The sequence below is a fragment of the Carettochelys insculpta genome, chromosome 7 (genome assembly GCF_033958435.1).
Source record: "Carettochelys insculpta isolate YL-2023 chromosome 7, ASM3395843v1, whole genome shotgun sequence".
NCBI lineage: Eukaryota > Metazoa > Chordata > Testudines > Carettochelyidae > Carettochelys > Carettochelys insculpta.
Window position 1 is genome coordinate 75,044,686 of NC_134143.1, and position 135,662 is coordinate 75,180,347.

General features: G+C 63.1%; 5 protein-coding genes across 15 annotated transcripts; 3 read left to right on the top strand and 2 right to left on the bottom strand.

The window, feature by feature from the left end:
• Positions 1–7,497: 7,497 nt before the first annotated feature.
• LOC142016156 (uncharacterized) lies at positions 7,498–11,964 on the top strand. Its single transcript, XM_075000401.1, has 4 exons — positions 7,498–7,521; positions 8,689–9,076; positions 9,197–9,384; positions 11,893–11,964. Exons 1-4 carry the CDS (start codon positions 7,498–7,500, stop codon positions 11,962–11,964), a joined length of 672 nt encoding a protein of 223 aa, XP_074856502.1.
• Positions 10,319–18,984, top strand: ZFYVE27 (zinc finger FYVE-type containing 27). 11 transcript variants are annotated; one of them, XM_074999969.1, is made up of 12 exons: positions 10,319–10,384; positions 12,042–12,309; positions 12,385–12,455; positions 12,670–12,856; positions 13,104–13,199; positions 13,626–13,738; positions 15,182–15,324; positions 15,694–15,771; positions 16,030–16,294; positions 16,644–16,690; positions 17,317–17,481; positions 18,226–18,984. In XM_074999969.1, the coding sequence occupies exons 2-12, from the start codon at positions 12,113–12,115 to the stop codon at positions 18,427–18,429; spliced, it is 1,566 nt and encodes a 521-aa protein (XP_074856070.1). In that variant the 5' UTR covers positions 10,319–10,384; positions 12,042–12,112; the 3' UTR covers positions 18,430–18,984. The 11 variants fall into 11 exon arrangements, with proteins under 11 accessions (XP_074856070.1, XP_074856069.1, XP_074856073.1 ...); XM_074999968.1 differs by having other exon boundaries at positions 10,355–10,418; XM_074999972.1 differs by having other exon boundaries at positions 10,355–10,418; positions 16,156–16,294.
• Positions 18,985–22,572: 3,588 nt separating this feature from the next.
• On the bottom strand, positions 22,573–25,755 carry SFRP5 (secreted frizzled related protein 5). The gene is made up of 3 exons (XM_075000402.1): positions 25,359–25,755; positions 23,574–23,651; positions 22,573–22,913 (listed from the first exon to the last, which is right to left on the bottom strand). The coding sequence occupies exons 1-3, from the start codon at positions 25,675–25,677 to the stop codon at positions 22,573–22,575; spliced, it is 738 nt and encodes a 245-aa protein (XP_074856503.1). The 5' UTR covers positions 25,678–25,755.
• An 845-nt stretch (positions 25,756–26,600) lies between these two features.
• GOLGA7B (golgin A7 family member B) lies at positions 26,601–65,596 on the top strand. Its single transcript, XM_075000403.1, has 7 exons — positions 26,601–26,709; positions 56,601–56,701; positions 57,337–57,453; positions 60,483–60,608; positions 62,728–62,880; positions 64,714–64,815; positions 65,507–65,596. Exons 1-7 carry the CDS (start codon positions 26,601–26,603, stop codon positions 65,594–65,596), a joined length of 798 nt encoding a protein of 265 aa, XP_074856504.1.
• Positions 65,597–69,097: 3,501 nt separating this feature from the next.
• On the bottom strand, positions 69,098–114,109 carry CRTAC1 (cartilage acidic protein 1). Its single transcript, XM_074999358.1, has 15 exons — positions 114,076–114,109; positions 99,118–99,314; positions 97,003–97,199; positions 94,177–94,307; positions 93,036–93,192; positions 90,939–91,073; positions 90,387–90,532; positions 84,291–84,427; positions 83,747–83,829; positions 82,951–83,051; positions 72,758–72,926; positions 71,068–71,210; positions 70,670–70,712; positions 69,655–69,798; positions 69,098–69,344 (listed from the first exon to the last, which is right to left on the bottom strand). Exons 2-15 carry the CDS (start codon positions 99,303–99,305, stop codon positions 69,226–69,228), a joined length of 1,893 nt encoding a protein of 630 aa, XP_074855459.1. The 5' UTR covers positions 99,306–99,314; positions 114,076–114,109; the 3' UTR covers positions 69,098–69,225.
• Positions 114,110–135,662: the final 21,553 nt, after the last annotated feature.

The window sequence follows — 135,662 nt, forward strand, 5'->3', positions numbered from 1 at the left end:
CTGGGAGGTTGCTGGATATTCAGTTGTTCTGGATCATGATTTCCCAAACTGGGGAGCATGAAGAAGTTCTGGAGGGGCACAAGGCAACCCAGCCCCCCAGTCATGCCCCCACCCCGAGAAAAGGCTGGCCCTTGCTTCAGGCTCTCAGCCCTGCCATTTTATGTGGGTGACCTGGCACAGCCACTATAAAAAGCAGGCAGGCAGTGAAGACCCACCTGGAGCTGGCTGCCACCTGCAAACACGAGTGAGTGTGGGTTTGGGGGGAGCGGGAGGATGGGGTTAGACGAGGGGCTGGCAGTGCCTGGCTATGGGGGAGGGGAGGGGCTCAGGCAGTGGCTCACAGGTCGCTGGGGTGGCTGGCCTGTGGTAAGAAAGAGGCACGGGGGCATAAGGGTTTCTTAAAAATCAAAAGGGGGCCGTGATGCTGAAAAGTTTGGGAACCGCTGCGCTGGACAATAGAGAGGTACGCCCAGCAATGCATAACACTAAAGAAAACCGAGATTCATCATCATCAACAGCCGTGGGCTCCGCGCCCATTGGTGTCCGATGGCTCTCTCACGATTTCCTTCCACCTTTCCCTGGCCAGTGAGGAGCAGCTTCGTTTCCGTAGGCTGGCTCAGCGCCAATCTGCTACATCCTCTATCCATTCTCTGCGGGGTCTGCCTCTCCTTTTGGAACTGTCCATTATGCTGAATGCCAGGGTCTTGATTTTTCGTTCATCGTTCATTCTGCAAATACGTCCGAATAGCTGTAGCTTCCGTTTTATAACCTCCTGCAGCAGGTGCTCTTCCGGCTGCACCTTCCTGTAGAATTCCTCGCTGGTGACCTTCTGCCTCCATCCTGTTCTCAGGATCTCTTTCTATAACAACTCCTCTCGAATGCCAATATCCTTCTCTTCCAATATTTCATTCCCACCCCCGTCTCACAGCCGTACAACAACAAACGTGCTGAATACACGTTTTCAAGGCGCTCAGCTCCGTTCCTAAGCTCATTGCTTTGCTTTTCCAGATCTGATCCATTGCCTTCAGACTCGCTCTGGCTTTCGCTGTTCTAGTCGCTATTTCCTTCTCACAGTCTAGATCACACCTCATGTTGCTCCCCAGACGTGTGAACTTCTCTACGTTCGCTAGTTTGATCCTGTCTACACTGACCTTCCCTCCTACTTCCTCAGCTCCAAACACCATCGGTTTTGTTGTACCGCTCAGTCGGCATCTTTTGTCATTTGGCCGTACTGGCATCAGACTTCATTCATCTTGTTTGCGGGTCAGCGCATTGACACTCATCTGACCAGCCCTCCTCCTTCGTCCCAGCTTGGGATGGGCGTGGGGTGCGGAGAGGCTTCCTGGTGGAGTCAAGAACAGGATTAGAGATTAGGAACCAAACACGTGGTACGCAGAGCCCCTTCTGTGCCAGGCAGCCTAGCGCTGCACGCTGCCTTTGCCCTGGGGTTGTGCTGTCACTGCCCTGTGCGGATGGGGGCCGTACCTGGCTCCCCTGCCGGGTATGGGCATGTGCCAGGTATGCCAGCCTGCCGAATATGGGAGCACGCTGGACATGTGTGATGGGGTTCAGGGGTCCCCCTGCACTGCACCCCGTCCGCTGGCAGGAGTGACTTTCATTCAGCAGGTACAACAGGAGGTTTATTAGGCAACAGATGCCCAATTTCTCACAGAAGCGACAGTACAGCAGTCAGAGACAGTCCTTCCAACCCGTCCTGGGGAGAGGAGCCCGAGGGGTGCCCCTCTGGGGTGTAGCTTCCCCCCTCCTCAGGCTGGCTGCCTTCCAGCTCCTCTTCCCCTAGCCTCTAACTGCTGCCCCTGATTCAAAAACCCCGCTCGGCTCCTCCCTCCTCTTTGTTCAGGGCAGAGGTGTTACCTGCCAGTTGTAGCCCCAGGGTCATCCTTAGCCACTGGGAGCTGCTCTGCTGGTCTCTCACATCCAGCCTGAGTCACACATGCCCTCCCCCGACTCCATCACATCTCTCCCCCCTTCCAGACCGAACTGAGCGGGGTCACTTAGCCAGTGACCTGGGGAAGTTCGGGACCCTCCCTGTGTGACAGGGCATCAGCTATGGTGTTGTTGTTCCCCTTCACATGGACCACCTCCATGTCGTAGTCCTGCAGGAGCAGACTCCACCGCAGGAGCTTGGCGTTGGCCCCTTTCATGTGATGCAGCCAGGTCAGGGGTGAGTGATCGGTGTACACGGTGAAACGCCGTCCAAACAGGTACGGCTGCAGCTTCCCCAGCGCCCACGCCATGGCCAGACATTCCTTCTCTATGGCCGCGTAGTTCTGCTCCCGGGGCAGCAGCTTCTTACTCAGGTACACGATGGGGTGTTTCTCCCCTTTGTCATTCACTTGCATTAGCACCGCCCCCAGCCCCACGTCTGAGGCATCGGTGAACACCAGGAAGGGTTTGTTGAAGTCTGGATTTGCCAGCACTGGGGCCCTGACCAGAGCCTCCTTCAGCGCTCAGAGGGCCTCTTGGCACTGCTCGGTCCAGACCACCTTGTCAGGCTTTCCCTGTTTACACAGCTCCGTGAGGGGGGCGGCGATGGAGCTAAAGTGGGGCACAAACCTCCGGTAGTACCCCGCCATCCCAATGAAGGCCTGGACCTGTTTCTTAGTCTGGGGTGTGGGCCAATCTCTGACAGCCTCCACTTTAGCTGGCTCTGGCTTTAAGCAGCCGCTGCCCACCTTGTGGCCCAGGTAGGTCACCTCAGCCATTCCCACCTTGCACTTCCCTGCCTTGATAGTTAGACCGGCCTTCTGGAGTCGGTCCAGCACCTGCTTGACTTGGGACACATGGTCCTCCCACGTCTGGCTGAAGATGCAAATGTCGTCCATGTAAGTCAGGGCAAAGCTCTCCATCCCTTTCAGCAGCTGGTCCACCAGACGCTGGAAGGTAGCGGGTGCCCCCTTGAGGCCAAAGGGCAGGACCAAGAACTCGTAGAGCCCCAAAGGCGTGATGAAAGCCGACTTGAGCTGGGCATCTTCGTCTAATGGCACTTGCCAGTACCCCTTGGTGAGGTCTATGGTGCTGAGGTAACGGGCTCCCCCCAGCTTGTCTAAAAGGTCATCAGGCCTGGGCATGGGGTAGGCGTCCGATACAGTGATGGCGTTAAGCTTGCGATAGTCCACACAAAACCGAACAGACCCATCTTTTTTAGGGACTAACACCATGGGAGAGGCCCAGGGGCTGGAGGAGGGTTGGATCACCCCCAGAGCCAGCATGTCTTCAACCTCCCCCTCTATGACCTGAGCCGTCTTCCCTGTGGCTCTGAATGGCACACACTTGATAGGGGCGTGGGTGCCTGTCTCTATTCGGTGTACAGCCAGGTCAGTGCGTCTGGGTCTGTCCAAGAACAGCTGTTGATGCGAATGCAGCACCTCCTTGATCTCCGTCTGCTGGGCAGGGGTCAGCTGGTCTGAGAGGGGAATAGACCCCAGCAAGGAGCCGGCTCCAGTCCTTGTGAGTAAATCCACCAAGGGATCATCTCCCTGCCCCTCCCAGTGTCTGCACACGGCCAGCACCAAGTTCTCTGTCCCAGTAAGGTTTCATCATGTTCACATGATAGACCCGATGGCTGTGGGCCCGGTTTGACAGTTCTGCCACATAATTCACGTCATTTAGCTGTTTGACGACCTTGAAGGGCCCATCCCAGGCCGCTTGCAGCTTGTTCCGCCGCACAGGTACAAGGACCATCACTTGTTCCCCGGTGGCATAGGCTCGGGCCCGGGCGTTACGGTCATACCAGACCTTTTGCTTCGTTTGGGCCATGGAGAGGTTCTCCCTGGCCAGGCCCATGAGCTCGGTGAGTTTTTCCCGGAAGCTGAGTACATACTGTACAACTGACTCCCCTTCAGGAGAGGCCGTCCCCTCCCACTCTTCTCTGAGAAAGTCCAAGGGTCCCTGTACCCTCCTTCCGTACAGCAGCTCAAATGGGAAGAACCCTGTGGATTCCTGGGGCACCTCCCTGCATGCAAACAGCAGGTGGGGTAAGTACTTGTCCCAGTCATGGGGGTGCTGGTTCATGAAGGTTCTCAGCATCTGCTTCAGAGTCCCATTGAACCTCTCCACCAGCCCATTGGTCTGCGGGTGGTAGGCTGTGGCCCAGGTGTGCCGGACCCCACACTTGTCCCACAAGCTTTGCAGTAGGGCCGACATGAAGTTGGACCCCTGATCTGTGAGGACCTCCATGGGGAACCCCACTCTGCTGAAAATGGACAGCAGTGCATCTGCCACGGTGTCAGCGTCGATAGAGGTCAAGGCCACTGCTTCTGGGTATCGCGTGGCAAAATCTACCACCACCAAAATGTCTTTCTTCCCCGAACGCGTTCCCTTGATGAAGGGTCCCACTATGTCCATAGCCACTTTCTGGAAAGGCTCCTCCATGATGGGCAGTGGTCTCAGGGCAGCTTTCCCCTTGTCCTGGGTCTTCCCCACCTTCTGGCAGGGATCGCAGGACAGGCAATACAGACGGACAGCTGCAAAGATCCCAGGCCAGAAAAAGTTCTGTAACAACCTTCTCCTGGTGTGGTGAATCCCCTGGTGTCCTGCAAGCGGGACATCATGGGCTAGGTACAGCAACCTGCGCTGGTAGTTTTGGGGGACCACCAGTTGCCTCTGGACCTTCCATGGCTCCGCTTTGCGTCTGGGAGCCCATTCCCGGTACAGGAATCCCTTTTCCCACAGCAATCTCTCCCTGCAGCCCTTCCCCAGCTGTGCAGATGGGCTGAGACTGGCCAGTTCCCTCAGCTTCTGCAAGGAGGGGTCTCTCTGCTGCCCTGCTTGGAACTCTTTGGCTGGGGCAGGGGCGGATGCTACTTCCCCATCCCTGCCTGGCTCCAGCACACCTGGCCTGTGAGATCTGGTTTTTGGGGGCCCTCTTTCTCTCAGGGTTGGCCCCTGTGGCTCCTGTGACTTTGGCTGGGCCTGTACCCATGAATCTGGGGAACGCACCCCTCGTTTTCTTTGGCTACGGGTCAGGATCAGGGCACGAGGGCGTTCACCTGGGCAGTTCTCCAGGTCACCCCACATCAGTACATCCGCTGGCAAATGGCTGTGCACGCCCACCTCCTTGGGGCCTTCCTTGTTCCCCCATTTCAGGTGCACCCTCGCCATGGGCACCTTGAAAGGGGTCCCATCAATTCCTGTTATTGTCAGGTGGGAATTGGGTATCATGAGGCCCGGTGCCACCACCCCGGGTCGGGCCAGCGTCATGTCAGCACCTGTGTCCCAGAACCCCGTGACCTTTTTCCCGTCTACCTCGAGGTGTTTGAGACACTCGCTCCACAGAGGCATTGCCGCCCCCACTCTGTAAACTGGCCTCTGAGCATTTGGTCCCCCTGAGGAGCTGGTCTGTGGGGCGGACTCGGCCCAATCCAAGTGCCCATTGTCAGCACCACCCGCCTTGGCTGCCAGCCCCTCTGGCTTCTGGGACCCCACCCAGTTGACTCCATGACCCCCCGGCCTGCTCAAGCTGTCTGGGAGCTTGGGGCACTGGGCTGATCTATGCCCCTTTCGCCCACAGTGATAACATCCCGGGTCTTGTTGTGTCCTTCGGACTGGCTGCTCTGTCCAGCCTCTGTTTGGCTCTCTGGGGGGTGGGTGGCTGGCCCCTCTTTCCTGGGCTTGCCCAAGAGGTGGTCCGCTCTGTCGTACGGTCAGGAACTGGTCTCTCTGAGATTCTCGGTCTCTCCGGGACTCCTTCTCCCTCCGGGACTCCCTCTCTCTCCGAGACTCCCTCTCTTTGTGGGGCTCACTTTCAAACCTGGCCCGGCTGTTTGTGATGTCATCTGCCAGTTTCCCTGCATTGTGTGAATCCTCTGGCCTCCGGTCCACAAGCCACACCCTCAGGTCAGGTGCGCACATCTCGTAGAATCGCTCCATGACCGCCAGCTCGATCAGGTCCTCTACAGACTGGACTCCCATTCCGAACGCCCACTTCTGGTAGTATTGCTTCAGGCGGGCAGTTGTATCTACATGGGTTTCCTCTGGCCTCTTCTGCGCCTCCTGGAACAACTTCTTGTACATCTCCGGAGTCAGCCTGAATTTATGCTCCAGGGCCTGTCTGAACCGTTCATAGTCCCCAGGCTGCAGCCCCACCAGCTGGCTGAGCACCACTGCGGCCTTCTGGCCCAGCAAGGGGGTGAGGTGCTGGAGCCACTCATCTGGGGGAACCTCATGCAACTCACAGGCTCGCTCAAAGGCGGCAAGGAACTCGTCCATGTCCCCTGGGTCCTGACACTGGGCCAGCACACGCGCCTCCAAGTGACTGGCGACCCCGAGCCGTCTGGCCCTCTCCCCGCTTACCGCAGCTGGGGCCTCTTGGCGTCTCGCCTCTGCCATGGCCCGCTCATGCTCCCGCTCTCGCTCTCTCTCCTCCCACTCTCGCTCTCTCTCTTCCCGTTCTCACTCTCTCTCCTCCCGCTTCTCCTCCTGCTGTCTCTCTTGTAGCTGGCGTTCGTGCTCACGCTCTCTTTCCCGTTCCTGGCGCTCATGTTCCCTCTGCCGTTCCTGGGCTTCCAGTTCCTTTAATCTCACCTCGAGCTCCAGCCGTTGCAGCTCTGCAGCGGGGGACTCTGCCCGCGATGGACTACCACTAGCTGAGCGCGACCTGGCGGGCACCGTGTTTGTCTGATGGTGTCGAGCCCCCGCTCCTGTCGGAGAATCCGAAATGCTTCCCGAGGCTGACCGGCCACTTTCTGCCAGGACAATCTCTGCCCCCCCGGATCGGTCAGTCTCTTCCAGCTGGGCAATCAGCTGGGCCTTGGTCGCCTTCCCCACGGTCAGGCCCCTCTCTCTGCACAGCCCCGCTAGCTCTGCCTTCAGGAGTCAGGTATAATCCATCTCCCCACCATCTCCCAGGGTATCCACTCACCAGCAGCAGCTGCAGGAATTGCTCTGTTCCCCCTCCGGCTCTTGTGAGGCTCCTTCCTTCTCTTGCGCTTCGTCAGCCACTGCTGGGAGCTCATCCGTGGGTGCAGTGCATCCCACTTCTGACACCAGTGTGATGGGGTTCAGGGGTTCCCCTGCACTGCACCCCGTCTGCTGGCAGGAGTGACTCTCACTCAGCAGGTACAACAGGAGGTTTATTAGGCAACAGAGACCCAGTTTCTCACAGAAGCGACAGTACAGCAGTCAGAGACAGTCCTTCCAACCCGTCCTGGGGAGAAGACCCGGAGGGGTGCCCCTCTGGGGTGTAGCTTTCCCCCTCCTCAGGCTGGCTGGCTGCCTTCCAGCTCTCTCTTCCCCTAGCCTCTAACTGCCGTCCCCCGATTCAAAAAACCCAGCTCGGCTCCTCCCTCCTCTTTGTTCAGGCAGAGGTGTTACCTGCCAGTTGTAGCCCCAGGGTCATCCTTAGCCACTGGGAGCTGCTGCTTGCCTCAGACATCCAGCCTGACTCACACATGCACTCCCCCCACTCCATCACAGCATGGGATCCTGCCAGGCATGGGAGTGTGCCTTGCATGGCAATGTGCAGAGTGTGGGAGCATGCCGGGCATGGCAGTGTGCCAGGTGAGGTAGTGTGCTGGTTATGGGAGCATGTCGGGTGCAGGAGCGTGCTGGGCGTGGCGGTGTGCCGGGTGCAGGAGCGTGCCAGGTATGGCAGCGTGCTGGGTGCAGGAGCAGGCCAGGTGTGGCAGTGTGGTGGGAGTGGGCTGGGTGCAGGAGCGGGCTAGGTGTGGCAGTGTGCTGGGTGTGGTGGTGTGCCGGGTGTGGGAGTGGGCTGGGTGTGGCAGTGTGCTGGGTGCGGAAGCGGGCCGGGTGTGGTGGTGTGCTGGGAGCGGGAGTGGGCCGGGTGCGGGAGTGGGCCAGGTGTGGTGGTGGGCCGGGTGCGGGAGCGGGCCAGGTGTGGTGGTGGGCCGGGTGCGGGAGAGGGCTGGGTGCAGCGGTGTGCCTGGTGCGGGAGTGGGCTGGGTGTGCCAGGAGCGGGACAGGTGCAGGAGTGGGCCGGGTGTGGCGTTGTGCTGGGTGCGGGAGCGGGAGGGGGCCGGGTGTGGTGTTGTGCAGGGTGCAGGAGGGGGCCAGGTGTGGTGGTGGGCCGGGTGTGCTGGTGTGTCAGGAGCGGGCCGGGTGTGGCGGTGGGCCGGGTGCAGCAGTGTGCCTGGTGCGGGTGCGGGAGCGGGCTGGGTGTGGCGGTGTGCCAGGTGTAGGAGCGGGCTGGGTGTGGTGGTGGGCCGGGTGTGCCGGGAGCAGGCCAGATGCAGGAGCGGGCCGGGTGTGGCAGTGTGGTGGTGTGGCAGGAGCGGGCTGGGTGCAGGAGCGGGTCAGGTGTGGTGGTGGGCCGGGTGTGGTGGTGGGCCAGGTGCGGGAGGGGGCCGGGAGTGGGCGCGGGCTGGGTGTGGCGGTGTGCCGGGTGTGGGTGCGGGAGGGGGCCGGGTGCGGCGGTGTGCTGGGTGCGGGTGCGAGAGGGGGCTGGGTGCAGCGGTGTGCCGGGTGCGGGTGCGGCGGTGTGCCGGGTGTGGGTGCGGGAGGGGGCCGGGTGCGGCGGTGTGCTGGGTGCGGTGGTGTGCCGGGTGCGGGTGCGAGAGGGGGCTGGGTGCGGGTGTGGCGGTGTGCCGGGTGCGGGAGGGGGCTGGGTGCGGGTGCGAGAGGGGGCTGGGTGCAGCGGTGTGCCGGGTGCGGCGGTGTGCCGGGTGCGGGTGCGAGAGGGGGCTGGGTGCAGTGGTGTGCTGGGTGCAGGTGCGAGAGGGCGCTGGGTGCGGGTGCGAGAGGGGGCTGGGTGCGGCGGTGTGCCGGGTGCGGGTGCGGGTGCGAGAGGGGGCTGGGTGCAGCGGTGTGCTGGGTGCGGCGGTGTGCCGGGTGCGGGTGCGAGAGGGGGCCGGGTGCAGCAGTGTGCTGGGTGCAGCGGTGTGCCGGGTGCAGGTGCGAGAGGGGGCTGGGTGCAGCGGTGTGCTGGGTGCGGCGGTGTGCCGGGTGCGGGTGCGAGAGGGGGCTGGGTGCAGCGGTGTGCTGGGTGCGGCGGTGTGCCGGGTGCGGGTGCGAGAGGGGGCCGGGTGCAGCGGTGTGCTGGGTGCGGCGGTGTGCCGGGTGCGGGTGCGAGAGGGGGCCGGGTGCAGCGGTGTGCTGGGTGCGGCGGTGTGCCGGGTGCGGGTGCGAGAGGGGGCTGGGTGCGGCGGTGTGCCGGGTGCGGGTGCGGGAGGGGGCCGGGTGCAGCGGTGTGCTGGGTGCGGCGGTGTGCCGGGTGCAGGTGCGAGAGGGGGCTGGGTGCGGGTGCGAGAGGGGGCTGGGTGCAGCGGTGTGCTGGGTGCGGCGGTGTGCCGGGTGCGAGAGGGGGCCGGGTGCGGGTGCGAGAGGGGGCTGGGTGCGGCGGTGTGCCGGGTGCGGGTGCGGGAGGGGGCCGGGTGCAGCGGTGTGCTGGGTGCGGCGGTGTGCTGGGTGCGGCGGTGTGCCGGGTGCGGGTGCGAGAGGGGGCTGGGTGCGGGTGCGGGAGGGGGCCGGGTGCAGCGGTGTGCTGGGTGCGGCGGTGTGCTGGGTGCAGCGGTGTGCCGGGTGCAGGTGCGAGAGGGGGCTGGGTGTGGGTGCGAGAGGGGGCTGGGTGCAGCGGTGTGCTGGGTGCGGCGGTGTGCTGGGTGCGGCGGTGTGCCGGGTGCGGGTGCGAGAGGGGGCTGGGTGCGGGTGCGGGAGGGGGCCGGGTGCAGCGGTGTGCTGGGTGCGGCGGTGTGCTGGGTGCAGCGGTGTGCCGGGTGCAGGTGCGAGAGGGGGCTGGGTGTGGGTGCGAGAGGGGGCTGGGTGCGGCGGTGTGCCGGGTGCGAGAGGGGGCCGGGTGCGGGTGCGAGAGGGGGCTGGGTGCGGCGGTGTGCCGGGTGCGGGTGCGGGAGGGGGCCGGGTGCAGCAGTGTGCTGGGTGCGGCGGTGTGCCGGGTGCGGGTGCGAGAGGGGGCTGGGTGCGGGTGCGGGAGGGGGCCGGGTGCAGCGGTGTGCTGGGTGCGGCGGTGTGCCGGGTGCGGGTGCGGGAGGGGGCTGGGTGCGGCGGTGTGCCGGGTGCAGGTGCGAGAGGGGGCTGGGTGTGGGTGCGAGAGGGGGCCGGGTGCGGCGGTGTGCCGGGTGCGGGGGCGGGAGGGGGCGGGGGCCGGGTGCGGGAGGGGAAGGGGTGCGGGGTCCCGCCCAGGACGGTGACCCCTCTCGGGGGGGGGGCCCGCGCTGTGCCAGGCGGAGGGCGGGGCCGGCGCGGTCCGCGCCCTCCCCTTTGCTCCCACCCGCCCACGGGCCACTCCGCGGGCAGCGGCCCCACCCCCTGGGGGCGGAGCCGGGCTGCGGGATCTGGGCGGGCTCTCGGCGGAGCCCCGCCCCCACGCTCGATTGGCCGCCGCCGGAACTGGGCGTGTCGTGGGTCACGTGCTGAGGAAGCGGCGCTGCTGGCTCCGGCCGGCGCGGAAGTGGGTCTTGGGTTCCGGCGCGGGGCCCCGCCAGGTCTGCCCCTCCCCCACCCGGCCTGCCCCTCCCCCGCCCACCCGCCGGGCTGGGGGCAGTGTCAGTGTTGAGGGGCTGGGCGGGCCGGGTCGGGTCGGGCCGGGCCGGGGGCACTGTCAGTGTTGGGGGTCTGGGCGGGCTGGGTCGGGTCGGGGGCACTGTCAGTGTTGGGGGGCTGGGCGGGCTGGGTCGGGTCGGGGGCACTGTCAGTGTTGGGGGGCTGGGCGGGCCGGGCCGGGCCGGGTCGGGTCGGGGGCACTGTCAGTGTTGGGGGGCTGGGCGGGCTGGGTCGGGTCGGGGGCACTGTCAGTGTTGGGGGGCTGGGCGGGCCGGGCCGGGTCGGGTCGGGGGCACTGTCAGTGTTGGGGGGGCTGGGCCAGGGGCACTGTCAGTGTTGGGGGTCTGGGCAGGCCGGGTCAGGTCGGGGGCACTGTCAGTGTTGGGGGGCTGGGCGGGCTGGGTTGGGTCGGGGGCACTGTCAGTGTTGGGGGGCTGGGCCGGGTCGGGTCGGGGGCACTGTCAGTGTTGGGGGGCTGGGCGGGCTGGGTCGGGTCAGGCCGGGGGCACTGTCAGTGTTGGGGGGCTGGGCGGGCTGGGCCGGGTCGGGCCGGGGGCACTGTCAGTGTTGAGGGGCTGGGCGGGCCGGGTCGGGTCGGGCCGGGCCGGGGGCACTGTCAGTGTTGGGGGGCTGGGCGGGCTGGGTCGGGTCGGGCCGGGGGCACTGTCAGTGTTGGGGGGCTGGGCGGGCTGGGCCGGGTCGGGCCGGGGGCACTGTCAGTGTTGGGGGGCTGGGCGGGCTGGGTCGGGTCGGGGGCACTGTCAGTGTTGGGGGGCGGGCCGGGCCGGGCCGGGTCGGGTCGGGGGCACTGTCAGTGTTGGGGGGGCTGGGCCAGGGGCACTGTCAGTGTTGGGGGTCTGGGCAGGCCGGGTCAGGTCGGGGGCACTGTCAGTGTCGGGGGGCTGGGCGGGCTGGGTCGGGTCGGGGGCACTGTCAGTGTTGGGGGTCTGGGCAGGCCGGGTCGGGTCGGGGGCACTGTCAGTGTTGGGGGTCTGGGCAGGCCGGGTCGGGTCGGGGGCACTGTCAGTGTTGGGGGTCTGGGCAGGCCGGGTCGGGTCGGGGGCACTGTCAGTGTTGGGGGTCTGGGCAGGCTGGGTTGGGTCGGGGGCACTGTCAGTGTTGGGGGGCTGGGCCGGGGGCACTGTCAGGGCTCTGCACGTTGGGTGCTGCAGGTTCATTTCTTCTGCTGAGCCGCTGGTGAAGGCGAGGCATTGGGGGGCTCCTGCACCTCGTCTCACCCCCAGCCCTGGGCAGAGCCCGCTCGGGCCCCAGGGAACTGCAGGCCCTTGGCTGGTACCAGGGACGGGAGGGGGTCACTGGGCTCTGGGTGACACACTGCAGCGGGCGGGGGTGCTTTGAGCCAGGGTAGTGCTCAGGGGCCTGTGTGCCTCAGCCGCGCTGACCACTGCGTCGCAGGCTGAGCTGGGCCTGGCTGGGCTGCCCTTGGAGGGGCAGTCGGGGGCCCAGCGCTGCCTCCCCACATCCTAGAAGGGGAGTAGTGGGGGGGTGCCCTGCCCCCCGGGCTCTCCGGCCTACCAGCTCCAGAGCCTCTCCTGTTCCCACAGCTCCTGAGCACGGCAGGGCCGGTGTTGCCTTGCCCTGGGGCCGCCCGGCGGTCTGACTCCTGTGCGCAGCAATGCAGGTGATGGAGCGCGAGGCCCTGGGGCAGGGAACGGAAGGGGGCCCTGCCCTGCCCGAGGCCCAGGTGGAGCAGCCAGACCCACCCAAGGCCCCAGCCTTTGACCTCTTCAGTCTGGTCCTGTCCTCCAAGCGGCTGGAGCTCTACCTGGAGCCCCTGCAGGATGCCTGGGAGGGGATCCGCTTCCTGCTGCAGTAGGTGCTGTTCCTGGGGGGCTGGGGGGCTGCCGCGCAGGGGCAGCGCTAACCCGGCTCTGCTCTGCTCTGCAGGTGGCGGATGCCCCTGTGCTCACTGCTCACCTGCCTGGCCCTCAACTTCCTGCTGCTCACCCTGACACAAGGTGCGCGGGGGCTGGGCGGGCGGGCGGGTGGGGGGAGGGGGCGGAGCCCACTGGGTGGGGCATCAGTGTCGGGGGAGGGGGCAGGCAGGCTGCTCATACAGCAGTGGGGGCAGAGGACAGGGGTCACTGGGCTGGAGCTCTCGTGCTCTGGGGCACGGTCGGGGCCCTTGCTGGCTCTGCCAGCTGGGGGCCTGATGGGGCTGGGCTCTTGCAGCTGCGTGGTTTGTGCTGTGTGCCCTGCTGGTGCTGGTGCCCGCCCTGCTGGGCTACCTGGGGGAGGTGTGCTGGGCCCGCCCACCGGCGCCAGAGCTGCTGCGCCGGAGGTACCACAGCGTGCGGCGTGAGGACCTGCGGCAGGTGCGCCTGGCACGCCATGAAGCCATCGCTGAGGTGAAGAGATTGTAAGTGCTGGTCCAGGCCCCAGGCTCAGGCCTGTGGAGCCAGGCTGCCCTATAACTGTTCACGGGGGTGGGCTCCCTTCTCAGGCCCCCCCGGCCTGGGCCCTGCAGTGGGCAGAGCTGGTCCCCTGCAGCTCTGTGCCATGCCCCTGTGCCGCCGGCCTGGGGCAGGCCGGAAACTGGCTCACGGCTCTGGTGCAGGCTGGTTGGCGGCCCCAGGCAGCACCCCGATGCTCTGCTCCTTCCCCAGCCTCATCCAGCTGGAGGACATGCTGGGCCGGGCGTGCGGTGCCTGTGAGGGGGCCTACCGCCTGCTGCACTGGGAGGATCCCGTCCTGTCATCCCAGTGAGTCTGCCCTGCACTCCCTCCGGCTGTGCCAGCAGGGCTCCCCTGCCTTCCGGGCGTCCCGGCTCTGGGCATGCAGCCGTAGGGGGCGGGTACCTGGCATGGGGAGTGCAGGGTGTGGGCTGTGTATGCTGGGCACGTGGGGTGGGTGGGGGACTGCATGGGCTGGATGTGTGGAGTGGGGGTGGAGGCGGCTGGGCACATGGGGCGGAGGGGTGCATATTCTGGGCATGTGGCATGGGGGCTGGCTGGGAGAGGGGTGATGGAGGTGGAGGGGGCTTCATGGACTGGGTGCAGGGGGACAGAGGCATAGGGGACTGGGCACATAGGGTGTGAGGGGCTGTGTGTGCTGGGTGTGGGAGGGGCAGCGGCGGGGGAGAACCTCAATGTTCCTGCTGTTGTGAGCCCCACTCCCTCCTTGCCCAGGTTCTATGGGGTGCTGCTGGGCTCCCTCTGCCTCCTCTACCTGCTGCCCCTCTGCTGGGTCCTCGCCCTACTCAACAGCGCCCTCTTCCTGGGCAGCGCCGAGTTTGGCCGAGGTGAGGCCCGCTGGGCTGTGCGCACGGGGTACGTGGCTGGCCGGGGGTGATGGGGCTGGGCTGTGCGCACGGGGTACGTGGCCGGCCGGGGGTGATGGGGCTGGGCTGTGCGCACGGGGTACGTGGCCGGCCGGGGGTGATGGGGCTGGGCTGTGCGCACGGGGTACGTGGCTGGCCGGGGTGTGATGGGGCTGGGCTGTGCGCACAGGGTACGTGCCTGGCCCTGGGCCGGGGGTGATGGGGCTGGGCTGTGCGCATGGGGTACGTGGCTGGCCCTGGGCCGGGGGTGATGGGGCTGGGCTGTGTGCACGGGGTACGTGGCTGGCCCTGGGCCGGGGTGTGATGGGGCTGGGCTGTGCGCACGGAGTACGTGGCTGGCCGGGGGGTGATGGGGCTGGCCCGTGCGCACGGGGTACGTGGCTGGCCGGGGGGTGATGGGGCTGGCCCGTGCGCACGGGGTACGTGGCTGGCCGGGGGGTGATGGGGCTGGCCCGTGCGCACGGGGTACGTGGCTGGCCGGGGGGTGATGGGGCTGGCCCGTGCGCACGGGGTACGTGGCTGGCCGGGGGTGATGGGGCTGGGCTGTGCGCACGGGGTACGTGGCTGGCCCTGGGCCGGGGGTGATGGGGCTGGGCTGTGCGCACGGGGTACGTGGCCGGCCAGGGGTGTGATGGGGCTGGGCTGTGCGCACGGAGTACGTGGCCGGCCGGGGGTGTGATGGGGCTGGGCTGTGCGCACGGAGTACGTGGCTGGCCCTGGGCCGGGGGTGATGGGGCTGGGCTGTGCGCACGGGGTACGTGGCTGGCCCTGGGCTGTGGGTGATGGGGCTGGGCTGTGCGCACGGACTACGTGGCCGGCCGGGGGTGTGATGGGGCTGGGCTGTGCGCACGGAGTACGTGGCCGGCCGGGGGTGTGATGGGGTTGGGCTGTGCGCACGGGGTACGTGGCCGGCCGGGGGTGATGGGGCTGCGCTGTGCGCACGGAGTACGTGGCCGGCCGGGGGTGTGATGGGGTTGGGCTGTGCGCACGGGGTACGTGCCTGGCCCTGGGCCGGGGGTGATGGGGTTGGGCTGTGCGCACGGGGTACGTGCCTGGCCCTGGGCCGGGGGTGATGGGGCTGGGCTGTGCGCACGGAGTACGTGGCCGGCCGGGGGTGATGGGGCTGGGCTGTGCGCACGGAGTACGTGGCCGGCCGGGGGTGTGATGGGGTTGGGCTGTGCGCACGGGGTACGTGGCCGGCCAGGGGTGATGGGGTTGGGCTGTGCGCACGGGGTACGTGGCCGGCCGGGGGTGATGGGGCTGCGCTGTGCGCACGGGGTACGTGGCTGCCCCTCTGGCCCTCGGCTGGCGGGGGGCGTGATGCAGCTGTTCACTGGGGGCACTCTGGCCGTTGCCCGGGGGGGCAGGCTTAGTGCTCCGAGTGAGCCCCCCATCTCTCCCCAGTGCTGCTAGAGATGAAGGCTGTGGTGGAGCAGCACCTCAGCCCCAAGGCCATTGCCTGCACCCCAGCGTCGGCCGAGCCCGATGGGGAAGGAGAAGGGGGAGGTGCCCCGGCTGACCGGACCCCCACGCCTACCACCGCCGAGGTGAGCCTGCTTGGGGTTGTCGGCTCAGGTGTCAGCTCCTGCTCCCTCGTCCCCACAGGAGCATGTGCCCTGCCTACACCCCTCTCCCCTGGCAGCCCCCTCAGCCGTCCTGCCCGGGCCAGTCCCTGCAGCATGGAGGGATCTGCTGACCAGGCCAGTCTGGGACTTTGGGCTGGGGGAGGGGTGTTCAGCCCCCCTGTGTCAGTGGTGGGAGGGGGTAGGGCAGGGCAGAGCCCCTGGGCCGCTCTCCAGCCGAGCCCTGGCCTGGGTGGTGAGACTCCTTTCTGGGCGGGGGGTGCACAGGCCCCTGGGGCGTCTGCCTCTGAGCCCAGCTCTGCGGGGCCGCGGTGACCGGGCCTGTCCCGGCAGGACCTGACGCCGAGCAGCGTGGAGGAGGCGGAGGAGGCAGAGCCGGAGCCGGACGAGGAGTTCAAGGACGCTATCGAGGTGCGGCCCCGTGGAGCCCTGGGGAGGGCGGCGCTGGCCAGAGGGGAGCAGCCGGCCACTGAACGTGCTGGGCAGGGAATCTCCCTTCCCCCAGCCTGGGGGGAGCCCTGCCTCAGACCCCCCGCGTAGGGCCTGGTGTTTCGGACCCCTTGGGAGGGGCTGGGGGCTCTGGCCAGGGCTGTAGGGGGGTGAAGGGGCCTTGCCACTGTCGGTCACCACTGCTGCCTCCCCTCTCTTCTCTGCACGCTGTGCGCGAAGGAGGCCGCGCCTCTGGCTGTGGTGAGTTGTGCCCCTGCCCCCGGCAGCTCTGGGTGTGGGCCGGAGCACGGCTGGGCCTGGGGCCGAGAGCCCGAGCCTGGCTTGGCTCAGCTCCGCTCTGTGCAGGAGGACGACGAGGTCTCCCAGTGCTCGGCCGAGTTCGAGCTCCCGGACAGCGGTGCTGTGAGCAGGAACGAGGTGATCCGCAGCCGGGTGTCCCGGCTGACCGAGCGCCTGCGCAAGCGTTACCCCAGCAACAACTTCGGTAGGTGGGGCCGGGGCAGCCACGTTCGTGGGCAGTCTGGTGCCGGGCTGTGAGTGGTGGGGGGTTCCCTTGGGCCCCTGCATAGCCCTGGCAGCTGGGACGGGCTCCTGTCCGGCTGTGCTGGGCTTTGGGCAGGGCCCAAGCTCTCCAGGGCAGAGGCTGGCCTGTCACTCGCTGGCAGCCTGGCCATGAGCGCTGGGGGTGCCTTGGGCAGGGCCCTGGCTGCAGCCAGGGAGCAGGGACTGAACACCCCCAGCCTGAGCGCCCGTGTCCCTGGCCACCGATGCCCAACCGAGGCCATCCAGCCCCTAGCAGCGGCTAGCCTGACCCCTCGTTCCCTCTCCTCCAGGGACCTGCACCGGCTGTGCCGCCACCTTCTCCGTGCTCAAGAAGAGGGTGAGTCCTGCCTGCTTCCTGCCTGCTCCCGCCTTGCTGGGGCCGGTCACCCCGGCCTCTTTCTGTGCCCTGCCTCCAGTGTGGGTGAGCTCCCTCTTGGGTGTGCCCACGTGGGTCAGCCCTGAATGCTGCAGCCAGGTGCCCTGGGCCCCTGCCGCCCGGCTGCCGTTCCTGTCTTGTGCTCAGGCCATGCAGCCCCCGTTCTCGGGGCGAGGAGTGTGAGAAGGAGCCCCAGCGCCGGTCTCCCCACAGACCGGGGCTCAGCTGCGCCCCAGGCAGGGCCGGGCTGGGTCTCAGGGCAGGTCTGTGCCGGGGATTTGCCAGGCCTAGGGCTGGACCCTATGCAAGGAGGCGGCTCGCCCTCCCGTGCTGGATTGTCCCCATACCCGTTTCTAGCGCAGCGTAGTGGCACTGCTAGCCCCAGCTCTGCCCTGCGGGGCGAACAGCCGGCCTGTGCCAGGATGAGAGTTGCACGGCCGGGCGTGGGCTTGTACATGCCCAGGGGCTGAGCGTGGAGCCCAGGAGGACCTTCACTGGCAGACTTGGGGGGTGGGCGCTGGAGCCAGGGTGCACCTGAGTTCCTGGTACCCTCTGCTGGTGGCTAGCAGCACCTCCTGGGGTCCCAGCCCCGCACAGGGGCCGAGCTGCAGCCCGGGGGCGCTGAGCCTGGGGCTACGCCAGGCCCTGCTTATCTGCCCCGTCTCCCCAGCGGAGCTGCAGCAACTGCGGAAACAGCTTCTGCTCCCGCTGCTGCTCCTACAAAGTCCCCAAGTCCTCCATGGGAGCCACAGGTGAGTGCGGGGTGTGGGGGGGTCCCATTTACTCTGGCCCGGCCCGGCCCAGCAGGGGGTGCTCTGTCTGTCTGTCTGTCTCCCACCTGGCCTGCACAGGGGGCGCTGTGTGGGGTGGGGGGCATCCCATTTACTCTGGCCTGGCCCAGCCCAGCAGGGGGCGCTGTGTGTGTGTGGGGGGCGGGGGGTCCCTATTCTGGCCTGGCCCAGCCCAGCAGGAGGAGCTGTGGGGGGGGGCGGCGTCCCTACTCTGGCCTGGCCCAGCCCAGCAGGGGGCGCTGTGTGTGTGTGGGGGGGGGGGGGGCGGGGGGTCCCTATTCTGGCCTGGCCCAGCCCAGCAGGAGGAGCTGTGGGGGGGGGCGGCGTCCCTACTCTGGCCTGGCCCAGCCCAGCAGGGGGCGCTGTGTGTGTGTGGGGGGGGGGGGGGGGGCGGGGGGTCCCTATTCTGGCCTGGCCCAGCCCAGCAGGAGGAGCTGTGGGGGGGGGGGCGTCCCTACTCTGGCCCGGCCCGGCCCGGCCCGGCCCAGCAGGGGGCGCTGTGTGTGTGGGGCGGGGTGTCCCTATTCTGGGCTGGCCCGGCCCAGCAGGGGGCGCTGTGCCTGTCGGGGGGCCCTACTCCAGCCTGGCCCAGCGGGAGGGGCTGCAGTGGCCATTGTTGGCCCCTCTCCGTGGGGGGGGTCAGGGCTGTGGGCCCCTCTCTGGCTGTGGACGGGGGGGGGACTCTCACAGGTGCTTTTCCTCCAGCGCCGGACGCCCAGAGGGAGACGGTGTTCGTCTGTGCGCCCTGTAACCAGGCTCTCATCAAGTGAGCGGCGCCTCCTCGCTGGCCATGGCTGGTGGCTGCCCTGCCCTGCCCTGCCCTGCCTGAGCTGCAGGGTCCTGGCCAGCACGGGGGTGCTGGGCCCAGTTAACCCCTTGCTGCCTGGAACTGGGTTAGCAGGGGTCTGAGGGCGCACCCTGCATGCCCTTGTGCTCTCGTGCTGAGAAGTTTGGCGGAGCGGGGGCAGGTCAGGGGGACTGCTGATGTTTGCAAAGCCACCTGCGTAATCATGCAAATCAGCTTGTGCTCAGAGTAGACCCCTCCTTGATCCCCCAGGCCCAGATGTCCCCCAGCTGCAGGAAGCTGGGGGTGGCTGGGGGTTATAGAGCCAGGCCTGGCTGGGGCTGCTGGAACAGGCCCCTTTACTGGGGGCTGCCAGCCTGGTGTGGGCTCCCTTCCAGCTCAGAGCCCCTGTGCTGGGTTGCCGGCCCTGCGCCCATGGCCTAGGCCTGCTCTGCCCTGTTCAGCTCGGCCCCCATGTCGTGTGGCGCATCCCCGGGCACTGGCTCTGGAGGGCGCCGGCGGCTGCTGCCCTGCCTGGGGCCTGGCCAATGTGAGGCGGCAGAGCCAGGGCCTCGGGCTGGTTCTCCCAGGTTCTGTGCCCCCCGGCCGACCCTTGTGCCCCTGCAAGTTACTCTGCTGTAGCGAACCGGGAGCTGACCAATAAAGGCCTCTGGCAGCTGCTCCTGCCTCCCCTGTGTGTGCTCGCCCGGGCCCCACACCCCAGGCTGCCTGCGCACTGTTTGGCTCTGGGGGCTCCCTGCTGCGTAGGTGTGGGGCAGCGGGGCCCTGGGCTGGCTCTGCACATTGTCCCCCTTGCCCACGTTCTGCAGGTTAAATCAGCTGTGGGCGTGGCGTGGTGTGGCACAGACCTCAGGCTGCTGCAGGCCTGGGCCCAGGCGCTGGGAGAAGGGAGGGTGGCTGCAGGGGGGCAGCCTGCGGGCCCCTCCCCTGGGCTGGGAGCTGGGCCTTGGGCTTGGGGATTCTGTCCCAGCTTGGCTGCTGGATGTCAGGGCAGGGCAGCCCCTCTCTGCCCTGAGCTGCAGGGGCCCAAGGGGCGCAAGGCTGGGCCCTGCAAATGGGGGGAGCGGCAGGGGAGCAGCAGGGGGTGAAACTCCCTTTGGTAGCCTCTGTTCTGCTTCTTCCTCCCCCTGCCCCCCACCGAAGGGACCAGCTCAGCCCAGCCCAGCAGTGTCCATGCCTGGGCCCCTCCTGCTCAGCTTTATCCCCTGCTGGGCCCGTGGGTGCGGCTGGCTGGGGGGTGCGTGGCTGAGCAGGCGGCAGACGGATATGACATGCTGGGCCACCGTGGGCAAGTGCCTGCCTGCTCCATGGGGCTGCTGTGGCAGGGACCCCGCTTGTCCCCTGCCTAGCCCAGGTTCTCCACTGTGAGCCCTGGGGCTCCTGCGGGTCGGGTGCGGGGAGAGCCCTGCCTCATGGGCGGGCAGTGCCCCGGGCCCCCCGGTGCTGCTGTTTTACTCTCTCAGGCGCTGAAGCTCTACTGGCTGAGCCCCAAGTTCTGGTTCCCCGGCCCTGGGGCATGGGGGCTTGTGCTCTGCCCCAGCCCTCGGCCTGGACGCCCTGGGGCCTGGCTGGGCAGCACCCGTGGCTGCGAGGGCTTTGCAAGCACTGCAGGGGAGGCCCCGTCACCCTGCAGCTCCCCTCCTGCCAGCCAGGAGCGCGGAGGGCTGGGCTCCCCTCCAGATTCTGCAGCAGCAGGGCACCTGCCTGGCTCCATGCCCAACCTGCACCGGGGGCAGCTTCGGGCACCGGTTCAGCTGGGGTCTGGCGGCAGGATCTGGAACAGCGCTGGCCCTGCTGCAGCCAGTGCAATGGGGTTCAGGGGTCCCCAGGCTCTGCAGGCAGGAGCGACTCGCTCAGCAGGAGAACGGAGTTTATTAGGCGACGGAGCCCAGCTCAGCACAGAGGTGTCAGTACAGCCGGCGGAGACAGTCATTGCAACCCGTCCTGGGCAGAGGAGCCCGAGGGAGCTCCCGAAGTCAGGGGCTCGGTTCCCCCCTTTGTTTTTCTCTTCCAGTCCAGGCTAACTGCCTTCTGCCCCCACTGCCTGCCCCCTGAGTCAAAGCCGAGCCCTCCCACCCCTCTGGTGTCAGCCCAGCCCAGCCCAGCGCTCTGGTACAGCTGCTTGGTGTCAGCCCCCCAGCCCAGCCCAGCCCAGCGCTCTGGTACAGCTGCTTGGTGTCAGCCCCCCAGCCCAGCCCAGCCCAGCCCAGGGCTCTGTCACAGCTGCTTGGTGTCAGCTGCCCAGCCCAGCCCAGGGCTCTGTCACAGCTGCTTGGTGTCAGCTGCCCAGCCCAGCCCAGCCCAGGGCTCTGTCACAGCTGCTTGGTGTCAGCTGCCCAGCCCAGCCCAGGGCTCTGTCACAGCTGCTTGGTGTCAGCTGCCCAGCCCAGCCCAGCCCAGGGCTCTGTCACAGCTGCTTGGTGTCAGCTGCCCAGCCCAGCCCAGCCCAGTGCTCTGGCACAGCTGCTTGGTGTTAGCCCCCCAGCCCGGCACAGCCAAGGGCTCTGGCACAGCTGCTTGGTGTCAGCTGCCCAGCCCAGCCCAGGGCTCTGGCACTGCTGCCAGCCCCACTCTTCAGTGCCCCGGGGTAAGGCTGTGCCCCCACCCTTGGAGCCAGCTGCCTCTGGTGATGCCATGTGATGCCCAGGCCCCACGTGGGGGAGATACAGGAGGGTGCCAGGCATCCCAGGGGCAGAGCTACAGCAACATCCCTGGGGGGCACGCCAGGGCCCTCTGACCCCAGGAGCGACTCCCTCAGAAGGGGGGGGACGGGGGGCTGGGCAGTGCCTTTTGTGGCCATGGGGCCCAGGCAGCTCTGGCAGGTCACGCCTGGGTGTCGGCAAAGAACAAACAGCCCCTCTCCCCCCTGCCTCCCATGTGCCACAGAGGGGAAACCAAGGCACACGCACATGTCCTACAGAGCATGTAACATGCCCCCCTGTGCTGCCCCCTCCCTTTCACCTGGGCCATTAATCGGCCCTTTCCTGTGCTCACCACTGCGTGGTCTGTCCTAGGCTCTGGCCTCAGCCCCTGCAGGGTGCCTCGGTCTGAGAGCCAGGGGGTGAGGCTTGCCTGGCTGAAGCTGTGGGCCCTTTCATGGTGTGGCCTGGGGCTGGGCCCTGGCTCCCACAGTGCACCTGGGGGGCAACTCACCCTGTGGGCAGGGCCTTGGCCTGGGCCCTGGTGCAGGATCTACAGCACAGGGGCTGGCGAGGGGTGATGGCGTTGGCTTTCCTGGGGGCAGGCGCCCCAGTACCCAGCGGCAGGGCAGCTGTGGACCGCAGGCGTGGGCTGGAGCAGGACCCCTCCAGAACCCAGCTGTGCTGGACCCAGCTGGCATGCAGCAAGGAGCCCTGGGGGCGGCGTGGCATGGGGCAGGGCAAAGCTGTGGCCAGCCTGGTACCTGTGTGCTGCCAGGGGCCAGGGCCCTGACAGACCCGGGACTCAACGGCTGAGCACCGAGTCCTGGCTGCTCCTGTGTGATCAGGGTGCTCCCCACCCACTGCCTGCCCAGGCCTGGTGCCCTCCCAGGGCCCTGGGGCTGCCCCTGTGCACCCCCACCCATGCTGGGGGCTGGGGTCCAGGCAGAAGGGTAACCCCCCCCACCCTGGTTCTGGGCAGCGAGTGGGTGCGAAGGAGGTGCCCAAGCAGGGGCTGGAGCAGAGCCCTGTGTGGGAAGATGGGGGGGGAGGGAGGGGGCGGGAGCTGTTTGCCAGCTGGCCAGGGCAGCCTGGGTTCCCCACTCCGTCCTTGCCCCAGGGGCGCCCCACTGAGCAGGGCTATGTGCCTATGAGCTCCTGCCCCTGGTGCCCAACCAGCTGTGCCTGGTGCTGGGGTTGGTGTGGGGCGGCGGGGGGTGGTACAATCATGGGGGCCCCTCAGTGCTTGGCCCTGTGGAGCAGAGGCAGGGAGCTGCTGGCGTGCCTGGCAGGCAAGCAGGGGTGCCAGGATGTGCTGGGGCGGGGGCAGCAGGCTGGTGAGAATGTTGGGGTGCCCAGCAGGTGGGAGTTTTGAGAGGCCCTGGAAGGGGGTAGGGGGTTTCGGGGGGCCTGGCAGAGGGGTGGGGGGTCCAGGAAGGGGGTTGGGTACGTTGGGGGGCCCGGCAGAGGGGTGGGGGGTCCTGGGGGCCTGGAAGGGGATTGGGAGTTTCAGGGGGGCCAGCAGAGGGAGGGGGGCCCGGTAGGAGGACGGGGGATCCTGGGGGGCCCGGTAGGGGGCGGGGGCGGGCGCGGGCGCTTTGGGGCGCCCTAGCGCTGCTCGGCCGCGGGGAGCTGCGGGAAGCGGCCGGGGCAGGGATAGGAGAACATGAACTTGAGGGCGAAGCGCAGCTGCGGGTTGCCGCGCTCCCAGCGGTACAGGGCCCCCAGCAGCAGCCGCCCGCCCGCCCGGCGGCCCAGCACCACGAAGGGGCGGCGCAGGTCGGCCAGCTGCGGGCACAGGCAGGCGGCCGCGTTGCGCAGGTGCAGCACCAGGCGGCGGGTGTCGGGGCGCTGCAGGGGGCCCCGCTTCAGCAGCTTCTTCTTCCGGGCCGCCGCCAGGCGCCGCTCGCCGCCCTCGGCCTGCAGCTCCCGGAGCCGCGTCTTCAGCACTGCGGGGGAGCGGCCGGCTCGGGAGCGGCGCCGGGGAACCCCGGGCCGGCTCCGACCCCCCCGAAACCCCTGGGTCAGCCCGAACCCCGAACCCCTGAAATCCCCGGACCGCCTGAAACCCCCGGGCCGGCCCTGAACCCCCCGGGCCGCCCTAAGCCCCGAACCCCCGGGCCGGCCCGATCCCCCGAAATCCCCGGACCGCCTGAAACCCCCGGGCCGCCCGAACCCCCCCCGCAAATAACCCCCCAACCGCTGCTTCGATCCCTCCGGGCCAGCTCCCTAACCCCACTAACCCTCCGGGCCGGCCCGAACCCCCCCAAAACCCCTCAACCTCCGTTCTGATCCCTCTGGGCCGGCTCCCTAACCCCCAACCTGGTCCCGAACCCCCTGAAAACTCCCGGCCTGCCCTGAACCCCGAACCCACCAGGCCAGCCCCAAACCCCCCAACCACCGCTCCATTCCCTCTGGGCCAGCCCCCTAATCCCCTAATCCCCCCCGGCGCCAGCCCGAACCCCCCAAAAACCCCCAACCTCCACTCTGATCCCTCCGGGCCGGCCCCCTATTCCCCAGGCCGCTCATAGGGAGGGGACCCCCAGACACCCCCAGACCCCCACTCCCTAGGCCGCTCGTAGGGACACCCCCAGACCCCCCCCACTCACCAAAGTCACTCGCACACATCTGCTCCATCATGCCCTCTGCCTTCGGCTCCATCTCGCACTGCGGGCACACCCTGGAGGCTGTGGGTTGCGGGAGGTGAGAGGGCTGACGGGACCCCAGGGCGCGGGGGCCAGGCCGGGCTGCAGGAGGGAGGCTGATGCTCAGGTGGGCAGAGGGGTGGGAGGTGGTGGAAGCCAAGCAGCTGGGGTTACAGAGCCTGCCCCCGGGAGCTCCTGCTCTGGCCACCTGGCCCATCCCCAGCCGGCCCCCCGACAACCACCCGGCCCTGCCCTGCCCCGCCCCAGCAGGCCCCTGCGACGGGGTTCCAGGCCGGGGGGTGGGGAAGGGACCCATGCCAGGCTCACTGCCCGCTGCCCAGCTCCCCAGTGCAGCCGTGCCTGGGGGTGGGGGGCCTGCAGCCTGGCCTATCAGTGCCAAGGGGGCGCTGCTGAAGCAGCTGGGGGGTGGCCCTGGGGACCAGTGCTCCTCAGCCCTTCCCAGGTGCTGGGGGGCTGCCGGGGGAGCTGGTCTCTGGCCCAAAGCCCCACATCTGGGACAGGCTGCAGGCTCCGTGTCAATTATTCTTACCGGGGGACACCCCCCATTACCTGGCAGCAGGGCAGCCTGGCCCAGTTACCTGGCAGTGGGGTGACTTGCTCCCCATTAGCTGGCAGTGGGGTGACCTGGCCCCGTTACCTGGTGGCAGGGTGACCTGCTCCCTGTTACCTGGCAGCAGGGTGACCTGCTCCCCATTAGCTGTCAGTGGGGTGACCTGGCCCCATTACCTGGTGGCGGGGGGGGGGAACCTGCTCCCCGTTACCTGGCGGAGGGGTGGCTGGGCCCCCATTACCTGGCGGCAGGGTGACCTGCTCCCCGTTACCTGGTGGCGGGGGGGGGAACCTGCTCCCCGTTACCTGGCGGAGGGGTGGCTGGGCCCCCGTTACCTGGCGGCAGGGTGACCTGCTCCCTGTTACCTGGTGGCCGGGGGGGGGGAACCTGCTCCCCGTTACCTGGCGGAGGGGTGACCTGGCCCTGTTACCTGGCGGCGGGGTGACCTGCTCCCCGTTACCTGGCGGCGGGGTGGCTGGGCCCCTGTTACCTGGCAGCAGGATGACCTGGCCCCATTACCTGGCAATGGGGTGACCTGCTTCCCGTTACCTGGTGGCAGCGTGACCTGGCCCCCTTACCTGGTGTGAAGGAGTGGGGGGAGGGCATGTGTGAGTCAGGCTGGATGTGGGAGACAAGCAGAGCAGCTCCCAGGGGCTAAGGATGACCCTGGGGCTACAACTGGCAGGTAACACCTCTGCCCTGAACAAAGAGGAGGGAGGAGCCGAGCTGGTTTTTGAATCAGGGGAGCGGTGGTTAGAGGCTGGAGGGGAGAGGGAGCTGGAAGGCAGCCAGCCTGGCGAGGGGGGAAGCTACACCCCAGAGGGGCACCCCTCAGGGTCTTCTCCCCAGGACGGGTTGGAAGGACTGTCTCTGGCTGCTGTGCTGTCGCTTCTGTGAGAAACTGGGCCTCTGTTGCCTAATAAACCTCCTGTTCTACCTGCTGAGTGAGAGTCACTCCTGCCAGCGGACGGGGTGCAGTGCAGGGGGACCCCTGAACCCTATCACACCTGGTGGCAGGGTGACCTGGCCCTGTTACCTGGTGGCAGGGTGACCTGGCCCCTTACCTGGCAGCGGGGTGACCTGGCCCCTTACCTGGCGATGGGGTGACCTGGCCCCTTACCTGGCGGCGGGGTGACCTGGCCCCACTTACCTGGCAATGGGGTGACCTGGCCCCTTACCTGGCGGTGGGGTGGCTGGGCTGCCCCCGGCCTGCGGGGCGATGCAGAGGCGGTGCTCCAGGGGGAAGCGGGTGCAGCGCAGCATGTCGGGCCAGGGGAAGCCGTAGGCCTCCATGAGGGGGGCGCAGGCGTCGCGCACAGCCTGGCAGAGTGAGCGGCAGGGGTAGATGGGCCGGTCCAGGCAGACGGGCGCGAAGAGCGAGCAGAGGAGGATCTGGGTGTCGCCATGGCAGCGCTTGCCGAGCAGGGGCACCCAGGCGCTGGCCTGCTGGCGCACCTCGCCCAGGGAGTCTTGATCCAGCAGGTTGGGCAGCCGCATGCGCGTGTAGGCCAGGCCCTGGCACAGCGGCAGGTCGGCCGGGATGTCCACGCACTGCGGTGCCTTGGCGTAGCCCCGCGCGCCGGAGAGCTGCGCCGCCTGCCAGCTCTGCTCGGCGTCTTGCCCCAGAGCTGGCCGCACCAGGGCCAGGGCCAGGAGCGCGGTGCCCAGCAGCCCCGGGTGGCCCCCCCACTGTGGCATCACTGCCCCCGGGGCTCACCCTGTCGCACTGCCCTGGGCTCAGTCCCTGCGGACGGGGCAGGAGCCTGCACGGCGCGTGTCTGTCCAGCGCAGCGGGGAGCAGGACTGGAGCCGGGCGCTGGCTCTGTGCCCAGCCCCTGCAGCCCTGGCACCTCCCTCTGCAGGTGCCACAGGTGCTGCTCTGTGCTGGCCAGTCCCAGGCCCGGGCCCAGGCCAGGTGGGGGCCATGGCCAGCCGCCAGCCCTCCTTGGCACTGGGAGCTCTGCTCCTAGCCCCCAGCCCAGCCCTGCTCGGGGCCTCCGCCTGCCCGGGCTCAGGTGTGGCTCATCCCCGTGGCCGGGCCCTGGGCCTCACGGCCCCGCTTCGTCCCTCCCCTCACATCACCCCTGTACCCTCCCCTCCCCACTCTGCAACCCCTCGCCTCTGAGCACCCCAGACCCAACCCCTCTCCCGCCCTGAACCTACGCTCCTTGTCCCCTCCCCACCCCTCCCCTCTGTGCCCCCTCCCCAGCCCTCGCCCCTCCCTGCACTCCCACACCAGCCTCTCCCCAAACCCTTACCTCAGCTCCTCCCCTCAATGCTCCCCACACCCTTTTGTGCTCCCTGCCATGCCTACCCATTCCCCTCTGTGTCCTGCTGTGCACGGAGCTGTACGGCCAGAGCCATGTGCTGCTGCCGCAGGCTGGCTGTGGAGGGCTGGCGCCCCTGGGGCGGCAGGGGCCATGCCAGGCGAGCTCTCGGCAGAGCAGTGGCTGAGCTGGTGGGGTTGCAGAGGGCTGCGGGACGCCGGGGTGGGGCCTTGGAGGGTGTTGGCTGAGGCGGAGGAGGAACGTGAGTGTTGGCCGTGGGCGAGCTGGGGGCGGCGGGCGTGGAAGGGCAGGAGGAGCCAGGCCCTGGGCAGTGCCCAGCACTGAGCGCTGACGTGGCACAGGCCCTGCAGGGCACTGGGATCAGCTCCCCAGGGCAGCAGGTGGGTGGTGGCCTGGCCAGGGCTATGCCATCACCTGGGCAGCTGTGGCTGAGCTGGGGCGCATGCTTGGGCCTGGCTGCTGGGCAGCTGCTGGCCCTCTGACCCCCAGCGGGTGCTGGGTCCCTGCCATGCCGCTGCGCCTCTCCCAGGCTGCCTTGGCTGTCCTGGGGGTCGGGAGCAGGAGGCTGGACCCAGAGGCTGCAGGTAGCCCCAGCCCCATGCTGGGACCGCTGGGGCCCGCCCCAGCCCGTGGCTGTATGGGGCTGATCATGGGCTGTGCCCATCCCTGGCTGCGGGGAAAGCCTGGCTCTGGCCCTCCCCGGGGCTCTCTGCTCCATCCTGGGCTGTGCTGCCGGGGGGCGCGGGGGGCCTGCGGGAGCCCTCAGGGTTTGCCAAGGCCCTGCCTGGGCAGGAAGCCAGCCAGAGACATGCCCCCGCCTGCCCCCCTTGATCTGCCCAGCGTTAAATGTCACAGCCTCGCCTGGCCAAAAGCACCTGCCAGCCCCCGCCCCCCCTAGACATCCCCCTCGGCCCCGAGGCAGCTCTCAGCCCCCACAAGATGCCCCCCTCGGCCCCCGAAGCAGCTCTCAGCCCCCCTAGACGCCCCCCTCGGCCCCTGAAGCAGCTCTCAGCCCCCCCAAGACGCCCCCCTCGGCCCCCGAAGCAGCTCTCAGCACCCCCTAGACGCCCCCCTCGGCCCCTAAGCAGCTCTCAGCCCCCCCAAGACATCCCCCTCGGCCCCGAAGCAGCTCTCGGCACCCCCTAGACGCCCCCCTCTGCCCTGAAGCAGCTCTCAGCACCCCCTAGACGCCCCCCTCTTCCCCGAAGCAGCTCTCAGCTCCCCCTAGACGCCCCCCTCGGCCCCCAAAGCAGCTCTCAGCACCCCCTAGACGCCCCCCTCGGCCCCAAAGCAGCTCTCAGCCCCCCCAAGATGCCCCCCTCGGCCCCGAAGCAGCTCTCAGCACCCCCTAGACACCCCCCTTGGCCCCAAAGCAGCTCTCAGCCCCCCCAGATGCCCCCCTCAGCCCCGAAGCAGCTCTCAGCACCCCCTAGACACCCCCCTCGGCCCCAAAGCAGCTCTCAGCACCCCCTAGACACCCCCCTCTGCCCCGAAGCAGCTCTCAGCACCCCCAAGACGCCCCCCTCGGCCCCCGAAGCAGCTCTCAGCCCCCCAAAACGCCCCCCTCGGCCCCGAAGCAGCTCTCAGCCCCCCCAAGACGCCCCCCTCGGCCCCGAAGCAGCTCTCAGCACCCCCTAGACACCCCCCTCGGTCCCCGAAGCAGCTCTCAGCCCCCCTAGACACCCCCCTCGGCCCCCGAAGCAGCTCTCAGCACCCCCTAGACGCCCCCCTTGGCCCCCGAAGCAGCTCTCAGCACCCCCTAGACGCCCCCCTCGGCCCCAAAGCAGCTCTCAGCCCCCCCAAGACGCCCCCCTCGGCCCCGAAGCAGCTCTCAGCCCCCCCAAGACGCCCCCCTCGGCCCCAAAGCAGCTCTCAGCACCCCCTAGATGCCCCCCTCGGCCCCAAAGCAGCTCTCAGCCCCCCCGAGACACCCCCCTCAACCCCCTGAAGCAGCTGTCAGCCCCCACAAGACATCCCACTTGGCCCCCGAAGCAGCTGCCAGCCTCTCTGAGACACCCCCTCGGCCCCCTGAAACAGCTGCCCCCCCGACATCCCCCTTGGCCCCCTGAAGCAGCTCCCAGCCCCCCCCCCAGCCCCCTTGTTGGCCCCCTGAAGCAGCTGCCAGGTCCCTAGTTGTCCTGGGCCTGTGGGAACTGATGACAGCCCAGCTCCGGTGAGGCACCCGCAGGTGCAGGGGATGGGAGGGAGCTCTGGGCAGCGTCAGGCCCAGGCCGAGTCGGCGGGGGGGAGGGCGAGACTCAGGGGTCTGGCACTCCGCACAGGCTGAGGGGTTACCGGCTCCTGCCTATGAGCAGTGACACAGGGACAGGTTGTCTCCCTGGGGCGGGCAGCTGGGAACGAGGCAGCTGGGATGGGGTGTCCCCCAGAGCTGGGTCCCACCGGGTGGGGGTCCCCTGGCCGGACGGGGGAATGAAGCCGAGATGTTCGGGGGCCAGGCTCCGGGCTGGGCTGCCCTGCGTGTGGGGGGCCTAGCAGGGCTGTGAGCCAGACGCCCAAATCACTGCCCGAGGCTGGCACGACATTGGGCCCCGGGAGGCTTCTCGTGCACTGGTTCTGTGCTGCTTTCTGCCTGCAGGGCCGTGTGCTTGGGGAGACCCAGCGAGCAGGGTCCTGGCACCCGAATGGGCAGACTGCACCCCAGGGAGGAAGGTGTTAAACCGGTGACGCCAGCTGGATGGGTCGTGGTTCAGGCGCGTGGCAGGGTTGCAATAATCCGCTGGCTGAAGTCGAGTCCCTGGAGCTCACCCTCAGCGGGGACGGGCCGTCCAGTCCTTCTTCAGAGCTTCACTTCTAGCGACGCTCCTCCAGGGGAGAAGGCGGATTGGAGACAGAGCGGCAGGACCTCCAGGGCCCTCTGTACCCTGGGCCGCGGGGAAGGATCCCATCGCTCGCTGCCTGAGAGCGCAGCCGCCAGCCGGAGGTCGGAGCCGCCTGGGCCGGTCCCCTGTCCGTGCCTGGCTCGGGTCTCTGTGTTGTGCTGACAAGAAGCACGCTGGAGCCTTTCAGGGGAAAGGCAATACTCCAACTCCCCAGGGCGCCTTGCCCCGGGCTCCAGCAGCCATCCCCGCCCACCCATCGCACCTGGGCCGAGGCGCTGCCCTTTCAGGCCTTGTCCATCCACACCCCAGTCACGCCCAGGGCCATCGAGTTAGTGAAAGGGCACAGCCTGCGCACCAAAGGCAGCAGAGTCGCTGCACAAAGGCTGAATAGAGTCCTGTGCTGGTGAGAAACAGCCTTAATACAAAGTGCACTCGCACACGCTCACACACACACACACACGTTTGCACGTGCACGCGCACACACTTGCACACGCACGCTTGCTTGCACACCTGTGATGGGGTTCAGGGGTCCCCCTGCACTGCACCCCATCCGCTGGCAGGAGTGACTCTCACTCAGCAGGTACAACAGGAGGTTTATTAGGCAACAGATGCCCAGTTTCTCACAGAAGCGACAGTACAGCAGCCAGAGACAGTCCTTCCAACCCGTCCTGGGGAGAAGACCCCGAGGGGTGCCGCTGTGGGGTGTAGCTTTCCCCCTCCTCAGGCTGGCTGCCTTCCAGCTCCTCTTTCCCCAGCTTCCTAACTGCCACCCCTGTGATGGAGTGGGGGATACCTCTGTGTGTGTGTGTGGCTCACAGAGGGTGTGGGGCTCCTGCTGAGGGTAACCCTGACAACCAGGTAACACCTTTGTACTGCAGACAAAGGAGGAGGTGGAGCCTGAGGGGTTTGAATTGGAACTGGGAGTTGGAAGCGGTTAGTCTGGGCTGGGAGAGAGAGAGAGACAAAGGAGGGGGCAAGGCCCCAGCTCTGGGGGCCCCTCGGGGCCTCCTCTCCCCAACATGGATTGGACTGGCTGTCTCTGCCGGCTGTACTGACTCCTCTGTATGATGCTGTGTCCTGTCGGCTAATAAACCTGCTGTTTTCCTGCTGAGTGAGAGTCACTCCTGCCTGCGGATAGGGTGCAGAGCTTGGGGGACCCCAGAACCCCATCACACTGGTGTCAGAAGTGGGATGTTCTGCACCCCGAGGATGGAGCATCCAGAAGTAAGTGACTGGGGCCCCAGAAGAAGTGGGGCCTGCGAGACCCAGGTGTGCTGAAGGGCAGTAAGGTGCAGTTCCCCAAGGCGGAGGGGCCTGCGGCCAAACCCAAGCAACTGCGGTTGTGGTCCTCGAGAGGGGGTGTCACACCCAAGGAGGGGTTACTCCTGGGAATCTGTTGGAGTCGGTCCCAGAAGGTGGAGGGGCCGAGAGCCCAAGCCCCAGGAACAAGTGACCCCTGAGGAGGCTGATGCTGAATGAGTTCTTCCCAAGACAGGGTGCTCATGGTCCCTGAGAGCGGGTGTCACACTGAAGAAGGGGTTCCTCTGAGAGTCTGTTGGAGTCGGTCCCAGAGGGCAGAGGGGCCTACGGCCTAACCCCCAGGGAGCTTGTGACCCGCAAGGAGCCTGGCACACTGAAGGGATTCTTCCAGAAATCGTGGGGTGCAGAGGGCATCAGACTGACAGCCTGCAACCACGCTGAGCAACTCCGCTGTGAAGTGGCAGCACCTGGAAACCGAATCGAGATTAAAGAAGCTGGACAAGGCAGCGTGGATGTGCAGTGGCAGAGCTGAGGGTTAAGGAAAATCCTGCAGAGGTGAGCCCGGATCGGGGCAGGGAACCCTGGACTGCATGGAGCTCTGAACCGAGTGGCCTGCCACAGCTCAAGGAGGGAAGGAGCGATTCCAACCCATCATCTACTAGTGGCCAAGACAGACCTGCGACGCGTTTTCCAGGCCTGGGCCGAGGAAGGTGCCTGTGTGTCTGTGCAGGAAAGCAGCTGATCCACTGGGAATGGCAAGTTGTCTGTGAGAGAAGCTGCTCCACCTTCTGTGTGTGTGTGGAGACCAGCCGGGGGGCTGGAACAAAGGAGAGAGTGTCTCCCATTGTCTGTCTGTGTTGAACAGCAGCAGCAGCCTGGGGAGAGAGCAGAGCCTGCGTTTGGAAAAGGTGCCAAGGAGGAAACTAGCCCATTGTCTGAGGAGGATTCCCCAGCCTGGCGTGGCTGGAGAAGGAACAACCAGGAAAGAGCATTCCAGGTGTGTCTCTGAATCCAGCCATGGGGGCTGGAGCAGAGGGAATGGCTCTGGGATGGGCAGTGGTGTCCCTGCTAAGGACACTGGTCCTTGGTGCAAGAAAAGTGCTTCTACTTCTGGGGAAGTGAATCCTTTGCCTGAGCCTGTGGGGGCTCGAGATGGAGCCAAGATCCCAGAGCTGGATCTGAGGGCAGCTGAAGCCCAGATGGGAAGTGGGCCTACCTCTGTGTCTCTCAGGGGGGATAATGCTTTAACTTGGTCTAATCCAGTTAGTATCATCAGGGAATCCCAGAGACCAGACGATTCTGGTACTTGTTCTTTGCCTGATGCTGAGGTGTTACTGGGAGGGGGTGAGAGGACTCTGTCCTACCAGAGTCATCCTCTCGCCAGGACACAAGAACAGACGGGCAATGGAGTTACGCTGACTGATGAAGATAAAGGAGCTGGTAGCAGAAGAGAGGAAAGGGACCCTGACCTTCTGTCCGGTGGTACTGGCTGTCTGCCTGGAGGCGGATTACGTGGGAATCTGCCTGATGGGCCAGAAGTGATCCTGGGTGTAGGTGAAACCCAGGAGCTGGTTGTGGCTCAAGGGAGCAGTGCCCCTGTGGAGGCAGACAGGGGTGAGTTATTGTTTGGGGGAGCTCTTGAGGAAGAGAATTTCCCTGAAACTTTTCCTGACCCGTCTGTGGGGACTGCAGAAAATGGAAGTGAGGTGGAGGAGAGTGAACAGGAAAGGTGCTTGTCTGTGAGAGCCGGAGCAGCCCTTTGCCTGGGGAGAAGTTTGTTTCAGCTCCTGATGGCCAGGACCTGCCTGAGTGTGAAACCACTGGCTGTGCTCTGGAAGGGTCCAAAGCAGGCAGGGTAAAGGTTTCTCAGGAATTGGAAGTTGATGCAAGTAAAGTGAAAACTATCAGATAGTGTGAGCAGCCCTGTGAGAACCAAGTAAAACAGCTGCACAGTCAGTCTCTGTAGGATGCAGGAGAGGGCCAGCAATTCCCCATCTCCAGATGGTGGAAACACTTATATTCTCATACTGGATTCGACTTCTGATTCCATGGGGAGGCAGTAGTTGGAGGTGGAAGGACAAAGGAGCTTTGGGCCTGGTGGGCCGATAAGGGATAAATAGGGATTCCTCCATGTGGATTCTGCGTCTGGGACTCACAAAAACAACTTTTAGAAACCAGTTTGGTTTGCAAATTTCCAGGCTGGCTGGGAGGGGGCCATCTCCCTGAGATCATCAATGGCCCAGCTCTTGTTAGAAGGGAGGGCACAGCCAGAGAGATCAGATTTCCACCCCAGGGGGCAAGGGAGAAGATTAGAACTTGATGGTGCTAAGAAAGGCCTCAGCCATTTATCCCCAAAATACCAGATTCTCAAGGATGTTGCACAAAGGTTGTGGTCTACCAAAGAGCAACGTAAATGTACAGTTGCAATGGGTTTGTTCTGTTACTCACGCTGACTGCTGTAACCAAGGGGTGCTGCTACCAAAAGCTGTAGAATTGTACCATGTACTGAATGTTTGGAAAGAGCCATTTAACATGATGACATTGATGTAGAAGCATGAATTGTATGTTGAAGGAGTTTGTAACTCTGAAATGTCACCATTGTTCCCTGTAACTAGTCTTGCAACCTCTCACATGAGGAGGAACATTCCAAACCTATTGTGTGGCATGGAAGGGGAAACTGAGGCACACGACCATTCTGGTGGTCTGGCTAAATGCCAAGGGTGGAAGCATTTGTACCTTCTTTTACTGGACTGTAACTGAATTCCAAACATTGGCCGGAGCAGCTGTATGGGCTCTGCCTGCCCGACTTGAGAACGTGGCTGATGGACCAGTGACAGAAGCAGCGAGACCAACCAACCCAAGGGAACTAAAGGGACTTGTCTGGCTGGATCACATGAAAAGGGCCAATACCAAGCTCCTGAGTTGGAGCCTCCTCCAGCAGCATTATGACATGGAGGTGGTGCACATCAAGGGGAGCACTGAGGGTACAGCCGATGCCCGATCACGAGGGGAGGGCCCCGAACTTCCCCAGGTCACTGGCTGAGTGACCCTGCTCAGTTCGGTCTGGAAGGGGGGAGAGATGTGATGGAGTGGGGGATACCTCTGTGTGTGTGTGTGGCTCACAGAGGGTGTGGGGCTCCTGCTGAGGGTAACCCTGACGACCAGGTAACACCTTTGTACGGCAGACAAAGGAGGAGGTGGAGCCTGAGGGGTTTGAATTGGAACTGGGAGTTGGAAGCGGTTAGTCTGGGCTGGGAGAGAGAGAGAGACAAAGGAGGGGGCAAGGCCCCAGCTCTGGGGGCCCCTCGGGGCCTCCTCTCCCCAACATGGATTGGACTGGCTGTCTCTGCCGGCTGTACTGACTCCTCTGTATGATGCTGTGTCCTGTCGGCTAATAAACCTGCTGTTTTCCTGCTGAGTGAGAGTCACTCCTGCCTGCGGACAGGGTGCAGAGCTTGGGGGACCCCAGAACCCCATCACAACCCCCGATTCAAAACCCAGCTCAGCTCCTCCCTCCTCTTTGTTCAGGGCAGAGGTGTTACCTGCCAGTTGTAGCCCCAGGGTCATCCTTAGCCACTGGGAGCTGCTGCTTGCCTCTCACATCCAGCCTGACTCACACATTCACTCCCCCCACTCCATCACATCTCTCCCCACTTCCAGACTGAACTGAGCGGGGTCCCTTAGCCAGTGACCTGGGGAAATTCGGGGCCCTCCCTGCATCAGCTATGGTGTTGTTGTTCCCCTTCACATGGACCACCTCCATGTCGTAGTCCTGCGGGAGCAGACTCCACCGCAGGAGCTTGGCGTTGGCCCCTTTCACGTGATACAGCCAGGTCAGGGGTGAGTGATTGGTGTACACGGTGAAACGCCGTCCAAACAGGTACGGCTGCAGCTTCCCCAGCGCCCACACCATGGCCAGACATTCCTTCTCTATGGCCGCGTAGTTCTGCTCCCGGGGCAGCAGCTTCTTACTCAGGTACACGATGGGGTGTTTCTCCCCTTTGTCATTCACCTGCATTAGCACCGCCCCCAGCCCCCCGTCTGAGGCATCGGTGAACACCAGGAAGGGTTTGTTGAAGTCTGGATTGGCCAGCACTGGGGCCCTGACCAGAGCCTCCTTCAGTGCGCAGAGGGCCTCTTGGCACTGCTCGGTCCAGACCACCTTGTCAGGCTTTCCCTTTTTACACAGCTCCATGAGGGGGGCAGCGATGGAGCTAAAGTGGGGCACAAACCTCCGGTAGTACCCCGCCATCCCAATGAAGGCCTGGACCTGCTTCTTAGTCTGGGGTGTTGGCCAATCTCTGAGAGCCTCCACTTTAGCTGGCTCTGGCTTTAAGCAGCTGCTGCCCACATTGTGGCCCAGGTAGGTCACCTCAGCCATTCCCACCTTGCACTTCCCTGCCTTGATAGTCAGACCAGCCTTCTGGAGTCGGTCCAGCACCTGCTTGACTTGGGACACATGGTCTTCCCACGTCTGGCTGAAGATGCAAATGTCGTCCATGTAAGCCAGGGCAAAGCTCTCCATCCCTCTCAGTAGCTGCTCCACCAGATGCTGGAAGGTAGCGGGTGCCCCCTTGAGGCCAAAGAGCAGGACCAGGAACTCGTAGAGCCCCACGGCGGTGATGAAAGCCGACTTGAGCCGGGCATCTTCATCTAATGGCATTTGCCAGAACCCCTTGGTGAGGTCTATGGTGGTGAGGTAACGGGCTCCCCCCAGCTTGTCTAAAAGGTCATCAGGCCTGGGCATGGGGTAGGCGTCCAATACAGTGATGGCCTTAAGCTTGCGATAGTCCACACAAAACCAAACAGACCCACCTTTTTTAGGGACTAACACCGTGGGAGAGGCCCAGGGGCTGGAGGAGGGTTGGATCACCCCCAGAGCCAGCATGTCTTCAACCTCCAACTCTATGTCCTGAGTCGTTTTTCCTGTGGCTTTGAGCGGCACACACTTGATAGGGGCGTGGGTGCCTGTCTCTATTCGGTGGACAGCCAGGTCAGTGCGTCCGGGTCTGTCAGAGAACAGCTGTTGGTGCGAATGCAGCACCTCCTTGATCTCCATCTGCTGGGCAGGGGTCAGCTGGTCTGAGAGGGGAATAAACTCCAGCAAGGAGCCGGCTCCAGTCCTTGTGAGTAAATCCACCAAGGGATCATTCCCCCTGCCCCTCCCAGTGTCTGCACACGGCCAGCACCAAGTTCTGTCTGTCCCAGTAAGGTTTCATCACGTTCACATGATAGACCCGATGGCTGTGGGCCCGGTTGGACAGTTCCACCACATAATTCACGTCATTTAGCTGTTTGACAACTTTGAAGGGCCCATCCCAGGCCGCTTGCAGCTTGTTCCGCTGTACAGGTACAAGGACCATCACTTGGTCCCCGGTGGAATAGGCTCGGGCCCTGGCGTTACGGTCATACCAGACCTTTTGTTTCCTTTGGGCCATGGAGAGGTTCTCCATGGCCAGGCCCATGAGCTCGGTGAGTTTTTCCCGGAAGGACAGTACATACTGTACCACTGACTCCCCTTCAGGAGAGGCCGTCCCCTCCCACTCTTCGCTGAGCAAGTCCAAGGGTCCCCGTACCCTCCTTCCCTACAGCAGCTCAAACGGGGAGAACCCCGTGGATTCCTGGGGCACCTCCCTGTATGGAAACAGCAGGTGGGGTAAATACTTGTCCCAGTCATGGGGGTATTGATTCATGAAGGTTCTCAGCATCTGCTTCAGAGTCCCATTGAACCTCTCCACCAGCCCATCTGTCTGAGGGTGGTAGGCTGTGGCCCAGGTGTGCCGGACCCCACACTTGTCCCACAAGCTTTGCAGTAGGGCCGACATGAAGTTGAACCCCCTGATCTGTGAGGACCTCCTTGGGGAACCCCACTGTGCTGAAAATGGACAGCAGTGCATCCGCCAAGGTGTCAGCGTCGATAGAGGTCAAGGCCACTGCTTCTGGGTATCGCGTGGCAAAATCTACCACTACCAAAATATATTTCTTCCCCGAACGTGTTGCCTTGCTGAAGGGTCCCACTGGCTACGTCTACACGTGAAGCCAACATCGAAATAGGCTATTTCGATGAATAACGTCTACACGTCCTCCAGGGCTGGCAACGTCGACGTTCAACTTCGACGTTGCGCGGCACCACATCGAAATAGGCGCTGCGAGGGTACGTCTACACGCCAAAGTAGCACACATCGAAATAAGGGTGCCAGGCACAGCTGCAGACAGGGTCACAGGGCGGACTCAACAGCAAGCCGCTCCCTTAAAGGGCCCCTCCCAGACACAGTTGCACAAAACAACACAAGATACACAGAGCCGACAACTGCTTGCAGACCCTGTGCCTGCAGCATGGATCCCCAGCTGCCGCAGCAGCAGCCAGAAGCCCTGGGCTAAGGGCTGCTGCCCACGGTGACCATAGAGCCCCGCAGGGGCTGGAGAGAGAGCATCTCTCAACCCCCCAGCTGATGGCCACCATGGAGGACCCAGCAATTTCGACGTTGTGGGACACGGATCGTCTACACAGTCCCTACTTCGACGTTGAACGTTGAAGTAGGGTGCTATTCCGATCCCCTCATGAGGTTAGCGACTTCGACGTTTCGCCGCCTAAAGTCGAAGTTAACTTCGAAATAGCGCCCGACACGTGTAGCCGCGACGGGCGCTATTTTGAAGTTAGTGCCACTACTTCGAAGTTGCGTGCACGTGTAGACACAGCTACTATGTCCATAGCCACTTTCTGGAAAGGCTCCTCTATGATGGGCAGTGGCCTCAGGGCAGCTTTCCCCTTGTCCCGGGTCTTCCCCACCCTCTGGCATGGATCGCAGGACAGGCAATATAGACAGACAGCTGCAAAGATCCCATGCCAAAAAAAGTTCTGTAACAGCCTTCTCCTGGTGCGGTGGATCCCCTGGTGTCCTGCGAGCGGGACATCATGGGCTAGGTACAGCAACCTGTGCTGGTACTTTTGGGGAATCACCAGTTGCCTCTGTACCTTCCATGGCTCCGCTTTGCGTCTGGGAGCCCATTCCCGGTACAGGAATCCCTTTTCCCACACGAATCTCTCCCTGCAGCCCTCCCCCAGCTGTGCAGATGGGCTGAGACTAGCCAGTTCCCTCAGCTTCTGCAAGGAGGGGTCTCTCTGCTGCTCTGCCTGGAACTTTTTGGCTGGGGCAGGGGTGGAAGCTTCTTCCCCATCCCTGCCTGGCTCCAGCACCCCTGGCCTGTGAGATCTGGTTTTTGGGGGCCCCCTTTCTCTCAGGGTTGGCCCCTGTGACTTTGGCTGGGCCTGTACCCCTGAATCTGGGGAGCGCACCCCTCATTTTCTTTGTCTACGGGTCAGGACCAGGGCACGAGGGCGTTCACCTTGCCAGTTCTCCAGGTCAGCCCCCATCAGTACATCCGCTGGCAAATGGCTGTGCACGCCCACCTCCTTGGGGCCTTCCTTCTTCCCCCATTTCAGGTGCACCCTCGCCATGGGCACCTTGAAAGGAGTCCCATCAATTTCTGTTATCGTCAGGTGGGAATTGGGTATCATGCAGCCCGGTGCCACCACCCCGGGTCGGGCCAACGTCACGTCAGCGCCTGTGTCCCAGAACCCCGTGACCTTCTTCCCGTCTACTTCGAGGTGTTTGAGACACTTGCTCCACAGAGGCATTGCCGCCCCCACTCTGTGAACTGACCTCTGAGCATTTGGTCCCCCTGAGGAGCTGGTCTGTGGGGCGGACTCGGCCCAATCCGAGTGCCCACTGTCAGCACCACCCGCCTTGGCCGCCAGCCCCTCTGGCTTCTGGGACCCCATCCAGTTGACTCCATGACCCCCCGGCCTGCTCAACCTGTCTGGGAGCCTGGGGCACTGGGCTGCTCTATGCCCCTTTCGCCCACAGCGATAACAGCCTGGGTCTTGTTGTGTCCCTCGGGCCGGCTGCTCTGTCCGGGCTCTGTTTGGCTCTCTGGGCGGTGGGTGGCTGGCCCCTCTTTCCTGGGCTTGCCCAAGAGGTGGTCCCCTCTGTCGTACAGTTAGGGACCGGTCTCTCTGAGATTCTCGGTCTCTCCGGGACTCCCACTCCCTCCAGGACTCCGTCTCTCTCCGAGACTCCCTCTCTTTGTGGGGCTCACTTTCAAACCTGGCCCGGCTGTTTGTGAAGTCATCTGCCAGTTTCCCTGCATCGTGTGAGTCCCCTGGCTTCCGGTCCACGAGCCACACCCTCAGGTCAGGTGCGCACATCTCGTAGAATCGCTCCACGACCGCCAGCTCGATCAGGTCCTCTACGGACTGGACTCCCATTCCGAATGCCCACTTCTGGTAGTATTGCCTCAGGCGGGCGGTTGTATCTACATGGGTTTCCTCTGGCCTCTTCTGCGCCTCCTGGAACTTCTTCTTGTACATCTCCGGAGTCAGCCCCAACTTATGCAGCAGGGCCTGTTTGAACCATTCATAGTCCCCAGGCTGCAGCCCCACCAGCTGGCTGAGCACCGCTGCGGCCTTCTGGCCCAGCAAGGGGGTGAGGTGCCGGAGCCACTCATCTGGGGGAACCTCATGCAACTCACAGGCTCGCTCAAAGGCGGAAAGGAACTCGTCCATGTCCCCTGGTTCCTGACAGTGGGCCAGCACACGCGTCTCCAAGTGTCTGGCCACCCCGAGCTGTCTGGCCCTCTCCCCGCTTACCGCAGCTGGGGCCTCTTGGCATCTCGCCTCTGCCATGGCTCGCTCATGCTCCCGCTCTCGCTCTCTCTCCTCCCGCTGTCTCTCTTGTAGCTGGCGCTCGTGCTCACACTCTCTTTCCCGTTCCTGGCGCTCCAGTTCCTTTAATTTCACCTCGAGCTCCAGCCGTCGCAGCTCTGAGGCGGGGGACTCTGCCCGCGATGGACCACCGCTAGCTGAGTGCGGCCTGGCGGGCACCGTGTGTGTCTGATGGCGTCGAGCCCCCACTTCTGTCAGAGAATCCGAAACGCTTCCCGAGGCTGACCGGCCACTTTCTGCCGGTACAGGCTCTGCCCCCCAGGATCGGTCACTCTCTTCCAGCTGGGCAATCAGCTGGGCCTTGGTCGCCTTCCCCACGGTCAGGCCCCTCTCTTTGCACAGCCCTGCTAGCTCTGCCTTCAGGAGTCGGGTATAATCCATCTCCCCGCTGTCTCCCGGGGTATCCACTCACCAGCAGCAGCTGCAGAAGTGGCTCTGTTCCCCCTCTGGCTCTTGTGAGGCTCCTTCCTTCTCTTGCACTCAGTCAGCCACTGCTGGGAGCTCATCCGTGGGTGCAGTGCATCCCACTGCTGACACCAGTGTGATGGGGTTCAGGGGTCCCCCTGCACTGCACCCCGTCCGCTGGCAGGAGTGACTCTCACTCAGCAGGTACAACAGGAGGTTTATTAGGCAACAGATGCCCAGTTTCACACAGAAGCGTCAGTACAGCAGTCAGAGACAGTCCTTCCAACCCGGCCTGGGGAGAAGACCCCGAGGGGTGCCCCTCTGGGGTGTAGCTTCCCCCCTCGCCAGGCTGGCTGCCTTCCAGCTCCTCTTCCCCTAGCCTCTAACTGCCGTCCCCCGATTCAAAAACCGAGCTCGGCTCCTCCCTCCCCTTTGTTCAGGGCAGAGGTGTCACCTGCCGGTCGTAGCCCCAGGGTCATCCTTAGCCACTGGGAGCTGCTCTGCTTGTCTCTCACATCCAGCCTGACTCACACAGGCCCTCCCCCCACTCCAGCACACCACCCACATCTGTGCAGTGCTCCCCATTTATGCAGCCCCCTCCCCAGGGGCCAGCAGCCCCTCCCACCCCACCCCACTGCAAGGCTGAGGTCCTGTCCCTGCCCCTCCAGTCTGGGAGGTGGAGAACAAGGGTTGGGTGGGGAGGGGGCAGCAGGACTTTCATGCTAAACGCCCCCCCACCCCCCCGTGTGGCTCAAGAGATGCACTTGGCCATCCCCTGACCAGACTTCAGAGCCCTGAGCTGCGTCCCTGGACGGATAACACCTGTCTGCTTTGGAAGGGCCGTGAGTTTCCCTGCAGACCCTGGGATCGGGGCAGCCCCTGCCAGAGGCTGTGGTGCTGCAAGGGCTCGGTGCAGCGCAGTGTCCTCATCTGTACAGGGTGTGAGAGGAGGGGGTTCTGGGCACAGCTACAGAAATCAACCAGGGGATCTTTGCTTAACTCTGGGCCCCTCACAGCCCAGGCTGGGACTTCCTTCCCACTAAGGCAAATCCAACCAGCCACAGAAGTCTCTCCGTCAGCCCCCCGGCCAGCCAGAGCCACACGCAAACCCACAGACGGCCCAGCCACTCCTAAACAGCCGAGAGCAACAGCCCCAACTCGGGAGAGGCTCTTAAAACCTATTTCAGCGCCGTCACGCAGATCGTGCTGAGCCCCAGAGGGTCCAGCCACGGTCCCAGGTCAATCTACACCGGGCTCTTACCCAAACCACCAAGCAAACGCCCAAACCCTTCGGCTCCAAACAGCCAGAGGTCCAGCAGCAAAGAAGGAAAACCAGGGTGAGCGAGAAACATGGTTAAAGCAGCTCGTTACATACACCCATTGACGCAGCAGCAATGTTCTGTGCTGATGCCTGATGGTCTCCACCACGCTGCCCCATGAGGGTACGACTGCAGTTGCAGAGGCTGAGTTACGGGCGAGCTGGAGCCAACACGCTGGAGAAAGGACCCTTGGAACCGGACCAGAACACAGACCAAGATGCTGGGCTAGGCTGCCAGGCTCATTTCACTCTTTTCCCCTGTGGTGGGAAAAAGCCCTTTCTCCTTCCCACCAGGCACTGCAGAGCCCGCCTCACCTGTCCCAGGTGCGCTGCTGTGGCTCTCTGCCATTGGCTGTTGGAGTTGCCAGCACACCCCAGTCCACGTACATACTGATGGATGTCTGGGCATCTGGTTTCCATCCATTGCTGAGCCCAATGTCACCTGACCCAGGTGGGCTCCCGTGGCCCGTGGAGACCCCCAGGCGAGAAGTCCCACACTCTTCTCTGGGCCTTTGTCTTCATCCCACGCCCTGGCTGGGGCGTGATCCCACCTCCCGTGGGGACGCTGAGCACTAAACAGTTCTATTCCTGACGCCTGCAGTGCTCCCTGCACACACAGACTCGGGGCACCCTTGGCTGCACGGACACCTCCCTGGCCCTGTGCCTGGCACACATTAAAGGGCTCCACAGCCAATGTAAAAACCCAGGCGCATAACCGGGAGCTCAGGGAGGGCCTAACCCCCACAGGGCCCGGCTCTCAGTGCTGGGGGCTGCACACACAGAGGGGTGGGGGCTGCACCGGAGGGGGGTGGGGGGGTCCTGTACATGCAGTGGGGCTGTAAATGTGGCTGGGAGTGGAAGAGGCTCAGGGGGGCTGTGCATGTGGGGGGCTATATATGTGCTCTGGCTGGGGGCCTGTCAGAGGCTTACAGGAGCTGTATGTGGCGGGATGTGTGTAGTGGGGGATACGTGTGTGTCTCACAGAGGGTGAGGGGCTTCTGCTGAGGGTAACCTGGCGACCAGGTGACACCTCTGGGCTGCAGACAAAGGGGGAGGTGGTGCCTGAGGGGTTTGAATTGGAACTGGGAGTTGGGAGCAGTGAGTCTGGGCTGGGAGAGAGAGAGACAAAGGAGGGGGCAAGGCCCTGGCTCTGGGGGCCCCTCGGGGCCTCCTCTCCCCAACATGAATTGGACTGGCTGTCTCTGCCGGCTGCACTGACTCTTCTGTTCCACGCTGTGTCCTGTCGGCTCATAAACCCGCTGTTCTCCTGCCAACTCAGAGTCTCCCCCCCCCGTGCACACACACACCCCATACCCCCCACATCACACAGACCACGTCTGGTGTCTGCGCTGGTAAGTCTGTACCGTGCTGTCGCCCCATAGCCCTTCTCTCCCCCCCTTCTGAGGGGAATCACTCCTGTCTGCGGGGGGCAGCGCTCGGGGACCCCTGAACCCCACTACAGGGGCTGTATGTGCAGCAGGGGGTCCTCCAGCTGTGGCTGACAGGGGAGGGCACACGCTTGCCAGGCAGGTTTGGTGCCTGCCCAAGTGAGGGCTGGCGCCTAGCTGGGAACGTCATCACAGCTCCCACCACAGCGTGGGCGCTGGTCTCCTCCGCTTCCAAGCAGGTTAAATATAGCAGGCGCCAAGCACCAGAGAGGCGGCCGTCTCAGTCTGTAGCTACGAGAACAACAAGAAGTCCTGCGGCACCTCATAGACTAACATATTTTGGAGCATCAGCTTTCGTGGGCAAAGACCCACTTCGTCAGATGCGTGAGCAGGGAGGTGTTCCAGAGGGGCATTTAAAGGGGGGGGGGGTCCCAGTGAAAGGGAGGGCCAGAGCGGACAAGGTCTATTCAGTCAGGGTGGAAAGGGCCCTTTATCTGTTGTGTGCGTGAAGAGAAGAAAAAAGCAGGTCAGAGCAGACAGGGGGATATGGCCCATTGTCAGTCTAAACTGGAGATGTTACTGCCTAGGGCAGAGAAGCTCCTTTCGTATGGGCCCAGCCACTCCCAGTCTCTGTTAAATCCTTGTTTGATGGAGTCAAATTTGCAAATAAATTGCAGCTCAGAGATTTCTCTCTCTCCTGGAGCCCCTACATGAGCTACTGTGCCTGTGCTGGAAAGAGGGTGAGGTTCCACAGGATATGCGCGACGCTAACATCGTAACCTTGTATAAGAACAAAGGAGACAGAAGCGACTGCAACAACTACCGTGGAATCTCCCTCCTAAGCGTCACTGGTAAACTGTTCGCTCGCGTCATCCTCGGCAGACTCCAGAAGATTGCTGAGAGGGTGTACCCCGAATCGCAGTGCGGATTCCGCGCACAGAGGTCTACTGTCGACCTGTTCTTCTCTCTAAGGCAGCTGCAGGAGAAATGCAGGGAGCAGAGGAAGCCACTCTATATTGCCTTCATCGACCTGACCAAGGCCTTCGACTTGGTCAGCAGGGATGGTCTGTTCAAACTGCTCCACAAGACAGGCTGTCCTCCACGGTTACTCAAGATGATCCAGTCGTTCCACAAAGACATGAGAGGAACCATCCAATATGACGGCGCATTATCGGATGCTTTCAGAATCAGGAGCGGCGTCAAACAAGGATGTGTGCTTGCTCCGACACTGTTCAGGATCTTCTTCGCACTCCTCCTGAAGCACGCCTTTGGATCTTCAACTGAGGGCATCTTTTTGCACACCAGATCTGACGGGAAACTGTTTAATCTTGCAAGGCTGTAACTCACTTCTTCAGATGCACGAAAGCTCATGCTCTCAACTTTTCTGTTAGTCTATAAGGTGCCACAGGACCCTTCGTTGCTGCTACAGATCCAGACTAACATGGCTACCCCTCTGATACCTAATTTTCCTTAGTGATTTTTAACTTGTTCTTTTTTATTTCAACTTCTAACCCTACCCCTTTCCCACTAGCATTCACTGTTAGCCATTCCTTCTTCAGACTTCTCAGTGGAGACCGAAACAAAGAAGTCATTGAGCACCTCTGCCATTTCCAAGTTCCCTGTTACTGTTTTTCCCTCCTCACTGAGCAATGGCCCTACCCTGTCCCTGGTCTTCCTCTTGTTTCTAATGTATTTATAAAAAGCCTTCTTGTTTCCCTCTATGCCTGTAGCTAGTCTGAGCTCATTTTGTCATCATCATCAATAACCATGGGCTCAGCACCCATTGGCGTCTGATGCCTCTCTCGCTATTTGTTTCCATCTTTCCCTGTCCAGTGCAGAGTGGCTGAGTGTCTGTAGACTAGCTCCACACCAGTCTACTACATCATCTATCCATTCTCTGTGGGGTCTGCCTCTCCTATTCGAACTGTCCATTATGCCGAACACCAGGGTCTTGATTTTTCGTTTGTTGTTCATTCTGCAAATCTGTCCAAATAGCTGTAGCTTCCATTTTATAACCTTCTGCAGCAGGTTCTCTTCCGGCTGTGTCTTCCCATAGAATTCCTCACTGGTGACCTTCTGCCTCCATCCTGTTCTCAGAATCTTTCTATAACTCCTTTCGAACACCAATATTCTTCTTTTTGAATCTTTTGTTATCACCCATGTCCCACATCCGTACAACCTGCTGCTGAATACATGTTTGCAAGATGCCCAGCTTCATACTTAAGCTAATCGCTTTGCTTTTCCAGATCTTTTCCATTGCCTTCAGAGTTGCTCTCACTTTCGCTGTTCTAGTCGCTAGCCTTTGCCTTTCTAATCTTGCTCCTGCATTCCTGTGTTGTTTGCCTATAGTCATCCTTTGTGATTTGTCCTTGTTTCCATTTCTTATACGATTCCTTTTTTATTTTGAGACCATGCAAGATCTCCTGGTTAAGCCAAGGCGGTCTTTTGCCATATTTTCTCTCTTTCCTACGCAGCAGAATACTTTGCTTTTGGGACCTTAATAATGTCCCTTTGAAAAACTGCCAACTCTACTCCATTGTTTTTCCCCTCTGTCTTGCTTCCCGTGGGATCTTACCTACCAGCTCTCTGAGTTTACCAGAATCTGCCCTCCTGAAATCCATTATCTCTGTTTTGCTGTTTTCCCTTCTACCCTTCCTTAGAATTGTAGTAGTAGTAGTAGCATCCTTCAGTCTACGTAGACTATGGATCGTGCCCTTCGTATTTCCGTTTGGCATCCTCATTTGCAGCATCAGCTGTGACTGTGAAGACCCACACGAGAGTGACAGTCCTTGCTGCATCTGTTGCATGTGTAATGCGTGTCTGGCAGGTCCTGGCTGTGCTTTCTGTGGGCTCGCTTCTCCTTTGCTAGCTGTGTGATTCTCAACTCACCCTTCTGAAGGCCCTTGTATAGTTCCTGCCTCCATCTGCTGCAATCGTCTGCCAGCTCCTCCCAGCTGTTTGGCTTGATGTCTACTTCCCTGAGGTCTCTCTTGCAAACATCTAGGTATGCCTAGACTTTAATAAAGCATTTGATACGGTCTCACATGGTCTGAAGTTGAAAAGGGAGAGGTGTAGGCTAGATATGAGGAAAAAATACTTCCCCAGGAGGGTGGTGAAGCACTGGAATGCGTTGCCTAGAGACGTGGTGGATTCTCCATCCTTTTAGGTTGTTAAGTCCCAGTTTGACAAGGTCCTGGCTGGGATGACTTAGTAGGGGTTGATCCTGCTGGAAGCAGGCGGCTGGACTAGATGACGTGCTGAGGTCCCTTCCAGCCCTGTGATTCTGTGATTCTGTGATTCTATGACAGTCTTACAAAAAAACTAGGCAAATACAATTTAGATGAGGCTACTATAAGGTGGGTGCATAACTGGCTGGATAACCGTACCCAGAGAGTAGTTCTTAATAGTTCTCAATCCTGCTGGAAAAGCATAACTAGTGGGGTTCCGCAGGGGTCTGTGTTAGGACTGGTTCTGTTCAATATCTTCATCAACAATTTAGATATTGGCATAGAAAGTACACTTATTAAGTTTGCAGATGATACCAAGCTGGGAGGGGTTGCAACTGCTTTGGAGGACAGGGTCATAATGCAAAAGGATCTGGATAAACTGGAGAAATGGGCTGAGGTAAACAGGATGAAGTTTAATAAGGACAAATGCAAAGTGCTCCACTTGGGAAGGAACAATCAGTGTCACACATACAGAATGGGAAAGGACTGCCTAGGAATGAGTACAGCAGAAAGGGATCTAGGGGTCATAGTGAACCACAAGCTAAATATGAGTCAACAGTGTGATGCTGTTGCAAAAAAAGCAAACATAATTCTGGGACGCATTAACAGGTGTGTTGTGAACAAGACAGGAGAAGTCATTCTACTGCTCTACTCTGCGCTGGTTAGGCCTCAGCTGGAGTATTGTGTCCAGTTCTGGGCACCGCAGTTCAGGAAAGAAGTGGAGAAATTAGAGAGGGTCCAGAAAAGAGCGACAAGAATGATTGAAGGTCTAGAGCATGTGACCTATGAAGAAAGGCTCAAAGAATTGGGCTTGTTTAGTTTGGAAAGGAGAAGATTGAGAGGGGACATGATAGTGGTTTTCAGGCATCTAAAAGGGTGTCATAAGGAAGAGGGAGAAAACTTGTTCTTCTTGGCCTCTGAGGATAGAACAAGAGGCAATGGGCTTAAACTGCAGCAAGGGAGGTTTAGGTTGGACATGAGGAAAAAGTTCCTAACTGTCAGGGTGGTCAAACAGTGGAATAAATTGCCAAGGGAGGTTGTGGAATCTCAATTGCTGGAGATAGATCAAGAACAGGTTAGATAGATGTCTATCAGGGATGGTCTAGACAGTACTTGGTCCTGCCATTGGGGCAGGGGACTGGACTCGATGGTGTGATGGAGTGGGGGGGTGCATGTGTGAGTCAGGCTGGATGTGAGAGACAAGCAGAGCAGCTCCCAGTGGCTAAGGATGACCCTGGGGCTACAACTGGCAGGTAACACCTCTGCCCTGAACAAAGAGGAGGAAGGAGCTGAGCTTTTTTTTGAATCGGGGGCGGCAGTTAGGAAGCTAAGGGAAAGAGGAGCTGGAAGGCAGCCAGCCTGAGGAGGGGGAAAGCTACACCCCAGAGGGGCACCCCTCGGGGTCTTCTCCCCAGGATGGGTTGGAAGGACTGTCTCTGGCTGCTGTACTGTTGCTTCTGTAAGAAACTGGGCATCTGTTGCCTAATAAACCTCCTGTTGTACCTGCTGAGTGAGAGTCACTCCTGCCAGCGGACGGGGTGCAGTGCAGGGGGACCCCTGAACCCCATCACAGATGGCCTCTCGAGGTCCCTTCCAGTCCTAGTGTTCTATGATTCTATGATGTGATTTTTGAATTTTTTTTGCTTCAGGACTGTCACCCTTAAATCTGCTACTGAGTGTGCAGGGAGATTGAAGTGTTCCCCCACAGGCTTCTGTACATCACCCTTCCTGAGGTCTGATTTCTGTCCATTTATTCTTTTACATAGAGACTGTCCAGTTTGGCCAATGTAAATGGCAGTGGGGCATTGCTGGCACATGATGGCAAATATTATATTAGTAGATGTGCAGGTAAAGGAGCCCCTGACGGCATAGTTGGTGTTAGGTCCTGTGATGATGTCACCGGTGTAGATATGTGAGCGGAGTTGGCAGCAAGGACCGTTGCAGGGGCTGGTCCCAGGCCTAGAGTCACTGGTTTGTGATGCGTAGTGGCTGGTGAGGATTTGTTTGAGGTTGACAGGCTGTCTGTAGGCGAGGACAGACCTGCCTCCCAAGGGCTGTGAGAGTGAAGGATCATTGCTCAGGATGGGTTGCAAATCACTGATGATGCGTTGGAGAGGCCTTAGGTGGGGGCTGTATGTGGTGGTCAGTGGTGTTCTCGTTTTCCTTGTGAGGCCTGTCTTGCAGCAGGTGGCAACTGGGTACCCGTCTGGCTCTGTCAATCTGTTTCCTCACTTCCTTAGGTGGGAATTGTCGTTTGAGGAGAGCTTGGTAAAGGTCTTGTCTATGTTTGTCTCTGTCTGATGGATCAGAGCAAATATGGTTGTACCCTAGTGCCTGGCTGTAAACAATGGATTGTGTAGTCTGCCCTGGATGGAAGCTGGAGGTGTGTAGATGAGCAGAGCGGTCTGTGGGTTTTCGGAATAACCGCCGGGGTGCCAGGCGCCAGTGGCAGGAGCAGGAGGGCGCTCGCCCAGCGCGGGGGGCACCTGGCCACCTGGTTGTCTCCCTGTGATGGAGTGGGGGGAAGGTGCATGTGAGACTCAGGCTGGATGTCTGAGACAAGAAGAGCAGCTCCCAGTGGCTAAGGATGACCCTGGGGCTACAACTGGCAGATAACACCTCTGCCCTGAACAAAGAGGAGGGAGGAGCCGAGCGGGTTTTGAATCGGGGGCGGCGGTTAGAGGCTGGGGGGAGAGGAGCTGGAAGGCAGCCAGCCTGAGGAGGGGGAAAGCTACACCCCAGAAGGGAGGAAAGAGAGCGAGAGCAGAAGGAGAAGGAACGAGAACGGAAGGAGAGAGAGCGAGAGCGGGAGGAGAGAGAGCGAGAGTGGGAGCATGAGCGGGCCATGGCAGAGGCGAGATGCCAAGAGGCCCCAGCTGCGGCAAGCGGGGAGAGGGCCAAACGGCTCAGGGTGCCCAGTCACTTGGAGACGCGTGTGCTGGCCCAGTGTCAGGACCCAGGGGACATGGACGAGTTCCTTACCGCCTTTGAGTGAGTCTGTGAGTTGCATGAGGTTCCCCCAGATGAGTGGCTCCGGCACCTCACCCCCTTGCTGGGCCAGAAGGCCGCAGCGGTGCTCAGCCAGCTGGTGGGGCTGCAGCCTGGGGACTATGAACGGTTCAAACAGGCCCTGCTGCATAAGTTCAGGCAGACTCCGGAGATGTACAAGAAGAAGTTCCAGGAGGCGGAGAAGAGGCCAGAGGAAACCCATGTAGATACAACCGCCCGCCTGAAGCAATACTACCAGAAGTGGGCGTTCGGAATGGGAGCCCAGTCCGTAGAGGACCTGATCGAGCTGACGGTCCTGGAGCGATTCTACGAGATGTGCGCACCTGACCTGAGGGTGCGGCTCGTGGACCGGAAGCCGGGGGATTCACATGATGCAGGGAAACTGGCAGATGACTTCACAAACAGCCGGGCCAGGTTTGAAAGTGAGCCCCACAAAGAGAGGGAGTCCCGGAGAGAAAGGGAGTCCTGGAGGGAGAGGGAGTCCCGGAGGGACCGAGAATCTCAGAGAGACCGGTCCCTGACTGTACGACAGAGGGGACCACCTCTTGGGCAAGCCCAGGAAAGAGGGGCCAGCCACCCACCCCCCAGAGAGCCAAACAGAGCCTGGACAGAGCAGCCAGCCCGAGGGACACAAGAAGACTCAGGCTGTTATCGCTGTGGGCAAAAGGGGCATAGAGCAGCCCAGTGCCCCAAGCTCCCAGACAGGTTGAGCAGGCCGGGGGGTCATGGAGTCAACTGGGTGGGGTCCCAGAAGCCAGAGGGGCTGGAGGCCAAGGCGGGTGGTGCTGACAATGGGCACTCGGATTGGGCTGAGTCCGCCCCACAGACCAGCTCCTCAGGGGGACCAAATGCTCAGAGGTCAGTTTACAGAGTGGGGGCAGCACTGCCTCTGTGGAGCAAACGTCTCAAACACCTCGAGGTAGACGGGAGAAAGGTCACGGGGTTCTGGGACACAGGCGCTGACGTGACGCTGGCCCGACCCGGGGTGGTGGCACTGGGCCGCATGATACCCAATTCCCACCTGACTGTAACAGGAATTGACGGGACCCATTTCAAGGTGCCCATGGTGAGGGTGCACCTGAAATGGGGGAAGAAGGAAGGCCCCAAGGAGGTGGGCGTGCACAGCCATTTGCCGGTGGATATACTGATGGGGACTGACCTGGAGAACTGGCAAGGTGAACGCCCTCGTGCCCTGGTCCTGACCCATAGCCAAAGAAAACAAGGGGGGTGTTCCCCAGATTCGGGGGTACAGGCCCAGCCAAAGCCACAGAAGCCACAGGGGCCAACCCTGAGAGAAAGGAGCCCCCCAAAAACCAAATCTCACATGCCAGTGGTACTGGAGCCAGGCAGGGATGGGGAAGTAGCTTCGGCCCCTGCCCCAGCCGAAGAGTTCCAGGAAGAGCAGCAGAGAGACCCCTCCTTGCAGAAGCTGAGGGAACTGGCCAGTCTCAGCTCAGCTCCACAGCTGGGGGAGGGCTGCAGGGAGAGATTCCCATGGGAAAAGGGATTCCTGTACCGGGAATGGGCTCCCAGATGCAAAGCGGAGCCATGGAAGGTACAGAGGCAACTGGTGGTTCCCCAAAAGTACCGGCGCAGGTTGCTGTACCTAGCCCATGATGTCCCGCTCGCAGGACACCAGAGCTGCGTCTACACGTGCACGCTACTTCGAAGTAGCGGCACCAACTTCGACGTTAGGCGGCGAGACATTGAAGTCGCTAACCTCATGAGGAGATAGGAATAGCGCCCTACTTCGACGTTCAACGTCGAAGTAGGGACCGTGTAGACGATCCGCGTCCCGCAACGTCGAAATTGCTGGGTCCTCCATGGCGGCCATCAGCTGGGGGGTTGAGAGATGCTCTCTCTCCAGCCCCTGTGGGGCTCTATGGTCACCGTGGGCAGCAGCCCTTAGCCCAGGGCTTCTGGCTGCTTCTGCGGCAGCTGGGGATCTGTGCTGCAGGCACAGGGTCTGCAACCAGTTGTCAGCTCTGTGTATCTTGTGTTGTTTAGTGCAACTGTGTCTGGGAGGGGCCCTTTAAGGGAGCGGCTGGCTGTTGAGTCCGCCCTGTGACCCTGTCTGCAGCTGTGCCTGGCATCCCTATTTCGATGTGTGCTACTTTGACGTGTAGACGTTCCCTCGCTGTGCCTATTTTGATGTTGGGCTGAGCAACGTCGAAGTTGAACATCGACGTTGCCGGCCCTGGAGGACGTGTAGACGTTATTCATCGAAATAGACTATTTTGATGTCGCAACATCGAAATAAGCTATTTCGATGTTGGCTGCACGTGTAGACGTAGCCCAGGGGATCCACCGCACCAGGGAAAGGTTGTTACAGAACTTTTTTTGGCCTGGGATCTTTGCAGCTGTCCGTCTGTATTGCCTGTCCTGCGATCCCTGCCAGAAGGTGGGGAAGACCCAGGACAAGGCGAAAGCTGCCCTGAGACCACTGCCCATCATGGAGGAGCCTTTCCAGAAAGTGGCTATGGACATAGTGGGACCCTTCAGCAAGGCAACGTGTTCGGGGAAGAAATATATCTTGGTGGTGGTAGATTTTGCCACGCAATACCCAGAAGCAGTGGCCTTGACCTCTGTCGACGCTGACACCGTGGCGGATGCACTGCTGTCCATTTTCAGCAGAGTGGGGTTCCCCAAGGAGGTCCTCACAGATCAGGGGTGCAACTTCATGTCACCCCTGCTGCAAAGCTCGTGGGACAAGTGTGGAGTCCAGCACACCTGGGCCACAGCCTACCACCCGCAGACCAATGGGCTGGTGGAGTGGTTCAATGGGACTCTGAAGCAGATGCTGAGAACCTTCATGAACCAGCACCCCCAAGACTGGGACAAGTACTTACCCCACCTGCTGTTTGCATACAGGGAGGTGCCCCAGGAATCCACGGGGTTCTCCCCGTTTGAGCTGCTGTATGGAAGGAGGGTACGGGGACCCTTGGACTTGCTCAGCGAAGAGTGGGAGGGGACGGCCTCTCCTGAAGGGGAGTCAGTGGTACAGTATGTACTGACCTTCCGGGAAAAACTCACCGAGCTCATGGGCCTGGCCAGGGAGAACCTCTCCATGGCCCAAAGGAAGGAAAAGGTCTGATATGACTGTAACACGCGGGCCCGAGCCTATGCCACCGGGGACCAAGGGATGGTTCTCATACCCGTTGGCGGAACAAGCTGCAAGCGGCCTGGGATGGCCCCTTCAAGGTCGTCAAACAGCTAAATGACGTGAATTATGTGGTGGAACTGTCGAACCGGGCCCACAGCCACCGGGTCTATCATGTGAACATGATGAAACCTCACTGGGACAGGGAGAACTTGGTGCTGGCCGTGTGCAGGCACTGGGAGGGGCAGGGGGATGATCCCTTGGTGGATTTGCTCAAAGGGACTGGATCCGGCTCCCTGCTGAGAATCCAAAACGCTTCCAGGGGTTACTGGCCACTTTGTGCCGGGACAGGCTCTGCCCCCGGATCGGTCATTCTCTTCCAGCTGGGCAATCAGCTGGGCCTTGGTCGCCTTCCCCACGGTCAGGCCCCTCTCTCTGCACAGCCCCGCTAGCTCTGCCTTCAGGAGTCGGGTATAATCCATCTCCCCACCGTCTCCCAGGGTATCCACTCACCAGCAGCAGCTGCAGGTATGGCTCTGCTCCACCTCTGGCTCTTGTGAGGCTCCTTCCTTCTCTTGCGCTCAGTCAGCCACTGCCGGAGCTCATCCATGGGTGCAGTGCATCCCACTTCTGACACCAGTGTGATGGGGTTCAGGGGTCCCCCTGCACTGCACCCCGTCCGCTGGCAGGAGAGACTCTCACTCAGCAGGTACAACAGGAGGTTTATTAGGCAACAGATGCCCAGTTTCTCACAGAAGAGTCACTGCAGCAGTCAGAGACAGTCCTTCCAACCCGTCCTGGGGAGAAGACCCCGAGGGGTGCCCCTCTGGGGTGTAGCTTTCCCCCTCCTCAGGCTGGCTGCCTTCCAGCTCCTCTTCCCTCCAGCTTCTAACTGCCGCCTCCGATTCAAACCCAACTCGGCTCCTTCCTCCTCTTTGTTCAGGGCAGTGGTGTTACCTGCCAGCCTAGGTTATAGCCCCAGGGTCATCCTTAGCCGCTGGGAGCTGCTCTGCTTGTCTCCCACCCATCCAGCCTGAGTCTCACATGTACTTCCCCGACACACTCCATCACAGGGGCTTGGTATTGCCCCTTTCATGCGATGCAGCCGGGCAAGTCCCTTTAGTTCCCTCAGGTTAGTCGGTCTCCCTGTTTCAGCCTCCGGTCCATCAGCCACGTTCTCAAATCGGGCAGGCAGAGCCCATAGAGCTGCTGCAGCACCAGCAGATCAAAAAGTTCTTCTCTGGTCCGGGCCCTGGCCCGTCTGCCCACCAGTCCATAGAGCTGCTCCAGCCAATGTTTGGAATTCAGTCACGCTCCAGTAAAGGAAGGTACAAATGTTCCCCATAGTGTATGATCCTTGGCCTTGAGCCATACAAGAAAAAGAGTTGTGTGCCTCAGTTTCCCTTTCCATACCATGCAGTAGGTTTGGAACGTTCCTTCTCAGGTGAGAGGTTACAAGACTAGTTACAGGGAACAATGGCAACATTTCAGAATTACAAACTCCTTCAATGTACAATTCATGCTTCTGCATCCATGTGATCACATCACATGGCTCTTTCCAAACATTCAGTACATGGTACAATTCTACAGCTTTGGGTAGCAGCACCCACTGGTTACAGCAGTCAGCGTGAGTAACAGAACAAACCCATTGCAATTACACATTTGTGTTGCTCTTTGGTAGACCACAACCATGATTGAACCTCCTGGAGGTTCTGGCTTTTTAGGGCTAAGTAGGTGAGGCCTTTCCTTTGCACAGCCGTGTTCGAATCTCCCCCCTTACCCTGTGGGGTGGGAATCTGATCTCTCTGGGTGTACACTCCCTCCTAACAAGAGGAAGGGCATTGCTGATCCTCAGGGAGATGGCCCCCTCCTTGCCAGTCTGGAAATCTGCATTTTCCCAGGTACCAAACTGCTTTCTGAAAGTTGCTTTGTGAGTCCCATACTCAGACTCCACATGGAGAAATCCCTGTTTATCCCTTACTGGCCCACCAGGCCCACAGCTCCTTTGTCCTTCCACCTCCAGCTTCTGCCTCCCCCTGGAATCAGGAGTGGAGTTCCTTACCAGAGTGTAAATGTTTCCAGCATCTGGAGATAGGGGATTGCTGGCCTGCTCCTGCAAGTGACCTGGAACAGGACCACACTCCCAGTGCACTGGTCACACCCAGTCGCTTGGTTAGCACAGGGCTGCTCACGTTCCCTGAGAGTTTGCACTTTACTTGGGCCAACTTCCAGTTCCTGAGAAACCTTTCCACTGCCTGCTCCGCACCTTGCAGAGCACAGCCAGGGGTTCCACACGCGGGCAGGTTCTGGCCATCAGGAGCTGAGCCAAACTTCTCCCCAAACAACTGCTGCCTTCTACAGACGAGCAACTTTCCTGATCACTCTCATTTCCCTTGTTCCCATCCCCTGCAGTTAGACTGCTCAGGGAAACTTCCATGGGGAGCCCCTTCCTCACGAGTTCCCTCCAGCAATGGTTGACCTCCAGTGGGCTTTACAGGGGCCCTGCTCCCTTGAGCCACAACCAATTCCTTCTGGGCTTCACCTGTGCTCAGATCCAGCTCTGGGATCTTAGCACCATCTCAAGCTCCCACAGGCTCAGACAAAGGATTCACTTCCCTAGAAGCAGAAGCACTTTTCTTGCACTGAGGACCAATGTCCTTAGCAGGGATACCACTGCCCATCCCAGAGCCATTCCCTCTGCTCCAGCCCCCATGGCTGGGTTCAGAGTCACACCTGGAATGCTCTTTCCCGGTGGGTCCCTCTCCAGCCACCCCAGGCTGGGGAATCCTCCTCAGACAATGGACTAGTTTCCTCGTTGGCACAGACAGACTGTGACGGAGCAGGGGATACCTGTGTGTGTGTGAGTGGCTCACAGAGGGTGTGGGGCTCCTGCTGAGGGTAACCTTGAGGACCTGGTAACACCTTTGTACTGCAGACAAAGGAGGAGGTGGAGCCTGAGGGGTTTGAATTGGAACGGGGAGTTGGGAGCAGTGAGTCTGGGCTGGGAGAGAGAGAGACAAAGGAGGGGGCAAGGCCCCAGCTCTGGGGGCCCCTCGGGGCCTCCTCTCCCCAGCCTGGATAGGACTGGCTGTCTCTGCTGGCTGCACTGACCCCTCTGTACCATGCTGTGTCCTATCGGCTAATAAACCTGCTGTTCTCCTGCTGAGCGAGAGTCACTCCTGCCTGTGGATGGGGTACAGAGCCTGGGGGACCCTGGACCCCATCACACAGACCATCAGAGACACCTCTCCTTTGTCCCAGGCCCCTTGGCTGGTTTCAACACACACCCAGAAGGCGAAGCAGCTTCTCTCACAGACAACTTGCCATTCCCAGCGGACAAGCTGCTTTCCTGCACAGACACATGGGCATCTTCCTTGGCCCAGGCCTGGAAACTCTTCCCAGATCTGTTCTGGACACTAGTAGACGATGGGTTGGAATTGCTCCTTCCCTCTGTGATAGAGTAGGGGGTGGGTGTGTGAGACTCAGGCTGGATGTGTGTGTGACAGGCAGAGCAGTTCACAGTGGCTAAGGATGACCCTGGGGCTGTAACCTAGGCTGGCAGGTAACACCTCTGCCTTGAACACAGAGCAGGGAGGAGCCGAGCTGGGTTTGAATCAGAGGTGACAGTTAGAAGCTGGGGGAGAGGGAGGAAGGCAGCCAGCCTGGCGAGGGGGGAAGCTACACCCCAGAGGGGCACCCCTCGGGCTCCTCTCCCCAGGACCGGTTGGAATGACTGTCTCTGGCTGCTGTACTGTCGCTTCTGTGAGAAACTGGGCATCTGTTGCCTAATAAACCTCCTGTTCTACCTGCTGAGTGAGCGTCACTCCTGTCTGCAGACGGGGTGCAGTGCAGGGGGACCCCTGAACCCCATCACACCCTCCTTGAGCTGTGGCAGGCCACTCGGTTCAGAACTCCAGGCAGTCCAGTGTTCCCTGCCCTGATCTGGGCTCACCTCTGCAGGAGTTTCCTTAACCCTCAGCTCTGCCACTGCACATCCACGCTGCCTTGAACAGCTGCTTTAATCTCAGGTCAGTTTCCAGGTGCTGCTGCTTCACAGAGGAGTTGCTGAGCGTGGTGTTAGGCTCACAGGCCGATGCCCTCTGCACCCCATGATTCCTGGAAGAATCCCTTCAGCGTGCCAGACTCCTTGTGGGTAACATGTTCCCTGGGGTTGGGCCCTCGGCCCCTCTGCCTTCTGGGATGATTCCAATGGACTCCCAGGAGTAACCCCGACTCAAGTGTGACACCCCCTCTCAAGGACCATGACTGCACTCTCTTGGGTTCAGCCACAGGCCCCTCCGCCTTGGCGACCTGCACCTCGCTGCCCTTCAGCATGCCTGGGTCTTGCTGGCCCCCCTTCTTCCTTCTGCATGCCAGTCACTTACTGCCATCCTCGGGGTGCAGTACATCCCACTTCTGCCGCCAGTCTGATGGGGTTCAGGGGTCCCCAGGCTCTGCACCCTGTCCACAGGCAGCAGTGACTCTCACTCAGCAGGAGATCAGCAGGTTCATTGTGCCCTGCAAGGTGTGGGGCTGGGTCATTGTCCCTGGTGCCAGCCCAAGGCCCATGGGCTCTGTGCCCTTGGGGTGGGGAGGGATGCCTTGCACCAGCACTCCCTCAGCTGAGTGCTTGGGCAGCTGCTCTGGAGCAAGTCAGATGCTGCCCAGCTGATCAGCAGGATGCCCCGGCCGGCAGCCCCCAGGGAGGTTGTGTTTGGCTGGCTTGCACAGCCGCTTGTCTCGGTGCAGATAACAACAGTCATTCTACACGTGGATGGAAAACACCAGGGGACGTTGCTGGGCAGCCCTGGCTCACACAGCCACTCAGCTCTCGCACCCGTTCCACTCACCCTGGAGCAGCCACCGGGGGCATTGCCAGGGACCAGCTTCCCTTGCAGCTTGTCGGCCACTGCGACTGGAGCCTCCAGGTCCTGGGCAAGGCTGCACCACTGGACTGGGGGGTGAGTCCTGCTCTGCGCTGGGGGTCCCAGCACCTTAGAACTGCCATCTCTTAACCCACTGGCTGACCCTCGGCCCTCCCCAGCCCCCGGATCACTTCCAGCCCCAGCCCCCACTCCCCGACCTCCCCAGCCCTGTGATCTCCCCCAGCCCCCTGCTCACCCCCAGCGCCAGCCCCCACCCCTGGGATTCCCCCGCCCTGGGATCTACCCCCATCCCCCTGCTCACCTCTGGCCCCAGCCCCCACCTCCAGCCTCCCCAGCCCCCACCCCCGGGCCTCCCCAGCCCTGGGATCTACCCCCATCCCCCTGCTCACCTCTGGCCCCAGCCCCCACCCCCGGGCCTCCCCAGCCCTGGGATCTACCCCCATCCCCCTGCTCACCTCCGGCCCCAGTCCCCACCCCTGGGATTCCCCAGCCCTGGGATCTTCCCCCAGCCCCCTGCTCACCTCCAGCCCCAGCCCCCACCCCTGGGATTCCCCAGCCCTGGGATCTTCCCCCAGCCCCCTGCTCACCTCTGGCCCCAGCCCCCACCCCGCCTCCCCAGCCCTGGGGTCGCTCCAGCCCCCCGACCTCCCCAGCCCCGAGCTTCCCGCCAGCTCCGACACCCGCGCCTCCGCCTCCCGCTCCGTTCCCAGCATCCGGGGCCCGAGCAGCGCAGGCTCCCCTGGTTTTGCGCCTCGCTCGCTCCGGGCTCCGGGAAGCGGCTTCAGCACCAGGGACAGCGCCCGCGGAGCGCCGCCATGGCCAGCGAGGTGCGCGGCGCGGGGGCTCCTGGCTGCACCTCCGGGCAGCGAGCGGGGGGGGGTGTCTCTGTGGGTCCTGGAGCTGGGGGGTCACTGGGGATGGCCGGAGCTGTGGGGTCACTGAGGCTGGCTGGAGCTGGGGGAGAGGTTCACTGGGGATGGCTGGAGCTGGGGGAGAGGTTCACTGGGGATGGCTGGAGCTGGGGGGGTCACTGGGGCTGGTCGGAGCTGGGGGATCACTGGGGCTTGTTGGAGCTTGGGGGGGTCACTGGGGCTGGCTGGAGATGGGGGGGTCACTGGGGCTGGCTGGAGCTGGGGGGGGGTCACTGGGGCTGGCCAGAGCTGGGGGATCACTGCGGCTGGTCAGAGCTGGGGGGGTCACTGGGGCTGGTTGGAGCTGGGGGGGAGGTTCACTGGGGCTGGCTGGAGCTGGGGGGGGGTCACTGGGGCTGGTTGGAGCTGCGGGGGATCACTGGGGCTTGTTGGAGCCTGGGGGTGGTCACTGGGGCTGGCTGGAGCTGGGGGGGTCACTGGGCCTGGTTGGAGCTGCGGGGAGTCACTGGGGCTGGCCAGAGCTGGGTGGTCACTGGGGCTGGTCGGAGCTGGGGGAGTCACTGGGGCTGGCCAGAGCTGAGGTGGTCACTGGGGCTGGTTGGAGCTGGTGGGGGGTCACTGGGTCTGGCCGGAGCTGGGGGGTCACTGGAGCTGGTTGGATCTAGGGGGGTTACTGGGTCTGGCTGGAGCTGGGGGGGTCACTGAGGCTTGTTGGAGCTGGGAAGGGTCACTGGGGCTGGTTGGAGCTGGGGGGGTCACTGGAGCTGGTTGGAGCTGGGGGGGTCACTGGGGCTGGCTGGAGCTGGGGGGGTCACTGGGGCTGGTTGGAGCTGGGGGGGTCACTGGGGCTGGCTGGAGCTGGGGAGGGTTGCTGGAGCTGGGGAGGTTTACTGGGGCTGGTCAGACCTGGGGCGGGGGTGTCACTGGGGCTGGTCAGAGCTGGGGGGTCCCTGGGGCTGGTCAGACCTGGGTGGGTCACTGGGGCTGCTCCAACCTGGGAGGTTACTGGGGCTGGCTGGAGGCATTGGGGTGCTTGGAGCTGGGGAGGGGGGTCCCAGGTCTAACCCCTCACCTGTACTGTTGCAAAGCTGACCCCTCCTTGGGCTCCCACTGTGCAGCCTGCAACCCCCTGTCCCACCCTGCTGCCCTGTGTGCCCCCCTGTGACCCCAGGGGGATTAGCATGAAAGGGGGGCAGAGTGAGGTGGGCTCAGCATACAGCCCTTGGCTCCATGGGGTGCTGCCCCTCCTTGCCCCTCCTGCTTCCCAATTCTGATCTGCCCTGCTGCCCACCCCAGGCTCCAGGCAGCCTACTGGAGAATCCACAGCAGAGGCCAATTGCCTCAGGGCTCCCTGGCATCTCACCACAGCCCTGGCTCCGGAGCAGTCTCTGGGAGGAGCCGTTCTGTGGGCAGCGCCCACTCTTCCCCCAGGGTGAGCCACGCAGTTCCCCCTCCTTTGGCCAGGCTCTGGGCCCCTGCTGCACCCTGGGAGCACAGGCAGTGAGTCCTCAGGAGCCAGGACCCAGAGAGAGACATGTCTGCTCTTCAGAGATTCACACCCTCACTGGCAGTGACACACACACACACACACAGAGCACTGGCAGTGACATACACACAGCACTGGCAGTGACACACACACACACACACACACACAGAGCACTGGCAGTGACATACACACAGCACTGGCAGTGACACACACACACACACACACACAGAGCACTGGCAGTGACACACACACACACACACACACACACAGAGCACTGGCAGTGACATACACACAGCACTGGCAGTGACACACACACACACACACACACACACAGAGCACTGGCAGTGACATACACACAGCACTGGCAGTGACACACACACACACACACACACACACACAGAGCACTGGCAGTGACATACACACAGCACTGGCAGTGACACTCACAGAACACTGCAAGTCACACACACACACACACACACAGAGAACACTGGCAGTGACATACACACAGCACTGGCAGTGACACTCACAGAACACTGCAAGTCACACACACACACACACACACACACAGAGGCAGTAACAGCCCCTGGAGGTGGTAACTAGCCCAGAGGGCTCTGCCTAGAGAGAGGTGTTAAGGGGCCTGGCATTGCCCCAGGCCTTGGACGAGGGCCGTTGCCATGGGTGGAGCAGTGAGGGGCAGTGTGAATATGGGGCCGCGGCAGAAAACAGAACAAGCTGCATTTTAGCAAACACAAGTGGGGGGCGTTTGTCCCCTACTTCCGTGGCCCCCTCCCTCGGTTGGGAGATCTGCTGGGAGGGTGACCTCAGGCTTGGCCACGTTGGAGGGTCCCTGGCCTATAAAAGGGAGGGACGGAGACCCCCCCCCCAGGCTCTCACCAGAGGCGAGAAAGGCCTGGTCCCTTGGGGGTCACAGGGGTGTTCCTGGCCCAGGAGCTCCCCCAGGCCCCTCTGCTCACTGGAAGCTGGGGGTGTACCAAAGCCCCGAGTGAGACCTCGCGGGCTGCGTCATCACCTTATGTCTGCTGCTCTCTGTTGTCAGCTGGTCACCGCTGCTCCTTTTCACCGCCAGGCCTTCCGCTTGCACCTGGTGCTATCTCACCCTAGGCTCACAGGGCTCGGCCAGGGAACAGCCGCTAATGTGCAGGGGGTTGAGCAGGCCCTGGGGATCGGGGGTCACCCTGCTGGTGTAAGCCAGGCTTCAGAGCTGCTGTCCCGGCCACATCCTGCAGGCAATGGGAGCTACACGTCAAAGCCTGGGGCGAGACACAGGGTCTCAGGACAGGCCCATCAATGGCTGTTACCGGGCAGGGCAGGGCAGGGCAGGGTGGGTGTCCCTGGTCCGTGGCCTGCATGCCAGGTGCTGGCAATGGGTGGTGGGGGCTAGATGGCAGGATGGTCCCTGCTCTGCTCATCCTCAGGGGAATCTGACACCAGCCTCTCATCCTGCCCCTGTGTAACCTGCCGCACCCGCTCCCTCCAGGCCCATGACCTGCAGGAGCTGCGCCGGAGTGCCTCGCTGGCCACCAAGGTCTTTGTGCAGCGGGACTACAGCGACGGGACCCTCTGCCAGTTCCAGACCAAGTTCCCCCTGGAGCTGGACAGCCGGGTAGGAAGAGCGCTGCCCTGCTGAGCTGCAGGGAGCAGGGCAGGGCAGGGCTGGGGGTGAAGGACCCTGACTCCTGGGGTAAAGTGGTGACTGCTGGCTGAGGGCCAGCTGCAACGGCTGGGGCAGACAGCCTCCCATCCTGTTTCTGAGACTCACCGAGCCAGCCTGGCCCTGCCCCTCCCTGCCCCCTCCCCCCACCACAGACAAACCAGCCCTGCCCTCCCCCACCCAGCCAAAACGGCCCTGCCCCCTCATGCAGCCAATTCTGTGCTGCCCTCCCAGCCAAGCCAGCCCTGCTCCCCCCCGCACCCGTGCCAGCCACCACAAGTGCCACAAGGCTACGGAAAAGCTTGGGCCTCATGTACGAACTTCTACACGCCACAAACTCATAGATGAGTCTCAGGTGGGCGGGGGAGGGGCGCCAGAAGCGTTTCACCAGGGTCAGGCTGGGTGGCCACCAGAAGCTTTATTTATCTGCAGGTCCAGCCACTTGCAGCTCCCATTGGCCATGGTTTGCCACTCCCAGCCAATGGGAGCTGTGGGAAATGGCACCGCTCAGGCCACCACCTCCTGCAGCTCCCATTGGCTGGGAACGATAGACCGCAACTGCTGGGAGCTGAGAGTGGCTGGACCCGCAGATGTGCCATAAATAGTGTCTGCCTAGCCCTGGTGCAGCCTGTCCGGCCCACAGGCCACTTATTGTGCCCTCTGCTCAAAGGACACATTGCCCATGGGATAACATCTAGCTTCGGTCCTGCCAAAATACACCTATTCAGCCAGGTCCTATTAACTGCTCTTTGGAAAGGGGCATGTGGGAACAGAGTGCGGGAACATGGGGAGTGGGAACAGAGGGCAGGAATGGAGCGTGGGAACAGGGAGTGCGGGAACAGAGGGCAGGAATGGAGCGTGGGAACAGGGAGTGCGGGAATAGAGTGTGGGAACAGGGAGTGCGGGAATGGAGCGTGGGAACAGGGAGTGTGGGAACAGAGGGCAGGAATGGAGCGTGGGAACAGGGAGTGCGGGAACAGAGGGCAGGAATGGAGCGTGGGAACAGGGAGTGCGGGAATGGAGTGTGGGAACATGTAGCGTGGGAACAGGGAGTGCGGGAATGGAGCGTGGGAACAGGGAGTGCGGGAATGGAGTGTGGGAACACGTAGCGTGGGAACAGGGAGAGCGGGAAAGAGGCACATGGCAACATGAGCCCATGCCCCAGCAATGTGGCCGCAGCTCAGGGACGACAGGCTTGGGGCCCGGGGCCCAGGGCCCAGGATTGGCCTGATGAGGGTCCCGGCAGATGGTGACAGCCTGAGTCCGTGGAGGAGAAGTTCCCAGTTCCTGCATGTGCCCAGGTACCCAGTCTCAGGAGGGTCATTTGGGCTCCAGAGCACAGCCAGGCAGGCCCAAGGCAGTGCAGAGAGCAGGAAGTCACAACCTGGCCCATTCCAGATCCCCAGAGTCCAGCCAGGTGGGTTCCAATTCCTGGGCTGGTCCCAGCTGGCCCCTCCGCAGCCCAGCTGGTACCACTCAGCCTGGGCGCTGGATTACCCATTGTCCTCATGGCCCCCAGTGACCTGGCCCCACACCTGAGCCATCCCCACCTTTGCTGTAGCCTGCCCCAGCATTAACCTTTCCCCACCCTGGTGATCTCTGCAGCACACAGGGAAACTGAGGCACACACGGTCTTCATCCAAAATAGACCTGAAACTCCTGCTCTGGCTCCTCCTGCATGAGACCTGCCCCCACAACCCTGGGTGCTGGGCCTGGCCGGGGGGGTGGGGAGCTGCCCAGCCTCAGCCTGTACCTGGGCCTGCAGGTGCCCACAAGTCTGTGTGCCTGTGGCCATGGGGCTGTGTGCCTGCAGGGGGCTTTGTCTGCCAGGGGAGCTCCCTGGGGGCCCTATGCTGACAGTTTCTGAGCTCCTGCAGTGTGCAAGGAGTGGCCCTTCTGTCTCCTGACCGAGCTGGTCCGTGTCCCTAGGGGCCAGGTGGGGCTCTGCAGGGTCAGCCCACGGGGAGGCGCACAGTACCAGGGATGGGGACGGGGACGGGGACGGGGACGGGGACGGGGACGGAGCCCTCCTGTGGCTCCCTGGGCCTTTACCCGGGTGTCTTTGGCCCAGCTCGAGCGGCAGCTCTTTGAGGAGACGGTGAAGACCCTCAATGGTTTCTACGCCGAGGCAGAGAAGGTCGGGGGTAGCTCCTACCTGGAGGGCTGCCTGGCCTGCGCCACCGCCTACTTCGTCTTCCTCTGCATGGAGACCCACTATGAGAAGGTAGGGCTGGGCTGGGGCCCTGTGCTCCCCCTGCACCCCAGAGCCAGCCCAGCCCAGGGCAGGCACAACTCACTGCCCAGCCCAGCCAGGCCTGGGCTCCCCTGGGCCTGCCTCCGGTTTTGCAGGCGTGGCCTTAGTCACTGCCCTCAGCACTTTACTGGAAGGGCCCCAGGGTGACATTCTGCCCCAGGAAGGCTGCTGTACCAGCCACCCAGAGCCTCCCAGGCTCACGTTTAAACGTGGGGTGCGGGGCTCCTCCTGGAGCAAGGGGTGGGAGCAGGGCTGTCTCTGGGAGGGCCAGAGGGTGGGACCCAGCCAGGACACAGGGGCCGAGGCTGGGCCGGGGGCAGTCACAGGCACGAGAGGAGAGTCCAGGTCTGAGCTGGGTGCTGAGAGCCAGTTCCGCGGGCAGAGAGCTAGCAAGGTGGGTGACTCAGCCAGGGCCCCGCAGGCTCTGAGATGAGCAGGGGGCTGGACTGGGCCCAGCTTGGCCTCCCTCTGAGAGATGGAGATTACAGTAGGCCCTGCCCCACCCCCAGGGAGCCTGGGGCAGGCCCAGCAAAGCTCCACAGCAGGGGGTTCCTTGGGGCAGGGGAGGGTGCAGCTGAGGGGTGTTGCTGCCAGACACCCTGGCTCTGAGGCCCACGTGCACCCTGGGACTCAGCCCCAGCCCTGCCCTTGGGGGCCTGCTCCAGCTCCAGCCTGGCTTCTCCCCTCCCAGCACCGAGGCAGAGGCAGGAGCCGGGGAGGCACACATCTCACAGAGCTGGAAGGGGACTCCGGAGGCTGGCGAGTCCAGGCCCCTGCCCTCTTGGCAGGACCAAGCACCAGCCCTTCCTTTTGTTAATCTATTTGCCTCTCACCCTTACTAGCCCCTCACGGATGGAGCTCACACCCTGGGCTTAGCAGGCCAGTGCTCAAACCACTGAGCTCCCCCCTGTCCCCATCTCAGCACAGGCGCAGGTAGTGCTTCCTTCTGGGCGCTCACTTACCCATCTGTAGTAGGACGGGGTTTCTGGGCACCGCCAGAGACATCAATCCAGGGTAACTTTGCTTAAAATCCGGGCCACTCACAGCCCTGACTGGGATTTCCTTCTCACTAAGGCAAATGAAACCAGCTTCCACAGCACCTCAGCCAGCCCCCACAGGCCAGCCAGAGCCACCCAAGCAAACCCACAGACGTCCCAGTTTTATACCAGCCCAAACCAGCAGCCTCCTACTCAGATGAGAGGTTATTAAACCTATTTCACTCAGTCCACACAGACTCCTCCGAGCCCCAAAGGCTCCAGCCACAGTCCCCAGGCAATACACATTGGGATCGTACCCAAACCACCACGCTTAGCCGTCCTTCAGACCTCAACGGCCAAAGGTTTATTAACAAAGCAGAGAGCAGGGGGAGAGGGAGAGAGACGGCTGAAGCCACACTTTACGTCTCAATGGCAGCGATTGCTCCAGGCCAGCGGTGGGCTGTGCTGATTCCGGGCAGGCTCTGAAAGTCCGGCGTGTATGGGTCAGAGCCCAGGTTGCAGAGCTTTAGTTACTGGAGAGGCGTAGGTCTGGCCAGCTGGGGTCAGTGCGCTGGAACACGGAGCCTTGGAAACAGGAGCAAAAGACAAGCGACTCCTCCAGGATGGACGCTGCCAGCTGCACTCCCCAGTGTTTTCTGGGGGCGGGAAGAAGCCCTTTCTCCTTCCCCCCAGGCCCTTGAGGGTCTGTGTCCCCGGCCCAGGTGAGCCGCTGCAGCCAAATGCTGTTGGTAGCTGATTTGGCCAGCGCCCCGTCAGGTAGGGGTGTGGGCCGGGGGCCCTGACGGGCTGTCCCCTCTGCTGCCAGGTACTGAAGAAAATCTCCAGGTACGTGGCGGAGCAGAACGAGAAGGTGTACGCGCCACGGGGGCTGCTGCTCACCGACCCCGTGGAGCGGGGCATGCGGGTTGTATCCTGCCGGGCCCATGGGAGTGGTGGGGAGGGGTGCAGAGACGGGGACACAGGGCGGGGCTGAGCCTCGGGCAGGATAGGCCCCAGGCAGGGGCACTGCTGCCCAGCATGACCCTCCTACAGCCACACGTGGGGCTCCTCTGCCCTGCATCCCTGAGCTGCTGCACCACCCCCCTCCATGATTGCCCCCCCCAGCCAGCCCTGCGCCCCCCACTGGCCCTGCGCCCCGTGACTGGCCCTGCCCCCCCCAGCCAGCCCTGCACCCCGTGACTGGCCCTGCCCCCCGCAGCCAGCCCTGCGCCCCCCCCCAGCCAGCCCTGCGCCCCCCACTGGCCCTGCGCCCCGTGACTGGCCCTGCCCCCCCCAGCCAGCCCTGCACCCCGTGACTGGCCCTGCCCCCCACAGCCAGCCCTGCGCTCCCCACTGGCCCTGCCCCCCGTGACTGGCTTTGCCCCCCCCCAGACAGCCCTGCCCCCCTCCCCAGACAGCCCTCCACCCCCGGCCAGCCCTATCCCCCTGACAAGCCCAGCCCCTCATGACTGGCCCTGCCCCCATGACTGGCCCTGCTCCACCAACCGGCCCTGCCCTGGGTTGCAGCTGGGCGCAGGGTGCTCAGAGGTGGCCGTGGGCCCTGCCTGTCCCCCTGCCTGGCAGCCCTTGTCCTGCTGTCCGTCCTTAGCCAGCCCCAGATTGAGATCTCGATCTACGAGGACAGGTGCAGCAGCGGCAGCACCAGCAGCGCCAGCAGCAGCAGTGGGGGTGGTGCGGGGGGCCGGTGACTGGCCGAGAGTCCCTGCAGGGCCCCGTACGGCCAGGACGACCTCCGCAGGCTGCGCTACCAGAGCACCCGCTTCTGAGGGGCCGCGGCCGGCGAGCGACCAGCGTGGGGCCAAGTGCTTCGGGCGGCCCCAAGCCAATAGCCCCAGCCCACGGCCTGGGAGCTGCTGCCGGGGGCCTCTCCCCGCGCCCCAGGGTGCACTAAAGGAGCTGCAGTGGCCGTGGCCCCTCCTGCAGGGAGCGTGGCGTTGCCCTGGCACACAGCACCCGCGCTGCTGTCCCCGGCAAAGCCCCAGGGCCCCGGCCCTGGCGCCCGCCCTGTACCTCCCACCCGAGCAGGCAGCCGGTGCGGCTCCTGGCCCAGGGCTGCCCCCGGCAGACCCCACTGCGGCCCCATCAGCTGCCTGGGGCCAGGCCGGGCTCAGCGGGAGGCCCTGGGCCGGGCTGGGCACCAGGACCAGTGCCCTGTGCGGGCGCGGCACTGGGATCCCACTGATGAAGGAGGAGAGGTGGGGCCGGGCCAGGGGCACCCAAGTGCCTGGAGTCTGCGCGCCCAGTGCCTGCTCTGTCCTGGCTCCCAGTCACTGTGCTACCTGGCCTGGCCTGGCCCCTCCATGAGGCCCTGGCTCCCCCCAGCACCGACGGCCTCCTGTGGATCTGGGTGGGCCTCCGCCATGGGGAGGAGGCCCTGCAGCAGGTTTCCCACAAGGTGCCCCATGCCCCACACCCAGCCTCAGCTGGGGCCTGCGGGTCTCTGGGCACTGGACAGCAAGGCGAGGGGCTGCCCTCGGGAGAGCAGAGTCCAGCTGCCATGCCAGGGAGGCACCAGGCGGGCCCTGTGGAGAGCAGGGCAGAGGGGACCAGCTGAGGCTCCCTGGCCAGACAGGCCCTCGGAGCGGGCGATCCAGGTCTGCCCTCGCAGCAGGGGCGGTGCAGGGGCATTACAGGGCCTGCGGCCGATGCGGGACGGGGCCCAGGGCCATGGGCACGGCTGAGTGGCAGCTGCTCTGCAAGGGCATGGGGGGGCACAGGGTGCTGGCGATGGCCCAGCCTGTCCTGTACCTGGCCAGTGCCACCCCGTGTGGACACCCAATAAACCTTGTTCTGCCAGCCCGGCTGCCTCCACCGCGTCCTGCATGCAGGGGGTGTGGGGAGCTGGGCACTGCTGGCTGGGCTGCAGCGTGGCCAGCCAGGGGCTGGGGCTGGACTGGGTACTGCAGGGACCTCTGGCCAGGCACCATGGGGCTGGTACCTGGCTCTTGGGACCCTGGAGGCAGGCAGGCTCTGGGGCCCTGGCCATTCGCACCCTGGGGTGAGGGGCCCCCCAGGAGGTAGAGGGCGGCACTGCCACAGGCAGCCCAGCAGCTGGGACCCAGGGGATGCCAGGCCCCAGCACAGCCTGGGGTGCTCGGGAACACCAACCCCGCCGGGGCGATGGACAGGACGAGCCCGGGGGGGGCATTCGGGAGAAGGGGAAATGAGCCTAGAGGGGGTGACACTGGGGCCATGGCGTGACACGGCTGGGGGGCAGCACCCTGAGCCCCACAGAACAAGGGGGCAGGAGGTGACAGGGCAGAGGGAGCTGCAGGAAGGAGCCTTCTGGGTGTAGCAAAGGTGCTCACAAGGGCCCTGCTGCTCCTGGCACTCAGCCACGCCGGCAAGAGAAGGGGACGGTTACCCCACAAAGCCCAACCCGGCCTATGGCACTGGCTCCCCCGCCCCCCCGCAGGCTGGGCACGGTCAGGGGGCACAGGCCCCTGTGATGGAGTGGGGGGAGGGCATGTGTGAGTCAGGCTGGATGTGAGAGACAAGCAGAGCAGCTCCCAGGGGCTAAGGATGACCCTGGGGCTACAACTGGCAGGTAACACCTCTGCCCTGAACAAAGAGGAGGGAGGAGCCGAGCTGGTTTTTGAATCGGGGGCGGCAGTTAGAAGCTGGGAGGAGAGAGAGCTGGAAGGCAGCCAGCCTGAGGAGGGGGAAAGCTACACCCCAGAGGGGCACCCTCGGGCTCTTCTCCCCAGGACGGGTTGGAAGGACTGTCTCTGGCTGCTATGCTGTCGCTTCTGTGAGAAACTGGGCAGCTGTTGCCTAATAAACCTCCTGTTGTACCTGCTGAGTGAGAATCACTCCTGCCAGTGGACAGGGTGCAGTGCAGGGGGACCCCTGAACCCCATCACAGCCCCCCCGCCTGCAGGCCGGGCACAGGGGGCTCAGGAGGATCGGGGAGACCGTGGCGAGCTCTGTGTGGTTGTGGAGCTGGGCAGAGCCAGCACCAGGCAGGGCCATGGGATGCACGTGCCAGTCCTGGACCTCGGCCGCGTCGTGCTGCTGCAGCCTCCGGCCCTGCCTCCAGCCCGGGACAATGGGGCAGCCCCTCCCCTGGGGCCGGCAGCCACCTGCGCCTGGTCCATCTCCCTTTGCCCACTGGCCGCGCGCCCAAGCCCTGCCTGCTCCAGCCTCCCAGGGCCCCGGTGCTCACCACAGCACTGGCTGCCGGTGGGGCCGGAAGCCCAGATGGCAGCTGCAGGCAAAGGGCCCCGGGGAGTGGGCGCAGAGTTGGCTACAGCAGTGCAGCCCCCGGGCGGTGGAGGGAGAGTGGCTGGGCCTCGCCCGGAGCTCACCCTTGGCCGGTGGCTGGGGCTGGCGTGTGAGCTCTGCTGCCCACCCTACGCTGCGCCCGGCGGGAGGGAGCCCCAGGCCGCTCGGCACAGCCCCCCCGGCAGCTGGGGGTGTAGGGGGCAGTAGGGGCCCTGCTTACTCCCAGCCCCACTGTGCTCCTTATCCCCCCCACCCGCAGCTCTGTCCTGCAACCCCCCCTCGTGCCCATGCACAGCCAGGGCAGGCTGGAGCTGTGCCAGCCCCCGCATCCTCCACCCCCTCTGGCTGGGCCCCAGCTGCCCCCTGCACGCGCCGAGCCGGGCACAGGGCTGGCTGCACTCACTGCCCGGCTGGGGGCTGGAGCTCAGGGCCCTGGGACCTGCAGGGATGTCCCAGAGGCTGAGCAGTGAGGGCTCCCGCCAGCTCCGGGGGATGCAGCTCCCCACACAGCCCCACTCTGCAGCCTGGGCCCAGGCACCAGCCTGCAGCCCCGTGCTGAGCGAGCTGGGCCCCAGGGACCCGCCTCCAGGCTTCATCCCCAGCAACTCAGCAGGTGGATGCAAAACCAGACTTTGAGAGTTTATTGTGTTGCTTCTCAGGGAGGGGCTGGAAGACGGCGCCAGGGCCAGCTCCACAGGCTGGGGTCGCTGTGCTGCAAAGCACCCCTGGGGCGCCCACCCCAGCACGCGGGCCCAGCCCTGCCACTGCACACACCAGCAGGCACAAGGGTGTGGATGCGCCGAGCAAGCAGCTGGCCAGGGGCTGCCATCCTTGTTAAGGGCGAGCTCTCAGGGGGGCGGGGGCAGGCTCAGGTGCCTCCCTGGCGGCTTTCCCAGAGAACATGCAAGCGGGGCTGGCACATGGCTCTGCAGCCAGCGCAGCAGCTGCCCATGTCCAGGCACCACCGTGCCCTTCTCAGAGGTGGCGCCAGGCAGCCCCGGGCACTGGGGTGGGAGGGAGAGGCAGGGCGGAGAGGGAGGGGCCGAGCGGGGCAGCGAGCCCAGTCCAGGCGGCCGGCTGGCCCCCCCAGCGCTCACAGTGCATAGAAGTGAAGGCAGAGTCCCAAGCTCAGCGGGAGGAGGGGGCCAGGGGTGGCGCAGGCCCAGAGCCGGCTCCCTGCGGAGGGGTATCCGCCGAAAAAGGCCACTTGCGCTGCATGGAGAAGGAGAGAAGAGGTGGCGTCAGAAAGGCCAGCGTCTCCGGGCCCCGCTGGGATGGGGGCAGGGGGCCGGGGCCAGGCTGGGATGGGGCCAGCGTCTCCGGGCCCCGCTGGGATGGGGGCAGGGCCAGGCTGGGATGGGGGCAGGGCCAGGGCCAGGCTGGGATGGGGGCAGGGGGCCGGGGCCAGGCTGGGATGGGGCCAGGGCCAGGCTGGGATGGGGCCAGGGGCCAGGGCCAGGCTGGGATGGGGGCAGGGCCAGGGCCAGGCCCTCAGGGTCTCGCCAGCCCTGCACTCACTCACCCACGCAGGCTGTGCCGTCCTCGCTGACCTCGAAGCCCCGGGCACAGCGCCGATTACTGCGGCACCGGTACCCCCCATAGGTGTTGCTGCAGAGCGGCCTCTCCCGGGGGCACACGAAGGGGAACTGGGCACACTCGTCCGTGTCTGGGGGGACCGGGCCCAGCGTGAGCTAAGGCGCCCTCACCTCCCCCCCCGGGGTGCAGCCTCCCCCAACCCCCTCCCCGGGAACCAGCCCAGAAATGCCCCAGTCCGCAGCTCCTGCCACCCCGCAGCCGCCTGCCACCAGCCCCCCACCATGCAGCTCCCACCACCCCGCAGCTCCTGCCGCCAGCCCCCCACCCCACAGCTCCCACCACCCCACAGCTCCTGCCAACGTGCAGCTCCCGCCACCCCGCAGCCACCTGCCACCAGCCCCCCACCCCACAGCTCCCACCACCCCGCAGCTCCTGCCACCCTGCAGCTCCCGCCACCCCGCAGCCACCTGCCACCAGCCCCCCACCCCACAGCTCCCACCACCCCGCAGCTCCTGCCACCCTGCAGCTCCCGCCACCCCGCAGCCACCTGCCGCCAGCCCCCCACCCCACAGCTCCCACCACCCTGCAGCTCCTGCCACCCTGCAGTGCCCACCATCCCGCAGCCGCCTGCCGCCAGCCCTCCACCCTGCAGCTCCTGCCACCCCGCAGCCACCTGCCGCCAGCCCCCCACCATGCAGCTCCCGCCACCCCGGAGCTGCCGCCACCCTGCAGCGCCCACCATCCCGCAGCCACCTGCCACCAGCCCCCAACCATGCAGCTCCCGCCACCCTGCAGCCGCCTGCCGCCAGCCCCCCACCCCGCAGCTCCCGCCACCCCGCAGCCGCCTGCCACCAGCCCCCCACCCTGCAGCTCCCGCCACCCCGCAGCCGCCTGCCGCCAGCCCCCCACCCCACAGCTCCCACCACCCCGCTGTGCCCCACCCCACGGCTGCCTGTTGCCAGCCCCCCGCAGCCCCCCCCGCCCTGCCTGCAGCGACTCACCAACGCAGCGTCCGCTCTCATGCTGGGAGAAGCCCTGGCCACACTTTGGGGTGAGGAGAAGCAGAGACCAGGCTGGATTAGTGGGGGCAGGGGCTGCCCCAACCTTCCCAGCTCCCCATCAGGCCAGGACTGGGCTCAGGGACCGTTCTGTGAGCAGCCAGGTGGTGGCCGCAGACCGGGCACTGACTTCCCAGCGCTCTGGAGCCGGTGGGCTGGGCAGCTGGCGGGGTGGCTAGGCACTGCCAGCCTGAGGCCAGGGCACCACGTCCCTTGGCTCGTCCTGCCTAAGAGGGCATCTGTCTGTCTGTGTCCTGCTGTCTGCTCCATGCCACTGAGCCAGTTCCCAGGGCCACGTCCCCCTCCCTGCGCCGGCAGCTGCCCTGCCCAGCTTCACTCACCTCCAGTGAGGCAGGTGCCAGCTGCCCCTCGGCTCCTGGGTAGGGGATCTCCAGCACGGAGTTGATCTCGCTGGCGGACACGGCCCGGACCAGCACCCTGCCATCTGGCCACGTGACCTCCAGGCTGCTGGCTTGGTCCTGGCCTGTGGAGGAGGAGCCCTCAGCGTGGGCCAAGAGTCCCCACGGTGGGTACAGAGCAGCAGCTTGTGGGGACCCGGGGGGGCCCAGTGGTTCCCAAGCATTTGGCTGCTGGGCTCCCAGGCTGGGCTGCTCTGGCATGGGGCTCATGGGTTAGCACCAGCCTCCCCGCCGACGAGCAGCTGGGGGCGGCAGGATGCTCGGCGTAGGGTGACCACCCTGTCCTGTGTCGGGCAGGGCAGCCCCGCACTTGGGGTGCCAGAAAGGCGTCCAGACTGATTTTTAAAGGGGACCAGTCATCCTGAATTTGGGCCCCTTTTCTGCCAGCAGCTGTGCAGGTATCACTTCCCCAGCCTGGGGTCACCGGGGGGCGCCAGCAGCTGCTGCTTCCCCAGGGCTCAGGATGCGCCAGCGGCTGCCGCTTCCTTCCCCCGCCCCCACGTCCCCCCTCCCGTCTTTGGGCCAGGGAGCCATGGTCACCCCAGCTCAGCTCAGCACCCCGCCCGGGCCACGCAGCGGGTACCCAGCCCCAGTGCTAATGAACAGCACAGCAGGACAAGGAGCCCAGGGTGGGGGCAGCAGCTCAGGCCTCAGGGCAGTGCCAGAGCTGGTGGTGGGGACCCCTGGATGGGGCAGGAGGTGGCTGTGGGTCAGGACTCTGGGGCACAGACAGAGCTGGAGTTGTGGGGAGCCCAGGGCTGGGCTGGCAGGGCTGTAAGTTGGAGTGAGGGTCACTGGCAGAGCTGGGGGGCGGGTAACCCAGGGCTGGGCTGGCAGATCTGTGGGTCGGACGTGAGAAGCACCGGCAGAGCTGGGGGGCATGAGCCCAGGGCTGGGCTGGCAGGGGCCATGGGTCAGAACTGAGGGGCACCGGCAGATCTGTGAGTCGAGACTGAGGGGCACTAGCAGAGCTGGATGGCAGGAGCCCAGGGCTGGGCTGGCAGGGGCCGTGGGTCAGGACTGTGGGGCACCGGCAGAGCTGGATGGCAGGAGCCCAGAGTTGGGCTGGCAGGGGCTGTGGGTCAGGACTGAGGGGCACCGGCAGAGCTGGATAGCAGGAACCCAGGGCTGGGCTGGCAGATCTGTGGGTTGGGACTGTGGGGCACCAGCAGAGCTGGGGGGCAGGAGCCCAGGGCTGGGCTGGCAGATCTGTGGGTTGGGACTGAGGGGCACCGGCAGAGCTGGATGGCAGGTGCCCAGAGCTGGGCTGGCAGGGGCTGTGGGTCAGAACTGAGGGGCACCGGCAGATCTGTGGGTCAGGACTGTGGGGCACCAGCAGAGCTGGGGCGCAGGAGCCCAGGGCTGGGCTGGCAGGGGCTGTGGGTCAGAACTGAGGGGCACCGGCAGATCTGTGGGTCAGGACTGTGGGGCACCAGCAGAGCTGGGGGGCAGGAGCCCAGGGCTGGGCTGGCAGGGGCTGTGGTCGGGATTCTGTGGCAGAGGCAGAGCTGGGGAGCCTGGCATGGGAATCTAACACAGCCAGGCCCCCCACAGGAGACACAGGCAGGCGCCCAGGGGTGAGGGCTCTCAGGGCAGGCTGCTGGCGACTCACCCAGGCCGAAGTGGGCCACAGGCTCCATCTGGCACAGGTAGCCGGAGCCGCCGTCGATGATGCGCAGGTGCGCCCCACTGTGCTGGGTGAAGAGCACCACCCTGGCCCCCCGGGCATAGGCCCCGAAGCGGGTGCGTGGGATGACACGGAGCCAGTTATTGGCAGCACCCTGTGGGGACAGACGGGTGAGAGAAGCCAGGCGCGTGGAGGGGGGAATCGTCTGGGAACAGCTTGAACATTGTGTGCCTCAGTTTCCCCCAGCTGCCCCGTCACCTGCAGCAGAGAAGGGCTGGATGTGAGGGTGGGGATTTGGTGGCTCTGCACTGGCCAGGCCTGTGACAAAGTGTGGGGTGTGGGGATTTTCTCCCCCAGTTAGATGGCCAGCGTTGCCTGGTGCCCTGTAGCTCCCTAAAGTGGTAACATGAGCTCTCTGCTGACACCTTTGTTCCCTGGGGTAGGTGGGGACTGGAGGTTTCAATTGGAGCTGGGAGTTGGAAGGAGTTTGCAAGGCTGGGGGAGAACGACAAAGGGGGCCAAGGCCCTGGCTTGGGGGCTCCCCTTAGAGCCTCCTCTCCCCAAAAGGAATTGGACTGACGGTTTATGCCCTGATGTTTCTGTACTGTGCTGAGCCCTGTCACCTAATAAACCTTCTGCTCCACCTGCTGAGGGTCACTCCTGCCTGCGGACCGGCTGCTGTGCGCAGGGCTCCTGAACCCGTGGCTGGCCTTCCAGCAGCGACTCACAGGGGTGCAGTAGCAGGAAGGGGGCTTGCAAGAGCCAGGCATGTTGGAGGCAGAATGAAGGGATTCCTGGGAGCTATGGGTCGCTGCAGCATGGGCTGGTGGGTCGGCATCCCAGGGACCAGCAGGGAGATGGATCACACCCGATTCCCGAGGGCAGGCCACGTGGGGCTGTGCCAAGAGAGGGGCCAGATTGCGGGGAAGGCAACCAAGGCCCAGCTGATTGGCCAGCTGGAAGAGAATGACCAGTCCAGGGCCTGGATCCTGTCCCAGTGGGAAGCAGCCGGTCACCCCCAGGAGCACCTCAGACCCTTAGGCAGCAGCGGGGGCTGGACCCAACCAGACAGACATGGTGCCCACGCGGCCACGCTCCACCAGCCACAGCGCGTCCTGGGGGGTCGCCAGAGCTGCAAGGTCTGGGCATTGTGATATGTCTGAAAGAATTGGAGGACCTTAGGCAGGAGCAACGGGAGAGGGAGAGCGGCAGCGTGAGAGGACCGTGGTGGGGGCGAGACGCCAAGAGGCCCCGGCTCTGGGGAGGACCCAGAAGTTTGTGCTGGCCCAGTGCAAGTATGTGGGGGGCTGGAAGGGTTTCTTACCTCCCTCGAGAGTCTGCGAGTTGCACCAGCTCGCCCGCTTGCTGCACCCGAAGGCTGCAGAGGTGCTCTACGGCTGCAGCCCAGGGCCTAGGATCTGGTCGGCCAGGCCCCGAGACAGAGGAAGAAGATCCAGGAGGTGCAGAAGGGGCTAGAGGGGACCAGCGAAGGCCTGGCCTCCTGCCTGACACACCAGCGCAAGGGGTGCTCAGGAGGGGGCCCAGGCCGCAGAGGTCTGGTTAAGCGGACGGCCCTGGAGCTGTTCTGTGGAGTGTGACCTCCTGGCCTGAGGCTGCGGCTTGAGGACTGGGAGCTAGAGGACCCACCCGGCGCAGGGAAGCTGGCGGATGAGTTCACGGACAGCCGGGCCAGTGTGAAAGGGAATCCCAGAGACCACTTCCTGGCTGTGCTACAGAGGGAATCGCCTACGGGGTGAGCCCAGGAAACGGGCCAGCCAGGGCCCAGATGCAGCAGCTGGCCTGAGGGTACCCGTTGCCACCACTTGGGCAAAGGGGTCGCAAACGGGCTCCGTGCCCCAGGACCAGGACAGAGCCCACACCCTGAGACTCCCCAGGGCTAACCGGGTGGGGCAGGGACTGGCAGGCTGGCCTCAGCTCGGGGAGACCTGACATTCCAGAGGTGGGCAGCTCCATGCACCAGGCGGGCACACGGCCACCGCTGCAGAGCGAGCGCCTCCCACCCCTTCAGGTGGATGGGAGGAAGGTCACGAGATTCTGGGACATGGGTGCAGATGTGACACTGGCCTGGCCCCAGATTGGATGATGCTCAGCTCCCCCCTGTGATGGGAACAGCCGGGCCCCCTTTCGAGGTGCCAGTGGCGAGGGTGCACCTGAAATGGGGGGATGAGGCAGGCCCCCAGGAGGTGGGTGTGCGCCGTTATTCGCCCTCTGACATACTGATGGGGGTGACCTGGAACGCTGGTCAGGTGAACTTCCTCAGGCCCTGGTGTTGACCCGCAGCCAAAGGAAGCGAGGGGTCTGTGGAGCCGCAGGGACCTGTCTTGGGAGACGGGGGGGCTCGCGAGTGGGATCTCACAGGCCAGTGGTCCTGGACCCAGGCAGGGAGATGGAATTAGTTCCTACCCCTTCCCTACCCAAGGAGTTCCAGGTGGCACTGCAGAGACCCCCTGTGCTGGAGTGGGGGGAGTGCATGTGTGAGTCAGGCTGGGTGTGAGAGACAAGCAGAGCAGCTCCCAGTGGCTAAGGATGACCCTGGGGCTACAACTGGCAGGTAACACCTCTGCCCTGAACAAAGAGGAGGGAGGAGCCGAGCAGGGTTTTTGAATCGGGGGCAGCAGTGAGAGGCTAGGGGAAGAGTGAGGTGGAAGGCAGCCAGCCTGAGGAGGGGGAAAGCTACACCCCAGAGGGGCACCCCTCGGGGTCTTGTCCCCAGGATGGGTTGGAAGGACTGTCTCTGGCTGCTGTACTGTCGCTTCTGTGAGAAACTGGGCAGCTGTTGCCTAATAAACCTCCTGTTGTACCTGCTGAGTGAGAGTCACTCCTGCCAGCAGATGGGGTGCAGTGCAGGGGGACCCCTGAACCCCATCACACACCCTCCTTGCAGAAGCTGAGGGAACTGGTCAGCCTCAGCCTGGCCCCACCACTGGGGGAGGGCTGCAGGGGGGATTCCTGTGGGAGAAGGGATTCCTGTACTGGGAACGGGTTCCCACATGCAAAGTGGAGCTGTCGGGGGTCTGGAGGCAGCTGGCAGCTCCCCAAAAGTACCGGTGCAGACTGCTGTACCTGGCCCATGGCGTGCCACTCGCAGGACACCAGGGGATCCACCGCACCAGTAACAGGCTGTTACAGAACTTTTTCTGGCCGGGGGCTTTGTGGCTGTCTGTCAGTATTGGTCTGGACTGAGCAGTGCCGGGCTCTCCGTGTGCTGAAGGAGACCCTGGGCAGGGCCCTGGTGCTGGTGAACCCAGACTTCGACAAACCCTTCCTGGTGTTCACTGACGCCTCAGACGTGGGGCTGGGGGCGGTGCTAATGCAGGTGAATGACAAAGGGGAGAAACACCCCATCGTGTACCTGAGTAAGAAGCTGCTGCCCCGGGAGCAGAACTACGCGGCCATAGAGAAGGAATGTCTGGCCATGGTGTGGGCGCTGGGGAAGCTGCAGCCGTACCTGTTTGGACGGCGTTTCACTGTGTACACCGATCACTCACCCCTGACCTGGCTGCATCACATGAAAGGGGCCAACGCCAAGCTGCTGCGGTGGAGTCTGCTCCTGCAGGACTACGACATGGAGGTGGTCCACGTCAAGGGGAACAACAACACCATAGCCGATGCCCTGTCACGCAGGGAGGGCCCCGACTTTCCCCAAGTCACTGGCTAAGTGACCCCGCTCAGCTCGGTCTGGAAGGGGGGAGACGTGAGGAAGGTGGGGGGATTTCCACCCGGTAGCTGCCATGTGTGTTCTCACTCCCTGCAGTTTCTCCAAGTTTCACTGGGCAGCCCCAGTGCCTCTGGTAACAAGAGCTCAGAGGTGACACTTTGTTCCCTGGGGAACAGGACAAAGCGGGTAGATGAGGCTTGGCCGGTTTGCCTTGGAACTGGGAATTGGGAGGAGTTAGCCTGGGCTGGGGGAGAGAGACAAAGGGGGCCAAGGTCGGGGCTGGGGGCCCCCTCAGGGCCTGCTCTCCCCAGCATGGATTGGACTCTGGTTGCTGCACTGCCTGCTCTGTACGATGCTGTGTCCCTGTTGCCTAACACCTCCGCTGTTCTCCTGCTGAGTGACCTCTGGGCTGGACGGGCCAGAGGCCTGGGAGCAGCAGGAGGAGGTGGAAGAGCAGAGGGGCCAGTGGGACAGGGCCACGGGACGCCCATTCTGCAGGGAGCTGCCTCCCCACGGGGCCCCTGTTCTTTGGGGGGCCTTGATGCCAACCTCGCTGCCCAGGGCTCCTCTCCTGAGACGAGTGTTCTGGAAGGGTCCTGGTTCCTGGGGGGCCACTCTGCCCCACGCCATGTCCCTGCCACCTGAGAAGCTGCTTCCCCAGCGGCACGGCCGGGGCACAGCCTGGTGCCCGGGAGAGGGGGCTGGCTGCTTTGTGCCCTGGCTCCAGTGGGCTCAGAGGGAGGCACTGCCCAGGGCACTTCCCTGGGACTCCAGGAGCAGGGGCCTGCCAGGTCACAGCAGTAGGCAGAGCGCCCCGGGCTAGGGCACAGCCTGGCTGGGGAGGGGCAGAGGTGCCAGTGACCAATAGCCATGGGGGTGAGCGGGTTTGTCCCTGCACGGGTGGGTGGGAAGAGGGGCAGGGGGCTGGATGCAGCAGTGGGGGGGGCTGGCACTGGGGGGGGCCGGCCCAGCAGGGGTGGGGCTGGCACTGGGGGGGCGGCCTACATCAGCTGCTGCCAGCGCTCCAACTCCTTGCCCCGCTGGGCAGACTAGCGCTGCTGTGTGGATGCACCCCAGAAACGCCGGTCGGGCACCCAGCTTGCAGGGACCTGCTAAGTGCCCAGGACTCCCATGTGCAGGGAGGCAGGTGGAGGGGTCGGCCCCTCAGTGAGACTGTGCCGGAGATGGGGCCAAGGAGGGGCTGGGGTATTGTGTCGGGGCCTGCCGATGCCGATGGGGTGATCCGGACGCATGGCCGGAGGCTGTTGCGGTCCCTATGAAGGGCTAGAGCTGGCAACCCCCTGCCCAGCTGAGCCTGGGGGGTGCAGACGGCCCAGCTCTGAGCCTCGGGGGTGCAGACGGCCCAGCTCTGAGCCTGGGGGGTGCAGACGGCCCAGCTCTGAGCCTCGGGGGTGCAGACGGCCCAGCTCTGAGCCTGGGGGGTGCAGACGGCCCAGCTCTGAGCCTGGGGGGTGCAGACGGCCCAGTGGGGGGTAGGAGCTGCCAGGTGGGAGAAGGGGCTCCTGGGGCGTGGGCAGAGGTGCAGACATCATGGGATGTGTGGGACAAAGTGGGAATAGTCACTGATGGGCCCCCGTTTCCCCCGGCACTGAGGGATCAGAGCTCCGTTCACCCAGTGAGGCCGTACTGACTTCTGCCGCCAAACGCTGCCAGCCCCTAGGAGTGGGGCTGGCTTGGGGCCAGGGGAGCACCCTTCAGGCACCCGCCGAGTGCTTGTACCGCCAAGGCCAAACTTCTGGCTCCAGGCATGGTAGGAGAGAAGCAGCTGGGAAGAAGGAAGGCTCTGGCGCTCCATTACCAGAGCGGGCAAAGGGGGTAATCCATGCGCGCCCCCACACGGGCAGGTGTGACACCTGACTGGCTACCCTGGCCCAGCCCAGTCCCGGCCAGGAGCCAGCCCCCTGCTACGGAGAACAAAGGCTGCATCTCCCCCACCCCTCAGCCGAGGTCGACACCCACAAGTCGACAGCCAAAGGCACCAGAGCCTGGGCCCCGTGTTCTCTCAGGGACAGATCAAGTCCACGCTGGTGCCCCTGCCCCCCGCCCCGTGAGTGGTGCCTTGGGCTGTCCCCAGCACCTTGGGGGCATGGGGGTGTCCCCAGCGCAGTGCTGGGAGAAGGCTGAGCTGGGCCCTGCACATATTGGGATTCCCTCGGCGCTCTGCCCCGACTCCTGAGCTGTGGCCAGCAGCACGGCCAGCAGCGCTGGGCTCTCCAGCCGCTGGTCCCCGGTGCAGGGCAGAAGGGAGCACACCCCTGCTGGGCTCTGTCTGTGCCCCACTGGCGCAGCGCAGGCGGCTGCCGGATGCCCCTGGAGCTGTGAGCGGGAGGGAGGGGTGGGTGGCTGCAGGCAGCAGAGATCACACACCGGCAGAGCCATGGCACCAGGTGGCACAGTGCAGGGAGGGAACGAAAAACGTCTCTGCGGCTGACCCCGGCTGTTTCTCCCCCAGTCGCACTTCGGGGGCCAAGGGATGGGGGAGGGGGTGTGGCCCCCCGAGGACGGAGCCAGGGACTGGGTGCAGTGCCAGGGGCCCCGCTACCTTCTTCCTTCCCTGGTTGGACGTGCACCACCAGGACGTGGCGGCTGGGGCTGCTCTCACGGCGCCGCTGCCCAAAGGCAGTTTGGGGACAAGAGGGGAGTGCGGACGCCTCCCGCAGTGATCAAGGCTTTGCCTGTGCTGGCAGCAGAACAGCAAAGCTGCTGTGTTCACAGGTGTTGGACCCTGCCCGCCCAGCCACCCGCCCCGTACTAGTGTGGATAGTGCTTGGACAGCAGGCACTCCGCTCACTGCACACCCTGCTCTGGGTGGGAGCTGCAGTCGTCAGGGCCTGACTCAGCAGCACGGCTGGGTGCTCAGGTCAGCCCTGGGGCTAGCTGTGGGGAGTGCAGACAGAGCGCAGCTGGCCTGTTTGCCCAGGAAAGAGACAAAAGGACAGAGGAGGGGAACAGGAGTGAATGGGGCAGGCCTGCTGGAAGTGAGTCAGGTCCTGCTTTGGGACTGGGGGTCAGCCTGGCCCTTGGGCTCTGGATTCCCCCCAGATGGACTTTGCTGATCGGCCTGGTTTCCGCACTGTCAAGCTCTGCTCTACGCTGTGTGATGGAGTGGGGGATACCTGTGTGTGTGTGTGTGTGGCTCACAGAGGGTGTGAGGCTCCTGCTGAGGGTAACCCTGACGACCAGGTAACACCTTTGTACTGCAGACAAAGGGGGAGATGGAGCCTGAGGGGTTTGAACTGGAACTGGGAGTTGGAAGCAGTGAGTCTGGGCTGAGGGAGAGAGAGACAAAGGAGGGGGCCAGGCCCCAGCTCTGGGGGCCCCTCGGGGCCTCCTCTCTTCAACATGGATGGGACTGGCTGTCTCTGCCTGCTGTACTGACTCCTCTGTACGATGCTGTGTCCTGTCGGCTAATAAACCCGCTGTTTTCCTGCTGAGTGAGAGACTCTGCTGCCTGCGGACAGCGTGCAGAGCTTGGGGGACCCCAGAACCCCATCACACTGGTGTCAGAAGGGGGATGTTCTGCACCCCGAGGATGGAGCATCCAGTAGTACATGACGGGCGCCATGGAAGAAGAAGAGGGGCCTGCGAGACCCAGGTGTGCTGACGAGCAGTGAGGTGCAGGTCCCCAAGGCAGAGGGGCCTGCGGCCGAACCCAAGCAACTGCGGTCGTGGTTCTCGAGAGGGGGTGTCACACCCGAGCAGGGGTTACTCCTGGGAATCTGTTGGAGTCGGTCCCAGAGGGCAAAGGGGCCTACGGCCTAACGCCAGGGAGCTTGTGACCCGCAAGAAGCCTGGCACACTGAAGGGATTCTTCCAGGAATCGTGGGGACTGCAGAAAATGGGAGTGAGGTGAAGGAGAATGAACAGGAAAGGTGCATGTCTGTAAGAGCCAGAGCAGCCCTTTGCCTGGGGAGAAGTTTGTTTCAGCTCCTGATGGCCAGGACCTGCCTGAGTGTGAAACCACTGGCTGTGCTCTGGAAGGGTCCGAAGCAGGCAGGGTAAAAGTTTCTCAGGAATTGGAAGTTGATGCAAGTAAAGTGAAAACTATCAGGTAGTGTGAGCAGCCCTGTGAGAACCAAGTAAAACAGCTGCACAGTCAGTCTCTGTAGGATGCAGGAAAGCGCCAGCAATTCCCCATCTCCAGATGGTGGAAACACTTATATTCTCATACTGGATTCGACTTCTGATTCCATGGGGAGGCAGTAGTTGGAGGTGGAAGGACAAAGGAGCTTTGGGCCTGGTGGGCCAGTAAGGGATAAACAGGGATTCCTTCATGTGGATTCTGTGTCTGGGACTCACAAAACAACTCTCAGAAAGCAGTTTGGTTTCCAAATTTCCAGGCTGGCTGGGAGGGGGCTGTCTCCCTGAGATCATCAATGGCCCAGCTCTTGTTAGAAGGGAGGGCACAGCCAGAGAGATCAAATTTCCACCCCCGGGGGCAAAGGAGAAGATTAGAACTTGATGGTGCTAAGAAAGGCCTCAGCTATTTAGCCCCAAAATACCAGATTGTCAAGGATGTTGCACAAAGGTTGTGGTCTACCAAAGAGCAACGTAAATGTACAGTTGCAATGGGTTTGTTCTGTTACTCACGCTGACTGCTGTAACCAAGGGGTGCTGCCACCAAAAGCTGTAGAATTGTACCATGTGCTGAATGTTTGGAAAGAGCCATGTGACATGATGACATTGATGTAGAAGCATGAGTTGTATGTTGAAGGAGTCTGTAACTCTGAAATGTCACCATTGTTCCCTGTAACTAGTCTTGCAACCTCTCACATAAGGAGGAACATTCCAAACCTATTGTGTGGCATGGAAGGGGAAACTGAGGCACACAACCATTTTGGTGGTCTGGCTAAATGCCAAGGGTGGAAGCATTTGTACTTTCTTTTACTGGACTGTAACTGAATTCCAAACATTGGCTGGAGCAGCTGTATGGGTTGGTGGTCAGACAGGGCAGGGCCCAGACCAGAAGAGAACTATTTGATCTGTTGGTGCTGCAGCATCTGTATGGGCTCTGCCTGCCCGACTTGAGAACGTGGCTAATGAACCAGAGACAGAAGCAGGGAGACCAACTGTGATGGAGTGGGGGGGGGGGTGCATGTGTGAGTCAGGCTGGATGTCCGAGGCAAGCAGCAGCTCCCAGTGGCTAAGGATGACCCTGGGGCTACAACTGGCAGATAACACCTCTGCCTAAACAAAGAGCAGGGAGGAGCTGAGCTGGGTTTTGAATCGGGGGCGGCAGTTAGAGGCGAGGAAAAGGGAGAGCTGGAAGGCAGCCAGCCTGAGGAGGGGGAAAGCTACACCCCAGAAGGGCACCCCTCGGGGTCCTCCCCCCTGGACAGGTTGGAAGGACTGTCTCTGGCGGCTATGCTGTTGCTTCTGTGAGAAACTGGACATCTGTTGCCTAATAAACCTGCTGTTGTGCCTGCTGAGTGAGAGTCTCTCCTGCCAGCAGGCGGGGTGCAGTGCAGGGGGACCCCTGAACCCCATCACACCAACCAACCTGAGGGAACTAAAGGGACTTGCCCGGCTGCATCACATGAAAAGGGCCAATACCAAGCTCCTGAGTTGGAGCCTCCCTCAGCAGGATTATAACATGGAGGTGGTGCACATCAAGGGGAGCACTGAGGGTACAGCCGATGCCCGATGACAAGGGGAGGGCCCCGAACTTCCCCAGGTCACTGGCTGCGTGACCCCGCTCAGTTCGGTCTGGAAGGGGGGAGAGATGTGATGGAGAGTGAGTGAGTGAGTGAGTGAGTGTGTGTGTCACAGAGGGTGTGCGGCTCCTGCTGAGGGTAACCCTGACGACCAGGTAACACCTTTGTACTGCAGACAGAGGAGGAGGTGGAGCCTGAGGGGTTTGAATTGGAACTGGGAGTTAGAAGCAGTTAGTCTGGGCTGGGAGAGAGAGAGAGAGACAAAAGGAGGGGGCCAGGCCCCAGCTCTAGGGGCCCCTCAGGGCCTCCTCTCCTCAACATGGGTTGGACTGGCTGTCTCTGCCGGCTGCACTGACTCCTCTGTACGATACTGTGTCGTGTCGGCTAATAAACCCGCTGTTCTCCTGCTGAGTGAGAGACTCTCCTGCCTGCGGATGGGTGCAGAGCTTGGGGGACCCCAGAACCCCATCACACGCTGTGTTCCCCTCAACCAATAACCCTCGTGTTTCACACGCTGGCTGAGAGCTCCTGCTGAGTGTGGAGCTGGGGGCACGGCCCTGTGGGGCATGCGAGGCTTCCCCAGGGTCCCATCCTGGGGACAAGCTGCAGGGGCTCTCGGGGTTCACAAGAGCTGAATACGATGAGGTCAGAGCCAGGGAGCACGGACACCCAGAGGTTCCTTGCCTTGGAGACAGGTGCCCTGAGGGGAGCCACACTGCCCCTTGTCCTGCCTGATGTCACGCGGGGCGGTCCCAGAGCACCCAGCTGGGTGAAACTGAGGCACACAGGGTTCAGATGGGCTATCCAGCCAAGCCCTGCCCCACCTGGGTGCTCCTGAAGACAGACAGAGGCTGTGCCATGGACTCCCCATGGGACAGGATCAGGTCCAGCAGTCCATCGCCATCAAAGTCAGTCACTGCACCGCCTGCAACAACAGAGCTGGGGTCAGCCCCCCAGCCGCCGCCCCTCTGCAGCCCAGGGGCCTGAACACGCAGCAGAGGCAGCTGAGCTTGGCCTCCCTGGGCCAGGTGAGCACAGCCTTGCAGGGATGATCCATCCGCACTCCGCAGCCCTGCTCCCACTGCGCCCTCCCCTCCCGCAGGCAGACAGGGCCAGCAGGGGCAGGGGTGGGAACCAGGAGTCCTGGCACCAGGGCCCCCTCCCCAGCCTCAAAGCCCCAGGCCTCGCTAAAGGCTCCTGGGGTCCTGGCACCCAGGCCCCTGCTCAGACCACTAAAGTACATTGTCTGCCTGCAGCTTCCTCTGCTTTCCTGACCACCGCCCTGCAGCAGGCGGAGCCAGCCCCACGGTCTGGGGCACACAGGATGGTATGGGCTGGGCCAGGCCAGCAGCAATGGGCCTGTGCCAGGCTCAGCTCCTGGAGCCCACAGTGAGGGGCGGTGCCCCGATGCCAGAACTGAGGGGAGTCCTGAGGCAGATGGGGGCATGTGGGGGCCAGGCACGGAGACAAGAGCCCTCCATGCAGCCGTCTGCAGAGTGGGGCTGTGCGCCCAGAGCCAGTGCAGGATTGGCCCACCCAGCCCTCATGTCATGGCTAGTGCCCCCGGCTGGCTGGGGTGACCCCTCCTGACTCGTCAGCACCGCCCGGTGGGGGGCTCACCCGTGCCCCGGCCCTCGGGCTCCATGGCGTCTCCTGGGTTCAGCTCTTCGATGAGGGGCTCCAAGTGCTCCCTGCGGACGATCCTGCAGAGCCGGGCAGGGGCAAGGGTGAGAGCCAGGCCCCCAGCCACGCAACCACTGCCTGGCTGGACAGGCCTGGCATGGGGCACCCTGCCACAGCAGAGGTGGGATGGCAGAGCCTTGCTGGGCGTGGACACTGCCCACGGTGCTGGCACGAGCCCCGTGGAGAGGGCACCTCTCAGCAGGCAGAGCCGCACCCTGCACTGACACGAGCCAGGCCCCACTGAGGAGGGGCTGCTGCAGACCCCCAGCAGGCCAGGAGCGCAGTGAGTGAGGGGTTACTACCACTGCAAAGGCCTCTGCTGGAGGGGCTGGTGTCTGCTGGCTCTCGTGGGACCCTGGGCACATGCCCTGCCCCAGGCGCTCAGCAAAAGGCCGTGCAGAGCCCTGACTGCGCTGGCCACGTGCCCACCCGCCCTCCCTCCAGGCACGCGCTCCGCCTGGCTCCCCGTGCCCGGCCCTACCGGAAGAGGCGGTTGGCAGAGGAGCCCCGGTAGGCGATGTTGTGGAAGAACACCTCCAGCTCCTGGTCGTTGTCCACGTCGGCCGCGAGCACGGTGCGGACGGGGGAGGGCATGGAGAACTTGGGTGTGGCGATGTCCTGCGGGGAGACAGGTCAGTGCTGGGTGGCAGGCGCTGTGCTGCTAACCCTGGCTGCCCCGCACTAGAGGGTGTGGCCGGCGGCAGAGCTGCGGGGTGACCCTGGGGGCAGAGCGGGGCTGGGGGTGCTGGATGCAGAGCGGGACGGCTAGCTCAGTTAGAGCTCTGACCCGTGTGAGCTGCCCATGAGGGGCTGGGCGGGGGCAGGCTGGAATCCGAGGGATGGCGGCAGACCCTGCAGTGAGGGCAGGGGCCGGGAAGCAGTGACCTCCTGAGGTCCCTTCCAGCTCCGGGAGGCCTGTGTATTTCCACCTTCCAATACTGTGGAATGTGAGAGTGGCCGGCGTGCCTCAGTTTCCCCTTGTTGTGTCACACGTGATTGCTGCTGTATTAGGGGACCCCATGTGGTGCCTCAGTTTCCCTGGGCACCGCGCCAGGCCCTAGATGGGGATTTTGGTGTGAGCACACGTACACAGTGGGCAATGCCCTCTGCAACCTGAGCCCCGGAGGGAACGTGACTGTGATGGAGTGGGGGATACCTGTTTGTGTGTGAGTGGCTCACAGAGGGTGTGGGGCTCCTGCTGAGGGTAACCTTGATGACCAGGTAACACCTTTGTACTGCAGACAAAGGAGGAGGTGGAGCCTGAGGGGTTTGAATTGGAACTGGGAGTTGGAAGCAGTTAGCCTGGGCTGAGGGAGAGCGAGACAAAGGAGGGGGCCAGGCCCCAGCTCTGGGGGCCCCTCGGGGCCTCCTCTCCTCAACATGGATTGGACTGGCTGTCTCTGCCTGATGTACTGAGTCCTCTGTACGATGCTGTGTCCTGTCGGCTAATAAACCCGCTGTTTTCCTGCTGAGTGAGAGACTCTCCTGCCTGTGGACAGGGTGCAGAGCTTGGGGGACCCCAGAACCCCATCACACTGGTGTCAGGAGTGGGATGTTCTGCACCCCGAGGATGGAGCATCCAGCAGTAAGTGACCGGGGCCCCGGAAGAAGTGGGGCCTGCGAGACCCAGGTGTGCTGAAGGGCAGTGAGGTGCAGTTCCCCAAGGCGGAGGGGCCTGCGGCCGAACCCAAGCAACTGCGGTTGTGGTCCTCGAGAGGGGGTGTCGCACCTGAGGAGGGGTTACTCCTGGGAATCTGTTGGAGTCGGTCCCAGAAGGTGGAGGGGCCGAGAGCCCAACCCCCAGGAACAAGTGACCCCTGAGGAGGCTGACGCTGAATGAGTCCTTCCCAAGACAGTGTGCTCATGGTCCCTGAGAGTGGGTGTCACACTGAAGAAGGGGTTCCTCTGAGAGTCTGTTGGAGTCGGTCCCAGAGGGCGGAGGGGCCTACGGCCTAACCCTGGGCAGCTTGTGACCCGCAAGGAGCCTGGCACACTGAAGGGATTCTTCCAGGAAGCGTGGGGTGCAGAGGGCATCAGCCTGAGAGCCTGCAACCACGCTAAGCAACTTCGCTGTGAAGTGGCAGCACCTGGAAACTGAATCGAGATTAAAGAAGCTGGACAAGGCAGCGTGGATGTGCAGTGGCGGAGCTGAGGGCTGGGGAGAATCCTGCAGAGGTGAGCCTGGATCGGGGCAGGGAACCCTGGACTGCATGGAGCTCTGAACCAAGTGGCCTGCCACAGCTCAAGGAGGGAAGGAGCGATTCCAACCCATCATCTACTAGTGGCCAAGACAGACCTGCGAAAAGTTTCCCAGGCCTGGGCCGAGGAAGGTGCCTGTGTGTCTGTGCAGGAAAGCAGCTGATCCACTGGGAATGGCAAGTTGTCTGTGAGAGAAGCTGCTCCACCTTCTGTGTGTGTGTGGAGACCAGCCCGGGGGCTGGGACAAAGGAGAAAGTGTCTCCCATTGTCTGTCTGTGTTGAACAGCAGCAGCAGCCTGGGGAGAGAGCAGAGCCTGCATTTGGAAAAGGTGCCAATGAGGAAACTAGCCCATTGTCTGAGGAAGATTCCCCAGCCTGGGGTGGCTGGAGACGGATCCACCAGGAAAGAGCATTCCAGGTGTGTCTCTGAATCCAGCCATGGGGGCTGGAGCAGAGGGAATGGCTCCGGGATGGGGCAGTGGTGTCCCTGCTAAGGACACTGGTCCTTGGTGCAAGAAAAGTGCTTCTGCTTCTGGGGAAGTGAATCCTTTGCCTGAGCCTGTGGGGGCTCGAGATGGAGCCAAGATCCCAGAGCTGGATCTGAGGGCAGCTGAAGCCCAGATGGGAAGTGGGCCTGCCTCTGTGTCTCTCAGGGGGGATGATGCTTTAACTCGGTCTGCTCCAGTTAGTATCATCAGGGAATCCCAGAGACCAGACGATTCTGGTACTTGTTCTTTGCCTGATGCTGAGGTGTTACTGGGAGGGGGTGAGAGGACTCTGTCCTACCAGAGTCATCCTCTCGCCAGGACACAAGAACAGACGGGCAATGGAGTTATGCTGAGTGATGAAGATAAAGAAGCTGGTAGCAGAAGGGAGGAAAGGGATCCTGACCTTCTGTCCGGTGGTACTGGCTGTCTGCCTGGAGGGGGATTACGTGGGAATCTGCCTAACGGGCCAGAAGTGATCCTGGGTGTAGGTGAAACCCAGGAGCTGGTTGTGGCTCAAGGGAGCAGTGCCCCGTGGAGGCAGACAGGGGTGAGTTATTGTTTGGGGAAGCTCTTAAGGAAGAGAATTTCCCTGAAACTTTTCCTAACCCATCTGTGGGGACTGCAGAAAATGGGAGTGAGGTGAAGGAGAGTGAACAGGAAAGGTGCTTGTCTGTAAGCACCAGAGCAACCCTTTGCCTGGGGAGAAGTTTGTTTCAGCTCCTGATGGCCAGGACCTGCCTGAGTGTGAAACCACTGGCTGTGCTCTGGAAGGGTCCAAAGCAGGCAGTGTAAAAGTTTCTCAGGAATTGGAAGTTGGTGCAAGTGAAGTGAAAACTATCAGGAAATGTGAGCAGCCCCGTGAGAACCAAGTGAAACAGCTGCACAGTCAATCTCTGTAGGATGCAGGAGAGCGCCAGCAATTCCCCATCTCCAGATGGTGGAAACACTTGTATTCTTATACTGGACTCCACTTCTGATTCCATGGGGAGGCAGTAGTTGGAGGGGGAAGGACAAAGGAGCTGTGGTCCTGGTGGGCCAGTAAGGGATAAACAGGGATTCCTTCATGTGGATTCTGCGTCTGGGACTCGCAAAACAACTTTCAGAAAGCAGTTTGGTTTGCAAATTTCCAGGCTGGCTGGGAATGGGCCGTCTCCCTGAGATCATCAATGGCCCAGCTCTTGTTAGAAGGGAGGGCACAGCCAGAGAGATCAAATTTCCACCCCAGGGGGCAAGAGAGAAGATTAGAACTTGATGGTGCTAAGAAAGGCCTCAGCCATTTATCCCCAAAATACCAGATTCTCAAAGATGTTGCACAAAGGTTGTGGTCTACCAAAGAGCAACGTAAATGTGCAGTTGCAATGGGTTTGTTCTGTTACTCACGCTGACTGCTGTAACCAAGGGGTGCTGCCACCAAAAGCTGTAGAATTGTACCATGTACTGAAGGTTTGGAAAGAGCCGTGTGACATGATGACATTGATGTAGAAGCATGAGTTGTATGTTGAAGGAGTCTGTAACTCTGAAATGTCACCATTGTTCCCTGTAACTAGTCTTGCAACCTCTGACATGAGAAGGAACATTCCAAACCTATTGTGTGGCATGGAAAGGGAAACTGAGGCACACAACCATTGTGGTGGTCTGGCTAAATGCCAAGGATGGAAGCATTTGTACCTTCCGTTACTGAACTGTAACTGAATTCCAGACATTGGCTGGAGCAGCTGTATGGACTGGTGGTCAGATGGGGCAGGACCCAGATCACAAAAGACCTGTTTGATCTGTTGGTGCTGCAGCATCTGTATGGGCTCTGCCCGCCCGACTTGAGAACGTGGCTGACGGACCGGGGCTGAACCAGCGAGACCGACCCACCCAAGGGAACTAAAGGAACTTGCCTGGCTGCATCACATGAAAAGGGCCAAGACCAAGCTCCTGACTTGGAGCCTCCCCCAGCAGGACTATGATGTGGAGGTGGTGCACATCGAGTGGAGAACAGAGGGTACAGCCGATGCCCTATCACAAGGGGAGAGCCCCGAACTTCCCCAGGTCACCAGTTGAGTGACCCCGCTCAGTTCGGTCTGGAAGGGGGGAGAGATGTGATGGAGTGGGGGATACCTGTGTGTGTGTGTGTGTGTGTGTGTGTGTGTGTGTGTGTGAGTGGCTCACAGAGGGTGTGGGGCTCCTGCTGAGGGTAACCCTGACGACCAGGTAACACCTTTGTACTGCAGACAAAGGAGGAGGTGGAGCCTGAGGGGTTTGAACTGGAACTGGGAGTTGGAAGCAGTTAGTCTGGGCTGAGGGAGAGAGAGACAAAGGAGGGGGCCAGGCCCCAGCTCTGGGGGCTTCTCGGGGCCTCCTCTCCCCAGCATGGATGGGACTGGCTGTCTCTGCCTGCTGCACTAACTCCTCTGTACGATGCTGTGTCCTGTCGGCTAATAAACCCGCTGTTTTCCTGCTGAGTGAGAGACTCTCCTGCCTGCGGACAGGGTGCAGAGCTTGGGGGACCCCAGAACCCCATCACAGTGACCAGGTGACACCTTGTGCCCCGGAAGCAGGACAGATGCGGGGGAGGGGCCTGCCTGGGACCGGGAGCTGGGAGTGGGGCAGTCTCAGCTCGGGGAGGGACAGGGCCCCAGCTTGAGGCCCCTCTCCCCAGGCTGGATGGTGCTGCCGGCTGCTGGTCCCTGCTCTGTGCTGTGTCCCTGTCACCCCCTGACCCATCTGTTCCCTCTGCCGAGCGAGAGCCATGTGTGACGGGGTTCGGGGTCCCCAGGCGCTACACCCCGTCCGCTGGCAGGAGTGACTCTCACTCAGCAGGTAGAACAGGAGGTTTATGAGGTGCCAGAGGCCCAGCTCAGCACAGAGGTGTCAGTGCAGCCGGCAGAGACAGTCATTCCAACCCGTCCTGGGGAGAGGAGCCCGAGGGGGGCCCCCCTGGGGTGTAGCTGCCCCCTCGCCAGGCTGGCTCCTTCCTCCCTCTCCCCCAGCTTCCAACTGCCATCTCCGATTCAAGCCCCGCTCGGCTCCCCGCTGCTCTGTATTCAGGGCTGAGGCGTTACCTGCCCGCCTAGGTTATAGCCCCAGGGTCATCCTTAGCCGCTGGGAGCTGCTCTGCCTGTCTCACACACATCCAGCCCAAGTCTCTCACTTGCACTCCCCCCACTCCATCACACCACGTCCACCTGGGGATGCAGGGCTGGGCCGGTGACTCCCCCACGCCATGGTGACAGTGATACTGCTGCGCGCGGCTGGGACAGGACCTGTGCTCTCAGGGCAGGCAGACGGCACCTGCCTGCTGGGCCTGGCCCTGTATCAGTGAGACCTGAGAGGCTAATGGCTAAGCCAGTGCCACGACGGGACACCCAGTGCCCCAGGGACTGGGGTCTCCCCACCTCTCTGCAGGGGGCTGAGCAACGCCCCCGGCTGGAGATCAGAGAGCCGGGAGGGGCTCGGGGGCTGCTGGAAGGAGTCAGAGCTCTCGCCAGCAGTCGGCCCAAGGGGTCAGCACCAGACTGAGCTGGAACTTGGGCTCCCCACAGCCAGGCCAGGCTCTGGGCCCCCCACAATGGGCTGTGCTGCAGCCTTCAGCTCTCCGGCCTCTGGTGGCCAGTTACTGAACACACCATCCGTCTGACAGCGCAGGGAGCCGCTGCCAACGCCGGGCAGCCTTTGGGGCCAAGGCACCAGCCTCCTGGGGGGCTGCCCCAGCTGGACTCTGCCTGTCAGACTCTGGAGGAAGAGGGGCCCCAAGGGTCCCCCAGAAAGTTTTCAAAGCTGGCCTGGAGCTGCAGCCTGGATTTATGGCGGGGCTGGGCCCACACGGTGACCCCCTGGGATAGCAGGTGGAGGCTGCAGGAGTGGCCCTGGGAGGGCCCCTTGGCAGCATGCACCCCACTCACCCGGAAGCGGGCCCGCCCGCTGGTGCTTAGCTGCAGGTAGAGCCGGTGCGGCCCATTCCAGTTGCCGTAGACTATGTCCACTTGGCCGTCGCGGTTGAAGTCAGCCAGGGCCACCCCCCGGCCGTGCTGGTGGGGGTCATCCAGGCCTGTGGGGCAGCAAGGAGATGGGCGAGTGCTATCCACGTGGGTGTTCACTCGGGCGCGGCAGGAGCCAGCTGGGAGGGAGCCCGGGGAGCTGCCCTATGGCATGGGCACCGCAGCTCCCTGCCCCGTGAGTGCAGCCGACCTCCCAGATGGAGACGGCGGCGCCCCTGGGGTCAGCGGTGCCAGGACCCGGCTGCGCCCAGCACTGCTCCTTGGGGCCCAGGACCCCCAGCAGGGCCCATCATCTGCCCCAGCTTGGTGGCTCCACTTGCAGCATGCGGCAGCTGGGGCCTCCGGCTGGGTCCCAGCATGGCCCCTGCCCCAACTCTCCTGGGCCGTGCCACCGCCAGGCCCCTGTCCCCGCCAGCCGCGCCACCGCCAGGCCCCACCCTGTGCGCACTCACTCACCGGCGCTAGCAGCCACATCCACGAAGCTGCCATTCCCCTGGTTGTGGAAGAGGAAGTTGGGCCCATTCTCGTTATCGCAGAAGATGTCGGAGGCGCTGGTACTCAGGATGGGTCCCACGGCCACCCCCCGGCCGCCTGAGGAGAGCAGGGCCTGGGTCAGGGTGTGTTGGCGTGGGGAGTGCCTGTGAGACTCAGGCTGGATGTGTGAGACAGGCAGCGCAGCTCCCAGCGGCTAAGGATGACCCCTGGGGCTGTAACCTAGACTGGCAGGTAACACCTCTGCCCTGAACAAAGGAGGAGGGTGGAGCCGAGCTGGGTTTGAATCTGGGTCAGAGCAAAGGTCCGTCCAGCCCAGTAGCCTGTCTGCTGACGGTGGCCAGTGCCAGGTGCCCCGGGGGTGGGGGGGAACCAAAGACAATGATCAAGTGATTTGCCTCCTGCCATCCATTTCCAGCCTCTGACAACCCGAGGCCAGGGACACCATTCCTGCCCTTGGCTAATTGCCTCTTATGGCCCTAACCTCCATGAATTTATCCAGCTCTTTCTTAAATTCTGTTACAGTCCTCGCCTCCCCAGGCTCCTCCGGCGAGGAGTTCCACAGGCTGACTGTGCGTTGAGTGAAGAACTTTCTTGTATTAGTTTTAAACCTGCTACCCATTAATTTCATTTGGTGTCCTCTAGTTCTTGTATTAGGGGCACAAGTAAATAACTTCGCCTTATTCACCCTCTCCACACCTGTCATAATTTTATAGACCTCTATGATGTCCCCCTCAGCCTCCCTTTTCTAAACTGAAAAGTCCCAATCTTTTTAGCCTCTCCTCATATGGGACCTGTTCCAAGCCCCTAATCATTCTAGTTTCCCTTTTCTGAACCTTCTCCAGTGCCAGGATCTCTTTTTTTAGCTGAGGAGACCACATCTGCACACAGTATGCAAGACGTGGGCTTCCCCTAGATTTATACAGGGGCAGTAAGATACTTCTCAGCTTATTGTTTATCCCTTTTTTAATAATACCTAACATCCTATTTGCCTTTTTGACGGCCTCTGCACACTGCGTGGATGTTTTCAAGGAACTATCCACAATAACCCCGAGATCTCTTTCCTGATGAGTTGTAGCTAAATTGGCCCCCATCGTGCTGTAAGCACAGTTGGGCTTATTTTTCCCCATGTGCGTTACCTTCCACTTACCCACATTAAATTTCATTTGCCGTTTTGTTGCCCCATCGCGCAGTGTGATGAGATCTTTTGGAAGCTCTTCAGTCTGCCTTTGTCTTGAGTATCTTGAACAGTTCCGTGTCCTCTGCACACGGAGCCACCTCCCTGCTCACCCCCTTCTCCAGATCATTTTTGACTAAATTGAACAGGGTTGGTCCTAGGACTGACCCGTGGGGGACACCACCAGTCACCCCTCTCCAGTCAGAAAATTTACCATTTATGCCACTCCTCCGCTTCCTGTCTTTTAACCAGTGCTCAGTGCATGAAAGGCCCCTCCCTCTCATCCCACGACAACGTCATTTACACAAGAGCCTGGGATGAAGTACCTTGTTGAAGGCTTTCTGGACAGCTAAGCATACTGTACCCACTGGCCTCCCCTGGCTGCACGTCTAACCCCTTCGGAGAACTCTAACAGATTAGCGAGACGCGGTTTTCCTCTGCAGGGACCATGCTGACTTTTGCCCCTCACGTTATGTTCTTCCAGTGCCTGGCCGGCTGGGGTGCCGCAGGCAGAGTGGTGGGGGCTTCCCTGCACTCTCCCTTCCCCACCCCGGCTGGGGCGTCTGCCTCAGCCAGGAGCCCCTCCAGACAGGGACACCCTGTGCTGTGCTTAGCACCCGCCACCCTCTGCACACCAGCCCCCAGAGGGTGCAGGCGGTTGGAGGGCCATGCAAGGAGCAGCCTAGCCCAGTGATGGGGGGGGGGGCCCAGCCCCTCACCCCGCCCAGCACCAGCAGCACAGGAGCAGCTGGAAGGGAGCCCCATCCCGGGCTGCTTGAGGGGGCACCTGCTGTCTTGGCAGTCCCGGCCCCCCGGAGCTGCTCCCAGCCCTCCTCCGCTCTGCCCTCCCCACAGGCCCCATGCCCCGCCCAGGCTGCCCAGACCTGTGTACTTATTTACGCCGGCCTCAGCCGCCACGTCGGTGAGCACCACGATGCCGTGGGCCGGGTCGCTGGCGGCCACGTCCATCTCCAGCAGTGCGGGGGGGCCCTGCCGGCCGTTGGCGTAGTTGGCGATGTAGATGGCGTAGCGCCCGGAGCCCTGCGGGCAAGAGGCAGGTGAGGGCAGAGCCAGGCTCCCGGCTGGGGCAGCAGTGAGGCTGGGATGAGGGCTGCCCCCAGGACTGTGCGGCTCTCGCTGCTGGCTGCCTGCAGCTGAGCTGGGCATCGCTCTCCGGGCTCAGCCTGCGGCAGGGAAGTGGCTCCAAGTCCCCCTCCCCCTTCTGAGGCTGCCCCCACAGCTCAGCGCCCCCCCGCAGCTCTACCCCACGGCCCCCTTCCCCCCACAGCTCAGCGTCACCCGCAGCTCTACCCCACGGCCCCCTTCCCCCCACAGCTCAGTGCCCCCGCAGCTCTACCCCACGGCCCCCTTCCCCCCCACAGCTCAGCGTCCCCCCCCAGCTCTACCCCACGGCCCCCTCCCCCCCACAGCTCAGCGTCCCCCCCCAGCTCTACCCCACGGCCCCCTCCCCCCCACAGCTCAGCGTCCCCTGCAGCTCTACTCCACGGCCCCCTTCCCCCCGCAGCTCAGCGTCACCCGCAGCTCTACCCCACGGCCCCCTTCCCCCCACAGCTCAGCGTCACCCGCAGCTCTACCCCACGGCCCCCTTCCCCCCACAGCTCAGCGTCCCCTGCAGCTCTACCCCACGGCCCCCTTCCCCCCACAGCTCAGCGTCCCCTGCAGCTCTACCCCACGTACCCCACTTGCCTGGCCCTGCCCCTCCACCCTCCCCATCTCCCACCCCACGACTTAGCCCATCTGCTCCCAGCCCTCACCCCCCTGACGGAGGTCCAGCCCCTCACCTGACCCCCAATCCCTGACTCCATGCTGGGCTCTGTTCCCTGCCACCCACTCCCCCGCCTGCTCCAGAGCTTCTCCCCCAGCCCGGCCGGGTCCTGCCCTCCGGCCCTGCCCTCTGGCCCCCAGCACCCCCGCCCGGCTGGGTCCTGCCCCCAGCCCCCCACCCCAGAGCAGCTGGGCCCCCCGTGCTGCCCCTCCTGGCCCTGCCTGACTTCCCGCACTCACCGTCCTGTCCACGCAGGCCACGGAGCGCCCGGCGAAGCGGCTGGCCACTGCCCGGTTCACCTCGTCACTCAGGAGGTCCTCCCAGCGCCCAGCCCGCCACTTGAAGAGCTTGTCGGGGTAGGTGGCCAGGCCTGGGGGATAGAGGGTCAGCACCTGGCCCCCGCACCCGCTGCAGGACGCCCCGAGGAGGCCGCTCCCCCGGCAGCACAGGGCGGGCAGCTCCACGGAGGCGCCTGCCGGGGCACCCATCAGCAGACGTGCAGGCGTGGGCCCAGGCCCCATCTCATCTGCCCAGCTGCCACATGACCTGACTCCCAGCCACAGCCCCAGCGCCCACCCCACAGCCCCACCCGGCTCCGCCAGGGCCCCCACGGTGCCACCCCACAGCCCCCCCCACCTCCGCCAAGGCCCCCACAGTGCCACCCCACAGCCCCCCCCCCGGGCCCCATCTTCCCCCCCAGCCGCAGCTCGCCATGCCAGGGGCCGGTGGGGCAGGACCAGGGTTGCATTCCAGCAGCGCCTGCAAGCGACCCAGGCAGGAGCCGGGGAGGGAGGACGCCCGGGGGCTGCAGGAGCCTGAGCGCGTGATTTAGGCTGGCAGCTGCAGCCGGGGTAATGAGGTGTGTCAGAAAGACGGATCCCTGTCCCAGTGAAGAGCTGCAGCTGCTGCTCACATGACCCCCACCGAGCCCGAGGCCCAGGCCCAGCCCCAGGCCCAGGCCTGCTCCCCTGCTCAGCACAGCCCCTGGTCCCTGAGCCCTGCCCACAGCCAGCCCCCCATCCTGCGGTCAGCAGCATTGACGCCAGGCGGGGCCCTGCCCGGCTCTGCGTACCACGGCCCAGCTGTGATGGGGTTCAGGGGTCCCCCTGCACTGCACCCCGTCCGCTGGCAGGAGCGACTCTCACTCAGCAGGTACAACAGGAGGTTTATTAGGCAACAGATGCCCAGTTTCTCCCAGAAGCGACAGCACAGCAGCCAGAGACAGTCCTTCCAACCCGTCCTGGGGAGGAGACCCCGAGGGGTGCCCCTGTGGGGTGTAGCTTCCCCCCTCGCCAGGCTGGCTGCCTTCCAGCTCCTCTTCCCCCAGCTTCCTAACTGCTGCCCCCGATTCAAAACTCAGCTCGGCTCCTCCCTCCCTCTTTGTTCAGGGCAGAGGTGTCACCTGCCAGTTGTAGCCCCAGGGTCATCCTTAGCCACTGGGAGCTGCTGCTTGTCTCTCACACCCAGCCTGACTCACACATGCCCTCCCCCCACTCCATCACACCAGCTCCTCGGGCAGAGCCGCCGGCGTCCAGCCCTTGGCGAGCTGCAGGGCTGGGCAGGAGGCCACTGCCCAGCTGCCGGGGAGGCCCTGGGGTCGGTGCTCAGAGGAGATTCCAGGGCGCTGGTGGGAGACAGGCCGTCAGCGCAGGAGGGAGGGAGGTCAGAGCTGTCAGACCCGTGGGCGCCATGGGACCAGCTTGTCTCCCTTGGCAACGTGGGGGAGGGCAGCACCAGGATCTCTGTGGCTGCTCCCACCGTGGCCGTAACATGTCACAGCCCCATGGGCAAGGTGCCACATCGCCATCCCTGGGCCCACAGGGCAGCCGGCAGGCGCCTGCAGCGCCGGGGGAAGGTGCCGGTGCCGGCGGCGGAGAGCAGGGGGAAGGGGCAGCTGGCAGGCGCCTGCGGCGCCGGGGGAAGGTGCCGGTGCTGGCGGCGGAGAGCAGGGGGAAGGGGCAGCCGGCGGGCGCCTGCAGCGCCGGGGGAAGGTGCCGGTGCCGGAGAGCAGGGGGAAGGGGCAGCCGTCAGGCGCCTGCAGCGCCGGGGGAAGGTGCCGGTGCCGGCGGCGGAGAGCAGGGGGAAGGGGCAGCCGGCAGGCGCCTGCAGCGCCGGGGGAAGGTGCCGGTGCCGGCGGCGGCGAGCAGGGGCAGCCGGCACGCGGCTGTGTGAGGGGAGGGAGGTGGGCAGCACCGAGTGGCGCGCCAGGAGCTGGGACGTAGCAGCGGTTACAAGACCCCTCTCCGTGCCCTGGGATGGGGCTGGGGGGCAGCTGGACATGTGGGGGGTGCCGTGCCCTGGGTCGGGCACATGCAGCAGCAGGCTGGGGGTACCAGGTTGGCCCCCGCCTCCCTTTGAGCCGGCCTGATCCTACAGCTTTGGGGAGAGCTGCCCCGGGGCCCTGCACAGGAGCTTTCCAACCCCCCCATGGCCAGGGGACCCCAGCGCCCCAGGGCCTTGGGCTGCCCGTGGTGTGCGTGGCCGGAGGGCGGGGGGGCTGCAGGCAGTGCTGACTCAGCAGCTGTGCCAGCTCCACCAGCCGGCCATGAATCAATGGAGTCACTCGACTGAGAAATTAACTCCAGGCTGTGCATATCCCTCACGTGCCGAAGGTCACAGCCGCGGGGCAGGGCGCAGTGCCCTGGGATCCCTGCCAGCACGGCGCTGCCCTAGCCCGCCCAGCACGGCCTGTGTCCCCCGGGACCTCCCCCGCACGGCCTGTGTCCCCCGGGACCCCCCCTCCCTGTACAGCCTGTGTCCCCCAGGACCACCCCCGTATGACCTGTGTCCCCTGGGAACCCCCTGCCCAGCACGGCCTGTGTCCCCCGGGGACCCCCCGCCCGCCCATCCAGCACAGCACAGCACCGTGCTGTACCCTTGCCCCCGCCCCCAGGTACAGCACCACGGTCTCAGGGGCCCTGGGCAGCCTGTGTCCCCTGGAACCCCTCTCACCAGCCTGGCCGGCACTGCGCCCCCGGGGCCCCCTGTCATCCCCATCCAGCTCGGCACCCTCAGGGGCCCTGGGCAGCCTGCGCCCCCCTGGCCCTGGCGCGGGGGCCGCTCACCCGAGAAGGCGTTGTTGGTGTTGAGGAAGTAGATCTCCTCGCGCCCGTCCCCGTCCACGTCGCAGGCTGCCACCCCGATGGCGTTGCCCTGGCGGTCCCGCAGCGCGCGGTACGGGGAGCGCTGCTCGTCCCGCGCCAGGTTGAGCAGCCGCTGCCGAGCGGGGTCGTACTTCAGCACCAGGTTGGGGCCGTTGTACCTGCGGGAGGCAGGCGGCAGGGACTTGCCCAGGCCTGGCGCGGCGGGGGGCACAGGAGAGTCCAGGGCAGCCCCCAGCCCTGCTCCTGGAAGCCCCCACTCGAGCACGGCCGTGGGGGGCAGCACCCGCCTGGAGGCTGCAGGGAAGGGTCCCGGGCACGGCCTGGGCAGCACAGAGGGACTCAGGCCCCAGGGGATGCTCCCCTAGCAGAACGGCTGGGGCGGGGGCGGGGGCCAGCCTGGAACCTGGCCATGGAGCCAGAGCGCTGGCAGGAGCAGGTGGAGCCCCACCCCACGGGAAAGCAGGGAGGGGGCACCACTGACGGCCCCTGCGAGCACAGCGGGGCTGGGTCTGGGCGGGGAGCCCCAAGCAGGGGGTTGCCGGGAGGGGCTGGCGGCTGGCACTGGGACTGGTGCACTCCTGCTGGAGTGCCACGCAGCCAGCCCAGGCTGCTGGTGGGCTGGACGAGGAGCCTCCGGCCCCACTGTCCCCCCAGGAAGAAGCCTGACCCTTGGAGGAGGTTGTGGCTGGGCCCTGAACGCAGCAGCTCACCCAGAGGCTGCACCTCTCAGCCCCACGGCACCGCTGGGGCCCCCAAGTGCAGGGGGGTGACAGGGATCTGGGCCCTGCCCCTCCAGCCATGGGGAGCAGAGCAGGGTGGGGCTGGCCCAGAACGCTCCAGTAAACCTGTTACACAACTGGCACAAGGGTGTTACACAACCTCCTCCCAGCTGCTCCATGGGGCTGGGGGCCACAAAGGGGGGAAGAAATCAGCTCTCCCTGCACAAGCTGCACCCCCACAAGGAACGCACCGTCCCCGCCCCAACAGGCCTGCCCCAGGCCGGGAGAGGCCCCCGTGCCCCAGCCCCTGGGGCCGAGAAGCAGCAGCAGCGGAGCCAAAACGCCCGCCTGGCCCCTCTCCTTCAGGGGATGCGCACCCTGGCGAGTGCTGCTGCCCAGCTGCTGGGACTGAGCTGCCTGCTGGGGGTGAGCCCCTCTTCTGCCACCCCCACGAGCCCCCCTGCACCACTCGCAAGGGGGAGCAGCTGCTGCTGGGGGGGGGCGCCCCAGCCAGGTGTGCTGCTGTGAGAATCTGAGGGGTGCAACCAGGCTGGGGGGTTCACAGGGCCAGGCTCACCCATCCAGGCCACTGGCAACGCAGAGCAGCACCCCAGGGCGGGGTCGCTGCCCCCTGGGCTGCCCAAGCACCGCCGGACCATCCCTCGCTGGGCAGGAGCCAGGGCCGGAAACAGTCACCCAGCCCCAGCTCCTGCCCACTGGACGGCCTGTGGCAGGGGCTCCGCAGCCTGCCCTGGGACCAGACCCCACCCCAAGCACCCACGGGGCCAAGGATGGGCCCGACGCTGGGGGGGAGGGGTGCGTGTGCTGAGACTTGGGCTGCCCGGCCCGCTGCATCCTCCCAGGCTGCGCCCCACAAGCCTGCCCCGGCCCTGGGTGTGTGGGGCAGGGCTCTGGTGCCGCTCTTGCTGCCCTGGGGATGCCTGGCTGGCCGGCAGGGGGCCGCCATGGCTGGAGGAGCTAACCGGGGGCAAAGGCAGCCAGGGGAGCCCAGCTGCTGTGTACTGGTGCCCATGGGGGTGGGCCAGGAGCCCCTGGCTCCGGGCTGGCGATGGTGCAGATGTTTGGCGGCAGCACACGATCATCGCTGCACCACGGGCTGCAGAGAACAGGTGTGTACGGAGCACAGGCCTGGCCCGCTCGGGGGCCCTGCTGAAGGGCCCCAGCAAAGGGCAATACAAACCCTGCAGCCCCTGGCACCGCACAGCCTGGGCCCTTCCAGCCACCTCCAGCAGCCGGCAGCACAGCCAGCCAACAGGCCCCACACCCGTCCCATCCCGCGGCACCGGCCAGCAGAGACCTGGGGCCCAGCCCCACCCTGCCCCGCCTTGCCACCCACCCTGCCACCACGATCTCCAGGTCACCGTCGCCATCCACGTCGGTGACGGCCACGCCGTAGTTGAGCTGCGTGGGGTTGTTGTCATAGTCGGGGGGCAGGATGTGGCCAGTGACAGCCGTGAACATGGGCTCACCGCGCTGGGAGCCCTCGCCCGGATGCACCAGTGGCAGCAACCAGAGCAGCAGCATCCTTGGCACCTGCAACCAAAGCAACCGGGCTCAGCCAGGAGACACCCCCCCACTGGCCAGACTCCGCTTCTGCAGCCTCTGCACCCTCCCAGGGTCCCCTACCGCCCTCCCCTCCTGTCCCCAGGGCTGCCTCACCCCTCTCCCCGTGTGATGGGGTTCTGGGGTCCCCCAAGCTCTGCACCCTGGCCATAGGCAGGAGAGTCTCTCACTTAGCAGGAGAACAGCAGGTTTATTAGCCGACAGGACACAGCATCGTACAGAGGAGTCAGTGCAGCAGGCAGAGAACAAGTACCAGAATCGTCTGGTCTCTGGGATTTCCTGATGATACTAACTGGATTAGACCAAGTTAAAGCATCATCCCCCCTGAGAGACACAGAGGCAGGCCCACTTCCCATCTGGGCTTCAGCTGCCCTCAGATCCAGCTCTGGGATCTTGGCTCCATCTTGAGCCCCCACAGGCTCAGGCAAAGGATTTACTTCCGCAGAAGCAGAAGCACTTTTTTTGTACCAAGGACCAGTGTCCTTAGCAGGGATACCACTGCCCAACCCAGAGCCATTCCCTCTGCTCCAGCCCCCATGGCTGGATTCAGAGACACACCTGGAATGCTCTTTTCTGGTGGATCCATCTCCAGCCATCCTAGGCTGGTGAATCTTCCTCAGACAATGGGCTAGTTTCCTCATTGGCACCTTTTCCAAACGCAGGCTCTGCTCTCTCCCCAGGCTGCTGCTGCTGTTCAACACAGACAGACAATGGGAGACACTTTCTCCTTTGTCCCAGCCCCCCGGCTGGTCTCCACACACACACAGAAGGTGAAGCAGCTTCTCTCATAGACAACTTGCCATTCCCAGTGGATCAGCTGCTTTCCTGCACAGACACACAGGCACCTTCCTTGGCCCAGGCCTGGAAAACTTTTCGCAGGTCTGTCTTGGCCACTAGTAGATGATGGGTTGGAATCGCTCCTTCCCTCCTTGAGCTGCGGCAGGCCACTCGGTTCAGAGCTCCAGGCAGTCCAGGGTTCCCTACCCCGATTCGGGCTCACCTCTGCAGGATTCTCCCCAGCCCTCAGCTCTGCCACTGCACATCCACGCTGCCTTGTCCAGCTCCTTTAATCTCGATTCGGTTTCCAGGTGCTGCCACTTCACAGCAGAGTTGCTCAGCGTGGTTGCAGGCTCTCAGGCTGATGCCCTTTGCACCCCACGATTCCTGGAAGAATCCCTTCAGTGTGCCAGGCTCCTTGCGGGTCACAAGCTCCCTGGGGTTAGGCCGTAGGCCCCTCCGCCCTCTGGGACCGACTCCAACAGACTCCCAGCGGAACCCCTTCTTCAGTGTGACACCCGCTCTCAGGGACCATGAGCACCCTGTCTTGGGAAGGACTCATTCAGCGTCAGCCTCCTCAGGGGTCACTTGTTCCTGGGGGTTGGGCTCTCGGCCCCTCCACCTTCTGGGACCGACTCCAACAGATTCCCAGGAGTAACCCCTCCTCGGGTGTGACACCCCCCTCTCGAGGACCACAACCGCAGTTGCTTGGGTTCAGCCGCAGGCCCCTCCGCCTTGGGGAACTGCACCTCACTGCCCTTCAGCACACCTGGGTCTCGCAGGCCCCACTTCTTCCGGGGCCCCGGTCACTTACTGCTGGATGCTCCATCCTCAGGGTGCAGAACATCCCACTTCTGACACCAGTGTGATGGGGTTCTGGGGTCCCCCAAGCTCTGCACCCTGTCCGCAGGCAGGAGAGTCTCTCACTCAGCAGGAAAACAGCAGGTTTATTAGCCGACAGGACACAGCATCATACAGAGGAGTCAGTACAGCAGGCAGAGACAGCCAGTCCAATCCATGTTGGGGAGAGGAGGCCCCGAGGGGCCCCCAGAGCTGGGGCCTTGCCCCCTCCTTTGTCTCTCTCTCTCTCCCAGCCCAGACTCACTGCTTCCAACTCCCAGTTCCAATTCAAACCCCTCAGGCTCCACCTCCTCCTTTGTCTGCAGTACAAAGGTGTTACCTGGTCGTCAGGGTTACCCTCAGCAGGAGCCCCACACCCTCTGTGAGCCACACACACACACACACAGGTATCCCCCACTCCATCACACCCCGGCCCCAGGCCCCACTCCTGCGTGCCGCCCCTCCCGGGACCCCCTGCTGTCCTGGCACCACAGGTGGCTGCAGCTGTGGCTGGCTGCCCACTCAGCCTCTCCCCCAGGCAGGATCGCCCCGGGGCATCACGCCTGGCAGCGCCTGCTAGCAGCTGAGCGGGGGCCCACGCTGCATGGCACACACCTGGCTGCTCTACCACCAGCAGCTGCTGCACTGCGGGGCCCCTTTCTGGTGCAGACAGCGCTGGGGACAGGCAGGGTCACGGGGGAGCACCACAGGACAGCACGGTGTGCGCCAGGGGACAGCTCAGCCTACGGACTGCAGGGCCAGGTTCCCAGCTGTGCCGGCCGGGCTGCCTGGAGAGCATGGGACCAGCCCTGCCTCGGCCTCAGCCTGGCCAGCAGCGCACAGGAGCCGGCCTGCGACACAGCTCCCTGGGGCCAGGGCTTCGCAGCACCCGGCAGACAGCGCCCAGGGCGTGGGGCGGATTTTACGGTAGAAGACAGAGCAGTGCCCTGAGGCTCGGCCTGGGGCCCCTGCAGCATGGGGCGATGCAGCCAGCAGAGGCACAGCCCAACGCTGCCGGGGCCAGACACTACGGGCCAGGGTTTGTGTTAGCTCTGCCCAGCAGCGGTCGCCTCCCCGGTGCCCGTGCACAGCTGGGTTGTGGCTCAGTCCTGGGGCCAGAGCAGACCCCCAGCAAGGGGGCCGTGCTCTGGCCTGCAGGGCCCAGTCCTGAGGAGGGGCAGAGGCGCTGGGTGGAGTGGCCCAGGGAGCAGCCAGGCACAGCGCCGGCAGCAGCAGAATTCAGGCACAGGAGCTGCCGGGCGTGAAACCATTTGACATCTCCATTAGCAGAGTGCCACAGCAGACAGCTAATGAACCCCTCCCACAGGCCACCTGGCCATGGCAGGCAGATGGCTGCAGGCCCCAGCAGGGTGCAAGCCAGCCCGACTGACTGACCCACAGAGCTGGAGAAGGAGACTGCTCCCCACTGCAGAGCGGGCCCCACCAGCCTGGGGGAGCAGCAGCGGGGAGCATGCCCAGGGGCATTACCTAGCCTTGCTGGCTGAGCGGGGGCAGAGCAGGGACACATTCAGGCCACCTGGCCAGATCCTGCAGCTGCTCAGTCCTGGGATGGCTCAGCTGCAGGGGAGTGACCAGGACAGCACCAGGCAGGCCATCAGGGCTGCAAAGAGCCCAGCTCCTGGGACAGCCCAGACAGCTGTGGGGTACAAGGTACCCCTGCCTTGGGCGCTGGCTGGCTGGGAGGCAAAGGGGGTCCACACCCAATCCGTGCAGTCCAGGACCCAGACTGAGGCCAGGTGATAGAGTGCAGGGTACATGGATGTGTGGGGCTCCCACTGGGGGTAACCTGGCGACCAGGTGACACCTCTGGGCTGCAGACAAAGGGGGAGATGGAGCCTGAGGGGGTTGAATTGGAACTGGGAGTTGGAAGCAGTGAGTCTGGGCTGGGAGGAGAGAGACCAAGGAGGGGGCCAGGCCCTGGCAGCCCCTTGGGGCCTCCTCTCCCCAGCATGGGTGGGACTGGCTGTCTCTGCCGGCTGCACTGACTCCTCTGTACGATGCTGTGTCCTGTCGGCTCATAAACCCGCCGCTCTCCTGCTGAGTGAGTGTCACTCCTGCCTGTGGACGGGGTGCAGGGCCTGGGGACCGCTGAGCCCCATTGCACCGGTGGGAGTGGTGGGATGTGCTGCACCCTGAGGATGGAGCATCCAGCAGTAAGTGATGGGGGCCCAGGAGGAAGAATTGGGGCCAGCGAGACCCAGGTGTGCTGACGGGCAGTGAGGTACAATCGTGGTCCTCAAGAGGGGGTGTCACACCCAAAGAGGGGTTACTCCTGGGAGTCCATCGGAGTCGGTCCCAGAATGTGGAGGGGCCAAGGGCCTAACCCCCAGGAATGAGTGACCCATGAGGAGGCTGACACACTGAAAGTTCTGGGAATTGTGGGGTGCAGAGGGCATCGGCCTGTGAGCCTGCAACCCCACTCAGCAACTCCACGGTGAAGCAGCAGCACCTGGAAACTGAATCGAGATTAACGGAGCTGGACAAGGCAGCGTGGATGTGCAGTGGCAGAGCTGAGGGTTAAGAAAACTCCTGCAGGGGTGAGCCCAGATCTGGGCAGGGAGCCCTGGACTGCATGGAGCTCTGAACCGAGTGGCCTGCCGCAGCTCAAGGAGGGAAGGAGCGATTCCAGCCAACCGTCTACTAGTGGCCAAGACAGACCTGCGAAGAGTTTTCCAGGCCTGGGCCGAGGAAGGTGCCTGTGTGTCTGGGCAGGAAAGCAGCTTGTCCACTGGGAATGGCAAGTTGTCTGTGAAAGAAGCTGCTTCACCTTCTGGGTATGTGTTGAGACCAGCCGGGGGGCTGGGACAAAGGAGAGAGTGTCTCCCATTGTCTGTCTGTGTTGAACAGCAGCAGCAGGCTGGGGAGAGAGCAGAGCCTGCGTTTGGAAAAAGGTGCCAAGGAGGAAACACGTCCATTGTCTGAGGAAGATTCACCAGCCTGGGGTGGCTGGAGAGGGAACCACCAGGAAAGAGCATTTCAGGTGTGACTCTGAACCCAGCCATGGGGGCTGGAGCAGAGGGAATGGCTCTGGGATGGGCAGTGGTATCCCTGATAAGGAGGCTGGTCTGTGGTGCAGGGAAGGTGATTCTACTTCTGGGGAAGCTGGTTCTCTGCCTGAGCTGAGGGTGGCTCAAAACAGTGCTAAGATCCCAGAGCTGGATCTGAGTGCAGGTGAAGCCCAGAAGGAATTGGTTGTGGCTCAAGGGAGCAGGGCCCCTGTAAAGCCCACTGGAGGTCAACTGTTGCTGGAGGGAACTCCTGAGGAAGGGGCTCCCCATGGAAGTTTCCCTGAGCAGTCTAACTGCAGGGGATGGGAACAAGGGAAATGAGAGTGATCAGGAAAGTTGCTCGTCTGTAGAAGGCAGCAGTTGTTTGGGGAGAAGTTTGGCTCAGCTCCTGATGGCCAGAACCTGCCCGTGTGTGGAACCCCTGGCTGTGCTCTGCAAGGTGCGGAGCAGGCAGTGGAAAGGTTTCTCAGGAACTGGAAGTTGGCCCAAGTAAAGTGCAAACTCTCAGGGAACGTGAGCAGCCCTGTGCTAACCAAGCGACTGGGTGTGACCAGCGCACTGGGAGTGTGGTGTTACTCCAGGCTGGTAGTGTAAGTGAACAGAATGGGTCTCAGGTTCAGAGGAAAGATTGTGTGGCTGAGTACGTGGAGCAGAACAGCTGCACAGTCAATTTCTGTCAGATGCAGGATGGGGTCAACAATCCCCCATCTCCAGCTGCTGGGAACACTTGCATTCTGGTAAGGAACTCCACTTCCCCTTCCAGGGGGAGGCAGAAGTTGGAGGGGGAAGGACAAAGGAGCTGCAGGCCTGGTAGGACAGTGAGGGGTAACAGGGATACCTTCATGTGGATTCTGCGCCTGGGACTCACAAAGCAACTTTCAGAAAGAAAACAAAAAAAAAGTCAAGTAGCACTTTAAAGACTAACAAAATAATTTATTAGGTGATGAGCTTTCGCTGGACAGACCCACTTCTTGTCCACCTTGATTACTGTTTTTGGTTCTCTGTGCCTTAAATATTGAGTCTGTTCTCGTAGGGCTATGGTCTGAAGAAGTGGGTCTGTCCCACGAAAGCTCATCAGCAATGGCCCAGCTATTGTTTGAAGGGAGGGCACACACACGGATCAGATTTCCGCCCCACGGGGCAAGGTTACACTGTGACAGTGCAAAGAAAGGCCTCAGCCATTTAGCTGCAAAATGCCAAATTCTCAAGGCTGTTACACAAAGGTTGTGGTCTACCAAAGAACAATATAAACGTACAATTGCAGTGGGTTTCTCGTTACTCACGCTAACTGCTGTAACCAGTGGGTGCTGCTACCCAAAGCTGTAGAATTGTACTACGTACTGCATGGCTGGAAAGAACTGCGTAACGTGTTGACATTGATGCAGAAGCACGAATTGTACGTTGAAGGAGTTTGTAATTCTGAAATGTCACCATTGTTCCCTGTAACTCATCTTGCAACCTCTGACATGAGAAGGAACATTCCAAACCTATTGGCCGTGTCTACACTTAAACAAAACTTTGAAAGATGCATGCAAATAGCCATTTCAAAGATTACCAATGAGGTGCTGAAAGGCATATTCAGCACCTCATTAGCATGCTGCCAGCCGAGGCTCATCAAAATTGCCACATTTTGCTGCCATGCGGCTCGTCCAGACAGGGGTCCTTTTCAAAACGACCCCCACCAACTCCTTCTGCTGATAGGAATAAGGGGATTTCAAAGTTGGCGGGGTCCTTTTGAAAAAGGAGCTGTCTGGATGAGCCGCACCACAGCCAAACACGGCAATTTCGAAGAGCTGCAGCTGGGGTATGCTAATGAGGTGCTGAATATGCATTTCAACACTTCGTTAGTAATCTTCAAAATGGCTATTTGCACGGCCATTTCAAAGTTTTGTTTCAGTGTAGACACAGCCATTGTGTGGCATGGAAGGGGAAACTGAGGCACAGCCATTTTGATTGTATGGCTAAATACCAAGGGTGGAAGCATTTGCGCCTTCCAATAGGCTTACTGGATAGTGACTGAATCCCAGACATGTGCTGGAGCAGCTGTATGGACGGGTGGGCAGACGGGGCAGGGCCCAGACCAGAGGGGTACTGCGATCTGCTGGTGGAGCAGCTGTATGGGCTCTGCCTGCCCGACTTGAGAACGTGGCTGATGGACCGGAGGCTGAAGCAGGGAGACCAACCAGCCCGAGGGAACTAAAGGGACTTGCCCGGCTGCATCATATCAAAGGGGCCAATGCCAAGCTCCTGCTGCGCAGTGATGTAGTGGGGTGGGTGGGTGTGTGGGGCTCCTGCTGGGGGTAACCTGGCGACACCTCTGGGCTGCAGACAATGGAGGAGGTGGAGCCGGAGGGGTTTGAATTGGAACTGGGAGTTGGAAGCAGTTAGTCTGGGCTGGGGGAGAGAGACAAAGGAGGGGGCAAGGCCCCGGCTCCGGGGGCCCCTCGGGGCCTCCTCTCTCCACTATGGATGGGACTGGCTGTCTCTGCCGGCTGCACTGACCCCTCTGTACCACGCTGTGTCCTGTCGCCTCACAAACCTGCTGAGTGAGAGTCACTCCTGCCTGCAGACGGGGGCAGAGCCTGGGGACGCTGAACCCCATCACAAGCTTGTGGCAGGGTTGGCTGCCCCAAAGCACTCCTTGGTGGCCTACCCTGGTAGCCCAGAGCCCACCTCCATCCCCCATGCCTCTGGCTGTCACCCAGCACACCCCCTTCCCATCACACCTGAGTTACGTTTTACTTGCTGACTGGGTTAGGCCTTTGCCTGGTCTGCATCCTAACTTCCTTCTCTTCTCCAACCATCTCGTGCTTTGGCAGCGAGTTCTGCAACACACAGCGCCCTGCCCTGGTGGTGTCACTGCCCCGGCAGGGATTTCTGGAGGGCTGGATCTAGGCTTCAGTGGCTCGTGGCGGTACACATGACCCCGACAGCAGCACACAAAATTCCTTCCCTCCGTTTTCCCAGGCAGGTGCAAAAAACTGCCTGGGCGGCTCCTAGAATGGACCCTGCAGCCAGACAGGAGCTTGGCCACCAGCTGTCCGGCAGGGCTAAGGTAAACTCCCACCTGCCCAGCTCCTGCAAGAGATGGTACATCACTGCAGCCCCCCAGGGTCTCCGCCTGCTGCCCCCGCTTGCCAGCCCAGCCCCAGCAGTGCCCAATGGCCAGAACAGGGAACCACAGCCACCGGGAGCACACAGCCACCAGCCCCCTCCCCCAGGAACCCCTGCTGCACGTGCAGACGCCTTCTGCAGGGGAGCCAGGCTCCAGGGGAGGAGTCTGCCTTACCCACTGGCCACCCCTCCAGCAGCCACCTGCTGTAAGCAGTGCCCAGCCGCTGCCCCCTGCACGCAAGCTTCCTCTGAGCCTGCACCCCAGAGCCCACCCCAGCCCTGAGCCCCCCATACCCAAGCTTCCTCTGAGCCTGCACCTCAATGTCCACCCCAGTTGAGTCCCTCCTGCACCCCAACCTCACCCCAGGCCTGAGCCCCCTGCACCCCAACGCCCACCCCAGCCCTGAGCCCCCCACACCCAAACTTCCTCCCAGCCTGTACCCCAAACCCCCCTGTACCCCAAAACCCCTGCCCCAGGCTCAGCCCAGAGCCTCCCCTGCCCCACACTTCCAATGCACCAGCCCAAGACCAGAGCCTGCACCCCCCACCCTCAGTCCACTCCCCCTCACATAGCTGGAGAAGGGGGAGTGGAGTGAGCAGGGAGGGGGCTCACAGAAGGGCTGCCAAGGAGGCAGGGTCAGGGGACATGGGTCGCACTTAGTTCTACAGGCGACCTTATGCTGCCCTAACACATGCCAACCAGCAGCCCCCAGGGCCAGGTACAAGGTGGCCTCAGCCCTGCCAGCTGGGACCCCCAGACACCTGGGGCAGCTGCACAGCACTTGCGCTGGGGGGAGGGGCAGCCACATGCCAGGTGCCCCCTGTGAGGTTACTGGATTCGGAGATGAGCCTTCAAAGTGTTACTGCAACCACCGTTCACTGCCACCCCCTTGTGCCAAGGGGAGCGTCACGTGCGAGCCGGCGCCTCGCCGGTTCCTTCTCACTGCTCACACGCCTGCCGCGCTCTCGCAGGCGGTGTTAAACGCATCGCCTCTGGGCTTGCGCTGCAAGGGTTTGTCTCCTGCGAGCCGGCGCCTCGCCGGTTCCTTCTCACTGCTCACACGCCTGCCGCGCTCTCACATGCGGCGTTACACGCATCGCCTCTGGGCTTGCGCTGCAAGGGTTTGTCTCCTGCGAGCCGGCGCCTCGCCGGTTCCTTCTCACTGCTCACACGCCTGCCGCGCTCTCACATGCGGCGTTACACGCATCGCCTCTGGGCTTGCGCTGCAAGGGTTTGTCGCGTGCGAGCCGGCGCCTCGCCGGTTCCTTCTCACTGCTCACACGCCTGCCGCGCTCTCACATGCGGCGTTACACGCATCGCCTCTGGGCTTGCGCTGCAAGGGTTTGTCTCGTGCGAGCCGGCGCCTCGCCGGTTCCTTCTCACTGCTCACACGCCTGCCGCGCTCTCGCAGGCGGTGTTAAACGCATCGCCTCTGGGCTTGCGCTGCAAGGGTTTGTCTCGTGCGAGCCGGCGCCTCGCCGGTTCCTTCTCACTGCTCACACGCCTGCCGCGCTCTCGCAGGCGGTGTTAAACGCATCGCCTCTGGGCTTGCGCTGCAAGGGTTTGTCTCCTGCGAGCCGGCGCCTCGCCGGTTCCTTCTCACTGCTCACACGCCTGCCGCGCTCTCACATGCGGCGTTACACGCATCGCCTCTGGGCTTGCGCTGCAAGGGTTTGTCTCCTGCGAGCCGGCGCCTCGCCGGTTCCTTCTCACTGCTCACACGCCTGCCGCGCTCTCACATGCGGCGTTACACGCATCGCCTCTGGGCTTGCGCTGCAAGGGTTTGTCGCGTGCGAGCCGGCGCCTCGCCGGTTCCTTCTCACTGCTCACACGCCTGCCGCGCTCTCACATGCGGCGTTACACGCATCGCCTCTGGGCTTGCGCTGCAAGGGTTTGTCGCGTGCGAGCCGGCGCCTCGCCGGTTCCTTCTCACTGCTCACACGCCTGCCGCGCTCTCACATGCGGCGTTACACGCATCGCCTCTGGGCTTGCGCTGCAAGGGTTTGTCTCGTGCGAGCCGGCGCCTCGCCGGTTCCTTCTCACTGCTCACACGCCTGCCGCGCGCTCGCAGGCGGCGTTACACGCATCGCCTCTGGGCTTGCGCTGCAAGGGTTTGTCTCGTGCGAGCCGGCGCCTCGCCGGTTCCTTCTCACTGCTCACACGCCTGCCGCGCTCTCACATGCGGCGTTACACGCATCGCCTCTGGGCTTGCGCTGCAAGGGTTTGTCGTGTGCGAGCCGGCGCCTCGCCGGTTCCTTCTCACTGCTCACACGCCTGCCGCACGCTCGCAGGCGGCGTTACACGCATCGCCTCTGGGCTTGCGCTGCAAGGGTTTGTCTCTGGGAGGCTCCGCAGGCGGCCTGGCGGGAGAGGCTCCCAGTCACGGCCGGCCACAGCCGCACCCACAGACAAAGGGCCTCACCAGGTGCCAACCCACCGCCGCGGAGCTTGGCTGGAACCTGCCGCCCAGCAGAGCTAAGGGCGGATTGCCTAGAAAGGCCTGGGGCAGGTGACAGGCTCCAGCTGGGAGAACAGTGGGACTCGCTCCACGTGGGCCAGGGGACGAAGGGGCCCTGAGAGCTCCTCCGTTGGTCTTCACTGCAGCTCAGCACTTGGGAGCATCTCTGCTGGGAGCTGGGCCCGGCGGGGTCGCCGACCCGGGCTGACGGCGGGCGTACTCCAGAGACGTTTACGATCACCGCCTGCCGCAGCCTGCGCCACGCGCTGCGCCGGGGTGGGGTGGGGTGTGCAATGCGATTGCTTCTCCACTCGTACCTCCCCTGTTCTCCTCTCTTGGCTAGCGACCCTCTCGCTGCGAGGGGCCAAAGGACAGGCCCGGCCTGCTCTCTGGGTGAGGCCGAGGTGCGCGTGGCCCTGGGGACGTGGCTGGACGAAGCTCTGTGGCTGTGGTGAGACTGGTTTTCACACCCTCTCCTGTGTGAGGAGGGGACGGGCGGTGGGCGGGGAGCTGGAGTGTGCCAGGGAATCGTGTGTGCCTCTCGCTGGGTGAGGCCGAGGTGCGCGTGGCCCTGGGGACATGGCTGGACGAAGCTCTGTGGCTGTGGTGAGACTGGTTTTCACACCCTCTCCCACGTGAGGAGGGGACGGGCGGTGGGCGGGGAGCTGGAGTGTGCCAGGGAATCGTGTGTGACTCTCGCTGGGTGAGGCCGAGGTGCGCGTGGCCCTGGGGACGTGGCTGGATGAAGCTCTGTGGCTGTGGTGAGACTGGTTTTCACACCCTCTCCCACGTGAGGAGGGGACGGGCGGTGGGCGGGGAGCTGGAGTGTGCCAGGGAATCGTGTGTGCCTCTCGCTGGCCCGCGTGGCGCACAGAGGTGCTGGCTGCGTCTGGCTTGGTGCCCTGCAGTGGAGGGCCCCCAGGCTGGGGCTGGCAGAGCCCTGTTTTAAGCCATGTGCCCTGGTTTGGCCTACTCAGCTGTGCCCAGGGAAACCCCCCATATTATGCACCCTGCAGCCCAGCTGCTGGCTGCCTTCCTGTACTCAGCTAGGACCAGGCAGCCCCCTCCCAGCCCTGCGCTGCAGGCCCCAGGCACGCTCAAGCCATGCCGCGGTGGAGGAGCGGCGTGCGACCTGCTGAGGTGCACCAGGCTCCTGGGCCTGGCTGGCCCCAGCACAGGAGCGCTCTGCAGAGCGCAGCCCTGTAGGACAGAAGGCCGGGACTGGGCTGTGCAGCCAGGGCAGAGCTGGCCTCACTCAGGATCCCCGCAGGGCGAGGGCATGGCCCGGCCTGGAGCAGGGCTGGATCAGCGCAGCAGGCAGGGGCTGGGCAGAGAATGCACCAGGCGAGCGGCTCAGGCCCAGCTGGGCAGTGGGTGGGCCCAGTAACCAGGCCAGTCCCCTCCACGGCAGCAGCTCCGCCTGTGGCACCATGCAGCCTCCTGGCACTCAGCAGGAGCCTGTGCCCATGCCACTTTGCCACCTGCTGCAGTTCCCTCCGGGGGCCTGACCTCACCCAGAAGGGAGGCCGGCTCCAGCCAGCTGCCCACTGTGGGGCACAACCCCCAGAGACCCAGGCTGAGTGCCCTGGGCACAGGCCTGTAGCCTGGGGTTGACTCCCAGCTCTGCGGCCTGGGCCAGCCCTGGCTCCAGGGCGAGGTTAACAGTGCTGGCGAGAGGCCAGAACCACAGACCTGGGGGGATAAGCCTCTCCCATGCCAGGCCTGGGGGCGTGGGAGCAGCCAGACACCTGGGGCAACAAGGGCATTTCACACAGCCGGCCGAGCCAGCTCTGGGGTGCCCCTGACCAGGCAGCATCACCCTCTGAGCCAGACACGTTCCCCTCCCAGTGCTCAGACGGGCCCTGCTGCCACTCTACTTGGTCCCCGTATGTGGCCTGCCAAGGCCCGATCCTTCCCCCACCAGGTGCCGGCCCCAGTCAAGCCACCCTCTGTCCCCACATCACAGGTGCATGCACAGCTCACCTGCCCAGCCCAGCACCAGCCACCAGCTTCCCACCCCGGTGCATCCCACTCTGCCTGCTGCAGGGAGCAGGACCAGCCAGCCCTGCCAGGAGGTGCCCAGCCGCCAAGGCGCATATCACAGAACAGACAGCCAGTCAGCTGGTGTCCTCAGGGGCAACTTGTCCAGCTGCTGGCAGGCCGGGGACTCAGCCTGAGACCAGCCTGTTGCTGGCCAAGAGCGCAGGCCCCAGCCCTGGCAGCACTTGGACCTGCCTAATTAAACCAATACATCAGCAGCCCCTTGGTGAGCTTGGAGGGAAAAGCCCATTAATTAGTACAGCCCTCCTTGTCAACCCCCTCCACACACACACCTGCCCCCCCACCTCATGCCAGCACCTACACCCCTGTATGCACCTAGCACCCCCAGCCCATGCATGCACCTGCCCCCTACCCCAAACCAGCACTTATACCCCTGTAAGCACCTGGCCCCCCTCTGCCCCATGCCAGCACCTACACCCCTGTATGCACCTGGCCCCCCACCCCACTCCCTACAGCCCTGCACACACCTGCCTCCCCTCCACCCTGTGAGGGCACCTGGCCCCCCACCCCAGCACTCACCTGCCTCCCTCCAGCTAACACCAGCACCTCCCCACCCCCACCCCAGCTGTGCCTGGGGCAGGAGGCTCACGTGAGAGGCAGCATCTTCATGTAGCAGGGCAGAGCCCAGCCCCTGGGGGCACTGGCATCCCCACTCCCTGGGCAGCCCTGGCTCTCCCCAGCCCAGCCCTCCCAACCCTGCCTCCAGCTGCAGGCAAAACCCTCCAGGGCTGGATGGAGCCTTTCCAGGAGGAAACAATGTCCCTGATTGGAGACAAAAAGGCCTCCCTGAGATCCAGCCCTGAGCGACACCAAGCCAGGGGAGGCAGTGAACTGCAGCCAGCTCCCCACTGAGGGCTGCCAGCAGGCAGCAGCCAGGCACATGTCCATGGCTCCCAGGGCAGCGCCGAGGGGTGACGTGTGCAGTGCCCAGCACCTGCAGGGCTGCGGCCTGGCTTTGCCTGTGCCCCTTGCCGCAGGCCAATGGGCCAGCTCCGCTTGGGGGGCAGGGCACCTGAGGGCCTGCAGCTCCCCACTGGCCTGCCCTGGGGGCCACAACATGAGGCAGCGGGTGGGGGCGAGCTTGACCCTGCACAGAGCAGTACCTGGAGGCTGGGACCATCATGGCCCTGCCTTATGCCGCAGCACCAAGCACTAGGCCAGCGCCTGACCCACCTCTGCGGGTGCCAGAAACAGGCTCTGGGCCCAATGGCAGCAGAGCCCTGGGCGGCAGCCCCAGCAAGGGCCATAGCACCACTCTCCCATGGGATACCCCCAGCTCACGGGGGTGGGGGGCCACCAAGATCCAGGCTCTGTCAGCCCCCCCAGGCCAAGCCTTGGAAATACTCCCAGACCACTTCCTGCCTGGGGAACAAAGCCCCCTCCGCCCCAGCATGGGGCAGACCCACAGGACCAGAGCTGGGGCAGGAGGCCACAAGGGGAGGGAAACCTGCGAGTTCTTGGCCCTGTCAGCAGAGTCTGGGGAGTCATGGCCAGGCCAGAGAGCAGCTGGACACAGGGCTTGGGGGGCAGGAGTCAGCACCCCCAGGGGAGAGAGGTGGCCTGGCACAGGGCTGGGTGCTACCCTGCAGGGACAGGACAGGATGGGACATGCAGCGCCATGCTGCAGAGGCTGCTCCTGGCTGGAGATGTCATCCCAGAGCAGGTGCTGACCAGGGGCTTACCTGTGCTCAGAGCTGGGGCTGGATCACACCCAGCCCATCTCCTCTCCAGGCGCTGAGAAAGCAGCGGGGCCAGCCCCAGCCTTTTAACCCCCCCGCCATGGCTCCCTCCAGCCCAGGGGTGCCCAGGGCCAGCCTCCCCCACCCCTTCCAGAGCCTGCACCCCCCAGCCGGGGCTCCGCCGCTGCCCCTGTGCCAGCCCAGCCATGCTAGAGCCGAGCACCTCGGCCGGGTCACAGCCCCCCCGGCGCTGGCGAAGGGCACCCGGAGCCTCACGGACTCAGTGCCCAGTCCCGTGCCAAGGCCCCCCGGCTGCCCTCTGCTGCAGTCACTTCCAGGAGCCCAGCCAGGCGCCGGGGCCCCCTGAGCCGCTACCCTAGGGCGCCGTGTGCCAAGGCTGCAGGGCTCGGGGGCGGACAGCGCCGCAGCCCATGGCGAAGCCACTGGCCTCACACGCGGGGCAGCGGCTCTCAGCGCGCCCGCCCGCCCGCCGCCCCGGAGCCGCTGCGGCTCAGCCGGCTGCCAATGCGCTGTGGGGCGGAGAAGTCACCTGAGCAGCCGTGCGCCGGCCGGCCGCGACCTCGGCTCCTGCCAGGCGCCGCCGCTTCCCCTGCAGGCAGCCGGCCCGGCCCGGCCCGGCCCGGGAGCGCCGCAACCCCCGAGCCAGCCCAGCCTTGGACTCGCCGTGCCCGGGCGCGGCCCCCGCTCGACCCGCACAGCAGCGCCCGGGCCGGGAGAAACTTCGCCCCTGCGCCCGGCCCCGGCTACTCACCGGCGGCGCAGCCCGGTCCCGAGCCCGGTCCCGAGCCCGCACGCAGCTCCCCGCTCCCGGGCCGGCGCCCAGCTGCAGCCCGGCCGGCCCGCGCGCCCCTTATGGGGAGCCGGCAGCGGCCAGGCGACCAATGGCCTCGGGAACGCCGCCGCGCCGGCCAATGGGCAGCGGGGAGGCGGGGCCGGCGGCCAATGGCGAGCGCGGGGCGGGGCCGGCAGCGCTGATTTACTACCCGGCGTGGCCGGCGGCCGTGGAGGGGCTGGGGTGGGTGAAGCGCTGCTGGCGGAGGCGGCAGCACATGGCCGGGGAGGTGCCCACCCCCAGCCCAGCCCAGCCCTGTCCTCCTTCCCTTCCAGTTCACCACCTCAGGCGGCCGTGGGGCGAGCCCTGGGGGGCGCTCGGGCCCTGTGCCTGCAGGCGGGGCGGGCGGGGGCAGCGCTGTCTCTGCCCCACTAGCTGCCAGCCCTCCCCCGGGCTGCCTTCCCCATTCCCCACCCAACAGGTACAGGCCCACGCGCCCCAGAGCTGCCCCTGCAGCCCACACAGCTGGTGGAGCGTGACCAGCCCACGCAGCGCTGCCCAGGTCCCCGGGATGGGCCGGACGCCCAGGGAGCGTGACCAGCCCACGCAGCGCTGCCCAGGTCCCCGGGATGGGCCAGGCACCCAGGGAGCATGACCAGCCCACGCAGCGCTGCCCAGGTCCCCGGGATGGGCCGGACGCTCAGGGAGCGTGACCAGCCCACGCAGCGCTGCCCAGGTCCCCGGGATGGGTCGGGCACCCAGGGAGCGTGACCAGCCCACGCAGCGCTGCCCAGGTCCCCGGGATGGGCCGCACGCCCAGGGAGCGTGACCAGCCCACGCAGCGCTGCCCAGGTCCCCGGGATGGGCCGGGCACCCACGGAGCGTGACCAGCCCACGCAGCGCTGCCCAGGTCCCCGGGATGGGCCGGGCACCCAGGGAGCGTGACCAGCCCACGCAGCGCTGCCCAGGTCCCCGGGATGGGCCGCACGCCCAGGGAGCGTGACCAGCCCACGCAGCGCTGCCCAGGTCCCCGGGATGGGCCGGGCACCCACGGAGCGTGACCAGCCCACGCAGCGCTGCCCAGGTCCCCGGGATGGGCCAGACGCCCAGGGAGCGTGACCAGCCCATGCTGTGCTGCCTGGGTCCCTGGGGCAGGCCGGGGACCCATGGAACACTCCCTCCTGGACTGCAGCACCTGCAGGCTCAGCTGGAGGGGCAGGTCTGTCCCCTGCTGCTGGGAGGCTCCCAGAGGGGCCCAGCCTCGCCCAAGGGCTGAGTTGGTGGCAAAGCCGGGACCTGCAGGTGGCTCTCCGAGGTCGCAGTCTGAGGCCAGAAGCCCCCGCCTGGCTGTGGCAATCACTCCTGTGCCCGGCCCCTGCACCTGTGTGGCCCCTGCCCACCCTACCCGCTGCTCAGTTCTCTGGGTTCTGTGCACATGTGGATGCAGCTGGCCATGGGGCCACGTACCCGCCCAGCCCTGGCTCTGTGCCTCCAGCTGCCCCGGGCCTGGCACTGCAGCTAGGACCCTGCCAGCTCCCGTGTGCCCACTGAGTTGCCAGCGCCCACAGCCGGCTGTCTCGGCCCAGCTTGAGCTGGTGGGCCGGTGTTATCAGCCTCCCCTGCCCCCTCAGCAGGAAGCCAGGCCCATTGTGCTGCAACTGCCAATGGGGCAGGGCGTGTGGCCCCCCAGGCTGCAACCAGGCGCATCACCTCACTGGGGCGCAGCACACAGCCCCCTCCTGTCCTGTGGGAGCAGCTGAACGTGTCCACCTGCCCACACCCAGCGCTGTCCGTCACCGACCCACAGCCGCACCCGCTGTCTGCACGCTTGGCGCTGGTGCCCACCTGTGGGTGGGGCTGCGCCTCTGGCCGCCTGCAGCCCCCTCCTGTTGCCGCAGCCACCTGGTGGAAGTGAGGGACTCACCCAGCGCTGCCCAGAGCCACAGGCCAGCCCCCATGCCAGGGTAACCCTCCTCTGCCCCCACTGACCGTCCCTTCTGGCCAGCCCCTTTGAGGAAGGGGCTCCCCGGTGGGTACTGGGGACAAAGGGGCGGCTGGTGTTGGAAGGGGCTGTCTATGGAGGGCCAGGGCCGCAGGGCATGGGGAGCGCACCAAGAGCTTCTCCCTCACCCTGCCCCAAAACAGGACGAAGGGGCTGGTGAGCAGGAGGGAAAGGCCCATTCCAGCTGATCAAAGGAGGCCAGAGTCGCACGCCTGCCCCTCAGGAGCCCTCTCCCAGTGCCCCAGCACCCAGCCCTTCCCCTGCCCCCCTTGCACCCCGCTGTCCGAGTGGGCCCTGGCCCAGCCCTTTTGGGCTGGCTGCCCCCGCTGCTCTAGCAGGTCTGTGCCTTCAACGTTGCTGGGCCCAGCCTGGCAGCCCTGGGCCGTGGCAGGTGGGTGGGGTGAGGGAGCAGCCGGGGGTGCGTGTGGGTCGCTGGGGGCTGAGCCGTGGTGGGAGGCGCAGCCCACGCGGTTGGAAGGAGCGGGTGCGGTGGCCAGGCTCTGTGCAGGGCTGGCAGCGGGGACAATGCACAGGAAATTAGCCTGAGCTGGCAGCGAGATAGGGCGTGGGGGGGCACGCACAGGCGGCACCGCGGGGGGGGTGGGGCTGAGCAGCTGCTGGAGCTGGCATGTGAGTGCCACACACAGCAGGCACCTCCTGGTGCCCAGCCCAAAGGCTCCCCACCGCAGATGGGCACCCCAGGGTCCGCCCAGCACACACGGCGGGGGCTCCTCGGGGGTCCTTCCCCCTATGTGTCTCACATGGCTGTGGGCCCTCCACTGCTTCGGTGAACCAGCCATCTGCTCCTCCCACCATCCCTGCGTAACTCTACGGCACTGCAACGCCCCACCCTGCCCTCCACCCCACAGGCCTGGCCTGCTCGGGATGCTGCGTGGGCTGGGCAGGCAGAAGCAGCCGGTCCGGGGGCTCACAGATGGGGTGGGGCCACTCTGCCAGGACCCCAGGGCTGCAGGCAGTGCCTAGAATGGTCAGAAGCAGCTGGTCTCCAGGGCTGGCTGGGAGCCTCCTGGGTGCTGCTCACCCGTCAGTCCCAGCTCTGCCCCAGCCACGGTCTCCTCCCTTTGGCTTTCATCCCTGCCTCCCCCCATCCCGGCCCCTGAGCAGCGGAGCAGCAGCCACGGACCCCCACGCTGCAGCCTGCCCAGCGGCGTCTCCCCAGGGCAGTGCTAGACCCAGGCCCAGACTCCTAGCTGGCCAGGGCTGCCCTGCCACGCAGTGCCAGGCCTCCTCCTGTAGCCGTGATGGGCCGGCACGGCACAGCGGCCCCTCCGCCCACTCCGGCTAAATGACAGCAGAAGAGCGTGAGCTCCGGCGTGACCTGAGAGCACCGCCGGCACCCGGCAAAGCCGGAGCTCGGCTGGTGGAAGAGACCTGCCTTTGTGGCAGTCTGTCTGGCCAGGAGCCGCTGATCGCCAGCGGTTGTGTGGGCTCTCCCCTGCCGGTGCTCACCCTCCATGGGCCTCACTCCCTACCGTTGGCCTGGACAGTCTCTGACTGGTCCTTTGCCTGTTTCTCCCTATTCCTGTGACGTGAGGTGATAGGACGGGGCTTCTGGGCACAGCTGGAGAAATCGGCCCAGGGGATCTTTGCTCAAAATCCGGCCACTCCCAGCCCAGGGTGGGATTTCCTTCTGACTAAGGCAAATCCAGCCAGCCACCACAGCACCTCTGCCAGCCCCACGGCCAGCCAGAGCCACCCAAGCAAACCCACAGACTGCCCACCTCTGTCTCAATGCCCACTCCAATATCCCCCATCTCAGGTGAGATCTTCTTAAAACTATTTCACCGGTGCCACAGAGATTCTTCAGGGCCCCAGAGGGTCCAGCCACAGTCCCTGGTCAATATAGACTTGGATCTTACCCAAATCACCACACGGCCCCATCCTTTCGATCAAACAATCTAAATCTAAATGTAAAGGTTTATTAACAGAGAAAGAACAGAGTGAGGGGAAAATGGCTAACGTGGTACATCGCACACATCAGTTACAGTTATGGATGCAGCCAGCGATGTTCTGTGCTGATTCTGGACAGGCTTTGTAAGCGTCCTCTTGGGGGATGGGCCCCCGGTCCAGACAGGCTTAAGTTACGAGGGATGAAAGAAGAGCCAAGATGGACCCTCCTTGGGCCCCTCTTATAGTTTTCCAAGTGGAGGGAAAAAGTCCTTTCTCCTTCCCCTCAGGCACTGGGGAGCGAGGGTCACCAGCCCCAGGCGGGCTGCTGCGGCACTCCGCCACTGGATGCTTTCCAGGAGACAGTCCCAAGTTCCTGAGATGTTGTGATGGGGTTCAGGGGTCCCCCTGCACTGCACCCCGTCCGCTGGCAGGAGAGACTCTCACTCAGCAGGCACAACAGCAGGTTTATTAGGCAACAGATGTCCAGTTTCTCACAGAAGCAACAGCATAGCAGCCAGAGACAGTCCTTCCAACCTGTCCTGGGGGGAAGACCCCGAGGGGTGCCCCTCTGGGGTGTAGCTTCCCCCTCCTTAGGCTGGCTGCCTTCCAGCTCTCCCTTTTCCTCGCCTCTCACTGCCGCCCCCGATTCAAAACCCAGCTCAGCTCCTCCCTGCTCTTTGTTTAGGCAGAGGTGTTACCTGCCAGTTGTAGCCCTAGGGTCATCCTTAGCCACTGGGAGCTGCTGCTTGCCTCGGACATCCAGCCTGACTCACACATGCACTCCCCCCACTCCATCACATCTGTGCACTTGGTGTCTGGGAAGCTGCGCCTTTGTCTTAGCGCACCAGACACCTCCTATCGTGGGACTCAGCACCAAAGCATTTCTCAGACAGCCTCAGAGCCGATATCTGCAACTCCACGTACGAGCACGGCACAGACATATGCACAGCACAGAGAGGTTCCGGGCATCGCCAGCTCTCATTAGACACCTCACTTGGACCCCCGGCACGAGGTTTGGTGCTGCTAAGTACAATGGGGACAAAGTGGCTTCCCAGAAGGGGAGGTGGAAATGTGCTGGCTGCTCAGAAGGGAGCGACTTTCCGAGCGCGGGGCCGGCGCTACGGAGGCCAGCCCAGTCAGGGGCTGTGGCTCACTCCCAGGCTGGTGAGGAGGTGGGCACAGCAAGGGGGAGGCTGCCTGGGCAGTGAGCGAGCCGTTCAAAGTCCTCACTCAGGCCTAGGCCCTCGGCACAGGAGCTGAGCTCCCAGGGCTGCGCTGCCCCAGGGAGCACATGCAGAGCAGGCCATGCGGGTGTTGCAGTGGTGCTGCCCTGGCGCCCGCATTACCTCTGGGAGGGCACCGGGCACACGGAGATGGGGCTGCCAGCAGCTGCTGGAGGGGCGGGGGTGGTGCCCGAGCTGGTTGTGACTGCGCCTCGGGCAATGTCTCGCGGATCCTGGGGCCTGAGAGGTGGGCTGGGCACAGGCTGCTGTGCTCCTCGCCCTCACCCGCCCCAGCAGCTGGCACTCAACCGTGCGGCCAGGCAGGCCGCCCTGGCCCCGGGCCAGGAGCAGGCTGGGCCCTGGAGCCCCAGGACCTGTGCTCCTCCGGCAGCAGCTGGCTCAGGGTCAGCGCCGGGCTCCCGGGGCAGAGCAGCCAGGCGCGCTGGGCTGAGCCCTCTAGCTGGGGTGCTGAGGTCCGGTGCCAGTCCCATGGAGAAGAAAATCTCCCCAGTGAACAGGGGAGGGGCAGGGAGAGGTCATGGCCCCAAGGGTGAGCAGGGGGGCGGGGAGGAGTGAGCAGCAGGCAGGGCTGGGGCCCCACTCTGGCTGCCAGGGGGTCCTTGGGCTGTCACTCCTGGCTGCTGCCCCTGCTCCCCAAGGCTCACAGCAAGACCCGCTGCAGCATCCTGGCCCACCCCCAGAGCAGTACCTGCAGGGGCGGCCACCCCTGCCCCGCAGCCCCGGGTACGGTCGGCACTGGGCTGGAGGAGGGGGCTCGGGGGCAGACGTGGGCAGCTCCAAGGGTTCAGAGGGGAGGCTGGGCAGGGAGAGCCCCCGGGCAGGGCCTGGGCTAGGCCAGCCTGAGTGCCGTGTTCGCTGACTCCAGCCCTGCACTGCCAGGGGCCCTGGGCCGCTCGGCCTCCCGCAGACATAAATCATCCTCTAATTTGGCCCATGAATAATTGACAAGAATTGGGCTTGTTTAGCTTGGAAAGGAGAAGATTGAGGGGGGACATGATAGCGGTTTTCAGGTGTCTAAAAGGGAGTCATAAGGAGGAAGGAGAAAACTTGTTCTTCTTGGCCTCTGAGGAGAGCAAGAGGCAATGGACTTAAACTGCAGCAAGGGAGGTTTAGGTTGGACATTAGGAAAAAGTTCCTAACTGTCAGGGTGATCAAACAGTGGAATAAATTGCCAAGGGAGGTTGTGGAATCCCCATCGCTGGAGATATTTAAGAACAGGTTAGACAGATGTCTATCAGGGATGGTTTAGACAGTACTTGGTCCTGCCATGAGGGCAGGGGGCTGGACTCGATGGCCTCTCGAGGTCCCTGCCAGTCCTAGTGTTCTATGATTCTATGACTCTGCGTCCGCAGCCGGCGCTGTCAGTGGCGTGGGTGGGCACCGGGAACCCCCAAAGAAGGGGTCAGCACCATCCACTATCGGTCAGCCGCGAGAATGGCCACTTTCCCTGCAATTCCCGCCGGCCGGCTTCCTGGGCAGGGCTGAGCTGGGGCAGCCCTGCCCAGCACCCCAGGAAACTCCCGGTGGCCCCTCGCTGGCCTGCTGCCAGCCTGAACTTTGGGGGGCTCTGGCTCTGGGGAGTCCCTGCTGCTGCTTTTGCAGAGGGTTAAGCAGTGACTGACTTTTTACTGGGCTCCCAGGCCAGTCAGCCAGGCCTGCCCATATCCCCACCCACGCTGCAGGGCTCCTGTGTGCAGGCCTTGGGCTGGGCAGTGGCTGCTGGTGCGCACACAGCCTTGCCCGTCTGACCCTTCTGCTGGAAGGAGTCGGCAGCACCCAGGGCCGGGTTCCTCATCTAGAGGTTCCTCTTCATCCATCTCACACAGAACCGGCAGTGGGGTAGGATGTGGGACGGTGGGGACAGTGGGGGTGGGGCAGTGGGGTGGGATGTGGGACGGTGGGGGCAGTGGGGGTGGGAGGGGGGGCAGTGGGGTGGGATGTGGGGGGGTGGGGGCAGTGGGCATTGAGGTGGGATGTGGGATGGTGGGGGCAGTGTGGGTGGGATGTGGGAGGGTGGGGGGCAGTGGGGGTGGGAGGGGTGGGGCAGTGGGGTGGGATGTAGGACGGTGGGGGCAGCGGGGGTGGGATGTGGGAGGGTGGGGGGCAGTGGGGGTGGGAGGGGTGGGGCAGTGGGGTGGGATGTGGGATGGTGGGGGGCAGCAGGGGTGGGAGGGGTGGGGCAGTGGGGTGGGATGTAGGACGGTGGGGGCAGCGGGGGTGGGATGTGGGACGGTGGGGCAGTGGGTTGGGATGTGGGACGGTGGGGGCAGTGGGGGTGGGAGGGGTGGGGCAGTGGGGTGGGATGGTGGGGGGCAGTGGGGGTGGGAGGTGTGGGGCAGTGGGGTGGGATGTGGGGGGGTGGGGGCAGCGGGGGTGGGATGTGGGACGGTGGGGGCAGCGGGGGTGGGAGGGGTGGGGCAGTGGGGTGGCATGTGGGACGGTGGGGGGCAGCGGGGGTGGGAGGTGTGGGGCAGTGGGGTGGGATGTGGGACGGTGGGGGCAGCAGGGGTGGGAGGGGTGGGGCAGTGGGGTGGCATGTGGGACGGTGGGGGGCAGCAGGGGTGGGAGGGGTGGGGCAGTGGGTTGGGATGTGGGACGGTGGGGGCAGTGGGGGTGGGAGGGGGGGCAGTGGGGTGGGATGTGGGGGGGTGGGGGCAGCGGGGGTGGGATGTGGGACGGTGGGGGCAGCAGGGGTGGGAGGTGTGGGGCAGTGGGGTGGCATGTGGGACGGTGGGGGGCAGCAGGGGTGGGAGGGGTGGGGCAGTGGGTTGGGATGTGGGACGGTGGGGGCAGTGGGGGTGGGAGGGGGGGCAGTGGGGTGGGATGTGGGGGGGTGGGGGCAGCGGGGGTACAGAGAGCCGCATGGGTTTCCGGCAGGGGTGGGCGGCAGCAGAGGGGAAGCTCAGCCCTGTCTGATCCACGAACAGGCTAACGGAGCTGGTGCCCCCGGCAGCGGCAGGGCCACGGGCCGCGGGAGGAGGAGGCTGGATGCCGGGGCTGGGACAGGGCCCTTCTGCACAGCCTGGTGAGCCGCTGCCAGGGAGCGGGTGCCCGAGAACAGCTGGCGGGGCCGGGTGGGGCAGGCCAGGCTGGTGCCGTCCCTGCGTCCCAGGCCCGGGCCAGCAGCTCGAGGAGGGCCGGCCAGGAAGGCGTGTGAGGGCCAAGCTGCACAAGTGGGTGCAGACTCCTGCCTGCCCAAGGGAATGGCCTCCGCGGGCCACGGAGCACCAGGCATGACAAGGCTGGGTCGGGGCTGCTCCCCTCTGCTAGTCTAAACCCTCTCCTGGGATGGCCCCCAGCTTGCAGCCCCCCCGGACAAGCCCTCCCCTCAGGGCAGCCCCGGCCTCGCTTCCTCCTGCAGCCTCTGCCCTGCAGCCCACCGGTGCGGCTGAGGCCGCCTGGGAGAGGTGCGTCTGCACAGCGGGGCTCAGGGGCTGCCAGCGCTGGGTGGCCCTGGCAGTCGAGCTGAGCAGAGCGGGGCCTGGCGCCCACCTGGGTGCAGCAGCAGCCTCCGACGGGCGCCCAGAGGAGCCTCAGCGATACAGGAATTCCCCGGGCAGCTGCTCTGGACCCTGTTCCAGGCTCCTCCAGCGCCCTGGCTCTACCCAGCAGGCAGCACTGCCCCTGGCCGGCACCTTGTCCTTCGCTCAGCTGCCCTTCCTGGGTCTGCCACTGCCACGAGGCAATGCTCTGGCCTGGGCTGGGTGGAGGGTGTTTTTCCTCCACAGAGTTGGGCCCCATTTGTATCAGCCCACACGCCCTATGCCAGACAGCACAGAGTGACTCACAGCCAGGTGTCCCGCCCTGCCCTGCCCAGAGCCGTGGAACCCAATACACCATGCTGAGGGAAACTGAGGCACCCCGCAGAGTAATAAACCCCACCAAAGTCCCACTGCGGCACAGGGCCAGCACGGTAGAGATGGAAAACGGTGCCAGGAGGCAGACTGAGGCAGAGGTGCCCGACTACCCAATCGCGCCACAAGGGTCAGAGGTCAAATGCGAGCTCAGGCCCATGGAGCTGGGGCAGAGGCTGTATGCCGGCGGAGTGGGAGGTGGCACGAGGGCTGAGGAGGACGAGCAGGCGGCGTGGGCTTCGGGATGCAGTGGGGCGCTGGCCTGGGGGGAGCTGGCGCAGTAGCCAGAGTGGTGGGGGGAGCTATCGAGGTGCTGGGAATGGACAGGATGCTGCCTGGGGAGCTGGGGCCAGTGTGGGGGCCAGGATGGACGTGGGAGCGGGAGTCAGGGCCGTGGCAGGTGGGGAGAAGCCGGAGTCAGGGCCATGGCAGATGCGGGGAGCCGGTCGGGGCCGCGGCAGACGGGGAGAAGCTGGAGTCAGGGCTGTGGCAGACTCGGGGGAGCCAAAGTCAGGGCCGTGGCAGACGAGGAGGAGCTGGAGTCGGGGCCATGGCTAGATGGAGGGAGCTGGAGTCAGGGCCGTGGTGAATGGGGGGAGCTGGAGTCAGGGCCATGGCAGATGGGGGAAAGCCAGAGTCAGGGCCGTGGCGGACGGGGGGAGCTGGAGTCGGGGCTGCAGCAGATGTGGGAGGAGCCGGAGTCAGGGCCGTGGTGGACGGGGACAGGAGCTGGAGTCGGGGCTGTGGCAGATGGGGGTGTGATGGAGTGCGGGGAGTGCATGTGAGAGACTCAGGCTGGATGTGTGAGACAAGCAGAGCAGCTCCCAGCGGCTAAGGATGACCCTGGGGCTAGAACCTAGGCTGGCAGGTAACACCTCTGCCCTGAGCACAGAGCAGGGAGGAGCCGAGCGGGGCTTGAATCGGAGGTGGCAGTTAGAAGCTGGGGGAGAGGGAGGAAGGCAGCCAGCCTGGCGAGGGGGGAAGCTACACCCCAGAGGGGCACCCCTCGGGCTCCTCTCCCCAGGACGGGTTGGAAGGACTGTCTCTGCCGGCTGCACTGACCCCTCTGTGCTGAGCTGGGCTCTGTCACCTCATAAACTCCCTGTTCTACCTGCTGAGTGAGAGTCACTCCTGCCTGCGGATGGGGTGCAGAGCTTGGGGACCCCGAACCCCGTCACAGGGGGAGCCGGAGTCAGGGCTGTGGCAGATGGAGGGAGCCAGAGTCAGGGCCGTGGCAGACGGGGGGAGCCGGAGTCAGGGCCGTGGCAGATGGAGGGAGCCGGAGTCAGGGCCGTGGCAGACGGGGGGAGCCGGAGTCAGGGCTGTGGCAGACGGGGGGAGCCGGAGTCAGGGCTGTGGCAGATGGGGAGGAGCCGGAGTCAGGGCCGTGGCAGATGGAGGGAGCCGGAGTCAGGGCCGTGGAAGATGGAGGGAACAGGAGTCAGGGCCGTCACCCAGAGCCAGGTGTGAGGGGCTGGGAGCGGAGCAGGCAGGGGCGGGGGTGATGGCAGTCCTGGGTTATTAGAAGCTGCAGCCATATCTTGCTGGCAGCTGTTATTACATCCTCTCTGTGGCGGCGAGACAGGCCCTTATCACTCTGTCAGCAAAGCCTTGCTCCTGCTGAAATTAAACCTGCCAGTGAGCTGAGCCATGGGCCTTGTGCCAGTCCAGCCCCACACCTGCCTCCAGGGCACCTCGCCCCACGGCGCACTGGGGGGTGGAAGGCAGCAGATCCCTGGCTTGGGGCTGCGCCATCTGGTGCAGTGACTTCAGGCTGGGCGTGGGGACAGCTGAGCGGTGGGAGGGTCTGTGCCCCCAGGCTCCTGTGACACTGGAGTGTGAGGTCTGTCCAGGACACGGCTGCAATCGCTGGAGCTCCCCTGTCTCACAGAAACAGCAGAGACCTTCAGAGGGCACCGAGTCCTGTGCCCGGCCCTCACGCTCCCTGGCAGGCTTTTCTTCTAATCCCCTTGCCCCAGACCCCTCAGTGGCCCCCTCGAGGATTGCACTCCCAGCCCTGGAGTAGCAGGCCTGCTCCCTCCACCAGGTTTGCCCCAGATCATGCGCAGAGTGGATGAACAAGGGGTCTGCACAAAGCTTCTCCTGGGCTGGTTCTAGTTATGCCTTTTGTGTGCAGGTCTTGTGTGCGCCCGAAGAGGCGCCCGTGGGCTGGAGGCGTGTTTCGGCCCCTGCAGTGACCCCCAGCGCAGCCAGGCAGTGTGCCCGAGAAAGGCTGCTCAGGGCACTGAGCCCAGCGAGGAACAGTCAATGGACGGCGCGGCCTGGGAGGCACCAGCTGCACCGAAGGGACTTTCCTGCAAAGCCTTCACCCAGGTCCCTCGCTGACAGCTCGTGCGCACAGTGAGCTGCCCTGGGAGAAGAGGAAGGTTCTCTCCTGCCCCAGGAACTGCTGGAAAGAGGAGGCAGAGGGTTGGGATAACTGGTCAGGTTTCACAGTGGAAAGGAAAGAGCGGGACCCCAGGGCCTGTACAGGGCCTGTCCCGGTCAACATTTCCACAACTGGTCTGGAAAAAGAGGTGAACAGTGAGGTGGGGAAGTCTGCACACAACATTCAATTACTCAAGCTCGTTAAGGCTCAGGCAGACTGTGAATAGTTCCAGAGGCGGCTCACAAAACTGGGTCTCTGGGCAAGACGATGGCAGATGAAATTCTGTGTTGACAAATGCAAAGTAATGAACACTGGAAACCATAATTACAATTACAGCTCCCAAGCGATGGGCTCTAAATTAGCTGTTACCACTCAAGCAGGAGCTCCTGCCTCCACTGTGGGCTGTTCTCTGAAAACGCCTGCTCAACGCGCAGTGGCAGTCAGGAGGGCTAACAGGAGTTTAGGAACCATTAGGAAAGGAACAGAGGGTCTCACAGTGTCTCTGGAAGCCTGCACTAGGCCCACACCTTGACTGCTGTGTGGGGGTCTGGTCGCACCTCTGAAGGAAGACCCTTTAGAATGGGGAAAGACAGAGAAGGGCAACCAAAGTGGCTTCTAAACTCCGTATTGTGCTCAGGGGTCGTGTGAGATGTCTGACAACCCTCCTCCCCAATCCCGTGCAACCATAGAGCTTGACCTACTGCTCACAAACGGGGAAGCACTAGTAGGAGAAACAGAAGTGGGTGGCGACCTGGGCTGCAGTGACCATGAGCTGGTAAGACTTCAGGCTTCTGACGAAAGGAAGAAAGGTGAGCAGTAAACACAGACCATTCATTTCAGAAGAGCAGAGTTCAGCTCCCTGAGAGAATGGATGAGCAGGATCGCCTGGGAAGCTAATATGAAGGGAAAGTTGTTCCGGCGAAGTGGCAGTGTTTTAACGAGGTCTTACTGAAGGCACAGGAACCAACAGTCCCTATGCACAGCAAGAAAAGCCAATCTGGTAGGCAACCAGCCCGGCTCACTAGGGAAAACCTTGGTCAGCTTAAACTCAAGGATGCGTATAAGAAGTGGAAACGTGGACAGTTGCCTAAGGAGGAGTGTAAATATATGGCTGGAGAATGCCGGGGGGTAACCAGGAAAGCAAAAGCACAATTGGAACTGCAGCTAGCAAGGAATGTGAAAGGCAACAAGAGGGGTTTCTACAGGTGTTAACGATAAGAGGGTTATCAGGGAGGCTCAAGGCTAGGGCTGTTACTGGATGAGGGAGGTCACCTGGGCTACGTCTACACGTGAAGCCAACATCAAAATAGCTTATTTCGATGTAGCAACATCGAAATAGGCTATTTCGATGAATAACGTCTACACGTCCTCCAGGGCTGGCAACGTCGATGTTCAACTTCGACGTTGCGCGGCACCACATCGAAATAGGCGCTGCGAGGGTACGTCTACACGCCAAAGTAGCACACATCGAAATAAGGGTGCCAGGCACAGCTGCAGACAGGGTCACAGGGCGGACTCAACAGCAAGCCGCTCCCTTAAAGGGCCCCTCCCAGACACAGTTGCACTAAACAACACAAGATACACAGAGCCGACAACTGGTTGCAGACCCTGTGCCTGCAGCATGGATCCCCAGCTGCCGCAGCAGCAGCCAGAAGCCCTGGGCTAAGGGCTTCTGCCCACGGTGACCATAGAGCCCTGCAGGGGCTGGAGAGAGAGCATCTCTCAACCCTCCAGCCGATGGCCGCCATGGAGGACCCGGCAATTTCGACGTTGCGGGATGCGGATCGTCTACACGGTCCCTACTTCGACGTTGAACGTCGAAGTAGGGCGCTATTCCGATCCCCTCATGAGGTTAGCGACTTCGACGTCTCGCCGCCTAACGTCGAAGTTAACTTCGAAATAGCGCCCAACGTGTGTAGCCGCGACGGGCGCTATTTCGAAGTTAGTGCCGCTACTTCGAAGTAGCGTGCACGTGTAGACACAGCTCTGGTGACAGATAATAGGGGAAAAGCTGAAGTACTCAATGCTTTTTTTCCACTGTCTTCACAGAGAAGGTCAGCTCCCCAACTACGGCACTAGGCAATGCAGTATGGGAAGGCGGTGGGCAGCCCTCGGTGGGGAAAGAACAGATTAAGGGCCACTTAGAAAAGCTAGTGGTACAAAAGTCCAGGGGTCCGGCTTTAATACATCCAAGGGCACTGAGGGAATTGGCAGATGTCATTGCAGAGCCTTTGGCCATTATCTTTGAAGACTCTTGGAGATCAGGAGAGGTCCCGGATGACTGGAAGAAGGCAAACGTAGTGCCCACCTTTGAGAAAGGAAAGAAGGACAATCCAGGGAACTGTAGACTGGTCAGCCTTACCTCAGTCTCTGGAAAAATCATGGAGGCGATCCACAACGAATCCATTTTGAAGCACTTGGAAGAGGGGAAAGTGACCAAGAGGAGTCAACATGGATTCACCAAGGCCAAGTCCTGCCTGACCAGTCTGATTAGCTTCTGTGACGAGGTAACAGGCTCTGTGGACATGGGGAGGTCAATGGATGTGATGTACTTTGACTTCAGCAAGGCTTTCGATACAGTCTCCCACAACATTCCTGCCCATAAGTTAAGGAGTAAGCATTGGATACACAGGCTGTAAGACAGATAGAAAACTGGCTAGACAGATGGGCCCAATGGGTAGTGGTCAATGGCTCAATGTCTGCTTGGAGGTCAGTTTCAAGTGGGGTGCCCCAAGGATCAGTTCTAGGGCCAGTACTGTTCAACATCTCTATCAATGACCTGGATGAGGGAATGGATGGCACCCTCAGCAAGTTTGCAGATGACACTAACTTAGGGGGACAGACATTGGAGGATAGGGACAGAGTCCAGAGTGACCTAGATAAATGGGAGGACTGGGCCAAAAGAAATCTTATGAGCTTCAACCCAGAGCTTTTTAAGTCCCAGCTTACCAAAGTCCAGGCTGGGATGACTTCGTGAGAGTTGATCCTGCTCTGCGCAGGGGTCTGGACTCGATGACCTCCTGAGGTCCCTGCCGGATCTAGGATTCTACGAATGGCTCCATTGAAATGGGGTCTTTCACAGAACCATAGATTGCCAGGGCTGGAAGGCACCTCAGGAGATGATCAACTCCAGCCCCCTGCCTCGATGGAATCAGCTCTATGGTTGCACGGGGTTGTGGGGGGAGGGTTGTCAGACATCTCACATGACCTCCGTGATGGAGCGGGGGATACCTGTGTGAGTGTGAGGGGCTCACAGAGGGTGTGGGGGGGGGGGTCTCCTGCTGAGGGTAACCTTGATGACCAGAACAAAAAGCAGTCAAGTAGCACTTCAAAGACTAGCAAAATGGTTTATTAGGTGAGCTTTCGTGGGACAGACCCACTTCTTCAGACCATAGCCAGGCCAGAACAGACTCAATATTATAGTCTCTTCTGGTCTGGCTATGGTCTGAAGAAGTGGGTCTGTCCCATGAAACTCACCTAATAAGCTATTTTGCTAGTCTTTAAAGTGCTACTTGACTGCTTTTTGTTTTGATGGTGTATAGACTAGCACGGCTTCCTCTCTGTTACTATTCTTGACGACCAGGTAACACCTTTGTACTGCAGACAAAGGAGGAGGTGGAGCCGGAGGGGTTTCAATTGGAACTGGGAGTTGGAAGCAGTGAGTCTGGGCTGGGAGAGAGAGAGACCAAAGAGAGGGCAAGGCCCCGGCTCCGGGGGCCCCTCGGGGCCTCCTTTTTCCAGCATGGATGGGACTGGCTGTCTCTGCCGGCTGTACTGACTCCTCTGTACCACGCTGTGTCCTGTCGGCTAATAAACCTGCTATTCTCCTGCTGAGTGAGAGTCACTCCTGCCTACAGATGGGGTGCAGAGCTTGGGAGACCCCTAAACCCCATCACACTGGTGTCAGGAGTGGGATCTTCTGCACCCCGAGGATGGAGCATCCAGCAGTAAGTGACGCGGCCCAGGAGGAAGAAGGGGGTCTGTGAGACCCAGGTGTGCTGATGAGCAGTGAGGTGCAGGTCCCCAAGGCAGAGGGGCCTATGGCCGAACCCGAGCAACTGTGGTCATGGTCCTCGAGAGGGGGTGTCACACCCGAGGAGGGGTTACTCCTGGGAGTCCGTTGGAGTTGGTCCCAGAAGGCAGAGGGGCCGAGGGCCCAACGCCCAAGAACAAGCGACCCACGAGGAAGCTGACACGCTGAATGAGTTCATCCCAAGACAGTGTGGTCGTGGTCCTTGAGAGCAGGTGTCACAGCGAAGAAGGGGTTCCTCTGGGAGTCTGTTAGAGTTGGTCCCAGAGGGCGGAGGGGCCTATGGCCCAACCCCAGGGAGCTTGTGACCCACAAGGAGCCTGGCTCACTGAAGGGATTCTTCCAGGAATTGTGGGGTGCAGAGGGCATCAGCCTGAGAGCCTGCGACCATGCTCAGCAACTCCACTGTGAAGTGGCAGCACCTGGAAACCGAATCAAGATTAAAGGAGCTGGACAAGGCAGCGTGGATGTGTAATGGCAGAACTGAGGGTTAAGGAAACTCCTGCAGGGGTGAGCCCAGATCGGGGCAGGGAACCCTGGACTGCCTGGAGCTCTGAACCGAGTGGCCTGCCGCAAATCAAGGAGGGAAGGAGCGATTCCAACCCACCATCTACTAGTGGCCAAGACAGACCTGCGAAGAGTTTTCCAGGCCTGGGCCAAGGAAGGTGCCTGTGTGTCTGTGCAGGAAAGGAGCTTGTCCACTGGGAATGGCAAGTTGTGTGTGAGAGAAGCTGCCTCACCTTCTGTGTGTGTGTGGAGACCAGCCAGGGGGCTGGGAGAAAGGAGAGAGTGTCTCCCATTGTCTGTCTGTGTTGAACAGCAGCAGCAGCAGCCTGGGGAGAGAGCAGAGCCTGCATTTGGAAAAGGTGCCAATGAAGAAACGAGTCCATTTTCTGAGGAAGATTCCCCAGCCTGGGGTGGCTGGAGAGGGAACCACCAGGAAAGAGCATTCTAGGTGTGACTCTGAATCCAGCCATGGGGGCTGGAGCAGAGGGAATGGCTCTGGGATGGGCAGTGGTATCCCTGATAAGGATGCTGGTCCTTGGTGCAAGAAAGATGCTTCTGCTTTTGGGGAAGTGACTCCTTTGTCTGAGCCTGGGGGGCTCGAGATGGGGCCAAGATCCCAGAGCTGGATCTGAGGGCAGCTGAAGCTCAGATGGGACGTGGGCCTACCTCTGTGTCTCTCAGGGAGGATGATGCTTTAACTCGGTCTGATCCAATCAGTATCATCAGGGAATCCCAGAGACCAGATGATTCGAATACTTGTTCTTTGCCTGATGGGCCAGAAGTGATCCTGGGCATAGGTGAAACCTAGGAGCTGTTTGTGGCTCAAGGTAGCAGTGCCCCTGTGGAGCCAGACAGGGGTGAATTGTTTGGGGGAGCTCTTGGGGAAGAAAATTTCCCTGAAACTTTTCCTGAGCAGTCTGTGGGGACTGCAAAAAATGGGAGTGAGGTGAAGGAGAGTGAACAGGAAAGGTGCTTGTCTGTGAGAGCCAGGACCTGCCTGAGTGTGAAACCACTGGCTGTGCTCTGCAAGGGTCCAAAGCAGGCAGTGTAAAAGTTTCTCAGGAATTGGAAGTTGGTCCAAGTAAAGTGAAAACTATCAGGGGATGTGAGCAGCCCTGTGCTAACCAAGAGAAACAGCTGCACAGTCAATCTCTGTAGGATGCAGGAGAGGGCCAGCAATCCCCCAGCTCCAGATGGTGGAAACATTTATGTTCTCATACTGGACTCCACTTCTGATTCCATGGGGAGGCAGAAGCTGGAGGTGGAAGGACAAAGGAGCTTTGGGCCTGGTGGGCCAGTAAGGGATAAACAGGGATTCCTTCATGTGGATTCTGCCTCAGGGACTCACAAAACAACTCTCAGAAAGCAGTTTGGTTTGCAGATTTCCAGACTGGCAGGAAGGGGGCCGTCTCCCTGAGATCATCAATGGCCCAGCTCTTGTTAGAAGGGAGGGCACAGCCAGAGAGATCAGATTTCCACTCCAGGGGGTAGGAGAGGAGATTAGAACTTGATGCTACAAAGAAAAGACTCAGCCACTTAGCCCCAAAATACCAGATTCTCAAGGAGGTTACACAAAGGTTGTGGTCTACCAAAGAGCAACGTAAATGTACAGTTGCAATGGGTTTGTTCTGTAACTCACGCTGACTGCTGTAACCAAGGGGTGCTGCTACCAAAAGCTGTAGAATTGTACCATGCACTGAATGTTTGGAAAGAGCCATGTGACATGATGACATGGATGTAGAAGCATTAATTGTATGTTGAAGGAGTTTGTAATTCTGAAATGTCAACATTGTTCCCTGTAACTCGTCTTGCAACCTCTGACATGAGAAGGAACATTCCAAACCTATTGTGTGGCTGTGATGGAGTGGGGGGAGTGCATGTGTGAGTCAGGCTGGATGTCTGAGGCAAGCAGCAGCTCCCAGTGGCTAAGGATGACCCTGGGGCTACAACTGACAGGTAACACCTCTGCCCTGAACAAAGAGGAGGGAGGAGCTGAGCTGGGTTTTGAATCGGGGGTGGCAGTTAGGAAGCTGGGGAAAGAGGAGCTGGAAGGCAGCCAGCCTGAAGAGGGGGAAGCTACACCCCAGAGGGGCACCCCTCGGGGTCTTCTCCCCAGGACAGGTTGGAAGGACTGTCTCTGGCTGCTGTGCTGTCGCTTCTGGGAGAAACTGAGCATCTGTTGCCTAATAAACCTTCTGTTGTACCTGCTGAGTGAGAGTCACTCCTGCCAGCGGACGGGGTGCAGTGCAGGGGGACCCCTGAACCCCATCACAGTGGCATGGAAGGGGAAACTGAGGCACACAACCATTTTGGTGGTCTGGCTAAATGCCAAGGGTGAGAGCATTTCTACCTTCCTTTACTGGACTGTAACTGAATTCCAAATGTGCTGCAGCAGCTCTATGGGCTCTGCCTGCCCGACTTGAGAACGTGGCTGATGGACCGGAGACCGAGGCAGGGAGACCAACCAACCCGAGGGAACTAAAGGGACTTGCCTGGCTGCATCACATGAAAACGGCCAAGACCAAGCTCCTGAGTTGGAGCCTCCCCCAGCAGGATTACGACGTGGAGGTGGTGCACATCAAGGGGAGCACCGAGGGTACAGCCAATGCCCTATCCTGTGGGGAAGACCCCGAACTTCCCCAGGTCACCGGCTGAGTGACCCCGCTCAGTTCGGTCTGGAAGGGGGGAGAGATGTGATGGAGTGGGGGATACCTGTGTGTGTGTGTGTGGCTCACAGAGGGTGTGGGGCTCCTGCTGAGGGTAACTTTGATGACCAGGTAACACCTTTGTACTGGAGAAGGAGGAGGTGGAGCCTGAGGGGTTTGAATTACAACTGGGAGTTGGAAGCAGTGAGTCTGGGCTGAGAGAGAGCAAGACCAAGGAGGGGGCCAGGCCCCGGCTCCGGGGGCCCCTTGGGGCCTCCACTCCCCAGCATGGATTGGACTGGCTGTCTCTGTCGGCTGCACTGACCCTTTGTGATGGAGTGGGGGATACCTGTGTGTGTGTGAGTGGCTCACAGAGGGTGTGGGGCTCCTGCTGAGGGGAACCCTGACGACCAGGTAACACCTTTGTACTGGAGACAAAGGAGGAGGTGGAGCCTGAGGGGTTTGAATTGGAACTGGGAGTTGGAAGCAGTTAGTCTGGGCTGAGGGAGAGAGAGACAAAGGAGGGGGCAAGGCCCCGGCTCTGGGGGCCCCTCAGGGCCTCCTCTCCCCAACATGAATTGGACTGGCTGTCTCTGCCTGCTGTACTGACTCCTCTGTATGATGCTGTGTCCTGTCGGCTAATAAACCCGCTGTTCTCCTGCTGAGTGAGAGTCACTCCTGCCTGCAGACGGGGTGCAGATCTTGGGAGACCCCTGAACCCCATCACACTCCTTAGCACAGTACTGAGTTTAGAAGCCATTTTAATGCCTAGGGTGGCTATTGGCTCCAAATATTGTGCTGGGGGGTCACGTGAGGTGTCTGATGAAAGCTGATCAAGCCCTGAGTCTGTGGGTGCGAGTCACATGTTGTGATGGGGTTCAGGGGTCCCCCTGCACTGCACCCTGTCTGCTGGCAGGATTGACTCTCACTCAGTAGGTACAACAGAAGGTTTATTAGGCAACAGATGCCCAGTTTCTCCCAGAAGCGACAGCACAGCAGCCAGAGACAGTCCTTCCAATCCGTCCTGGGGAGAAGACCCCGAGGGGTGCCCCTCTGGGGTGTAGCTTTCCCCCTCCTCCGGCTGGCTGCCTTCCAGCTCCTCTTTCCCCAGCTTCCTAACTGCCGCCCCCGATTCAAAACTCAGCTCAGCTCCTCCCTCCTCTTTGTTCAGGGCAGAGGTGTTACCTGCCAGTTGTAGCCCCAGGGCCATCCTTAGCCACTGGGAGCTGCTGCTGGTCTCTCACATCCAGCCTGAGTCACACATGCACTCCCCCCACTCCATTACATCTCTCCCCACTTCCAGACCGAACTGAGCGGGGTCACTTAGCCAGTGACCTGGGGAAGTTCGGGGCCCTCCCTGCGTGACAGGGCATCGCCTATGGTGTTGTTGTTCCCCTTCACATGGACCACCTCCATGTCGTAGACCTGCAGGAGCAGACTCCACCACAGGAGCTTGGCGTTGGCCCCTTTCATGTGATGCAGCCAGGTCAGGGGTGAGTGATCGGTGTGCACGGTGAAACGCCGTCCAAACAGGTACGGCTGCAGCTTCCCCAGCGCCCACCCCATGGCCAGACATTCCTTCTCTATGGCCGCGTAGTTCTGCTCCCGGGGCAGCAGCTTCTTACTCAGGTACACGATGGGGTGTTTCTCCCCCTTGTCATTCACTTGCATTAGCACCGCCCCCAGCCCCACGTCTGAGGCATCGGTGAACACCAGGAAGGGCTTGTTGAAGTCTGGATTGGCCAGCACTGGGGCCCTGACCAGAGCCTCCTTCAGCATGCAGAGGGCCTCTTGGCACTGCTCGGTCCAGACCACCTTGTCAGGCTTTCCCTTCTTACACAGCTCCGTGAGGGGGGCTGCGATGGAGCTAAAGTGGGGCACAAACCTCCGGTAGTACCCCCCCATCCCAATGAAGGCCTGGACCTGCTTCTTAGTCTGGGGTGTTGGCCAATCTCTGACAGCCTCCACTTTAGCTGGCTCTGGCTTTAAGCAGCCGCTGCCCACCTTGTGGCCCAGGTAGGTCACCTCAGCCATTCCCACCTTGCACTTCCCTGCCTTGATAGTCAGACCAGCCTTCTGGAGTCGGTCCATCACCTGCTTGACTTGGGACACATGGTCCTCCCACGTCTGGCTGAAGATGCAAATGTCGTCCATGTAAGCCAGGGCAAAGCTCTCCATCCCTTTCAGTAGCTGGTCCACCAGACGCTGGAAGGTAGCGGGTGCCCCCTTGAGGCCAAAGGGCAGGACCAGGAACTCGTAGAGCCCCACAGGGGTGATGAAAGCCGACTTGAGCCGGGCATCTTGGTCTAATGGCACTTGCCAGTACCCCTTGGTGAGGTCTATGGTGGTGAGGTAACGGGCTCCCCCCAGCTTGTCTGAAAGGTCATCAGGCCTGGGCATGGGGTAGGTGTCCGATACAGTGATGGCGTTAAGCTTGCGATAGTCCACACAAAACCAAACAGACCCATCTTTTTTAGGGACTAACACCACGGGAGAGGCCCAGGGGCTGGATGAGGGTTGGATCACCCCCAGAGCCAGCATGTCTTCAACCTCCCGCTCTATGTCCTGAGCCGTCGTCCCTGTGGCTCTGAATGGCACACACTTGATAGGGGCGTGGGTGCCTGTCTCTATTCGGTGGACAGCCAGGTCAGTGCGTCCAGGTCTGTCAGAGAACAGCTGTTGATACGAATGCAGCACCTCCTTGATCTCCATCTGCTGGGCAGGGGTCAGCTGGTCTGAGAGGGGAATAGACTCCAGCAAGGATCTGGCTCCAGCCCTTGTGAGTAAATCCACGAAGGGATCATCCCCTGTCCCTCCCAGTGTCTGCACACGGCCAGCACCAAGTTCTCTCTGTCCCAGTAAGGTTTCATCATGTTCACATGATAGACCCGATGGCTGTGGGCCCGGTTTGACAGTTCCACCACATAATTCACGTCATTTAGCTGTTTGACGACCTTGAAGGGCCCATCCCAGGCCACTTGCAG

What these genes read in the sequence shown, in the direction of transcription:
- ZFYVE27 (XM_074999969.1), top strand. Translation starts at nt 12,113, where the DNA reads ATGCAGGTGATGGAGCGCGAGGCCCTGGGGCAGGGAACGGAAGGGGGC. An exon ending in GCTGCTCACCCTGACACAAG is followed by an intron (nt 12,456 to 12,669) that starts GTGCGCGGGGGC and finishes GGGCTCTTGCAG; the next exon opens with CTGCGTGGTTTGTGCTGTGT. An exon ending in GTCCTCCATGGGAGCCACAG is followed by an intron (nt 17,482 to 18,225) that starts GTGAGTGCGGGG and finishes CTTTTCCTCCAG; the next exon opens with CGCCGGACGCCCAGAGGGAG.
- LOC142016156 (XM_075000401.1), top strand. Translation starts at nt 7,498, where the DNA reads ATGCCGGGCATGGCAGTGTGCCAG. An exon ending in CGGGCATGGCAGTGTGCCAG is followed by an intron (nt 7,522 to 8,688) that starts GTGAGGTAGTGT and finishes TGCTGGGTGCAG; the next exon opens with GTGCGAGAGGGCGCTGGGTG. An exon ending in TGGGTGCGGCGGTGTGCTGG is followed by an intron (nt 9,385 to 11,892) that starts GTGCGGCGGTGT and finishes ACTGCGTCGCAG; the next exon opens with GCTGAGCTGGGCCTGGCTGG.
- SFRP5 (XM_075000402.1), bottom strand. Translation starts at nt 25,677, where the DNA reads ATGCGGCTGCCCAACCTGCTGGATCAAGACTCCCTGGGCGAGGTGCGC. An exon ending in CCCAGCCACCCCACCGCCAG is followed by an intron (nt 23,652 to 25,358) that starts GTAAGGGGCCAG and finishes CGCAACCCACAG; the next exon opens with CCTCCAGGGTGTGCCCGCAG. An exon ending in GATGTGTGCGAGTGACTTTG is followed by an intron (nt 22,914 to 23,573) that starts GTGAGTGGGGGG and finishes GCTCCCCCGCAG; the next exon opens with TGCTGAAGACGCGGCTCCGG.
- CRTAC1 (XM_074999358.1), bottom strand. Translation starts at nt 99,305, where the DNA reads ATGCTGCTGCTCTGGTTGCTGCCACTGGTGCATCCGGGCGAGGGCTCC. An exon ending in TGGCCTGCGTGGACAGGACG is followed by an intron (nt 93,193 to 94,176) that starts GTGAGTGCGGGA and finishes TCTTGCCCGCAG; the next exon opens with GGCTCCGGGCGCTACGCCAT. An exon ending in GCCCGAGGGCCGGGGCACGG is followed by an intron (nt 83,052 to 83,746) that starts GTGAGCCCCCCA and finishes CTGTTGTTGCAG; the next exon opens with GCGGTGCAGTGACTGACTTT.
- GOLGA7B (XM_075000403.1), top strand. Translation starts at nt 26,601, where the DNA reads ATGCCAGGCGAGCTCTCGGCAGAGCAGTGGCTGAGCTGGTGGGGTTGC. An exon ending in GGCTGAGGCGGAGGAGGAAC is followed by an intron (nt 26,710 to 56,600) that starts GTGAGTGTTGGC and finishes ACCCTGGAGCAG; the next exon opens with CCACCGGGGGCATTGCCAGG. An exon ending in CCCTGGAGCTGGACAGCCGG is followed by an intron (nt 60,609 to 62,727) that starts GTAGGAAGAGCG and finishes TCTTTGGCCCAG; the next exon opens with CTCGAGCGGCAGCTCTTTGA.